This window comes from Notolepis coatsorum (assembly GCF_963971535.1).
Source record: "Notolepis coatsorum genome assembly, chromosome: 6".
Lineage (NCBI taxonomy): Eukaryota > Metazoa > Chordata > Actinopteri > Aulopiformes > Paralepididae > Notolepis > Notolepis coatsorum.
This window is the reverse complement of record NC_140170.1, coordinates 87,187,760-87,331,938: the sequence shown is the minus strand read 5'-3', so window position 1 is coordinate 87,331,938 and position 144,179 is coordinate 87,187,760. Positions and strand designations below refer to the sequence as shown.

Below are 144,179 nucleotides of genomic sequence, written 5' to 3'. Positions count from 1 at the left end.
AGGTACAGGTGTAGTGCATTCTGGGAGGCGCCCGCCCAGGAAGCTGGTGTGTGTGCAGGCAGCCTAGACAAGTCTCAACATGTCTCCTAATCATGCATTATATAGTGGCCCCCAATACGCAGGTGCAGAACGGGTACTGATTGATTGATTGATTGATTGATTGATTGATTGATTGATTGATTGATTGATTGATTGAAAACTTTATTAACAGATTGCAGAATGGGTACAATACAGTACAGCTCAATACACACAATTGTTAAGGGGATGCAGACCAGAGAAAGACTTTCGTCTTGTTTACATCAGGGTCCCCCATAACCTTTCAATTCATCAGGACATACATCGTCATCATCATTTATTTATTCGTACATGGAATTACCACAGTCCAACAGTACATATAATTCACCAAATACCATGGCCGAAAGGAACAGGAAGAAGAAAAAATCTTCTACACCTGCCCTTACACACACACAACACACCAATAGACTTATTGTGTAAAACAAACAGAATATGCATTTTGCAAAAATGGAAACATCAACACAACCAAATTAAATCAACATAAATAAACCCATTTTGTGTATCTATCAGCAAACTACATATTTCGGTTCATTCATTTACACACACACACACACACACATACATGACATACAGACAGTACTGCTACATCTATACATTTATGAAACCGTACATTAGGTGGGGTGGGGTGGGGGGGGGCTGTACATTGGAGATGGTTGGGTGGGTGGGGTGGGGGGGTTGGGTAGGTTGGGTATAGGAGGGGTGGGTGGACACTGTACAACTGTATACAAGCACATTGGAATATTGACAAAACCATGTTTGGTAATTTACTGTACATTGGAGGGGGTTGGGTTAGGACATTTACAGGGGCCAGTTTCGAATTGCAGTCTCCCGTATAGGTGTTCTTTGAGAGTGGTTTTGAAAGTGGGTAGTGATTCACATTCCTTTACAGCTTTGGGTAGGGCGTTCCACATTGATCTGGCATAATTGCGAAACATGTTTAGTCCCTGATTGAGCCGAATCTGGGTACCAGGCCCATTGCATGTTGATGTACTCTGTCGTCTCTAAGCCATCCTAGGTTGTCAAAGTGGGCAGGGGTGAGGTGGGTTCTAGGAGTAAGGTCAAGCATGTAGTCTGACCAGTTTGTTTTGAGATGTTTGTGTAGCAGGGTGGATTATCCCTATGAACGTTCACCAGGTAGGGGGAACGCAGCATGCAGATCTGAGTCCAACTGAATCCCTGACTTTAGTGCATGAGTAGAGTGGAGCTTTAGCAGAGTGGTGGATGGGGCCTATAGGATTTACTAACCTAGGGGTAGTGAGCTGGTCCTTCTTGCCCTCCAGGGCGACTCGCAGTAATTCCCCACACACCCACACTTCTCCTAATACTACCCGCACCCTCCCACACCTGGTGGCAGTAGTGATAGATGATATACTTTCTCCCCAAAGCAGTACCTTTCCTTGCTGATGAGCAGAGACCTGTCCCAATTATATAGGCTCCCCTGTTAGGGAAGTTTAGGCTGCAGAGGACTATGATGGTCCAGTTCTACACTGCCATCATCCAGTCCATCCTCACCCTCTCCATCATCACCTGGTTCCCTGCAGCCACGGTCAGGGACAAGGCTGCAGCGGGTGATACGATCAGCGGAGAGTGTGATCGGCTGCCCCCTTCCCTCCCTCAAGTCCCTACATTCCTCCAGGGCCTTGAGGAGGGCGAGGAAGATCATGGCAGACCCCGCCCACCCGGGTCACGACCTCTTCACCATGCTTTTCACCCTAGCAACCACCTAGAAACACCCTAGCAACCACATATAACACCCTAGCAACCACCTAGAAACACCCTAGCAACCACTTATAACACCCTAGCAACCACCTAGAAACACCCTAGCAACCACATATAACACCCTAGCAACCACCTAGAAACACCCTAGCAACCACTTATAACACCCTAGCAACCACCTAGAAACACCCTAGCAACCACATATAACACCCTAGCAACCACCTAGAAACAACCTAGCAACCATATATAACACCCTAGCAACCACCTAGAAACACCCTAGCAACCACTTATAACACCCTAGCAACCACCTAGAAACACCCTAGCAACCACTTATAACACCCTAGCAACCACATATAACACCCTAGCAACCACCTAGAAACACCCTAGCAACCACTTATAACACCCTAGCAACCACCTAGAAACACCCTAGCAACCACATATAACACCCTAGCAACCACCTAGAAACAACCTAGCAACCATATATAACACCCTAGCAACCACCTAGAAACACCCTAGCAACCACTTATAACACCCTAGCAACCACCTAGAAACACCCTAGCAACCACCCATAACACCCTAGCAACCACCTAGAAACACCCTAGCAACCACTTATAACACCCTAGCAACCATAGAAACACCCTAGCAACCACTTATAACACCCTAGCAACCACCTAGAAACAACCTAGCAACCATATATAACACCCTAGCAACCACCTAGAAACACCCTAGCAACCACTTATAACACCCTAGCAACCACCTAGAAACACCCTAGCAACCACTTATAACACCCTAGCAACCACCTAGAAACACCCTAGCAACCATATATAACACCCTAGCAACCACCTAGAAACACCCTAGCAACCACTTATAACACCCTAGCAACCACCTAGAAACACCCTAGCAACCACTTATAACACCCTAGCAACCACCTAGAAACACCCTAGCAACCACCCATAACACCCTAGCAACAACCTAGAAACACCCTAGCAACCACCTAGAAACACCCTAGCAACCACTTATAACACCCTAGCAACCACCTAGAAACACCCTAGCAACCACCCATAACACCCTAGCAACCACCTAGAAACACCCTAGCAACCACCTAGAAACACCCTAGCAACCACTTATAAAACCCTAGCAACCATAGAAACACCCTAGCAACCACCTAGAAACACCCTAGCAACCAGCTATAACACCCTAGCAACCACCTAGAAACACCCTAGCAACCACTTATAACACCCTAGCAACCATAGAAACACCCTAGCAACCACTTATAACACCCTAGCAACCACCTAGAAACACCCTAGCAACCACCCATAACACCCTAGCAACCACCTAGAAACACCCTAGCAACCACCTAGAAACACCCTAGCAACCACTTATAACACCCTAGCAACCACCTAGAAACACCCTAGCAACCACCCATAACACCCTAGCAACCACCTAGAAACACCCTAGCAACCACCTAGAAACACCCTAGCAACCACTTATAACACCCTAGCAACCATAGAAACACCCTAGCAACCACCTAGAAATACCCTAGCAACCAGCTATAACACCCTAGCAACCACCTAGAAACACCCTAGCAACCACTTATAACACCCTAGCAACCATAGAAACACCCTAGCAACCACTTATAACACCCTAGCAACCACCTAGAAACACCCTAGCAACCACCCATAACAGCAACCACCTAGAAACACCCTAGCAACCACTTATAACACCTTATTGTGAAATAAGAATAATATAATGTGATATGTTGATATGCTATTGTGAGATTACAACATCTGATGTGATATGACAGAGAAAGACTTTTGTCTTGTTTTTTTTAATAAAATTACAATATATTATTGTGAAATAATAAATAAATTATGTGAAATATTCATATGCTACTGTGAGATAAAAAAATGTGATGTGATATTACAGAGGATTTTGATTGCAATATTTTATTGTGAAATAATAAATAAATTATGTGAAATATTCATATGCTACTGTGAGATTACAACATCTGATGTGATATTACAGAGGATTTTGATTGCGGTATCTTATTGTGAAATAAGAATAATATAATGTGATATGTTGATATGCTATTGTGAGATTACAACATCTGATGTGATATTACAGAGAAAGACTTTCGTCTTGTTTTGTATAAAATTACAATATTCTATTGTGAAATAAGAATAATATAATGTGATATGTTGATATGCTACTGTGAGATTACAACATCTGATGTGATATTACAGAGAAATACTTTCATCTTGTTTTGTATAAAATTACAATATTTTATTGTGAAATAAGAATAATATAATGTGATAAATTGATATGCTATTGTGAGATTACAACATCTGGTGTGATATTACAGAGAAACACTTTCGTCTTGTTTTGTATAAAATTACAATATCTTATTGTGAAATAAGAATAATATAATGTGATATGTTGATATGCTACTGTGAGATTACAACATCTGATGTGATATTACAGAGGATTTTGATTGCAATATTTTATTGTGAAATAATAAATAAATTATGTGAAATATTCATATGCTACTGTGAGATTACAACATCTGATGTGATATTACAGAGGATTTTGATTGCGGTATCTTATTGTGAAATAAGAATAATATAATGTGATATGTTGATATGCTATTGTGAGATTACAACATCTGATGTGATATTACAGAGAAAGACTTTCGTCTTGTTTTGTATAAAATTACAATATTTGATTGTGAAATAAGAATAATATAATGTGATAAATTGATATGCTATTGTGAGATTACAACATCTGATGTGATATTACAGAGAAACACTTTCATCTTGTTTTGTATAAAATTACAATATTTTATTGTGAAATAAGAATAATATAATGTGATAAATTGATATGCTATTGTGAGATTACAACATCTGATGTGATATTACAGAGAAAGACTTTCATCTTGTTTTGTATAAAATTACAATATTCTATTGTGAAATAAGAATAATATAATGTGATAAATTGATATGCTATTGTGAGATTACAACATCTGATGTGATATTACAGAGGATTTTGATTGCAATATTTTATTGTGAAATAATAAATAAATTATGTGAAATATTCATATGCTACTGTGATATTACAACATCTGATGTGATATTACAGAGGATTTTGATTGCGGTATCTTATTGTGAAATAAGAATAATATAATGTGATATGTTGGTATGCTATTGTGAGATTACAACATCTGATGTGATATTACAGAGGATTTTGATTGCGGTATTTTATTGTGAAATAAGAATAATATAATGTGAAATCAAAAGATACTGTCTTTTTTACATGTATTTGTTGGGATATTACAGGAGGCCTTAATTACAATATGTTACTGTAAGATAATACTGTTAAATGTTGTGAAATGCTGGTTACTTTTTACAGTGTGGGGCAACTTGATAGTGATACAATTAATTTAGTTTATTATTAATTGAATTTATTGAGTGATAAAACACTTTAAAATACATGTACAGCACTACAATGGCTGCTCTGCTTCTGGTCTCCAGTCCAGTGGCCTTGCTGGCTATTGGGCTCTTAGACGAATGTTATTCTTAGAACAATAGACCCGTTACTGATATTGGGAGTTGTGCCTATAATTTACTATTTCGTTCTGACCTGGTGAATGACCTACAATGGCTAACATGTTTTAGGTTTGTTAATAGTAGACAGCCCTTGGGTGAACAATTATTGTTGTAATTAGAATCTCTTTTGTAATCAGTTTTTATTTTATTTATTCTATTTTATCTCTATTGTCTTGTCATTATTGCAATACGTTTCTGTCCTGTGATGTCTTATGTATTATTATTATTGTGTTGTGTCTTTCATGTGAAAAAAAGAAACTTGTACAGCAGTGGTGCCAATACAATATTTTCTATGAACCCCAATGGCTGAAGAGTTGTCTAATCTGCTATTGGTAAAATAATGTAACCTAATATACTTACCTTTATACCTTACCTGCTACACTTAGGCTACCTGTCTAGATAAACCCAACTTCCTTTATACTTACCGGTCATACTTAGCTATAAAAAAAAAAAAAAAAAATCATGTAAAAAAATAAAAATGTTACTTAAGTTTTTTTTTGTGCCCCCCCCCATACTAGCTCTTGCCCCGTGTGCCCCCTTGTTAAAAAATTCCTAGAATCGCCACTGCCTCTAAACCGTTTTAAATTTGAATAGGGGTGGCCAACCCACGGCTCACAAGCCGCATGTGGCTCTTTGCCCGCCAATGTGTGGCTCCTCCCTCCATTAAAATTTTTTTTTTCTGTAAACTTGTGCATAACGGAGTATGGCTCTATAGCAGTCATTTTATATGAAGTTTGTTGTTAGATGGCATGCTTTGTAGTAGGGATGCACCGATATGAAAATTGGCCACCGATACCGATACCGATTGTTCAACTAACACAATCGGCCGATACCGATACCGATACCGATATTTGTGGCAAAAAATAAGTATTTGTAATTTTTATATATATATATATATATATATATATATATATATATATATATATATATATATATATATATATATATATATATATATATATATTGTAATTATTTTTTTTGTAATGAAACTACTGTATATTTGTATGTGTATGTTTGTATTTGTAGGCCTCTTTACTTACTTAAAAAAAAGGAAACATCAAGAAATATGTTTATGGTATTAATTCCACCATGCCATGTAGCACTATCCCTCTCCCAGTATCGTCTGGCGGCCTGCAGATGGATAATATTCTCTCAACCAGCGCTCTCAACCAATGCAATAGAACCATTTTGATTGACAGTCGATTCGGCCAATTACGTCACACCGCTAGCACCCACCTCCTGCTGTTCTTACCACCAATCGGCAAGCGTTTATTCATTTTCTACTTCCGGGCATGCCGCCATTGATCTGCTTGCGAGAACCACAACAAGCTAATACGTTAGCTGCCCGCCGACCAGCGCTCCACAAGATGACCAAACGAGACACAATGATTTTACTGCAACAAATGTTATAATAAAACAAAGCCTTTCTATACATTTGTCTGGTTGAAAACTTTATTAACAGATTGCAGAATGGGTAATTGGGTACGGAATGAGCAACGGAATGGAACTGAGCTATGAACGGAGTAATGCCTTGCTTACTTGCTATCTTCGGGTAAATAATATGCTGATGTTATTGAACGTGCAACACTAACTATATAACGTTAATGCCACAAAACGAATGTTTGTGTCATTTTAACAGCAGATACTTTCTTAAATGCCATCTTCCCGAGAGAGGGGTGTTGACGGGGAGCTGTGATGGGTTCGCTTGGTTGTGTTATTAATAGCATTGAACAGCTAACCGAAAGCTAGCGTTAACTAACGTTAAAGGTTTAGCCATAACGTTACCTTGGCTAAAGTTGGGGCTATTCATAATCCAGCAATAATGGCTGCAGACCTGCAAGCAAAGTATAGCAAGTTGGCAAAGGAGTATTCCAACGTAAATCACATTTTCACCAGTAACGTTAGTCTTCCATCTCCCGGTAGCTCATGCTAGCTAACCTAGCTCATGTTAACATAGTCACTGAGCGACCACCTCTCGTACACAATTAATGACATGTTGCGGACAGCCATATCTGTGACAATGTTTAGCTTTTAGTGCCAAATGATAAGAGTCTGAAGCGGAGTCTCAAAAGAGAATGTTGAATATTTAGTAGTAACTTTGATGCAGTAGCTTGTGTGTGTGTGTGGGGGGGACTGGGGGCGGCGCCGTTGTGCAGGACGCGAATTTATCGGCTACTGCCATCGGCACATTCGAGCTTATCGGCCGATAGGCCGATTGCAGTCAACAAGGTACTTATCGGCCGATACCGATACCCGACCGATACATCGGTGCACTCCTACTTTGTAGCAACCTCCCTCTGCAAAAGGACACTGTCGCACGAAGCGATTTCACTGGATGTCCCGGACACAATGGAAGTATGGATATATTCGTAACGAATAATTCAAAAAAGATACAGTTAACTGGAATATGTTAGTTGTTTACACAAATGTTGGATTATGTAATTGGTTTGTCCGACCCATTGTCAAAACAATAATACATCGCAGGATTTATATGAAGTTTGTTGTTAGATGGCATGCTTTGAAGCACAGCACCTCCCTCTGCTTCTAGACACGGAGGCATTTTTTATTTATTTTTTTACCTACTTTTTCTGCAGATGGTTTTGTGAATAAATCTCCATTATGCTTCAATTACTGTGTGTTTATTCTATAGCAATAAGGTTGGGTGAATTCGGCCATTGTATAAAAGACATTACATCACTTGAAGTTGTGTGTTATACGAATTAGATCATGCCTAGGGGGGTCTAACAACCCTCCGCTGCGCGTCGGGCCTAACAACCACCCCTAGGCATGATCTAATTAGTAGAACACACTCCTGCACGTGATGTAATGCTTAAATGAACCAAAGGAGAATATCAATTCAATTATATATATATTTTTTTATCTTTGACTGTGAATAACACCATGCTAAAATTGACCAGACCTGAACAATTTAAGCAAATTAATAAAGGGAAGATGATTAAACAGAAGGTTTTGTAGATACAGTACTGAATTCTGCCATCCGGACACATTTGAAATATGATTATAGAATATCAGGCCTATAAATTACCTTATTATGGCCAAGTCGCACATCTATGGATTGGGCCAAATCTCCCCTTTCCAATGGCAGAATTCAATCTGGATTTAGTATCACCAGGCGTGATTCACAAGTATAGTGGACCACACACATTGACAGTGTTGTGAAGAAGGCACGACAACGCCTCTACTTCCTCAGGCGCCTAAGGAAGTTCCAAGTCAGTCAGAAGATCCTTAAGAACTTCTACTCATGTACAATAGAGAGCATCCTGACTGGCAATATCACCTCCTGGTTTGGGAATAGCACCGCACAAGACCGTAGCAGACTACAGAGAGTGGCACGTTCAGCCGAACGCACAATTGGAGGGGGGCTTCCCACTCTCCAGAACATTTACAACAAGCGGTACAGGGGTAAGGCTGAGAGAATTATCAAGGACTCCAGCCACCCAAACAACTGCCTCTTTGAACTGCTGCGGTCAGGCAAGCGATACCGGAGTCTCATGGCAAGCACAGAAAGACTCAGAAGAAGCTTCTATCCCCAGGCCATCAGGTTGCTCAACGAACAATAACACTATGCAACAACCATCACATGCACTCACAACACACACATCCACACGCACACACTCACTTTAAACAAACAACACACTGCAGCACCCACTCTCCACACTTTAGAACACCTAAACACACTTTATATTTATTTGTAAAGGATTTGCACTACAACCCATACCTCAGTACACCTTACTGTAAATTGTACCTAAATTGTACCTCATCCCATTTCTGCTTTGCACTATATAGTATATTGTATATTAGTATATTGCATAGTATATTGTATATTGTATGGTAACTCAGTTACTTCTATTCTGCATCGAACAAATTGTACATATGTATATACTGAACACTGTGTCTACGTACGTGACTTCTATTTTTTACTTCTATTTTTACATGCTATACTATTTTATTTCATACTTATCTTGTCTAGCACAGTCTCTGGAGCGTAACAGAAAGAAGCATTTTGTATAAAAGTATTCTGTACTTCTGTATGACAACTATTAAAGAAACTTGAAACTTGAGATACTTTTTTATAATGTAAATTTCTCCAAAATCTTTCATCAGATTGCAACGCCATTTTTTGCTAGACGTTCACAGAAAGGTAGAGAAACTAACTGTGTTCTGTATTATGGCAATAACGTTCAGGTTTGTGGGAGATAATCCTGAAAAATAAGAGAAATAAAAAAGTGTATCCAGAAGTCAGATGATTGACAGGGGCTGGCGTGAGCTGGGTAGGGTAGTTTTTTCGAAATTCAAAAGTCCATCAAAAGCCCTGGGTCTCTTCCTTCAAAAGACTACACTCACTTTTGGCTGCGCCACTTCCTCCCGTCAATATGCGCCAGTTTCCGACTCAATGCCCTGAGATTTCTATAATCATATATTTCACTAATAACAGTTACAATCATTGGTAAACAAACGTAATGCTGAAAATATACACTTTGACTGCTGTTTTGACAGGGTTAGGGTCTTTACTCTTGGCTACACTTGAAAATAAAACGCAACATTAATTCATACATTCTGTAGAGATGGATTTATGGCCTGATGTCATTTGATTGATTGATTGATTGAAAAGTTTATTAACAGATTGCAGAATGGGTACAGTACAGTACAGCTCAATCAGGGCCGCCTCAGGGGGTGTGCGAGCAGTGCGGTCGCACAGGGCCTCGCGGGAAGGGGGGCCTCGCAAAAAAAATTATTAAAAAAAATAAAAATAAAAATATTTTTTATTTATTATTTTTTTTATTTTTATTTTTATTTTTTATTTTTATTTTTATTTTTGCGAGGCCCCCCTTCCCGCGAGGCCCTTTTTCATCACAGACCTAAAATCTAGTTTTGCTTATATGCTTATATATTTCACATTAGACACGTTTGTAGAATGTGTCTGACTCGTTCCTGGGTCTGCAGTGACATACTCACTATTGGAGCTCTGGGGCTCTGCAGCAGACATACTATTGGTTTCAACGAAGGGAGTGGTTACTTACATCATGTGTAGTACGCCGGCGTGAGTCAGCTGCGTTTGACTATTTCGCGCGTGCAGCTTTTGACTATTATGCTTAGTTATGCCAGCCAAGACGAAGAGGTCGGTCATTATCAGTCGGTCGGTCACCAAGGAACGTTGACGAAAGGCCTCTCGCTGGCGGGACAAATGGCCGGAGCCTTGTCATGATGCAGTCGGGATATAGCCATGATGATGTCGGCTAGTAGCTAGCTTAGCTAAAGGCTAACTAGCGTTAGCTAACCTAGAGACAGCGCATGCAGCCAAGATGAAGAGGATGGTCGTTTGGCAGATGAACTTCGTCAACTCCACGCGGTTGTCTCCATCCTCTTGGACGTTTGGTGAGTTTTTAACCTATTCTATTAACTCTATTCTATTCCCGCCGTGGACATCTCTCTCTCTCTCTCTCTCTCTCTCTCTCTCTCTCTCTCTCTCTCTCTCTCTCTCTCTCTCTGGAGCTAAACTGGCCGACTAGCTGTTGTAGTACTACTAGTAGCTAACGGTGTGTGGCCTGGTGTCAGCACCTGTATGTAGCTGCATAGCTTGCTTCTGCATTAGCTAATGGTTAGCGATAGCCTGGTTGAGCTAACTGTTAGCCAGTTAGCTGTTTAGCTACGACGTTAGCTGCTGGCTGCGCTCGGCTGGGAACGTTCGTTTGATGCTATCAGTTAGCATTGAGTTAGCTGTTAGCTTGTGCTACGACCATTGACATTAGCCGTGAGAATAGCAGGGGGTTCTGGCACTCTGACTACGACATCATCTTTGACAGAAGATGTAGTCGGGCCTGCACCATGACAAGGCTCTGGCCATAGCTTATTTTTGTCCCGACAGCGAGAGGCCTTTCGTCAACGTGGAGACCTGTGTTGCGGCCTTTCGCCCTGCGTTCCTTGGTGCAGGTAAGATTAATGAAAATGTCATGACATTACCCCACTCTTCCTTCCTTCCCCTCCCGAATGTTTTGTTAATAACGATGTTTTTTTCCAGGCAAAACATATGTTACTTCACAACATTTGGAGATACGACATGTGCTGTGTGTGAATTCATTGTCTTGGTCGTTTGTGTAGCTTGGGTAGCGTTGGGCCGTTGGCCAAAGCTGTGTGTGGCCTGGTGTCAGTAGCCTACCTGGCTAGCCTTTAGCTGTCGGCCATTGGCTCCTTGCTGCTTTGTTTTCTCTGGTATAGACCCTCTTCTCTTTGGATTTAAGTGTTGATCTTTGTCCTTTTGGATCTATGTATATTCATGTTGCCTTTGTGAAGTTATCTTTTCCTTCTGTTTTGTTCTTTCATTAAAAGTTGAATATCCTTTAGGGGGTCATCTTTGCTTATCTCTCTCATACATGCTCTCTCTCTAACACACATGCTCTCTCTCTCTCTCTCTCTTTCTAACACACACAGTCTGCCTATGGCGGCCTTTCTCGATGGCTAGGCTGTGCTCGCTGAGTCTGTACCTAGTCAAGGATCTTCAGTCACAGTGCTCAGGTATTCTGCCACTGTGTACTCTCTGTTTAGGGCCAAATAGCATTTCAATTTCTTTCCAATGTGTCTCTCTCTCTGTACACTGTATATTGACTGTAGAACGGAAGCTCTCTCTCGCTCTCTCTCTTGCTATATGTTGACTGTATCATGCCCAGCCTCGGGCAGCGCTATTATTTACGAATATGTTGACTGTATGAAAAAAAATAAAATAAAAGATTATATATAGTTTTATTTTTTTTTACCTTTGGGGGGGGGGGGGGGGGGGGGGGGGGGGGGCTCGCGTTTAAATCTCGCACAGGGCCTCGCATTTCTCCCAGGCGGCCCTGTGCTCAATACATACAATTGTTAAGAGGATGCAGACCTGAGAAAGACTTTCGTCTTGTTTCCATCAGGGTCCCACATTTTCAATTCATCATATGACACACATGACATACAGATAGACAGTACTGCTACATCTATACATTTATGACATACCAGATTTTCAAATACAGTACTGTTTGTGATACTAAAAAAATCCAGAAGAAGAGTATATACATTTGACATAGAAACTGTGCATTGGGGGAGGTTGGGTAGGTGGGGTGGGGCTGTACATTGGAGGTGGGGGGGGGGGGGTTGGGTAGGGGGGGGGGGACACTGTACATTGGAATACTGACATACATTTGACATGGAAACTGTACATTGGAGGAGGTTGGGTAGGTGGGGTGGGGTTGGGTGGGGCTGTACATTGGAATACTGACAAAGCCATGCTTGGTCTTTATTGTACAACTGGGTTAGGACATTTGTAGGGGCCAGTTTTGAATTGCAGTCTCCCGTAGGTGTTCTTTGAGAGTGTTTTTGAAGGTGGGTAGTGATTTACATTCCTTTACAGCTTTGGGTAGGGCGTTCCACATTGTTGTGGCATAATTGCTAAACGTGTTTAGTCCCTTGTTTGAGCCGAATCTGGGTTTTACATGATTTGTGGAGCTCCCTCTGGTGTTGTGATCGTGGTATTCACTGACCTTTGGGAAGTATTTTGACATGTACATGGGTACCTTGGTCGTGTAGTGTATCTTGTAGACCAGGCCCATTGCAAGTTGCTGTACTCTGTCGTCTACTCTAAGCCATCCTAGGTTGGCAAAGTGTGCAGGGGTGAGGTGGGTTCTAGGAGTCAGGTCAAGCAGTAGTCTGACTAGTTTGTTTTGAGATGTTTGTAATTTGGTTTTTAGTGGCTTTGAGGTGCTTTGGTACCATGAGGTGCAAGCATAGTCGTAGTACCCTTGAATGAGTGCTCCTGCCAGAGTCTTCAGGGTATTCTTGTTTACCAGGGAGGAGATCCGGTACAAGAATCGAGTTCGTTGATTTGACTTTTTTTTTATTACATTACATTACATTTTATTACATTTATTACATTTTGTCACAGGAAAGATTAGCCTCTAGGATGGAACCCAGGTAGGTAATTTCATCTTTCCTTGTGACAATATTGTCACCCACTGTAACTGAGAAGCCGTCTGTTTTGCTGAGTTTGTTATTTGAACCGAAGAGAATGGACTCTGTTTTGCCCATGTGTAATGATAGTTTGTTGTCGGCGAGCCATATGCAGATTTTGCCTAGTTCCGAGCTGAGGGTTTTTTCAACCTGTAACTTGTTCTTGTCAGAGACCAGCAGGGCTGAGTCGTCCGCAAACAGGAACAAGTTGCAGTCACAAGCTGACGACATGTCACTTGCATAAATTAGGAACAGTAGTGGTCCTAGTATGCTTCCTTGTGGAACACCACAGTTCACTGTGAGGGGGGGGGATAGGGTACCGTTTACCTCCACCATCTGTTCCCTCCCCTCCAGGTAGGATTGTATCCAGCTCACTGATAAACTATCAAAACCAATTGCTTTTAGCTTGTCAATCAGAATGGTGTGATTGACAGTGTCGAAGGCCTTTTGTAGGTCTAGCATGACCATGCCGCAGTATTTGCCCGCGTCCACCTCTTGCTTGATGTGGTCGTTCAAATAGAGAAGGCATGTGTCAGTGGAGTGGGATGTTCTGAAGCCAGATTGGAATTCGTAGATTAGATTTTTATCCGTAAGGTACTTTTCGACCTGTTCGTATACTATTTTTTCCATGACTTTCGAGATGGATGTAAGGATAGAAACAGGGCGGTAGTTGCCTGGGTCTAATTTGCTGCCCTTTTTGTGCAGGGGTGTTACTCTCGCTATTTTGAAGTCCTTGGGGACGTGTCCCTGTTTTATGGAGAGGTTTATTATGTGTGTGATGACTGGGGTGATGGCGGCTGCTGAGTCTCTGAGGAATTTGGAGGGGATGTTGTCATGGCCAGTGGCCTTGTTCGGTTGGAGGGCGCTCAGTTTATTGAGTACCTCATCTGTAGTTACCATTTCCAGTTTGAAATCGTCTTTGTGGACGCCTAGGTTCTTGTAGTATGCTACTATGTGTTCTACCCCATACTGCCCTGAGTGGGAGGGTAGTTTGTTTACCAGTGTTGTGGCTATGTTTGTGAAGAAAGTGTTTAAGTAATTGGCTACATCCAGTTTGTCTGTGATGAGCGTGTTGTCCGTCTTTATGTTTATGTTTGAGAACCTGGTTTTAAGTTTTTTACTGCAGCCTAGTTGATTATTGAGTAATTTCCAAAGTTCACGTGGTTTATTTTTGTTTTCCTCAGTTTTGTCATTGATGAAATTCTTTTTTGCAGTTTTTATCATGGAGTTTACGTCATTTCTTAGTCTGTTTCTTTCTAGTTTGAGTTCAGTCACGTGGGCTTGGAGTTCACTGCTCGTGCGGTCCAGTACCGGACCGCTCAAGGTTAACCCTGTGAGGCCCAAATAAAAAAGACATTAGCAACATCAGAGGCCAGAGGGTGGGACCTATAAACACATGAAGGGTGCCGTGACTGAAAAAAAGGTTGAGAAATGCTGGTACAGTATATATGGTGTGGCTCTTTGTGGTACCACAGTAATTTTTGTGGCTCTTAGTCTCTGACTGGTTGGCCACCCCTGGCAATAGGGGCTAATGTTTACACAATGTTTATTTACATATTTACGACAAGGAAGAAATTGACACACAATGCCAAGCAGCATCTCAGGGTTAAACTTCAGGGTATTTAAAAACGTTTAGTCGGTATATAACACTTGTATACCTGTCCCCATCCCGCAATGCCCAAACATGTGTATATGGGGATCTAAATAAAAGTGAGTAAACAGTTAGTATGCAATTTCCCTCCAAATGTCCAATGTGGATTTTGAGCCTCTACATTACAAGATGTTAAAGGTACATTCATATACACTGGGGTGTGATGGATCAGCAGAACATTATTACCAAATATTACTAGAATAGAAAAGCATATTAAACTAAGTTTATATGTGATACAGTATATGAACTCCTATTACGATAAGAAGGACAGAGAACTTACGTACATGTCAAAAAACGGTGTATAGAAAAGTGCAAAGCCAGATAAGGTTTGATGTGCAGTATAAGTGTGACATTTGCCGACAGTTCCTTGACAACCGTACAGTATCTGTATGTGCCTCCAAGGAATGACCAAGTCTGTGCAAGGACACAGTTATAAGTGGTAGTATCAAGCATTTGAACAAGACACAGGGCGACAGTGGCTCGGGAGGTAGAGCAGTTGTCTGGCAATCTGGAGGTTCCCGGTTAGATTCCCGCTCCTCCCGGGCAGTGTGTCGATGTGTCATTGAGCAAGACACTTAACCCCTAATTGCTCCCGATGAGCAGGTTGGCACCTTGCATGGTTGCCTCCGCCGTCGGTGTGTGAATGTGTGAGTGGATGTGTGAGTGAATGTGTGAGTGAATGGGTAAAATGTGAGTAACAAATTGTAAAGCGCTTTGGATAAAAGCGCTATATAAAAAAGCAGCCATTTACCATTTACCATAACCGAGGTCCAGAGGCAGCTTTGAAGAACACTTTAATTCAAGCTCAACTGCTGGGTGCTTGAGCATATGACACTAAATCCTCAGCTCATTACTTGCGAGCATATTCTATAGGAAAGTCCGTGTTTTCACATAGCTGAGCTAATCAGACGTAATCCGTCTGATAAAATCATGTATTTTTTTCCTTTTCATTGTTCAGTGGAAGTGTCTGATCCTTTCTTGGTCTGGATTAAGAAATCAGTCTATATAATGAGGAGATGGAGCACTGCTGTAGTTTTGAATGGAGAAATCTGTAACACTATGGCGGCAACACCTAAACAACTTGCTACAAACCAAACATATTCAGAGAAGATGTTATGGTTTGAAACCGACCCCAACAGCACGGCACAGACAGGTAGTTCAGAGTTAGCCAAACACTAGGGCGTATTTATTATAGAATCAAAAATGAGCCCAATAACAAATCAGAATTAACAAAAAGGAGAATGCTTTCGGCAGAGTTGTCTGCGGCTCTGCAGATCCTCCCGGTTTAGAGGTGGGGAATCGGCGTAGGCGCCACTACCTCTGCGGCTCTGCAGATACTCCCTGATCCAACTCGGGGAGGAAACGGAGAGAGAGAGAGTGGTCAATAATCAATCCAACTGTACACAGAGGCAGTGCAGTTCAGTCCTCCTTAGCTGAGTCCAGTATAAATCACAAGTGACTTGATCTTCGGTGTACCAACACACAAGTTAGCTGAGTCCAGTACAAAACAAAAACGGTATTTCTTCAGTGTTATCCTAACACACAAATTAGCTGAGTCCAGTACAAAACAAAAACGGTATTTCTTCAGTGTTATCCTAACACACAAATTAGCTCAGTCCAGTACAAAACAAAAACGGTATTTCTTCAGTGTTATCCAACACACAAAAAACAGATAATCCAAAAGGTTTGTTTCCAAAAACTCACCAAAGCACAAACGCGTAAAGCGGGCAACGAGGCACAGCTCCAACGGATGATCGAGATATACACCAGCGGCGACCTCCAAAGACGTCCTGGAGAAGAAGTAGACGAGGCACAACAACGGGGGGGAACAGGCAATAGCAGTAGTAATCCAAAACGACCCGACAACGATTGATAGAAGGCCCGAGTATATGAAGCCTCTGGAGCGCTAATTACAAACTACAACAGGTGCGTGATTGAAATTGGCAATCGCTCCTGAAGCGTGTGGCGGCGAATGGACCAATCATCACAGTACCTTGAAAAGCGTGTGGCGGGGAATGGGCCAATCCTCACAGTACCCCCCCCTCCACGGGAGCCACCCGGCGACCAGTCCGACCCGGCTTGTCCGGATGGGAACGATGGAAGTCGGTGATCAGGTCGGGGTCCATGATGAGCTGGCGGGAGACCCAGCTCCGTTCCTCCGGGCCGTATCCCTCCCAGTTCACCAGGTACTGGAACCCCCGACCCCGCCGTCACTGGGGGTGTCCGTCCACCATCTCGGGAGGAGGCGGATCCGGAGCAGGGGGCATCAGGGGACTGAGAGAGACAGGCTTAACCCGGGACACATGGAAAACGGGGTGAATGCGCATGGACGCAGGAAGCTTAAGACTCACCGCCGCGGGACTGAGCACCTTCAGAACCTCAAAAGGACCGACGAACCGGGGGTTAAGCTTCTTGGCCGAGGATCAAAGCGGAAGGTCCCTTGCGGACAGCCACACCCTCTGCCCAGGCTGGTACGTCGGCGCAGGGATGTACCTTCTGGTCCGTTGCCGACCGCTGAGACAAGATAGCCCCTAGTCCAGTATCCGAGGCGTCCACCTCTACAATGAACTGTCTCTTGGGGTCTGGGTGGAGCAAGACCGGGGCGGTGGTGAACCTCTTCTTGAGGGAACGGAACGCAGCACAAGCCGCTGGGGACAGGTCGAACGGCAGGGCGGGAGAGGTTAGCCTGGTAAGTGGTTCCGCCACCTGGCTGTAGTTCCGGATGAATCTTCGGTAGAAGTTTGCGAACCCGAGGAAGCTCTGTAGCTCCTTCCGAGAGGTGGGTTCCGGCCACTCCTCCACGGCCCGGATCTTGCAATTTCTAATTACAAACTGGGTTGCTCCGCCTAGAGCGCCCTCCAGTTGGAACAGATATATATGCAACTAGGCAATCACAGGTGGAGACAATTATATATGCAGGTAAACAGTTACTAGTGTAAACAGCCATATGTACAGTTAGACAGTTACTAACAATCCTACACAGAGCCTCTGATCTCAACACTCCCAGTTAGGTGTGCATTAGCATACTGGCTGACTTCTGGGAAAAACATTTAACAAAGGAAATAATATATAAACCCAAAAACATCCATAGGGTATGACATTCAATATCTTCACATTAAACATGACCTTTACAAATCCCTTCCATTTTAATTTGAAAACAGGCTCCCTCATAGTATCTATTACTCTGTCGTCCGTTGGACAGTAAACCGGTGTCATTCTTTCTTATCTGATGGCATACCTGATGAGATGATATTATTTATAATGACATGTTTACATCTATATTGACACCTTAGGTTCCTAGTAATCACAATGGTCCCCTGGTTGTCCTTATAAACAACAGTCTCCATATATACACAATGTTTATAATTTTAAACGGTTTTGACAGAACGCCCATTCTTCAAAAACACCATATTCGGTATAGAGGATACATTTCAATTACCTACTGCATTTTGAACAATACATTCATAACCTTATCTTCGTCACTTCGAGCAGTTGCTCTAGATAAACACATTTTTGCATTGTCATAGCTAGAAACATATACTCAACTTCACAGGCTGATAGTATCCCTGTAGGCCCTAAGCCCTTAAACCTTTGTTGTCTTTTCTGAAACACCGCTGTACGTCTGCAGCACCTCTGGGATAACAAAAAACATATTGTTGACGTAGTTTAATTATTCTCTGTGGGGTCAACATACACACTCTTACTCACTACAGAACATAGGTCAGGGCGAGTACAGGTTGTCCAACAGAATGAAGCTACCCACAGTTTATCTATACATTTCTTACTTTAGTCAAAAACATCTCAGGACCTTTCCCCACATATCTCTTCTGGGATATTTTTACACAGTTGGCAGACTGTTCAAAGTCCATACCTATAAAATGGTTTAACCTGCCTAGGTCTTTCTTTTGTGGCCTGGAACGATGATCAAATCCTCCACTTCTGTATTTTTAACATTGAATCACCTCTGTACTTTAACATTGTAAACCACCCACCTTTGTACTTAAACATGGGATTAAACATAAGATCCATTTCAGTATTTTAAACCTGGTAACTCATCCACCTCTGTACTTAAACATGGGACCAAACATATGGCTCAATTCTTCAGCATTCAATACATTTTCTATGAACCTACTTTGTATTTACCGTGGTCTTCAATACCCTCCTGGATCGAATACAACCATTTCCCTCCCACTGTCTGTCTGCCCTCTTTGGGGGACAATGTGGCCACCTTAAAGGTCGGGTTTATCCCACTGGCTACCGTGTAGTAGGGGTCCTACTAATCACCCCAAAGTACCAGAAAATACCCCAAAATACCCCAAAGTATACCCCAAAATACCCCAAAGTACCAGAAAATACCCCAGAATACCCCAAAGTATACCCCAAAATACCAGAAAATACCCCAAAATACCCCAAAGTACCCCAAAATACCCCAAAATACCCCCAAAGTACCCCAAAATACCCCAAAGTATACCCCTAAGTACCAGAAAATACCAGAAAATACCCCATAATACCCCAAAGTACCCCCAAAATACCGCAAAGTATACCCCAAAGTACCAGAAAATACCAGAAAATACCCCAAAATACCCCAGAGTATACCCCAAAATACCCCAAAGTACCAGAAAATACCCCAAAATACCCCAAAGTACCCCAAAATACCCCAAAATACCCCAAAGTACCCCAAAGTATACCCCAAAGTACCAGAAAATACCAGAAAATACCCCAAAATACCCCAAAGTACCCCAAAATACCCCAAAGTACCCCAAAATACCGCAAAGTATACCCCAACGTACCAGAAAATACCAGAAAATACCCCAAAATACCCCAAAATGCCCCAAAGTATACCCCATAATACCCCAAAGTACCAGAAAATACCCCAAAATACCCCAAAGTACCCCAAAATACCCCAAAATACCCCAAAGTACCCCAAAGTATACCCCAAAGTACCAGAAAATACCATAAAATACCCCAAAATACCCCAAAGTACCCCAAAATACCCCAAAATACCCCAAAGTATACCCCAAAGTACCAGAAAATACCAGAAAATACCAGAAAATACCCCAAAGTATACCCCAAAATACCAGTAAATACCAGAAAATACCCCAAAATACCCCAAAGTACCCCAAAATACAGCAAAGTATACCCCAAAGTACCAGAAAATACCAGAAAATACCCCAAAATACCCCAAAATACCCTAAAATACCATAAAAGACCATAAAATACCCCAAAATACCCCAAAGTATACCCCAAAATACCAGAAAATACCCCAAAATACCCCAAAATACCAGAAAATACCCCAAAATACCCCATAATACCCCAAAATACCCCAAAGTATACCCCAAAATACCAGAAAATACCCCAAAATACCCCAAAATACCCCAAAGTATACCCCAAAATACCCCAAAGTATACCCCAAAATACCAGAAAATACCCCAAAATACCCCAAAGTATACCCCAAAATACCCCAAAGTACCAGAAAATACCCCAAAATACCCCAAAGTACCCCAAAATACCCCAAAATACCCCAAAGTACCCCAAAGTATACCCCAAAGTACCAGAAAATACCAGAAAATACCCCAAAATACCCCCAAAGTACCCCAAAATACCCCAAAGTACCCCAAAATACCGCAAAGTATACCCCAACGTACCAGAAAATACCAGAAAATACCCCAAAGTACCCCAAAATACAGCAAAGTATACCCCAAAGTACCAGAAAATACCAGAAAATACCCCAAAATACCCCAAAATACCCTAAAATACCATAAAAGACCATAAAATACCCCAAAGTATACCCCAAAATACCAGAAAATACCCCAAAATACCCCAAAATACCAGAAAATACCCCAAAATACCCCATAATACCCCAAAATACCCCAAAGTATACCCCAAAATACCAGAAAATACCCCAAAATACCCCAAAGTATACCCCAAAATACCCCAAAATACACCCCAAAATACCAGAAAATACCCCCAAAATACCCCAAAGTATACCCCAAAATACCCCAAAGTACCAGAAAATACCCCAAAATACCCCAAAGTACCCCAAAATACCCCAAAATACCCCAAAGTACCCCAAAGTATACCCCAAAGTACCAGAAAATACCAGAAAATACCCCAAAATACCCCAAAGTACCCCAAAATACCCCAAAGTACCCCAAAATACCGCAAAGTATACCCCAACGTACCAGAAAATACCAGAAAATACCCCAAAATGCCCCAAAGTATACCCCATAATACCCCAAAGTACCAGAAAATACCCCAAAATACCCCAAAGTACCCCAAAATACCCCAAAATACCCCAAAATACCCCAAAGTACCCCAAAGTATACCCCAAAGTACCAGAAAATACCATAAAATACCCCAAAATACCCCAAAGTACCCCAAAATACCCCAAAATACCCCAAAGTATACCCCAAAGTACCAGAAAATACCAGAAAATACCCAAAAATACCCCAAAGTATACCCCAAAATACCAGTAAATACCAGAAAATACCCCAAAATACCCCAAAGTACCCCAAAATACAGCAAAGTATACCCCAAAGTATCAGAAAATACCAGAAAATACCCCAAAATACCCCAAAATACCCTAAAATACCATAAAAGACCATAAAATACCCCAAAATACCCCAAAGTATACCCCAAAATACCAGAAAATACCCCAAAATACCAGAAAATACCCCAAAATACCCCATAATACCCCAAAATACCCCAAAGTATACCCCAAAATACCAGAAAATACCCCAAAATACCCCAAAGTATACCCCAAAATACCATAAAATACCCCAAAATACCCCAAAATACCCCAAAGTATACCCCAAAATGCCAGAAAATACCCCAAAATACCCCAAAGTATACCCCAAAATACCCCAAAGTACCAGGAAATACCCCAAAATTCCCCAAACTACCCCAAAATACCCCAAAGTATACCCCAAAATACCAGAAAATACCCCAAAGTACCCCAAAATACCCCAAAGTACCCCAAAGTATACCCCAAAATACCCCAAAATACCCCAAAGTACCCTAAAATACCCCAAAATACCCTAAAATACCCCAAAGTATACCCCAAAGTACCAGAAAATACCCCAAAATACCCTAAAATACCCCAAAGTACCCCAAAATACCACAAAGTATACCCTAAAATACCACAAAGTATCACAAAATACCCCAAAGAACCTCAAAGTTCCCCAAAGTATACCTCAATGTACCACAAAATACTGGCTCAGAGTACAGCAGGTCAACTAATGATCATATGGTCAATGGTTTGGTCAGTGGTTTGAATCCCAGCTCCTTCTGTTCACATGCCGAAGTGTCCTTCAAGACACTGAACCCCAAATGACTCCAATAAGCAGGCTAGCACCTTGCATGGAATCTGGCTGCCATTGCTCTGTGAGTGCATGTGTGAATTGGTGAAGGAGAGGCAATTATAAAGCTCTTTGTGCAGGTAGGAAAGTGCTATATATGTGGAGTCCATTTCCCATTCCCAAAGTACCACATATTTTCAAAACAAATGTTTATTTTAATATATTATAATATCCAAATGTAATTACATCTGTATTGAACACTGAACAAACAGTATAATTTTTTTTTTTATCAATTTTATTTTAAATGTTCAACAATAACAAAACAACATCAACAACAATAATAACAGAACAGTATAACATTTTTGAACAAATTCCAGTAAGGACGGAAGAAAAGAGACAACTATAGGCTATACATGACAACATAACAGGACATTCTAACTGTGTCATTACATTACATTCAGGTCCACAAGATCGCTACTTAAAAAACGAGAATACACACTGAACTAGGAAGAACAGCTTTTTCAAGCTTCACACCTTGGTCATGGAATGGGCTACAAGACCATATCCACTTAGATACCCTGGTCTCTCTCAACAAATTTAAATCTGTATTACATACAGTAACTTCCTACAAAAAGAATTTCGCTGCTTTCTGTAGTCGGGTCCCAACTGCAAAACTGCTAAATTACTGTATTACCCTGTATTTTACTGTCATACACCTTTACTATTATGTAGACTATTCTGTTTTGTGTTTTTGTGTTTACATGTATTGTATATTGTATATATGCACTTTTATTATGTTCTTGTGTGATGTACCGCACATTATTGCTGTCTGATATATTGCAAATGTTATTGCTGTCATCTTGGCCAGGTCTCCCTTGCAAAAGAGATCTTGTATCTCAATGGGACTTCCTGGTTAAATACAAAATAAATAAAAAATTCTGTGTCATCTTAAAAAAATACATATATTAAAAAAAATAGAAAAAAATAACATACTTATGTCTTCACTTTTCTTCTTTTTGAAGTTGTTTGCTCATTTTTTGCCGTTCTTTTTTGGCCAGGCTTTTTGGCTAGCTGGGGTACCACTGGAATGCTCAACTGACCATCATTTGATTCTATTGTTTTAGCCTTAGGTACCATCTTAACTTTCAAGAACTTTAAATATAGCTCATTCTGCTCATCTTTAGTTATAGTGTCCCATATGACATTGGGGACCTCATATCTTTTAAATTATGGCTTTAAAGTATAATTACCTTGGCCATGAAGGCATCTGCGCACATCTATATTTTGAAGTTGAGAAATTAGTTGGAGTTTTAATATCAGATCTGGTAACTTTTGTGGTTTCCAATTAGTAGCCAGCTTAATTACATGATTCATTGCTTCACAATTATTATTTGTCCAATTATCAGGAATCCATTTCTTTCTGTTCTTTGTCTCCATTATTTTCTTTTTCAATGTAGGTATTAACTTAGAGAAATATGTAGTGAACTAGTGGGCAATTTGATATATGTTTCAAGTTCAAGTACCTTTTCACAAAAGTCATACTCGTTTTTACAGTAGGTAAGAGAATTAGCATTATGGAACAGCTTATTCTCAAGTACTGCTCTCTTTTTTGCGTCCATTCCCACTTTATGTGTTAGATAATGTTTCACATTATCCCGAATATGTTTTGAACACAAAATATGACTCGCTTCAGGAAACAAAGACTCTATGGCCTTTAAAATTGCCCGTTCCTGATCGGATCCAATAACTATGTCCTCACTGATATTTATTTCTGTTGCTAAATATGCCACCGACAACTTTGATTTCAAATGGGCAAAGAAATCATGGTAAGTCTCAAAGCTGCCATCCCAGTGCAAATACAGTGGCCCAATGAATAATGGTGGCTCTCCAGTCTCTTTCTTAAAAAGTTTTGGGTTTTTGAACACAGTCACTGTTAAGAAGCAAGCCCCCAAATTAAATGTGCGATCAGATGTAGCATCCTGCCCACAACTAAATCTTCGAACATCTTCTAATTGTTCAGCTGGCGACAGGCAACATGGAAGAACACAAGACGGCAAGATACAACGTCAGGAGAGCAGTAATAGAGGCAAAACGGCGTTACAGGGATAAAGTTGAACTTCAGTTTGAACAGGCTGACTCTAGAGGTATGTGGCAGGGCCTCAGAACAATGACAGACTACAAAGGCACCTCCCTCAAACTGAACAGTGACATCTCCTTAGCAAATTATCTCAATTCCTTCTATGCGAGTTTTGAGGCTGTGAATAACAACACCAGCCTACAAGGTCCGCTACTGTTCCTAATTTATGCAAATGACATGTCGTCAGCTTGTGACTGCAACTTGTTCCTGTTTGCGGACAACTCAGCCCTGCTGGTCTCTGAGAAGAACAAGTTACAGGTTGAAAAAACCCTCAGCTCAGAACTAGGCAAAATCTGCATATGGCTCGCTGATAACAAACTATCATTACACATGGGCAAAACAGAGTCCATTCTCTTCGGTTCAAATAACAAACTCAGCAAGACCGACGGCTTCTCAGTTACAGTTGGTGACAATATTGTCACAAGGAAAGAAGATATTACCTACCTGGGTTCCATCCTAGAGGCAAATCTTTCCTGTGACAAAATGGCATCCAATGTAATAAAAAAAGTCAACCAACGAACTCGATTCTTGTACCGGATCTCCTCACTGGTAAACAAGAATACCCTGAAGACTCTAGCAGGAGCACTCATTCAAGGGTACTACGACTATGCTTGCACCTCATGGTACCAAAGCACCTCAAAGGCGCTAAAAACTAAATTACAAACATCTCAAAACAAACTGGTCAGACTACTGCTTGACCTTACTCCTAGAACCCACCTCACCCCTGCCCACTTTGACAACCTAGGATGGCTTAGAGTAGACGACAGAGTACAGCAACTTGCAATGGGCCTGGTCTACAAGATACACTACACGACCAAGGTACCCATGTTCATGACAAAATACTTCCCAAAGGTCAGTGAATACCACGATCACAACAGCAGAGGGAGCTCCACAAATCATGTTAAACCCAGATTCGGCTCAAACAAGGGACTAAACACGTTTCGTAATTATGCCACATCAATGTGGAACGCCCTACCCAAAGCTGTAAAGGAATGTGAATCACTACCCACTTTCAAAAACACTCTCAAAAAACACCTAAGGGAGACTGCAACTCGAAACTGGCCCCTGTAAATGTCCGAACACAACCCCCTCCAATGTACAGTAAATTACCAAGTATGGTCTTGTCAATAATCCAATGTACAGTTTTGTTTGTACAGTTGTACAGTGTCCCCCACCCACCCCTCCTACCCAACCCCCCCCCCCCCCCCCCCACTCCTACCCAACCCCCCCCCCCCCCCCCCCCCCCCCCCACCTCCAATGTACAGTCCCCCCCCACCCCACCTACCCAATCCAATGTACAGTTTCTACGTCAAATGTATATACTTTTTTTTTTTTCTGGACTCTTTTTGTATCACAAACAGTACTGTAATTGCAAATCTGGTATGTCATAAATGTATAGATGTAGCAGTACTGTCTATCTGTATGTCATGTATGTCATATATGTTACGATGAATTGAAAATGGGGGACCCTGATGTAAACAAGACGAAAGTCTTTCTCTGGTCTGCATCCCCTTAACAATTGTATGTATTGAGCTGTACTGTACTGTACCCATTCTGCAATCTGTTAATAAAGTTTTCAATCAATTCATTTCAATCAATCACAAACCACGGCAATGGGGGGGGGGGTCTGCTGATGGAGACTCAGTGTTCAGGGTAACAGAGCATGAGGTGAGGCGGACCTTTAAAAAAGTGAATATCAGGAAGGCAGCAGGACCGGACGGCATCCCCGGCCGCGTCCTGAAAGTCTGTGCCGACCAACGGGCCCGGTATTCACTGACATCTTTAACCTGTCCTTGGAACAGGCTGTCATCCCCACCTGTCTGAAGAAGTCCACCATCATCCCTGTACCCAAAAAATCTACGCCCGCTTGCCTCAACGACTACCGCCCTGTAGCCCTCACCTCCATAGCCATGAAGTGCTTTGAGAAGCTAGTGAAGGTGTTCCTCCCTCCCCATCAACCTGGACCCCCTGCAATTTGCATATCGCCCCAACAGGTCCACGGAGGACGCCATAGCCCATGTGCTGCACACAGCAGCATCACACCTGGACAAGAGGCAGGGGAACTATGTGAGAATGCTGTTCATCGACTACAGCTCAGCATTCAATACCATAGTCCCCTCCAAACTCATAGCCAAGCTCAGGGACCTGGGCTTGAACTATGACCTCTGCCAGTGGGTCTTGGACTTCCTGACGGGCAGACCCCAGGTGGTAAGAGCAGGCAACTGCACCTCCTCATCCATCACGCTCAACATAGGGGCCCCCCAGGGCTGTGTTCTGAGCCCCCTCCTCTACTCCCTGTACACACATGACTGCGTGGCACAGCGGAACAACAACACAATCATCAAATTTGCTGATGACACAGTAGTGGTGGGCCTGATCTCTGCCAACGACGAGAGGGCCTACCTGGAAGAGGTAGAGAATCTGTCACAGTGGTGTCAGGAGAACTGCCTCTCCCTGAACGTCAGCAAAACAAAAGAGATGATTGTGGACTTCAGGAGGTCGGGGGTCAAGGACTACAGCCCCCTCAGCATCGACGGGGCACCGGTTGAGAGAGTGAACAGTTTCAAGTACCTCGGAGCCCACATATCCGAGGACTTGACATGGACCACACACATTGACAGTGTTGTGAAGAAGGCACGACAACGCCTCTACTTCCTCAGGCGCCTAAGGAAGTTCCAAGTCAGTCAGAAGATCCTTAGGAACTTCTACTCGTGTACAATAGAGAGCATCTTGACTGGCAACATCACCTCCTGGTTTGGGAATAGCACTGCACAAGACCGTAGCAGACTACAAAGAGTGACACGTTCAGCCGAACGCACAATTGGAGGGGGGCTTCCCACCCTCCAGAACATTTACAACAAGCGGTGCAGGGGGAAGGCTAAGAGAATCATCAAGGACTCCAGCCACCCGAACAACTGCCTCTTTGAACTGCTGCGGTCAGGCAAGCGATACCGGAGTCTTAAGGCGAGCACAGACTCAGAAGAAGCTTCTATCCCCAGGCCATCAGGCTGCTAAACGAACAATAACACTATGCAACAACCATCAAATGCACACAGCACACACACCCACACGCACACACCAGCGTTTCCGTTAGCCGGTAATTACCGGTATTTGACCGGCAAAATCTGTTGAAGTCCGACATATTTAATCTCTCCGGTCATAATGTCAGGTGAAAATAATTCCCTCTAAACACAATTAGATTATTTGAATTGTATTAAAATAGGCTAAAATTAAATAGCCTATGCGATGGAGGTAATTATACAACCTGAATCTTAGGGAATTATAACTATGGTGCACTAGTAATATAGCGGAAGATACTGGAAGGGGTTCCCACTGGTTGTAAGCCAGCAGGGGGGGTAGAAGATCTGTCGGTAGTAGGACGTCTGGTCAACGATGACTAGGGAGACTTCAGGTACAGAAGCCGGTGCAGTAGCCTCTTGATCCACAGACGAATACAGCTTGGTTCTCTTGTAGACTGTAGCTCTACAGGGAAGAAAGCTAGGCGGCCTCAGGCTCTCTGAGCGCCGACTCGACTTGACTCCTCTCGGGGTAAATCCAACACGTGCAGGCGTCGGCGATTATCCGCTCCATAAATCACAGTACCAAAGCAAATATATTCCAGCCGCAAAGGGCTATGTAGTCGTCGGGTAGATTAATCCAGTGTACATGTCCATACGGCTCTCGCCTAGGTCTCCTCGGGTGAAAGCGCCATGCGGTCGGCCCAGCCTGGATAAGAACTCTAGCTAATACGAGAAAGCGTTGGAGATGCTGGTCACTATAGAATTCTAACCGCACGATACACTATACACAAATAGACTATTAAAGACTTAATCGAAATATGTCGCACTCGACGGTATAGCGCCAAACTCTGACAATTCAGTTATTAATTCGCACGCGGTCTCGATGCTCTATTCTGAGGCCAAACAGGCCATACTTCACCGCACGTTGTATCGTGGGTGAGGCTTCAACTTATCGGTAACATGCTAAGGAAGGTAAGGGTACGGAGGTAAGGGGGGTAAGGGGCTTCTACATTCACCTGCGCCGTATTTATACGCACAGTGAACAAAACTAGTTCCACTCTCACTTCTGTCGCGTATCCCTGGGCAAGGCCGGGCATGTCCAGACACATCTTGACGGTGACTTTGAACCTGGCTCCGGAGGCCGGTCCCTGGCGCCGGTGGACCGCTGTCCAATAGGAGAATGAACTATTATGGTCTGGGCTAAAGGGATATTCCGTGTATATGTACAAGGAATATACAGGGGATATCAAACGATATACAAATACTATGCAATATATATCAATAAATAAATATATATATTCGGTTTAATCTGATCCTTCGTAACAGCCGCCCCCTAATTAGTCCCACCTAATTAGCTAAGCAGAGACAGATTAACCGCACTGTCCACTACTCAATGTCTGCTGTGAGGGGTCTGTCAGTTCACAAAGTCATGGGGTCATGGTCGTCATCGATGGTATCGGGGAGCCTTGGCAGTTCTATTAGCCTCGCCACGGGTCGGGTGTAGGTCCGCCCTTGGACGAGCACTTCGGCTGCTCGGACCTTTCCGTCGGCACCGGTGATCACTTTGCTTACGCGGCCAGCCGGCCACATAGCTCGGGGTAGTGACTGGTCGATAATCATGACGACTGTTCCTTCTGTCAAATTGTCTCTCTCTTTCACCCATTTCTGGCGGGTCTGTAGAGACGGTAGGTAGTGGAGTAGGAAGCTGTTCCAAAACTTGTCAGCCAGTACTTGACTGTACCTCCACATTCTTCGGCCGTTCGCTTCTTCAGGCCTGTACATTGTCTGTGGTAGCGCGGGGTCCAGCCGCCCCATCAAGAGTGTGTTGGGGGTGACTGGGTCGACATCTGCTACATCACTTGAGACGTAACCGAGGGGCTTTGAGTTCAATATTCCCTCGATCTCCGTGAGGACTGTCATTAAGACTTCTTCCGCCACGGTCTGGGCCCCAAGCATGGCGTACAGGGCTGTCTTTATTGAACGTACTTCTCGTTCCCAAGTTCCACCGAAGTGAGGTGCGTTCGGGGGATTAAATTGGAAGTCAATCTGGTATGGAGCGAGGTGGGTCTTAAGTTCTGGGCCCATAGCTTGGAAGCTCTCTCTCAGCTCTCTTTCTCCGCCTTTGAAGTTTGTCCCGTGATCAGACAACAATATAGACGGTTTGCCTTTCCGCGATGTGAATCTTCGGAAGGCCATAAGGAATGAGTCTGTGCTCATGGTTGGAAGGAGTTCTATATGCATCGCTCGGGTGGTCATGCATTTGAATACAATACCCCACCGCTTCTCGGTGCCTCTTCCTTTCTTTATATACAGCGGGCCGAAACAGTCCATACCGGTGGAGTGAAAAGGCTTGTCGCCGAGTCGGAGGCGACAGGGAGGTAGGTCAGGCATCCGGGGTATACTGGGCTGTGCTCGCCACTTACGACAGTCTAGACAGGTTCGCTGGAAGCGCCGCACTGCTTCTCTCCCTTGCAGTATCCAATAACGACGTCTGATCTCCGCGAATACTCTCTCTGCCCCGGCGTGATGCACATCCTCGTCGTATTTCTTTATGATCAGCTCTGTGACCTTGTGTCGGCTGTTTAAGACTATCGGGTACTTGACGTCATCCGGTAAGTCTGGAGCTCTCCGCAGACGACCACCCACTCTGATGAGACCATGGGCGTCGCTCTCGGGGGCTAGGTGGAGCAGTCTGCTGTCTGATGGGACGGGCTTTGCTCCCTGTAGACAGTCTAGCTCATCGGGGAACGAATCTCTCTGGGCTCGTTGTAGTAGAAGAAGTTCTGCTTCTTCGTAGTCAGCTGCTGTAATGTCAGTAGTGAGCTGAACCTCTGGGTGGTGCCACAGGAATGTCTTTAGCTGCGCACTTTCTAGGGTGAGGCAATCGTCTATGTCGGGGTCTGTGGAGACGAGTGTGTTCAATCCACAGAACATAGATTTCTTGTTTTCTGCCTCCTCTTTACTCGCTTCCCGTGGGGTGGGTGTAGGCCACTCTTCTTCCGGGAGCTTGAGGAACTCTGGCCCGTCACTGTATAGGTTGTGACGGGTGAGGTCATCCAGGGACATTCCCCGGGTGATGACGTCAGCTGGGTTGTGTTTTGTGTCCACATACCTCCAGCTTGCTACTTCTGTTAAATCTTGAATCTCTGTGACTCTGACTCCCACGAAGACCTTGTATCTGCACGAATCAGACCGGATCCATGTGAGTACTGTCGTGGAGTCTGACCACAAGATTGTTCTTTGCACCGGAATGGTGAGTTCACGTTGGATTAACGTGGCGAGTTGCGCTCCTGCTAGGGCTGCGCAGAGCTCTAGACGCGGGATAGATTGTTGCTTTCGTGGGGCTATTCTTGAGCGAGCCAGGATGAAAGCAGTATGTATTTCTCCTCCGTCCCCTCGGGCACGCAAGTAGGCCACCGAACCGTAGGCTACTTCGGAGGCGTCGCTGAAAACGTGCAGGTCCATCTGGCACGTCTCCGGCCTCACTGTGGGTGGGAAGTAGCTGCGGCGTATGTTAACACCTGGGAGTGAGCTGAGTTCCGTCTCCCACTCTCTCCATGTGGATGCAATGTGTTCGGGTATGGGGTCGTCCCAGCCCTGGTCCTTGTCCCATAACGCTCTTACAATCATCTTTGCCCTGGTGGTGTAAGGTAGAATACATCCCAACGGGTCATATTGTCTGGCGAGTGTTCTGTATACACTCCGTCTGGTGGTCGGTAGTGCAGTCGACCTTCCCTGCTCCTTGGTCAGGGGTGTGTGTTTATAATGGAGCGAGTCTGTTTTGAAGCGCCAGACTAGTCCTAATGTCATTTCTTGGGCTTCTCCTGGGATGGTCGCCATCCAGGTCTCGCTGCTTGCTGCCTTGTCCTCGGGGGAGAGGCTGCGCAATACTTGCGGGTCGCTGCTGGCCCACTGCCTGAGATCAAAGCCGCCTTTGATCAGGGAGGCGCGGAGCTTGAGTAGAAGGGCCTCGGCTTCTTCTGCCGTCGAGACGCTTTGCAGACAGTTGTCCACGTAGAAACTATTTTCTACACTTTTTCGGACCTCTTCATCAGCTGCTGGGTCCTCTGCGACGTGTTTTTGCAGTGCAAACGTAGCACAGCATGGGCTGCATGTGGTTCCGAAAGGGAGGACTTCCCATTGATAGATGGCTGGTTGCTCATCCCCGATCCTCTCTCTCCATAGGAACCGCAGCAGGGGCTTGTCCTCCTCCACTAGTCTCACCTGCAGGAACATCCCTTTGATGTCGCCGCTGATGGCCACCTTGTCCTGGCGGAAACGTAGTAACACGCCTAGTAGGGAGGGGCTGAGTGTTGGGCCGGGCAAGAGCTCTTTATTCAGATTTTGTGATCCGATCTGGTAGCTGCAGTTGAACACAATACGATCCTTGCCGTTGTGGTGGACTTTGTGGTGCGGCACGTACCATGATTCGGTCGTCTGATCGGCCTCTTTAATGTCAATTTTCTTTATGTGTCCCGCTGTGATTAGCTTGTTAATCTCAGCGCGGTACACAGTCTCTTGAGAGGGGTCTCTGGCTAGGCGCCGCTCTGTGTTCAATAGATACCGCTCCGTCGCTTCTTTTGGGGCGTGGAAGGTGGGCATACCCTCTCGCCTCAGGAGTGGAGTTGCGTATCTCATCACTCCGTTGACTTTGACTCTCTTTGTCCCTTGCTCGAGGAGTGCTATGGCGTAAATGTCTTCCTTGGGACGAATGTCTTTCTTTTCGTTCTTAAAGGGCATTGTCTCTAGTGTCCATAGCCTCTCGACATGCTGTAGGAGGGTGGTGTCTTCTTCTGTCACTCTGGAGTGGAGGCAGCTAGTGGCTGCTGTTCAGTTAAGAGACTTAGCGAGGGGGCCTTGTAATGTCCATCCTAGGCGGGTCTCGACTGCTGCCGGACAGCCTCTGGGCCCTGTGTGGACCCGGTCTATCGGGACTATGAGGTCTGCATGGTCGGAGCCTATCAGCAGGGTCGGGGTGGCACCGTCTATGAGCGGGATAGGTAGTTGACGCAGGTGCACATATTTATCCATCAGCTTGGCGATGGGGTAGGTATACTGCGACAGGCCTATTTCTTGGCTGGTGAAAGCATTAGTAATCCTATACCGTCTCTCTGGCTGCCCGCTTGCTGCGATAGTGAAGGAGACATTCTCGCCCTTTATCGTCTTTAGATCTCTTCTTATTGTCCGAATCGTCATCTGGTTTTCGCTCCCCCGCAGCCCCAGCTGGGCCGCAGCGGATGCGAGGAGAAGGGTCTTCTCTGACCCGTCGTCAAGGACGGCGTAAGTGTCCATGACCTTGTCTTGGTAACTCAGGGTTACGCGGACCACCTTTAAGAGCACTCGGGCGCCCCCGCTGCTGGCGGGGTCAATGTACATAACACTTGCCTTTGTGCTGCTTGAGGGTGCGGGCTTTCTTCTGTTACTGTCGTGTAGGACATCTAGGTGGGCTCCGTCACACCGACTACACCTCTTCTTTAAGCGGCACTCGGCTGCCATGTGACTGTGCGCACATCGGTAACAGCGTCGGTTGGACTTTATCCATTGACCCACCTCGTCGGCGGTCATCTTCTTGAATGTGTCACATTGTGACAACCAGTGTTCTTTCTCGCAGTACGGGCACACCATCTTCCACTTCTCTTTGATCGAGGGGGTACTGTGGTTCTTGCTGCTCGGTACTGGTTCTGATTGGTGCATGACGGTCACCAATCTTCGGCCATCGTTTGCTCTCCTAGGTCCCTCTCTGGAGCTTGGGGTGCTCCGCATGAACGTATCCAACCGTAGGCTGTTGACTTCTCTCGCCAGGAAGTCGGCTAGGTCTAGGAGGGATGGCTCGGGACCGTTAGGATCACGGTGGTCTCTTTGCCGCCTGAAGCGCTCTTGTCGGGCGGGCGGAAGCTTCTCTAAAATCCTCTCGACATTAGAGTTTGCGTACAGTTCGTGCATACCCTTTTCTCTTTGCGCCCCCAGCATCCCTACCAGGGATTGTACCTTGATAGACAGGTCATCTAGTGAGCGATTGTCTGTGGCTGGGGGTAGGCGGTCAATATGCCTTATCTCTTGTATTACGTAATCCCATATACGTCCATATCTTTGGTCGAGTGCTGCTAGAGCCGCTGTGTATGGGGTAGTAGAGGTGGCATAGGCCAGCGCTATATTGTGCGCTCGGGGCACCTTGAGGTGCTTCAGTAGGATAGCATACTTGTACGGTTCGTCTGCTACATCGGACATCATTGTCTCTAAGCACATTCGTAGCTCGGTGTACTGTGCTCTGTTCTCGTGGGTGAAGTCCGGAAACGTCGGTGTGCCAATGTATGATGCCATGGATGGCTGGCACATCGGTGAGCGTTGGAAGAGAGGCCTCCTAGGCGAGTCTCCTCTTACGCCTCTTGGTGGGCTGGTACCTGCTGGGTACCATGGCCCGCGTATCCAGGTGCTATTCCTCTGGGCTGGTCGTGCGTCAAGCTCACCCGTGAATTGAGTCGGGGGTCTGTAGCGCAGAGCCGCGGGGGTAGAGCCTGGGCTGTACTGGACCTCCTGGTCCTGTGGAGTTCTGTGCTGCTGTCGGGCTTGACTCTCCTCCTCTCCCTCTTCTTCTTGCTCTGGCAGGTCCTCTAGATCCTGTAGTCGTCTATTTAGCCTCTCCGCGGTGTGGACCGTTTCTTCCTTGTAGCTGGTCCTCGCGTGGACCGGTCGGGGAAGGAGTTCGGAGGGGGGTATAGGCTCTCTCTGGTGGTCGGGCTCAGGGTCGCTTGATCGGGTAGGGGAGGGTGCCCTTGACCCGTGTCTTGACGAGGCCCTGGAACCCCGTGCGGAGGGAGGGGGTGTCGCCCTGGCGATCAGCTGCTCCATTATCTGCGCTTGTAATCGGTCGCGCTCGGCTTCGCGCTTGGTGAGAGCGATGTCGCGCTCTACTTCTCTTTGGGCACCGGCAGCGGCAGCGGCGGCGCGCTCTGCTTCGGCCCGGTCTCTTACCATATTCTCTTCCGTCTGAAGGCGTCTAATCTCTAGACGTATACGCTCTTCGTCGCTCCGTTGCTGCGCTTGAATGCGTTCTCTTTCCATGGAAGAATGTTCGCGCTCGCTAAGCATCTGTGCTTGGAGTCGATCGCGCTCTGTAGAGGCTGCTAGGCTGGCGAGGAATGCCTGTGCCAGCATCTTGTCCGCCCCGCTGGGGGAAGACGCTGGTTGAGGTGATCCGCTCCCGGCAGTACTCGTTGGAGATCTGCTCTCCTGTGGCGAGTCCTGGAGATCCATCTCCGGGGTCTCTTCTTCTTGTAGCGGGTAGAGTTCCATCCCTGGAGAGCCGTTTTTATCCTGGAGCTCTCCGGGGACTACTTCTTCGGTCTTGGCGGGGAGTAAAGTTGTGTCAGGTCCCTCCTGGTCCCTACCGTGAGCTTGGTCAGTTACATTAGAGCCCACTAGGGCCTCTATTGGCGGGGTAACCTGGGCGATAGGGTCGGACATAATTTTACTATCTACTTTTTCCGCGTTTACCGTCTGTAGAAGGCTAGGTAGTATACTGGCAACGTAATCCTCTAAGTACTGAGGTGTCTGCCGTCTACGCTGCGGGCGATCTACTTTAGGAGAACCGTTTTGTGGAGTGTTCATCATAGGCCATGCCAATATTAATACCACTATATTAATATTACACTAGTTACCCTCCGGCTCGAAGGACCAATTGTAACTGAGGGGTACAATTCCCTGACTGTATTGATAAGTATGGTATCATTAAACCACTACCGCTTTATGTACTTTAATTACTGGCCATACAGTACACGATATATGAATATGATGAACACTTCCCACAATGAAATCGGTTCCAGTCAAAGGTATTAATCAAGTATTTAATGGAGCAAAAGGTACATAGGATACTTTACATTATTCTTTGAATGCACTTGTAAGGCAAAGGAATATGCGTAGGCAAATCAATAACGAATGTCCATTCTCTGGTTACGCAGGAGGTAATTATACAACCTGAATCTTAGGGAATTATATCTATGGTGCACTAGTAATATAGCGGAAGATACTGGAAGGGGTTCCCACTGGTTGTAAGCCAGCAGGGGGGGTAGAAGATCTGTCGGTAGTAGGACGTCTGGTCAACGATGACTAGGGAGACTTCAGGTACAGAAGCCGGTGCAGTAGCCTCTTGATCCACAGACGAATACAGCTTGGTTCTCTTGTAGACTGTAGCTCTACAGGGAAGAAAGCTAGGCGGCCTCAGGCTCTCTGAGCGCCGACTCGACTTGACTCCTCTCGGGGTAAATCCAACACGTGCAGGCGTCGGCGATTATCCGCTCCATAAATCACAGTACCAAAGCAAATATATTCCAGCCGCAAAGGGCTATGTAGTCGTCGGGTAGATTAATCCAGTGTACATGTCCATACGGCTCTCGCCTAGGTCTCCTCGGGTGAAAGCGCCATGCGGTCGGCCCAGCCTGGATAAGAACTCTAGCTAATACGAGAAAGCGTTGGAGATGCTGGTCACTATAGAATTCTAACCGCACGATACACTATACACAAATAGACTATTAAAGACTTAATCGAAATATGTCGCACTCAACGGTATAGCGCCAAACTCTGACAATTCAGTTATTAATTCGCACGCGGTCTCGATGCTCTATTCTGAGGCCAAACAGGCCATACTTCACCGCACGTTGTATCGTGGGTGAGGCTTCAACTTATCGGTAACATGCTAAGGAAGGTAAGGGTACGGAGGTAAGGGGGGTAAGGGGCTTCTACATTCACCTGCGCCGTATTTATACGCACGGTGAACAAAACTAGTTCCACTCTCACTTCTGTCGCGTATCCCTGGGCAAGGCCGGGCATGTCCAGACACATCTTGACGGTGACTTTGAACCTGGCTCCGGAGGCCGGTCCCTGGCGCCGGTGGACCGCTGTCCAATAGGAGAATGAACTATTATGGTCTGGGCTAAAGGGATATTCCGTGTATATGTACAAGGAATATACAGGGGATATCAAACGATATACAAATACTATGCAATATATATCAATAAATAAATATATATATTCGGTTTAATCTGATCCTTCGTAACAATTACATTTGTCGTTGCTTCACCAAGCAGCCGGTCTAATAATGACATCCTGTTGTCAGCGCGAGCTGGCTGCTGATATATTTGCGAGAAGCATGGCTTGGCAGGGTGCAGTACTCCAATTCAGCCATTGGCAATTCAGCTGTTGGGTGGGGGCGCTGCTGAGCGGTTTCCAGACCGGACCTAAAAACACCACTCTGCCTGCTCCATGCTTCACGTAAATATATCAGCAGCCAGCTTGCGCTGACAACAGGATGTCATTATTAGACTGGCTGCTTGGTGAAGCAACGACAAATGTAATGATTGTTTCGTTCATCGCATAGGCTATATAATTTTAGCCTATTTTAATACAATTCAAATAATCAAATTGTGCTTAGAGGGAATTATTTTCACCAGACATTATGAGCAGCACCAAGTCGTTGGGAGGTGGAGATATACATCACGGCGCAAACCCACGATAATGTTGCCGTCTCTCTCTGCCAAATTTCTCAGTTCTTCGCTTGATATAATTAATACAAATGTCCAATATAACGGAATTCGTTAGCTCATAAAAATGTGATTATAACAGACTGCTGTTTATTAAGGTCGGGCAGACTGCCCACCGACACCTCAAGTCGGCAGCAGCACGAAGTCTCGAGGGACTTATTTTATTTGGAATATATTAATGACTATATACGCAAAAGTAGCCTAGTTTTAAGTTAAAATATTATAAATGCCTTGATGATGTCATTCTTTATATAGGCCTATCAATTGTTTTTAAGCTCAATAAACTCTGACCGGAATTTATCCCATTTGTCCGGTAGATTGAAATCTACCGGACACTCAGACCTGCAAAAAAAAATTCTAACGGAAACCCTGGCACACACTCACTACAGTTGAAAATTAGCCAACTTGGCTAAACTGGCATATTTACAGTCAAATGTTTCTTAATATGCACTGTCTCTGTATTTTAAACCAATAAATACAAATACAAATACTTAAACAAACAACACACTGCAGCACCCACTCTCCACACTTTATATCACACAAACACACTTTATATTTATTGATAAAGGATTTGCACTACAACTCGTACACCTACTGTAAATTGTACCTAAATTGCACCTCATCCCATTTCTGCCTTGCACTATATAGTATTGTATATTAGTACACTGCATAGTATATTGTATATTATATGGTAACTCAGTTATGTCTATTCTGCATCGAACATTGTACATATGTCTATACTGAACACTGTGACCTCATTGTTTACTTCTAATTTACATGCTATACTATGTTATTTTATTTCATACTTATCTTGTCTTGCACAGTCTCTGGAGCGTAACAGTAAGAAGCATTTTGTATAAAAGTATTCTGTACTTCTGTATGACAACTATTAAATAAACTTGAAACTTGAACTTCATCAAAGTAAAGGATGACACAAGGTGGTTTTCCCTTCCTAGAAATTATTTGCTGAACATAATGATTTTCCTGCAACATATTCAGAACTGTCTGAAGCTCATCATATTTTGGGGTATTTTCTGGTACTTTGGGGGTATTTTGGGGTATACTTTGGGGTATTTTGGGGTATTTTAGGGTACTTTGGGGTATTTTGGGGTATACTTTGCGGTATTTTGGGGTACTTTGGGGGTATTTTGGGGTATTTTCTGGTACTTTGGGGTATACGTTGGGGTATTTTGGGGTACTTTGGGGTATTTTGGGGTATTTTGGGGTACTTTGGGGTATTTTGGGGTATTTTCTGGTATTTTGGGGTATACTTTGGGGTATTTTGGGGTATTTTGGGGTATTTTCTGGTACTTTGGGGTGATTAGTAGGACCCTGTAGGGGGTCCTCAACGGGGGTAGGTGTACTGTCCTCCTCGTCACTCCCTTTCCTGGCATAGTCTGGCAGATATTCTGGGGGTTTGTGTTCCCTTGGGGGATACCTCCCACTGCTTGAGGCGCTCAACGTCACCCTCAGGTGCTTCTCGTCATCGCCCTCTGGGGGTTGCTGACTGTCTGTCTGCGCAACTGTACTAAGTACACTGGGGTGAAGTGTTTCTATTTCTACACACCTTGTTCTGGAGTCCAGCTCTGGCTCCTCTGTCTGTGTCTCGCTCTCACAGGTTGCCTTCATGACAAACTTGACTAGCATGTGTTTCTGCACTATCCCTTTACCGGGATGAGGAGAGCAGGACATCCCCTGTCGTGTCCTACGAAAAATTCTTTTACATCCTTGGACTTGGGTTTTCCGCTGTCCTGCAGGTACACATAACACACTGATCCAAATCGGTGCATTCTGGCTAGATTACACTTCTTTCCTGTCAGCGCTGTATACGGAGTGGTGCCCGAGTGCTTATTAAAGCACCTGTTTCTGGTGTAAGCGGCTTCTTGCACCGCATAATGTCACAGCCTGTGGTAAGTTACTATCTGCTAGCTTACACCTAGCCATTTCGAAAAGGGTGTGCCATTCCCTCTCTGCCACCCCGCTCTGGTGCATGGGGTATGGACGTGACGTCTCGTGTCTTATCTTATACCTTCCCAACAGTGATTGGAACTCTCTGTTTGTGAACTCGGTTTCGTGGTCTGACCTAAAACATCTTACTGTACCATAAGGGGCTACGTCTGCCAGGAATTCTTCTGTGGCCTGGAGTGTGTCACTCTTTTCTTTGATAAAGTAAACAAACACTGCCCCTGTACACACGTCTGTAAAAGACTGTACATATCTAAAACCTCCTATGGACTCGTTGCTTACTGGGCCTGCTAGGTCCATGTCAACTAGTGCAAGTGGTACCCTTACTCTGATAGTGGGATTTCTGTATCTCGGTTGGGTAAACTTCCCCGTTTTGCACATTGCACAATTTTTGTCAGGTCTACGCTTCTCCCCCTCAATGTGCATGCCCTCTGACACTACTTGCAGTTTTAGTAAATCCTCGTAATTACAATGACCCATAATCTCATGCCATGTCTGAATATCGTGACTGGCCGTCCCGCTACACACATCATCATTATCGTTACACTGGTCGGTGTCATTACACTCCGTTTTCAGATAAAATATTCTCTGGTACATCTTTATGTCAAACCGGGTACCGTCAGGTTCTACAAGAAAATGTTTACCTTTATCGAAGAATACCTTGGCGCCGCTTGCAGTAGCGGCTATTACAGAGAATAGTCCTTGTGGGAACGATGGTACATATAGAGCGTTCTTTAGCGTCACCGTACGCCGGCGCCCCCTGCTGTCGGTTAGGCATACCTGTGCGTCTCCCCTCTCTTGTGCCAATCCGTAGATGCGTCTACCGTCCGCCAGCTCCATGCAGTGCCTCTCCGAGTGGAAAGTGTCGTCAAAGTTCTTGAACCGACTCCTGTCGTTGATGACATGGGACGACGCGCCCGTGTCCACGATCAGTCCCCTTCTCTGGGCCCGCTGCATCTGGGCCGGTCCGGCGATGACCGCCGTCCGCGCTCCAAAAGCGCAGTCTTCTTGTCCCGTTATCCTCCGGGTGTCGTCTCGACTCGCCTCACGTTGATCGTCGCCGCCATCGATTTTCTGGGCGTCGTCTCGATTCATCTCCCGTCGATAGTTAGTCGCCGCCGTCGTGTCCGCTGTCGTCATCCTGTCCACAGCCGTTATCTTGTCCGTAGTCGCCATTTTGTCCGTGGCTTTCGTCTCGCCTGTAGTCGCCATTTTGTCCATGGCTTTCGTCTCGCCTGTAGTCGCCATTTTGTCCGTGGCCTCTGTCTCGTTCATGGCCGTCGTCTCATCCGTAGCCGCCATCTTGTCCATGCGCGTATCGCGCGCTCTGGTTGTGTTTCTTCATGCACACTCTGTCTGTGTGCCCCGTGGATTTGCAGAAGCTACACCAGACAGTCTTTGTGCATTCGCTTCTCCGATGGCCTTTATCTCCGCATCGCCAACACGCCAGGTCCGTCGTGGTCCTGGTTCTCTCTCTTGGCGTCACTTGAGCCTTTAGCACCCTCTCCCCTTCCTCCGCGGCGGCTGGGTGGGTGTCTTCTGAGGTCTCGAAGTTCCTTAATTTAGCCTTGAATTGTCCCAACATAATGTCCGTTGAACTGTGTGTTATCAGGAGTGTGAACGGTTTGTACAGCTCCGGTAGTCCTCTCATTATCATTGCCATCATTAGCCCATCGCTCTGTGCTTCTCCGGCACTCCTCAATGGCGTTGTGATTTTCTCCGCTCTGTTGACGTATTTGGTCACAGTTTCGGTGGTCCCCTTCCTCAGGCCCGTTAGTGCTGTGTAGAGGGCCACGACTCTGGGTCTTCCTCGCCCAATGAAATGCTCTCTCAGTACCGCCAGGCTTTCTCGGCCTCTGTCTTTAGTGTCGCGGAATATCAGCCCCAGGCTGGTGTCGTCAAGCATCGGCGCTAACTCACAGTACGCGCTAGCATTCCGCTGGTCGTCCAGGGCTTGCTCTTCCGCTGTCAGTTCTCCGGTGGGGGCCCCCAGGATCATCTCCTTCAGCCCCGCCCGTGCATGCAGCACAGCATGTGCTCTTCCCAGAGCTCGTAGTTCTCTGCTTTTCCATTGAATGTCGGCCACTTGTCTCTTCTCTTGTTTTCCATCCTCTTCGTTAATGGTATATGCTTAGCTTTTACTCTTGTTGGCCTAGCGACTAGCCACGCGGTGCTGCCGGTGCTATCCTAGCCTATAACATCAGCTAAGCTTGCTACAGTACCTCCACTATTTCGCCCCGGTGTTATCTGGGCCCATAACCTGTTAACAGAACTCAGCTATAGGGCGACAATAATGTGGTCAAGAGGCATGGTTTCTATCTTGAGCCTGAACTGGCGTGACTTGTCTTTATTCACATGGTAAGCAGCAGTAACACAAGTCTTCTCTCTCTGAGAGACATTGGGGGAGAGAACGAAATGGGTGTATACCTTTGCTTTTATAGTTGCCATAAGGTAGAGTACCTGGGTTGCTCCGCCTAGAGCGCCCTCCAGTGGGAACAGATATATATGCAACTAGGCAATCACAGGTGGAGACAATTATATATGCAGGTGAACAGTTACTAGTGTAAACAGCCATATGTACAGTTAGACAGTTACTAACAATCCTACACAGAGCCTCTGATCTCAACAATGGTGCATGTAGAAGCTGGCCTATTATGAATACCTAATCAACAAATGTTCCTTTTTGACTATATTAACCATTCTATTTACCAGTGACTTCAAAGATGAAAGAGAAACAATGACATGTATGACAGATTGTTAGCAATATGAATGACTCCCCATTCAAAGGGTTCAGGTCTTGTTAGTCTCGTTGGTCCCCATTATCAAGATGGCAGCAGAGTGAACAGACTTCTCTTTACACAGACTTTGATGACACAGCAGTTTCCAACTGCTCTCTAGGGTTTGCACTGTGGAATTAAATGTCTTGTTAACCCCCATGATGATTCCACACCCCACCACTACCCACCCGTTTACCTCTAAGCTAGGTTCCTACATGTATGTACTCAGCCTAGTGTTAGAAAATGGTGTATTTAGCCTTTATCAGCCCTCATCTACTGTTCCGTGAATTCTCCGCGTTGTGTCTTTAGTTGTTGTATGGGGGAAGTCGATCCTCCCCAGTAGCTACTGGCGGTAACACTGTTTCACCCCGTTAATGCACCCGGACGGAAGAATGTACTGGAAACGACTCTTATCACAGGATGTTTATTTCCATAAACATAGCATCTTGTACAACATGAAAGTCTTTGATGGTGTCAGAAACTAGATTAATATATTCTCTGTCGATCGCGTCGGTGGTCCTGCGGCCTGTCTGTTAGCCCTTAGCCCGTCTGTTAGCCTTTTCCGGCCTGTCCTTGTGGCGGCCTCTCCTCATGGTTTTCCCCTCCCCCTCCAGCCTCGAAGGATGCTGGAGCTCGATGTCAGTCTGTCTCGCTGTCAAAAACTCGTCTGCCTCAAAACCAGGAAGATGCACAGCTTAAAGTCTTAAAGTCTCTCTCTCGCGCGATGTTCCTCTAACATTGTCCCCCTGGCCTGAATGTTGACGTTATTTTCCTAGCTATGAGTGACCTTGGCTCTCTCTCTGGCTTCGTATATCTCCCACAGGCCCGGTCTACAAAGAAACAGTTTTAGAGTTTAACACACACAGAGGGTCCGTTAAACTAATATCTATATAGATATTTACATTACATACATGTTGTTATAACCATATGAAAACCAGTGATATCTTTCACTGGTTTGTGGCATAAGGGATAATTACCTTTATGATGAGTAAATGATTGAATTACAATAATATAAAACAAATGAGGGTTTATGTAACGATGCATTGTGATGGCATTTTCAATAATTTCATATGAGAACCATTGACTCAACCACCTACTGTACAATTACATTAGAAGAATAACCAACGTATTTCAGTAGCCGAGTCTACAGGGTCTCTGACTGCCGAACCATGTCGAATGAGGACTGTGTCAACCGCTAAATTGTGTGCTCATTTAAAAACATGTGCAAAGAATATTAGGGATATGTAATATAGGGGACTTGTATGTAGATGGAACTTTTGCATCTGTCCAACAGCTTCAACAGAGACATGGTTTACCCTCAAAAAGATATTCCTCCAAGTCCAAGTTATATAAAGGTACATCTTCCTCACTTTGAGAATGCAGGGCCAGATAAGTTGGATGTTTAAAGAGGTTTGCTTTTGATATCTTGTTTATATGATGCTATATGAAGACTTAAGCCACCCATCCACGGCCACCATAAAAGCAGAGGGGAAATAATTGGGCACACAGATACAAAATGACATATGAGATGAGAGTCTAGATAATATAAACATGTGTTCCATAAATGCACGTCACTGTTCAATACAGTTTAAAATATTACACAGGCTACACTATTCCAAAGAAAAACTGCATACATATTTTCCAGAAAGGTGTGAAGGGTTATGGGATATGTGTTATAGATAATGTTACATTAGATTAGATTAGATGACTAAATGACTAAATGTAAATGTAAATGTAATGTAGATTCAAATGTATTATTATTATACAGCACAAGTACAGTACAATGAAAATAAGTTTGGCATCCAACTAGAGTGCAAATGTAGCAGTAAAGTGCAACAGCAATATATAATGTATAAGTGATTAAACTGGGTACAAAATATACAAATTAGTACTACTGAGTATAGTGCTAATCAGATGTATGTATACAGAGTTGTAGTATAATAAATAAAGACAGTATGACTACTGGCCAGCAGCATAACTACGGTAGTAAGAGTAGGATATGTACAGATACATGTTGATATTATGTTTATACTTGAAAAGAAGCATGGCAATACCAATATAATTTTTTATTAGAAACGATGCTTCATAATACAAATATTTGAAAGATATTGCGTGCTCATTCCAACGTAATTGAGTACTTCAAACGAAGAGCGATATAACTCTAAATGTTCAGAGTTTTCTAACTTTATTATCTAAAGATAGAGTGTTGTGTTCACTTGGTCCATATAATGAACATGTATTTTATCATGTGCTTTAAGATCCTAAATGTATCACTTTTATGCAATTTTACATAATTCCTGTTCTTTTATTTTCAATAAAATGAATAGTTTTGTATTTTACTACATAGTACAGTGCACCCCTCTCTATCCTTCCAACGTACAAGCTGTTTTGGGATGGGTTCCACCTAGTCATTAATATTCATAAGCTGTTGGCACCGGACCCGGATACATGCCAGTGTATGTTAGCAGCTAGCATCCACCACCACAAATGTAAAGCTAGAGGCGAGTAAACAGTAGAATGTGACTGTGCTTCTACGAGGGCCTGCAGGTGCTAGCATCTACCACAGCTAGTTAAGATAAAGCTAACATTATCCCTGGCCCATGTCTTTGCTGCAATAAGGATGAGTAAATACATCAAACACACACATTTTAGATGCATAAGAAATCTAGGATGAATTTATAACCAATGCAAGCAACTAGTATTCCTCCAAATCTACGATGATACTGATTGATTCTGTGATAAGTTAACATGACATGATGCTTAATTTAGCCTCAGCCAAAGCTGCCATTTGTACTTGTGAAAAATTGGCTGCATCAAACTGCACTTGCACTAAATGGTTGATTGCGGGTGGTAGCTACAACGACAGTAGGGACTACTAGGATATGCAAATTGGCATACAGTCATTTGCTATATCTATGTCAATGTTGTATGCAATTCTGAATGACTTGTTGTTTCAATAGGGAGGGTTCTCCTAACAGCTGAACAGAAACTGCACTAAGTAGATCTACATATTTCACATATTCTCAGTGTTAGGATAACCCCTCATTGTGTAACAACAATGCAAAACACAGGAAAAGGCCCCTTTTTTTTTTTTTTTTTTTTTTTTTTTTTTACAATAGGGGGCCTTTAATTGTTTCTTGATTGAACACTATTGTCAAACATATTACGGGAGGAAACACGGCGTTGATTACATTAAGAATCTTCTCTCTAGTCCCTGGCTCTTAATACAATATGACCCAAACAATGACCTCCCTCCCAGGACAACAACATGTCCCACACGTACACCCTAGACACCCAGACTTCCTAGGATATGGGAGAGGATGATGTCATTTTCCCGGAGGTGTAAAGTTACAATATGGTTTATGGTTTAGTCCACAGTGCGGCACAAACCAGCTAGCAGGTGTTCTGATGTGTGTGCTATAGGTTTAAACTTTGTTGCTCACAGAAAGAGAGAGAAAATACAGTTGGGTACTCCCGAAGAAAGACAAAATAAGAGAAAGAGAATAAAAACCCTACTGTGATGATATGATGTAATCTACTTCTTCCTGACATAAGCAAAGGGGTCCCCAACTGATCACTTAAAACCGGGAAGAACCAGCAGTCCTAACTATCTGGTTTTAAAGCTTTTATGCATGTTGCCTTTTATGCGTGTGTGCGTGTGCGTGCGTGCTTGCACGCGTGTGTGTGTGTGTGTGTGTGTGTGTGTGTGTGTGTGTGTGTGTGTGTGTGTGTGTGTGTGTGTGTGTGTGTGTGTGTGTGTGCTGATCAGGAAATGAGAGATTCGATTTTTCAGCTCGCTTCTCTAGCGTGCATAAGTACACATATACTATCGATAATCTAGCGTTTATTTGAAAACGATTCATAAATAGGTCGAAAAATTACAACGTTTTTTGTGTATTCCAGAATATTCCAGTAAAGGCTGTTTATCACGGAATCTATATATTTTCCTGAAACTTTCAAAAAAACTAGCGATTTTCAAAATGCTATAAAACGGAAAAGAACCGATTAAAAAACAATCCGTTTCGACAATGTTGACTGCAAACAAGTCATTGATAAGCGACGGCCAGATTAGACACATAGCCATAATTTAAGACATAGATTATGCGTTCACAAATATGAGAGCGCTATCATTGAAGTGGGTGGCGGCATTCAAGGGGGTAAAAAGGAAAACACGGCCGGCACAGAAAGTGTTAAAGAGCACCTACGGGAGGCTGCAATTAGAAACTGGCCACCGTAAATGTCCAAACCCCCCCATATATATTCACTCCCCACCGTATGTATATTTCTCTCTCACCCACCCACCCCCTCCTAATGTACAGTCTCCTCCCCACCGTATATATATTCTCTCCCCACCGTATGTATATTTCTCCCCCACCCACCCACCCCCTCCTAATGTACAGTCTCCTCCCCATCATATGTATATATTCTCTGTTAGGATCTATGGGTAACAGTACTGTATATTTGCATATCGTATATGTCACAAATGTAACAGTACATACCTGTATGTGTGTGTGTGTATATATGTGTGTGTGTGTGTGTGTGTGTGTGTGTGTGTGTGTGTGTGTGTGTGTGTGTGTGTGTGTGTGTGTGTGTGTGTGTGTGTGTGTGTGTGTGTGTGTGTGTGTGTGTGTGTGTGTGTGTGTGTGTGTGTGTGTGTGTGTGTGTGTGTGTGTGTGTGTGTGTGTGTGTGTGTGTGTGTGTGTGTGATTGGAATTTATATTTCAGTTGGATCTCTTGGGGCCATTGCACTCGTGAATTAAGGCCTGTGTCCCAGAGAACATGTCGAACAGTAGGTGGAGCACAAACAAGATCCTCTGTTTGCAAAGCAATAAAAAACCTCATCGGATTCATAACACGGCCTAATAGGAGAGTAATATAAAACAACCAAACAAAGGGAGAGAATGTTTTTTTTCAAGGGGTGTCAGGAGGACGGAGGACATTTTGCCTCTCTGAAAAGCAGTTGGTACAGTGTGTGGATAACCTCCCTGTGTTCGAGCCTTTTCCTTTCCCAAGCCTTGACACAGAGCTTGTAACAGCTCCTCTGGGAGCTGGGAGAACGCCTTGACTATAGACCTGACCTCTGTAGTGATCAGAAAGCTTTCTCCCCAGTGGCTGAAGTAAACAATGCCTGCTGCTTGAATAAACCGGATCTCGTATAGCTGCAACTCCCAGCTTTGATTGTATAGTATGTCAGCTTATTAAGGCAGAGTCTAGGTGGTACTGTAACCCTTGTGAACTGATATGTAAGGAAATAATGGATGGTAAAAAGTTTGAGTTTCAATTAAACAGTCTAGAGGTTAGAGATGGTAAAAAAAAGCTGAATATGGCAATGCAGGCACAGACAATCTTGACAGCTGCTGCTGATTACATTCCGGGTCCCTTAAGTTACATATTGAATAGATGTCTGCTATGTGGGGTGTGTCCTAGACTGTGGAAAGATGGGAAAATCATTCCATTGCTTAAGGATAATAAGTTACCTTTCAGTGGGCTTAATAGTAGACCTATAAGTACTGTAACTGAGGGGTACAATTCCCTGACTGTATTGATAAGTATGGTATCATTAAACCACTACCGCTTTATGTACTTTAACTACTGGCCACACAGTACATGATATAGATATGATGAACACTTTCCCACCATGAAACCAAGTCCACACAAATGTATAAGTCGGATATTTAATATATAGCAAAGGGTATATACAACGTTCACTTAATGACATTTATGATTTGAATGCACTTGTAAGGCAAATGAGTATTCGTAGGCAAATCAACATTGAATGTCCAATCTCTGGTTACGCAGGAAGCAAGTATACAACCTGGTTCTTTAGGGAACTATAGCGATGGTACTTAATGATTATAGCTGGATATACTAAAGGGGGGTCCTGCTGGTTGTAAGTCAGTAGGGGGGGGGGGTTAGGAGAGCCGCCGGCGATATCCCATCTGGCCAACGATTTCTTGGGAGAATTCAGAGTGCTGAACACGGTGCCCACAGAACCTTGGTCCACAAATGAATACAGTTGGGCCCTCTTGTAGACGGTAGCTGCCGGTCCACAACGAAGAGACGTGAGGCGACCTCACTCGGGGTAGAGCGCCGTCTCACCTGGACTCCTCTCGGGGGGTAGTTCCAACACTCACCAGTGTTGGCTGTTATCCATGGCATAAATCAAAGCACCCAAAGCAAGTAGATAATCCAAGCCGTGTAGGGCTCGCCGTCGTCCGGGTAAGGTAATCCAATGTGCAGGTCCACTCATCCTAGCCCAGAACTCCTCAGATGAAAGCACCACACGTGGTCTGCCCAGCCTGGTTAAGACTCAAGATAATGCGAGGAAACGATGGGGGTACTACTCACTGTATAACTCTAACCGAACGATGCACCATACATAATAGACTATTATTAACTTAATAGAAATACGTCCCACTCGACGGTATAGTGCCAAACTATGACAATTCAACTATTAATCCACACGATGTCTCAATGCCATTCTGAGGCCAAGTTGACCATACTGCACCACACGTGTATCGTGGGTGAGGCTTAACGTCTTGCCACTAGGTTGGAAGGTAAAGAACTAAGGGCTAAGGGACTAAAAGAAGTTCTACTTTACTTGCGCCATATATATATGCGCTGTGAACAAATAGTACCATTCGCATTTCGCCAGACGTATTCCTACGCGGAACCGGGCTAGTAACGACATGTTCGTCGGCACGATTGAACTTGAACCAAGGGGCTTGGCTGCTGGCGCCAAGTTCTTGTCCAATGAGAGAATGAAACTATTATGGGCTGTTAGTAGACTAAAGGGATATTCAGTGTATATGTACAAGGAATATACAAGGGACATCAAACGACATACAAACACCATTAAATATATATCCATAAATAAATATATATATTCGGTTTAATCTGATCCTTCACAACAAGTACAGTATTCCTGCACTTAGCAAGGTAGGAGCAAAGTAGGAGATCCAAGACTACTTTAACAAAAGCAGCTTGATTACCAAAGATCAACATGCATACAGAAGGGGTTACTCGCCTGGCACAGCACTTGTACAGATACAGATGATGATTGGTTGAGGAAGATTGGCGAATCAAAAATAGCAGGTTATGTGACTTCAGTGCTGGATTTGACGTCATTGATCATCATATCTTAATTGAAAAGCAAAAATGTTTGCCCATCTGCTATTGCCTTGATGAAGAGTTATCTTTCCTCTAGAACACAGATGGTCTTTTACAATGGTAGTCTATCCAATTGTCAAGGAAGTTGTCTGAGACCACTCCTGTTTAAAACCTGTACTAATGACGTACACTCTGCTGTGAGAATGCAGGTGTAACAATGTATGCAGACGATTCCACTGTATTAAACTTGAATTAAATCAAGTTTTGTCTAGCGAGTTGTATAGTATGATTGGATTAAAACAAATCAATTATCCTTAAATATATCCAAAACTAAAGGTATTTTTGACTTTGGGTCATGACACTAATTGGTTTCTAAGCCTATACTAGAGCTATCCATATCAATCCATACAACAGGTGGACAAAGCTAAATTGCTGGGCCTAGTCCTTGACAGTCACTGATCATGGGCCGAGCACATTAATACAGTTGTTCGAAAAATGGGCCGAGACATTGCAGGCACAAGAAAGGGTTCTCCTGCATGGGGGTGATATCAGGTTGCAATTACAATCACACATGCTGGGTCAAGTTTCTAAATCATTAATTCTGTGCCACCTGGACTATTTATTGTTCAACAGATTTCCTCAAGCATGGCCACATTTTTCATCTGCACCATTAACTCAAAGATGCCAACATTTTTATTCTACCAATAAAATAACGTGCATAACCACAACAACAGATTTACCGATAACGGTCATACTGTGGTACCCAGCCCAAGGAGTAACTGGTTGAAAAAAACATTTACAGAGCTATAACAAACTGGAATAATTTATCCTGCCTAATAAAAAAAAACAAATAATCCTTTAAAAAGAATATGCAGATGCATCTCTTGGCAAGCAGATGTCAGGCTGAATATAGGAGGTATAACTGCTAGGTGTAGTTTTAAATATTCATGTTCCGCTTCATATGAGTTGTATAATTCTCGTTATTTTTTAAATATAATTTATATGATTGATTTTTAATTAGTATCCCATTAAAATGTCTGATACTCAACTGTGACAAATCTGAACTAATCATCATTGGCCCGCCCCACCCAGGATTTTTCAGTCAACATTGACGGCTCCATTGTCACCCCCTCCACCCACGTCCGCAACCTAGGTATCATTCTCGACCCCACCCTTTCCTTCCTCCTGCATGTCAACCAGATCACTAAAACCGCCTTCTTCCACTGCCCCTCACTATCCTTCTCTGCTGCCGAAACACTGACCCACGCACTTATCACTTCCCGACTGGACTACTGCAACAGCATTCTGTATGGCACATCCACCAAAATCTGCTCGCATGCTCACCTCCACCCAGCGCTCCAATCACATCACCCCCATTCTCCACAATCTCCACTGGCTCCCCATCATGTACAGGATTCAGTTCAGAATTCTACTCATCACCTTCAAAGCCCTCAATAACCTGGCCCCCTCCTACCTCTCTGACCTCCTTCTCCACCACACGCCTACCCGCTGCCTCAGGTCCGCAGATGCTAACCTCCTCCAACCCATCAGAACTAAGCTCTGGACCTGGGGTGACAGGGCCTTCGCTGCAGCTGCCCCCACCCTCTGGAACGCCCTTCCCAACCATATCCGTCATGCAGACACCCTCTCATCATTTAAAAAAGCCCTCAAAACCCACCTTTTTACCCTTGCTTTCAACCCATGAACTCCTTCCTCTCTCATTATAAAAAAATAAATGTATCCACTTTTTCTCCTTTTTCTGTTTTGCTCCCATCCCGTTTTTTTTAGTCGTGCCAATTCCCCCCTCCCCTGTCTTGATTGTTGCTCGCATGTGCCCCCCACTGGTCAGTCGTAGGGAGGGTTGAAGAATCTATCGCATGTCCCCTCCGATACATGCAGAGTCAGCCAGCCACATCTTTTCACCTGCCAGCGCGGACTCTCATTGGCGAGGTGTAACGTGTGGGAGGCTCACACTACCCTCGCCATCTCCTGTCCTTGCTGTGCAGGCGCCCTGACCGACCTGTAGGAGTCGCTGTTTACAACGACCAGATTACCACCCATCGACTTCCCTCCCGCTGACTGCCAATTGAGTCAGTATGACGGCCGGCCCAAGCCGGAGGCAACGCTGACAGCCAGATTCGATACCGGTGTCTCTCGCGTTGGTGACGAGCACTTAGACCGCTGCGCCACCCAGCCGCCTTATGTATTATTATTATTATTATAAATGAATTAATGTTCAGTGTTGACTAGATTTACATTTTATATTAACACATCCTGCGCCATAAACGTCGTACAACGTGTTTCAAGGTCATGCTAATTCTGCCATTCCACGGCGTACGACGTTATTGAGATCATATTTCATTTTTTCGCCATGGTATTCATTATTCCCTCACGGAGCCTGGTCTGATACAGTGGGAGCCTGCACAACTCTGCAACACTTCAATACTGCCGCCTGGTGGATGATCGGCGAGTTGCAACCGGAAATGGATCTCTGGAGATCTCCGTTCATCTGGCAAATGCGTCCGCCACTCACATATTGTTGCAGGACTCTAGACAGCGATCGCTGCCATAACGCAATAATCGATATGATTTGGCCATTTATTATGATTATACAAACCGGAAAAGGATCTAGGAGATCACCGTCAAATAAGTGGGATCTTTTTCCTCCAGTCTCATCGGCGAACGGTAAGAGGACGCTGACATCATTTTCAGCGTGAGTGTTTATTATTATACTACATAAAGCATTTACTGACGATCACGGAATTATAAATGCCCCCCCCCCCCCCCCCCCCCCCCCGTTCATCCGCGCATGATCAGTCATAACATTTAGGATCATGTACAGTTGACATTTTTTATATAACGTGTAGCGGCAACAAACGGTAGTTGATAATCTATTATGCGTTTATGCCTATACCTCACGTTCTAGGAATTACTGCAGAAAACGATAAAAACATATTTAAAAACATATTTATATTCTAGATGGTATTTTCGTATGAATCTATGAATGAAAAAGTATAATGTTCGTACATCCTGAACAATAGATAATCGATGTTGAATGGGCCATAGTAATGTCAATTTAGCAATACAATTTAAAAAGTTATAGCCCTGCAAAGAAGGTGAACATCTCCATAGGCTTAGACTGGTGGCAGTGATCATACATTGATGGATAGAAGCGTGGCAGGGAATGTGTTAATGTAATTCTTTATTTTATATCAGTGTAATCTTTGTATCATTATATTAATGTATGTTGATGTAATTGAATGTATAGTTAACTAAATGTAATGTGTGGACCCAAGGGAGATGAGCTGATTGCCATGGTATCAGCTAATGATGATGCTTTATATAAACAAATTAACAAAATAAGGAATTCCATGACCCCGATAAACATGTTATGTCTTAGACTTTGAGGTCTCTGGTACAGTATAGGGCCAGGCAGTGACATGCTGCAACTCTGTGTGTTTGTGTGTGTGTGTGTGTGTGTGTGTGTGTGTGTGTGTGTGTGTGTGTGTGTGTGTGTGTGTGTGTGTGTGTGTGTGTGTGTGTGTGTGTGTGTGTGTGTGTGTGTGTGTGTGTGTGTGTGTGTGTGTGTGTGTGTGTGTGTGTGTGTGTGTGTGTGTGTGTGTGTGTGTGTGTGTGTGTGTGTGTGTGTGTGTGTGTGTGTGTGTGTGTGTGTGTGTGTGTGTGTGTGTGTGTGTGTGTGTGTGTGTGTGTGTGTGTGTGTGTGTGTGTGTGTAAGCCCAGCACATGACAGGGGGCGGGGAGTACATTCTAGGGGCATGGCACTAAGCCACATGCAGCCAATAAGAACATGACTGCCTTCACTGTCCAGCACCATTGGCCTACATGGCCCCAACTGTTGGAACTGTACACTGAATGAAATCAACTTTTTAACTTTACTTTAGGTGACCGAAAACTGGTCTTAGTCTGAAGCGTCTTACTATTTGAGCCAGTTAAGGACTGTCACACGGTGGATCTAGACCCACTCCTGCTCTGGAGTTTCTGGGAAACACATACAGAGGTCATTAACGTCTTCCATATTCAGGATCTCACAATGACCTCCACCTTCTGCTAACGTGCCTTCAGTGAGAGCCATCCATCTCAGCCAGCAGAGCCTCGTTTGCCTCTGTCTGAGAGCTCTTGCCCAGGTAAGATGCTTCACACATGAAGATACTAGGTATGCATAAGATAAAGTATATTGGTATGCATAGTTGTGCGCTTATTCCCATTGTGTAAGAATATCAAGATATCAGTTTAACGTGAGAAAAATGTCACGTAGGATTTATGGGCAAAAGATCTGTTGGTTTGTCAAAACAATATTTATTCATGTGTGAATATTTGATATTTATATATAAATATTTGATATTGTACATTCATGTATGATTAATTAAGCCAATTTATTAGATTATATTAGCAGTACAGATTGTTTACTCTGGGAGTCTGGGGTCATCATAATATGCCAAAGCATGGCTGCAGGGAGAATGAATGGGGACACCACTGTTAGGAGCCAGAGAACACAGCCTGGCCTTTCAGATCTTACATCCATTCCCCTTCAAGCCTCCAATATAGGTCCAACCACTTGTGCTATAAGGCTTTCCAGAGAATGCTGAAATAACCTAATATTAATAACTCCACCGCTAATCCTAACCATAACCCAATCCTAACCATAGCCGAACCTTTACCAAAACATTAATTTAACTGTAAAAGACACAGTTAAACAACTTCAGAGAAAATAGCCTTTTGTGGCTGTTTTTTATGTTGTTGCGCAACTTTTCATAGCATATGCTACGAATCCTTCAACCCACCTAATGATGGCCAACTTAACATCCATGGTACTATGGTACCATGTGGCTACTCAACTGCAGGTGACCCTGCGCTCTGACCTCTCTGATGAGATGCATGTATGTGTATCTAGGAGGGATAGGCAAAAAGTCATTGAAGTAATCATCATCTGTCATCATTAAACAGTTACAATAATAATAATAATAATAATAATAATAATAATAATAATATAAAATGTTACTGAAAATAACACACTGGTATAAGTTAAATAGTTTTTATATTAAAAAAAGTGGATCTAACTGTAGAATAATAAGCCATCTATCTATCTATCATCTATCTATCTATCTATCTATCTATCTATCTATCTATCTATCTATCTATCTATCTATCTATCTATCTATCTATCTATCTATCTATCTATCTATCTATCTATCTATCTATCTATCTATCTATCTATCTATCTATCTATCTATCTATCTATCTATCTATCTATCTATCTATCTATCTATCTATCTATCTATATTTCCTCCATTAAGCTACTCATGTAATATTAGTATTAAATCCTCTCATTTCATTTATAGGCCTAAAGCGTATCTGTGCTTGCAATATCCATCCATACAACATGTGTACATTTTCATTCATATTTAGTCAATGGTTTGTTGAAAAAATTGTGACCACTGCCATTATATGTGTTGGAAGGATCTGGTCATATAAATACATTTACTGTAAGCAATCCCCATTAAATATTATGCAACACATATTGCATATAATGGGATCAGCTAGCTTTTTCCCCAGCTTGCTTACATCAAAAATACCAGTCACAAAGCCAATAATTGGAGAGGAAATCTATTTCTAAGTAATAGAACATTTCAAACGAATCACACATTTCTAGTAAAATAGATAGCAAGCTATCTCAAAATGAGTTTCCAGCTATGTATCACCCCCTCTTTAGTTACACACTGCCGTGCACTGTACATGCAACCAGTTGGCAGATAAGAGTCATGCTTGATTGAAAACTTTATTACAGTAAAAGATTGCAGAATGGGTACAATACAGTCCAGCTTATGGTCCAATCCTGCCAAAAGCATGCAGGATGTTATGTAACAACATTGGAACCAAATGAGATTAAATTGTGGCAGCTTGCTGGAATAAAGTGTTTATTTACATTTCATTTTGAGATTTCATAAAGCTGAGGAGAAGCAACATTGGATTGTTGGCCACCTGGAGAGGCACTATAAAGACACAGGGCCCTTTGAGCACTCCACATGCAGAAACAGTTCTGCATTCCCTCCCCTCCCTCTTGAGTCAGTCATAAATCCATACAAAGCCCACAGACTTCACATCAGCGGGCTTGTTTGCAACTGTAAGATGGCAAGATGGCTGCGACCAGAGATTCAAACTTGTATCCTCTATGTAAGGAGTAGTGACCCTGCTGTGACATGTGTCCTTTGCCAAGCGTGTGTGTGTCCAACATTCTTTGCAGTCGGTGCTGTCTCAAGTGGAACAGTCAGGCCACTCCCTTTGGATGCTTATTTTAAACTGGACCATTGTTACCCTGCTTATATCTATTTTATTTTCCACCTGCCTTATTGAATCTCGAAATAATTTAGCAAATCTTAATATTACATCTTAATAATCCTGAATTTCCCCAAGGGGATCAATAAAGGAATATCTTATCTTATCTTATTAACTGAAAATAATTTCCACCTTATATCTATCTACATCCATGTATTATGTGCTGCAGTCATGTCTATCATGACTCACCACTTTATGCCGAATATCAAACTAAATGTTACTAATTTTGTATAAACCAAACAACAGTCCCAGTCTCTGTACAAAATATTCCCCTGCCTGCATTGTTCCCTTCTGCACATTGTGCTGCATGAGAGGCTGCTTGTTGAACGTGCGTGGTGACTATTTTCAGACAGAATATCTTTGAACTGACCTTCATAGCAATTGTGTAGACCACCAGCTGTAAGAGGACACCATTACGTTGACGTGTACACACCATTTAAAGGGGACATATTGTAGGGATCGTAAATTTCTACACTCATAGGAATTTAATCGAGGTTGTTTAACAAAGACATGCCAAATTTTGTATTTGTTTGAACAGTTAAATGAGTGAGGTAGTGACATTGCCGGCCATAGAGGTGATTCGCATCTAAAGATTTACAACGGCCATTTACAACTTAACTTCTCACCTCAAGATATCTGAACGAACGGCTACGTGGCGTAGTGGGCAAGTTCGCCACGAATGACGGAGACGCTGGGCTTGCCTGTTCGAGCCCAGCGCTCCACATTGCTTTCAGTTTAGCTGGTCGTTCATACTAATACACATTGGCCGTATTAGGGGGTGGGAAACTGATGGGTGGGGATCGGGCGTTGTGGACAGCGACTCCTACAGGTCGGTTGGTGCGCCTGCACAGTAGAATCAGGAAGTGTCGGGGGCAGCGTGAGCCTCCCACGCGTTACTCCTCGCCACTGAGAGATCGAGCTGCGCAGGTGAAAAGATGCGACTGCTGTTACCTCAAGTACCGGAGGGGACTTGTGCTATGTATGACTTAGTCCACATTGCAGCCGGCTTGTGGGAGGCAAGAAACAGCGTTCGTGACAGGGGAGGGTTGAATTGGATGATACGAAATTGGGATGGGAGAAAAATATAGAAAAATGGGAGAAAAAGTGGATCCAAAAAAAAAAGGATATCTGAACGAAAGTGGGCTCAGTGGGCTCAGTGGCATTACTCATCATCATATTTATGTCGTTTTTTCAGTATAAAGTTTAGGGTCAAAAGCATGCAGTTTTAAACAAAGATCTGATGTGGTGCTTGTGTTGCCTAATACCATTATTAGCAAATCACACTATTAGCACACTCCTATGCAGAAAGTAAGATGTCAGAAACATCTCTGCCCAAATAGGAAGTAAACCAACCAGTGCTACCTTTACTCATATTGTTTTCCCCATATTAAATACTAAGTCGTCTCTAAATAATAGTAGTTAATAATAAAAATAGTTTCCCCACTTTACTAATAAGAACCGAAAATTTGTTGAAAAAAGTTAGATTCTATTACTTCATGCCGCCTGTGCAGCCACGTTTATTCACTGTGTCCATAGAAACTATGCAAAGAACGCGGCCAAATAAGTATGGTTTCCTTATGCAGAAATTATATATGTTTACTTTTCTGATAACTATATCATTGTACTGAACTCGTAAATGTTCAGACAAGCTTAATATTCGGTTATTTGTGATATATGATGTATACACACAATTCAAAATTATTCCTGCATTTTCTTTCAAACTAATTTGGTCACGGAGGTCAGTTTTTGTTACAGTAATAAGACACTTGGGGCAGAGCTGTTTTGCAGGCTGTGACATAGAGAGAGTGTGCACTATTAGTTCACAGAAAACTCTGTGTTTTATTGCTATTGGCTAACCTTTTTAAAGTTTAAGCTGGAAGAGAACACAGCTATATATTTCCCTTCTCACATATATCGAACAGTAAATGAACAGGCCAACATTTGTCAATGTTTATTATTATATTTTATAGGGCTTGGGAAGCGGGTGGTAAGAGTTAGACGGTTGTTATGCATCGCTACAGCATTGCATAGTGCCGGTCGCCGTCGTTGGTGGATCAAATAAAATTTGCTAAATTGCTAAATGTACAAAGACAGAGGAAGGGGTGGAGAGAAAGGCGGGTAGAGGTTTCTCTCATGATGGTCATGAGATTTCCTGTGGCAACGCCTCCCAATCATCTTTTAACCCAAAAGTCACCTGTCGACACACACAGCTGATGGGAGTGGTCCTCTACATGGCAGTTTGCCCCAGAAATGTGGCATCAGCTTTCCAACCCCTACCATAGAAGTGTTATGTCATGCAACAAATTGATGTACTACAGTATATAATTATGTCACAGAAACATATTGATAGGCACAGAAACATCCTTGACCATGCACAGTGGCTGGACACACTGTGGATTTGACGATGGCCGTGGTGCACTGTGTGATGAAGGCTCCCATGAATAACTAAATGACAAAGAGGATTTTACTTCTCCCCCACATGTGCTACTGCATCTGGTCAGTGATAAAAAAAGAAAAGTGGGGTATTTACTACTGCAAAGCAGCAGCTCAAATCCCAGCTCAATAACAAAAAGGTATTAAACACATTAAAGATTCACTGCTCACTGGACACACGGATAAGCCCAGAGATACTGAGCTTCTAAATTCAACCTGTATTCGCTGTGTGCTCGAGCAGGGTGCACATACAAACACACACACACACACACACACACACACACACACACACACACACACACACACACACACACACACACACACACACACACACACACACACACACACACACACACACACACACACACACACACACACACACACACACACAGGGGCGTAGCTGGGGGGTGGGAGCTTAGGATGATTCCAAGGGCCCAGCACTGGGGGGGGGCCCAAAAAAAATACTTTACTAGACATCACTCAGGTGTATTATTGATGCTCTCATTGATACTATGTTTGTTTCTGAAGTGTGTGTGTGTGTGTGTGTGTGTGTGTGTGTGTGTGTGTGTGTGTGTGTGTGTGTGTGTGTGTGTGTGTGTGTGTGTGTGTGTGTGTGTGTGTGTGTGTGTGTGTGTGTGTGTGTGTGTGTGTGTGTGTGTGTGTGTGTGTGTGTGTGTGTGTGTGTGTGTGTGTGTGATATATAGAGAGAGGGGGGGGGCTTTGGTAGACTATTGCATTGGTCCATTCATTGAAGATGAACGCAATGCGACATCCTTTACTAGGCTCACCCACCAACAGTGCAGGTGCTGAACTGCTGATCCGAATGTATAGGTAAAAACCATATTATGCGTTTTCATCAATAAATAAATGGCCAAAAAATATTTATATCGCGCGCTTACGCACGCTCGGATTCACTGGGGGCCTACAAATACATTCTTTCATGGGGCCCAGAATCTACAGCTACGCCCACACACACACATACACACACACACACACACACACACACACACACACATGCACACATACGCAACACGTGTAAAATGACTGTAATGTGATGTAATTATTGCATGATTATATTAATTCAATCTTTATTTATACTCGATAATACACTGAGTAATTATACTAATTTACAGTGCCGTCGAGATGTTACATACACAAGTGTCACAGTGTGTTCATAAATATAAAGACATCAGACAATAAGAATAATTAAGAGCACATTTTAAAATACATTAAAAAAATAATAATAATAAAAAATCTTTTTAAAAGAATAAAATAGCTCAAAATTAAAACAGAGGTAATAATTTAAAAACAATTACATATTGTGGTGACCTGATTGGTCATTAAAGTTCTAAACCAACCCATAGACACTAGAGTGTCTAGTTTCAGTGTTTCCTGCACGGTATTCCATGATGTAGGGGCAAAAAAGCCAAAAGCAGATCTACCAAGTTCAGTACAAACTCTAGGCACTCTAAGTGTAAGCCAAAAACTGGATCGTGTACGACAGGGTCCAGTGGTCCATTCCAATAAAGAACTAATATAATTTGGACAATCTCTAATTATGGCTTTATAGATAAAAAGATTGCAATGCAACTTACGTCTCTCTGCCAGAGAGGCCCACCCGACCTTATTATATAGGATACAATGGTGAGTACCATAACTATCACCGGTGATAAATCGAATGGCTGAATGATAAACAGAGTCTAAGGGCTTAAGAGTGGAAGCCGCTGCATGTCTATAAATCACATCTCCGTAATCCAAAACAGATAGGAACACTGCTTCAACAACTCTCTTTCTACTAATCATAGGGAAGTTGGCTCTATTTCTATACAAAAAGCCAATCTTTTTCCGTAATTTACTGGCGAGAACGCCCACATGATATTTAAATGTAAGTCCTTCATCAATCCAAATACCAAGGTATTTGTATTCTGAAACTCTCTCGATATCAGAACTGTTCAGAGTCGATATATGCAAGTCACTATAAACAATATTTTTGGCTTTGGAAAACAACATGAATTTAGTTTTACTGGCATTAAGCACCAATTTTAGACTAATAAGTGCATCTTGCAGGGCGTCAAAGGAGAGTTGTAAATATTTAGTGGCCAGTTGAATCAGCAGTACAATAGAGAACTGTGTCATCCGCGTAAAGGTGGCTTTGACAGCTGCTCAGAGATGAGACAATATTATTAATATAAATGGTAAATAAGACCGGGCCGAGGATTGATCCCTGTGGAACACCTTTTGTGATGGGTAGAAGCTCTGATTGGGCATTTCCCATTTTCACACACTGAAATCTTTCTGTTAAATAGTTTTGAAACCAACTGCAAGCACCTGCATCAAAGCCAACACTCTGCAATCTTTGTAAGAGGAGAAGGTGGTCAACAGTATCAAACGTCGACAAATCTACAAACAGGGCAGCACAATGCTTTCCTTTGTCAAGGGAATATATAAAGAATGTCATTATGTACTAGTCTATGTGCTCCTTCTAACTAATGTACTTTTGGTAATGATGATAATGTAATGACCAAGTAGAGAAGCCTAACCAGGGACAGGGGTCGGAAATTTGCCTATAGAAATCCTACATGCAATACATCGGTATCGTGTTATTGTAACTCCAGTCAGTGCCAATTACTTTTTCAATTTTTGGCTCCAATCATTTATTTTATATTAAACTGCCATTAATTACTATTGAAATTCAATAATGTGGTCGCTGATTGGAGGGAGGCTATCTCTAATTAAACCAGCATTGGTTTTGGAACTCTAACTACATTTTAACACTATTGAATTTCGATGGTAATTTATGGGGTTTAATATAAAGAATAATAACAATAATAATAATTGGAGTCAGAATTTGAGAAAGTAATTGCCACTGATTGGAGGGGGGAAATATACAAGGATCCAAATACAATTTATTTTAGACCTCTTGATCATTACATTGCAATGCATTTGATGTTTTTATACCCTGATCAAATATTACATTTCCTTTTTAAAAGGTTGCTGATTGTTGTCCACCTACCCTGACTATGATAATAAAGATTTGAACTTCCCCACATGCAAAGAGACAGAGGTTTTGAAGATAGAAATTGAATACATGTATGTGAAAATCCAATATCAAACCAACTTTACCCCAGTGTTCCCCGTGGATAGTCAATACAGTAAGGCATCTGCACACAGACTCTTATTCATCACCACCAAAGTGTGTGTGTGTGTGTGTGTGTGTGTGTGTGTGTGTGTGTGTGTGTGTGTGTGTGTGTGTGTGTGTGTGTGTGTGTGTGTGTGTGTGTGTGTGTGTGTGTGTGTGTGTGTGTGTGTGTGTGTGTGTGTGTGTGTGTGTGTGTGTGTGTGGGCTGGGGGGGGGGGGGGGACTTGGGAGGATACCCTTTTGGAAAATCGGACTTCTTCAGGAATCCATGTGAGGATTCAGCATTTTATGCAGTAAACAGTGTGAACATAAATATAAAACCCCAGACTATGCAATTTCCAGGGGCTAGACATAGCATTAACCATGAATAATAATTTTTATAGGGAATGTAATGTAATGAAATAAAGTGGCCTTTATATAGCCTTAAATCACTTTGAAACGCAGTTAGCCTATAGGCCAGGGGCCTGTTGTTATCTAACATGACAGCTCGGTAGCAGCTGCTTGAATAGGAGCCAACTGATGAACTGATTAACTTGAATATTATATGACAATTATACATTAATAATAGATAGCTATGACTATGAGTTACTGAGTTTTCTTATTTTTCCTCTGAAGTTTTTGTTGTTGTTGTTATGTTCAATGTTAGAACCATTATACTGGCTCTTGAAAACTCCCTCTGAAATAAAATGTTGCATCATCGAATTACATTGACTAATTATTTTTCTGCTCATCTGACAGGCCCATATAGCTGTGTAGTGTGCAGAGAGGAGATTCCGGTGAGCGAACATGGCGCCTGCTGTCGGAGGACCTCAGGGCTATACACCACCAGAGGGTGGCTGGGGATGGATGGTGGTGGTTGGGGCCTTCATCTCCATAGGCTTCTCCTATGCCTTCCCCAAGTCCATCACTGTCTTCTTCAAGGAGATCGAAGTCATCTTCAATTGTACTAGTAGCCAGGTGTCCTGGATCTCCTCCATCATGCTGGCTGTCATGTATGGTGGAGGTGAGCTATGTGCCAAATTCAATCAACCAACAATGGGTTTTGATAGCATTTCACATTTTGTACAGATTAACAGGGGAACTGCACCCAATTTCAGAATTCATACATAATGTTATTCCTTTGGTCTAAGACAGTACAAGGATATTAGTGAAAATGAGCAACTCTCTACTGTGCAAAACTACAGTGCTAAAACTCAAACTTGTGATGTCATAAGTATAAAATCTGAAGCTGCTCCATAGACATTGAATGGGGAAATATTGTATTGATGACACTGAAAGCACCCAGGGGAATGTTCTTAGTTCATACATACATTTTATATTCCATAACTGAGACCACCACTACTCATTTGGGTTTAAAAGGGAAAACAACCATTCTGTGGGTCCACAAAATCAGTCTCGCATTCACTGTCAATGGAGCAGCTCCAGACTTTATACTTGATGACATCACAAGTGTGATTCTTATTTCTCTGGTTTCTGTCTTTGGGAGAGAGTAGCTCATGTTCACAATTATTTTAGTGGTGCTCCCCTTTAAATATTGAATGACAGCATTTATTAATCTAATTTACAATGGCGAAAACAACTCAGATTAGGTGCTTTTTGTGGTGCCATTAAGTGCCACGTCTTATTGTGGAGGATTTTTCTCCTAGAATTTGTTTGTCAATCAACTTTACACAACCGAGTAAGTAAAGTAATTGCCCAGATTGTTAGTCATGGTACAGGTAATACTACCCCTCCATATGATGGAATAGATGCCATCCTTTGATTAGCCGTCTGTCTGTTCCTGTTTGTTCACCTGCAGTTTATAACAAACTGAACCCACTCAATGTGAATGCTGAGGTTAAAGCAAGAGTGTAGATGTGAGTGAAGGAAGTGCAACTGCACCAGGCCCATGGTGTTGGGGCCCAATGAGAGGCCCCTCCCAAGAGTACAGGTACCTACCTACACATGACATAAAAGTTGCATTCACATTATCAATATTCAGCTATAAGAGGGGGTAGGGACAATCAAAATGGTTCACCTGGGCCAATTGTGACCTCTCTTATGAAAAGGTATTATGGTACTGCTATTCCAGAAAACTACTGTGGTAAATTATTTATACAATGGCCGGCGGTATCACAGTCAAACTGAAATGACAGTGAAACTAGTATATATTTTTTGTAAGGGCTAACTCTGCCAGTAGGTTTAAGTGTTCAAGATTGAGATTAAGAGTATTGTCTTTATTGTGAAACTTGAATCAAACTTTCCTCATTTAAATAAAAATAATGGAGCTTCTAAAAGCCTCTATTGAAGCGTGGTCCCTGACAGTGTAACGTTATCTGTCTCCAGATCCCATGAATGGGTTTTGGCCCTGTGTGCACATTATACCAGATGAATGTTGTCCCTTGTGATGGACGAGGACTAGGTAAGGTGCTTTGCATGAAAGTGGAAGACCAATAAGGGGCTGTCTGCACTGGAAGAGTGAACTGGATGCGAGATGTCACACAGATCCAGCCGGTCAGGCTTTGATAGCACTCTTCATCCGCATGACATTCAATACGCAACAAGTAAACAAGACGAAAGCCTTTCTCTGGTCTGCATCCCCTTAACAATTGTGTGTATTGAGCTGTACTGTACTGTACCCATTCTGCAATCTGATCATTAAAATGTCCAATCAATCAATCAAAACGCAAAGCGCAGCGTTCAAAAGGACTCCCATTCTCCCACCAGACTGTCTTTGGCCTGAAAACAAAGTGCTGTCATACAGTGAAAGATACCAATTGTTATAATGTGACATGAACTGATGGCATCTTTTTAGATCTCAGGAAAGTTTATGAGATCTAAAATAATCTTTTATACGGCCAACTGATATTATCCTTTCAAAACTATTATTTTAGAGAAAAAGGATTTCCACTTTAAAATTTAAGATTTGCATGTTTTTTTTCTTTTCATTTTTGGAAGCACAACATCTGCAAGCTATAATAAAAACAACCTTTTTACAGGACAACCTTGAGTAGATAAGTGCAGTATATTTCATGCATACTTTGGTAGCATGCATAGTGTTGTAGGCTTCAGTCTTGAGCATAGCAGCACATATTGTGTTAAGTAAGAGTCCATAGCTGCAACACCTTTAAAAATGGAGTCTCAGTTAATTATGCATATATGTCAGAGGGGCACATAAAATATGTGTGTAGTCCAGAAAGTGGGTTAATCCCTCAGTAAACCTATATGTAGCTGCCATGGACCCTGTCATGGAATCAATGCTGCTTATTGTTTAGCCACACATACCTTCCAAAAGTAGCACTTAACGCCAGTGTAACATGCGATTAGGAGTAGCGTAAGTGAAAGGTCACTGGGTCACACTGAGATTCTCAGAGGGTTCTCAGCGTTTCCCCTCAGTTGAGTTGTTTGTCGTTAGCTTGGCTCTATGGCAGCACATGATGACCACATGATTGTGTGGGCTGAGTGACCTCTGACCTTTTGCGCGGCCAGAACACATAGAGCCTGTGAGATTTGCACATAATAGAAATACATGCCTGAAGAGCGTCAAAGTGGGTTATGGACTACAATGCACTGCACTAATGTTCCTGTTCCCATGGGATGGTGATTACAAATGCACCCTTTTAAATTCGTAGATGCCTTTGCTGATTGGCGTCTTCCTTACAGTATAAAGCAATGTCATTGATATGAATGAATGGCATTTGAATCACGTCAGTATAAGTACTTGAGTTTGAGCACATCTTCAAGTTAATTTATGTACTTTTCTAGTCTTTCCATTTTTGATTGATTACGTTCGTAATATTCTACATTGGTTCTGTCTCCTACCTATTTATCCTAAGTAACCCCTTCCCCCTCTCCTGCTAGATGGAAGGAAGGAACTCATTGTTAATGTGGAGGCTGCCTGCTTTAGCATCTAAAAAGACTTTGATTGATTGATTGAAAAGTTTATTAACAGATTGCAGAATGGGTACAGTACAGTACAGCTCAATACATACAATTGTTAAGGGGATGCAGACCAGAGAAAGACTTTCGACTTGTTTACATCAGGGTCCCCCATTTTCAATTCATCATAACATATATGACATACATGACATACAGATAGACAGTACTGCTACATCTATACATTTATGACATATCAGATTTGCAAATACAGTACTGTTTGTGATACAAAAGTGTCCAGAAAAGGAGTGTATATACATTTGGCATAGAAACTGTACATTGGAGGAGGTTGGTTGGGTGGGGTGGGGTTGGGTGGGTTGGGTGAGGGCTGTACATTGGAGGTGGGGGGGGGGGGGGGGGGGGGGGTTGGGAAGGGGACACACACACATTTTACACTGTACATTTGAATATTGACAAAGCCTTACTTGGTCATTTACTGTACAACTAGGTTAGGACATTTGTAGGGGCCAGTTTCGAATTGCAGTCTCACGTAGGTGTTTTTTTAGAGTGTTTTTGAAGGTGGGTAGTGATTCACATTCCTTTACAGCTTTAGGCAGGGCGTTCCACATTGATGTGGCATAATTGCGAAACGTGTTTAGTCCCTTGTTTGATCCGAATCTGGGTTTTACATGATTTGTGGAGCTCCCTCTGGTGTTGTGATCGTGGTATTCACTGACCTTTGGGAAGTATTTTGACATGTACATGGGTACCTTGGTCGCGTAGTGTATCTTGTAGACCAGGCCCATTGCAAGTTGCTGTACTCTGTCATCTACTCTAAGCCATCCTAGGTTGTCAAAGTGGGCAGGGGTGAGGTGGGTTCTAGGAGTCAGGTCAAGTAGTAGTCTGACTAGCTTGTTTTGAGATGTTTGTAATTTGTTTTTTAGTGCCTTTGAGGTGCTTTGGTACCATGAGGTGCAAGCATAGTCGTAGTACCCTTGAATGAGTGCTCCTGCTAGAGTCTTCAGGGTATTCTTGTTTACCAGAGAGGAGATCCGGTACAAGAATCGCGTTCGTTGGTTGACTTTTTTTATTACATTGGATGCCATTTTGTCACAGGAAAGATTAGCCTCTAGGATGGAACCCAGGTAGGTAATTTCATCTTTCCTTGTGATAATATTGTCACCCACTGTAACCGAGAAGCCGTCGGTCTTGCTGAGTTTGTTATTTGAACCGAAGAGAATGGACTCTGTTTTGCCCATGTGTAATGATAGTTTGTTGTCGGCGAGCCATATGCAGATTTTGCCTAGTTCCGAGCTGAGGGCTTTTTCAACCTGTAACTTGTTCTTGTCAGAGACCAGCAGGGCTGAGTCGTCCGCAAACAGGAACAAGTTGCAGTCACAAGCTGACGACATGTCATTTGCATAAATTAGGAATAGTAGCGGTCCTAGTATGCTTTCTTGTGGAACACCACAGCTCACTGTGAGGGGGGGGGATAGTGTACCGTTTACTTCCACCATCTGTTCCCTCCCCTCCAGGTAGGATTGTATCCAGCTCACTGATAAACTAATTGCTTTTAGCTTGTCAATCAGAATGGTGTGATTGACAGTGTCGAAGGCCTTTTGTAGGTCCAGCATGACCATGCCGCAGTATTTGCCCGCGTCCACCTCTTGTTTGATGTGGTCGTTCAAGTAGAGAAGGCATGTGTCAGTGGAGTGGGATGTTCTGAAGCCAGATTGGAATTCGTAGATTAGATTTTTTTCCGCGAGGTACTTTTCGATCTGTTCGTATACTATTTTTTCCATGACTTTCGAGATGGATGTAAGGATAGAAACAGGGCGGTAGTTACCCGGGTCTAATTTGCTGCCCTTTTTGTGCAGGGGTGTTACTCTCGCAATTTTGAAGTCCTTGGGGACGTGTCCCTGTTTTATGGAGAGGTTTATTATGTGTGTGATGACTGGGGTGATGGCTGCTGCTGAGTCTCTGAGGAATTTGGAGGGGATGTTGTCATGGCCAGTGGCCTTGTTTGGTTGGAGGGCGCTCAGTTTTTTGAGTACCTCATCTGTAGTTACTATTTCCAGTTTGAAGTCGTCTTTGTGGACGCCTAGGTTCTTGTAGTATGCTACTATGTGTTCTACCCCATACTGCCCTGAGTGGGAGGGTAGTTTGTTTACCAGTGTTGTGGCTATGTTTGTGAAGAAAGTGTTTAAGTAATTGGCTACATCCAGCTTGTCTGTGATGAGCGTGTTGTCCGTCTTTATGTTTATGTTTGAGAACCTGGTTTTGAGTTTTTTACTACAGCCTAGTTGATTGTTGAGTAATTTCCAAAGTTCACGTGGTTTATTTTTGTTTTCCTCGGTTTTGTCATTGATGAAATTTTTTTTAGCAGTTTTGATCATGGAGTTTACGTCATTTCTTAGTCTGTTTCTTTCTAGTTTGAGTTCAGTCACGTGGTCTTGGAGTTCACTGCTCGTGCTTTTGGTAAGCTTTGACTGACTTTTACGAAACTCAGAGCATTTTTTGTCTCTGGCTTTCATAGCGGTCAGTATTTCAGTGTGCATCCATGGCTCAGCGCGATTTTTTACCCTGGTGGTTCTTAGGGGGGCCATGTTGTTTAGTATTGATGAAAATTTGGTTTTGAAGCCAAGCCAAGTTTCTTCAACCAGTGTACCATTGAGTTCATCTGACCTCAATGGTACAATGTCTCGCTCTCTGCTGGCAAATGAGTCTGGACAACCTCTAAACAAAATCTGTCAGATTCTATTTAGGTTCATTGGTCATTGGGGAGGTGGGGGGGATTGGCAGAGAGGGGCTGAAGCGTCTTCCTCATGAATCCTTGTTCTCATTTTGGCCTGTTGTTATAGGCCACATAGGGAGATGGCATTCTGTCAGCTGGACCTTCCGTGCCATTTAGATGTGTGTTTACAGACCATTGTTGAGTTGAGTTAGAGTTGAATCTGTGGCACATGCATATTGACAAGTTTGTCTCCTGTCTCTACATCTGGTCATTCATTCCCAACAACATTGTACACGGTTGACCAACAATAAAATGTATGTAGGAAAAATGTCCAAAAAAGGTACCTGAGGCAGATACGGTCAAGATCCCCCCCACTCTCTCTCTCTCTCTCTCTCTCTCTCTCTCTCTCTCTCTCTCTCTCTCTCTCTCTCTCTCTCTCTCTCTCTCTCTCTCTCTCTCTCTCTCTCTCTCTCTCTCTCTCTCTCTCTCTCTCTCTCTCTCTCTCTCTCTCTCTCTCTCTCCCATTAATGGGAATCCACTAACCATGACCGTTGGCCATGTAAACCTTATGAATGCATGAACCATGACATATCGATAGATTCATTGCAGTTGTCATGTTTTGTGAGAGTTCACATTATGAATGGTTTGAGAACACAGATACTGCAGTGCAGCATTAAAATAAAGAAATCATTGCAGAAGTTGAGTATGAATTCACTGCTGCAAAGCTGTGACATTGGGGCTCTCTGCTGGTCAAATGTAGAATTCAACATTACTAGTTTAACACAATGCTGTAGCTGTCGTCTCTTTTGTTATCTCTGGTGCGTGTGTGTGTAATGTAGGATATAATTTTTTCACTAATTCTTTTGCAGTTTTCAGTTGCAATTGTGTTATCTCTCTTTCACCCTCTGGCGTCTGTGTGTGTGTGTGTGTGTGTGTGTGTGTGTGTGTGTGTGTGTGTGTGTGTGTGTGTGTGTGTGTGTGTGTGTGTGTGTGTGTGTGTGTGTGTGTGTGTGTGTGTGTGTGTGTGTGTGTGTGTGTGCGTGTGCGTGTGTGTGTGTGTGTGTGTGTGTGTGTGTGTGTGTGTGTGTGTGTGTGTGTGTGTGTGTGTGTGTGTGTGTGTGTGTGTGTGTGTGTGTGTGATCACATTACAGGTCCCATTAGCAGTATCCTGGTTAACAAATATGGGAGTCGCCCCGTTATGATGCTGGGAGGATGCCTTTCTGGATCAGGCCTCATTGCTGCCTCTTTCTGCAACTCTCTCGTAGGCCTGTACTTCTGTATTGGCGTGGTAGGAGGTGTGCAATCGTGTCCATCCATACAAGTCTGACTACCAATGTTTAATTGAACTCTGTCGCCATCTAGTGCCCTTTTACAAAATGGTAAACCCCTTTCCTTAACCCCTTGTCTCAGTATTGTATATCCTCATGAGAAATCCACCATTCATAACAAAAATCTGAGAATATTTTCAAATATAACCTAAGGTTAACTAGTATATTGTTTGTATTCATTGTTTTCATAGGTTTGGGATTGGCTTTCAATCTTAACCCAGCCCTCACCATGATTGGAAAGTATTTCTTCCACAAGCGTCCCATTGCTAATGGAATTGCCATGGCTGGCAGCCCAGTGTTCCTCTCCACCCTGGCTCCTTTGAACACCTGGTTCTTTGACCACTTTGGCTGGAGGGGGAGTTTCCTGATCTTGGGGGGCCTGCTATTCAACTGCTGTGTTGCTGGTTCTCTCATGCGACCCATAGGACCAAAACCTCAGCCTGTAGAAAAAACGACAGAGAGGAAGACTGTGCTGCAGACCATCAACGGCTTCATTGACCTCACCCTGTTCAAGCACCGTGGCTTCTTGCTTTACCTCTTGGGCAACGTCATCATGTTCTTCGGCCTCTTCGCTCCACTGGTGTTCCTCAGTAATTTTGCCAAGAGTAAAGACATCCCAAAAGAGAAGGCAGCTTTCCTGCTGTCTGTGCTGGCCTTTGTGGACATGGTTGCTCGACCCTCCATGGGCATAGTGGCCAGCACTAAGTATGTCCGGCCCAGAGTGCAATATTTCTTTGCTGCTGCTGTGTTGTACAACGGTGTGTGTCACGTTCTAGCACCCATATCAGTAGACTACATGGGCTTTGTGATATACGCCATCTTCTTTGGCTTTGCCTTTGGCTGGCTGAGTTCTGTGCTGTTTGAGACCTTGATGGACCTGGTGGGAACACAGCGTTTCTCCAGTGCTGTTGGACTGGTCACCATTGTGGAATGTTGTCCTGTACTGTTGGGGCCCCCTTTGCTCGGTGAGTATAATGAATAGTGTATGACCATTTTCAATGTATCACTCCCATTATTATTTGTCTGTTTGTTGTTATGAACAAGTAATTGACCTATCTAAAGCCGCACCCTCTTTTCTTGATCCTCCAATCACAACTGTTTGCCTCCCTCTGACAAACCTCCCAATCACAACTGGTGTTTGTCCGAAGGAAACAACAGTTATGATTGGAGGGGTGAAGTAAAGAGGGCAGGGATTGAGATAGGTCCATTATGATGACACGTGATATATATTATATATATATATTATATGGTAAAAAATGCAACTCTCATGATCTATACAGGAAGGTTCAAAGACATCTATGATGACTACAAGTACACCTACCAGGGCTGTGGGATCATTCTCATCATTGCCAGTATTTTCCTGTTTGTGGGAATGGGAACCAACTATCGTCTGCTGGACAAAGAGAAGAAGGAGGAGGAGAGGAGGGCCAAGGTGGAGGGCAGAGAGGAAGAGTCCAACAAGGACAACACTGCCAAAGAGGTGGCAGAGGCCAAGACCGCAGAAGAAGCCGTCTAATTTCTCTGCTTCAGAAGTTACATTTGTTATAGCCTACTGTACATGTTGCTAAGAATAGGCGAATGATACATTGATGAAAAGAAAAATTATGCTGGTGTTAAGCAGTAGTCATTCTTCTGTCCCATTTACAGTAAGCTACTTCTCCATTGGTTGACAATGAATTGTTATAGTATGACCACAGCAAGGTGCACTTATACTCAAATGCACTTAAGTGTGTGAAAGAGGAAATGATGGATTGTTTGCAATCTTACCACTTACAACATTTGCAGTGTAGGCCTTCATTTTTTAAAGAGCCTGTAAATGTTTTCTGTGAAAGCACTTGACTACAGTATTCCCCTTAACATTCTATTGTTGTTTTGGATCACATTTGTATAGATTTCTTAATGTAAGGAACCAGTGGCACTATGTAGGCCTATAGTTGTTGAAGATATACTGTACATGTATAAATACTGAAGGCCAACTGTCACTTTATATATATTCCATAAATATGCCTATATGTCTTGACCATATAGTATATAAGTCTTGACTTCTCCAAAAAAATTAAGCATATCATTCTGCAAGTCCATTGACAAAATAAAAAGATGTGTGAGCACTTACGTTTCATTGTAGTGTATGTCTCTATATTAAAGATTCTAGCCTATATAAACTATAATCTATTTCCAGTGTGTCTCCCTTAAATTTGTAATTGGCAAGGAACAGAGGTGGAAAGTAGGTGAGCCTATACCTACAAACATTGGGCTACCTAAATTATTGATTCTCAACCTTTTTCACATCAAGGACCTCAAATTGATACACAGAAGGAATTCTGGACTTTATCATATCCAACAACAAAAATCTGCTCAGATGGGGGTCACAGAAAAATAATCTTATCAAACGTGGTCGGACCCACTGCCTTAGTCGGTCCACGTTTGATAATATAATTTTTCTGGGACCCCCATCTGAGCAGATTTTTGTTGTTGGATATGATAAAGTCCAGAATTCCTTCTGTGTCTGTACTGTAGTTGAGGAGATACCTCCACTAGCCAGAGTTTAGCCTTGCTGGCCTGTCTGGCACAGAGTGAGCGTATTGTCTTTAGAACCTGGCTGGACCCTGGCTGAGACAGCCACCTTTCACAACCTGTCCAAAGCTGGCTGTGACTGTTGGTTTAGCTTGTGTACCACAGTTGGTGCCGGTGGTGTGAATTTTGAAAGGTTGCCTATCCAGATAGTTTACAAGAAACACAATGGAGACACAAACCTAACCATAGGCTACCATACCATACCATGCTAGATCATGGCTAGCCCCAGCCAGGCTGAACAGCTAATGGAGACAAGGCACTAAATTAAATAGTGCATTAAACTATGCCAACGTTTTCTGGGAACCCCTTGAACACTTCCAATGACCCCTGGGGGACCCTGGACCCCACATTGGGAATAAATTGCCTAAATACATACAGTAACTTTCTATGGTGTGTCCTATTATATTACTGTATCTATGGCCTTTGGCTGCCTATTTTTGCGGGGTGGGGACTGGGGAGCTTGCTAGTTTCAACATGCAAAAAATAATTCTTATTTTATAATAATTTTAATAAAATAAAAATATTATTAAAATGTTGGTGGTTGTTTTAATAATAAGACACTCACGTTTGGTCTTACATTTGACAATTATGGTTTTCACTGGCTTAATGATTTTCGATTGAAAGAAGTAACTATGATGACTATGTATGCATCTTTCACGTATTTTCTAGACACTAAACATAGATGTTACTTGAGTAAAATATTCCAGTAGCCCACAACAACAACAATTCCTTGACACCACTGTGTCTGTCACTAGTATATTGTATGTATTTATTCGAGACCTCTAGTCACGGCGTGGCTGCTGTGTGTTGAGCACGCGAGCTTCTTGCCCGGCGTGCACCGGGCCTGCCCTCGAGCTGGATCCGACCGGATTACCGTCGACGTCAAACCGTTGAGGTTTGTCACTTCTCACCGTGTGAACGATAGCACTGAAGGCGACGTTATATTCTTTTATTATGTTAGCTAACTTAGCTACTGTATGTCGTTGTTAACTTAACACTAACGTTCGTTGTTCATTGACATTCGTTCATTGTATTTTCCTTGCTAACGTCAACTTGCTGTAAGTTACAGCCTGTCACGTTAGCTAAGTTAAACTATCAACCGTGACGTTAACTAACGTTAGCTTGGCTAGGTAACGTCCCATCAACTAGCTAGCTAGCTAACGTTAATGTCCCATCAACTCTTTCAGGTGAGTTAACATTGGCTAGAGAGCGGTTACATCGCATATCATGGACTGTTTTCTGACATTAATCAACATTACTTAATTGTTTAATTCTACATACTTTAGCCTCACAGCTACCATTAAACTATTGGATAACTTTTATATGGTAGTATTGCGAATTTAACATTCAGCTGTACCGTTAATTCCATTTTTGTCAGAATGGAGAGAGACAGAGGATTCAACTTCAAGCTGTTGGTGCCTCCCTGGGTCAATTCAGGACCGATATCTGCTGTCAGACCCCAGGAGACTGTTAGACACTCTGGAGGTTTCATGCACACTTTGCACCAGGTAATGCTGGCCAGCCAACGGTTTTTGTACATTTATTTCAGCCCAAGTCTAACCCGGCTGGGTAGTCAAACGGAGACATGAGCCAAACCAGCAATACATTTGACTACATCAATAGAGATAACCTTACATGTTATCATTCTATGTTGTCAGCATAAAGTATAAAATAATACATAGATGATGTTGCCTTAGGTGAATAGAATCATTCATTACCTCTAATGAGCAAGCTTGCATGTTATTTCCCCCCCTAGGGCTACAGTACACTACCTTTTTCCAATGCAAGCATGATTGAGCCAACTAAACCTACCAGACCAGGTATTTAGCATTATGCAGCACTATACCATTCTGCTTAATTACACATCATTTTATGCACAAAATTAGAGGCCTTGCTCAAAGTCACTGAAGGTAGACGAGCAAGCACTTCTGACAACTGACAGCATTTTCTGTATTCTCTAAAGATGTGCCCAAGACGAGAATTGTGGCCCCTTTGGAAAAAGAGGGGGTAAGTTATGCACTGTATAGAGATGGAGTGACTTTAGGCTAGGCCTGGCCTACTGGGATTCGGAGATAGTCTAAATACAAAAAGAGTAGGTTACTTATTCACTGTATAGAGATGGGGTGACTATTATATGATAGGCCTGGCCTACTGGGAGATAGTCTAAATACAAAAAGAGTAGGTTATTTATGCATTGTATAGAGATGGAGTTACTTTAGGCTAGGCCTGGCCTACTGGGGGATAGTCTAAATTATACACAAAAGAGTAGGTTACTTATGCACTGTATAGAGATGGGGTGACTTTAGGCTAAGCCTGGCCTACTGGGAGATAGTCTAAATACAAAAAGAGTAGGTTACTTATGCACTGTATAGAGATGGAGTGACTTTAGGCTAGGCCTGGCCTACTGGGAGATAGTCTAAATACAAAAAGAGTAGGTTACGTATGCACTGTATAGAGATGGAGTGACTTTAGGCTAGGCCTGGCCTACCGGGGGATGGTCTAAATACACAAATGAGTAGGTTACTTATGCACTGTATAGAGATGGGGTGACTTTAGGCTAGGCCTGGCCTACTGGGAGATAGTCTAAATACAAAAAGAGTAGGTTACTTATGCACTGTATAGAGATGGAGTGACTTTAGGCTAGGCCTGGCCTACTGGTCTAAATACAAAAAGATGTTACCTATGCTAGAGATGTGTTTGAGTAGACTAGTATTCTAAATTGTGTTCATACATTATTTACATAGTTAATTATTTTCTTCAGATTAATTGCAGACCTGGACAACTGTATTCAAAGTTGTTTGATGAAGTTGAGAAAATAAACTCTTGGAAAGTCAAAGTGGACTGTGAGACTGTTCAAAGGGAACAGAGACTTCAAGACAACAAAAGAACAATTGAAACTCAGCGCAAAGCCATTCAGGACTTACAGGTGTGTGCACCGGGGTTGAATAAGGGGTGAATTAACAAACCATGATATGTTTGGATGTGTATTCCATGTTCTTTTTATGTATTTTACAGTTTGGGAATGAAAGTCTCAGCATAAAACTAGAGGAAGAGATCAGTGAAAATGCAGATTTGAGGAATAAGTATGTATTTTATTTTGTTAGGATTTTCTTCTCTTTTAGTTTGTATTAGCCTATATGAATTAATTTCGGGAGGAAGCCAGCACCATGACGCACGCACAACTCTTTATACCGGCCCCTAGGCACTTGCTCCTACCTGTGAATTGTGGGCACACACCTTGCCAAACCCCTCCCGCTATGCGGCAGTCCTGTACCTTTCAACTTGTTAGATCCCTCATGATCCCCAATGTGGCATCATATTTGCGCCTTTTCTTCCTGGCCTCTGGAATCCTTTCCCCTTCCTTCCGAAAAGTATTTTAGAATGTACATAAGGTGCGTTCATTTCAACATCACTAAGAATCCAGATCTTGTACGGTCATTCTTGTCTTGTGTTGTCATTGGTGCAGGCTGAACTAGTGAAATTAAGCTCAAGGTAGACTCAGCAATGTCACTTCCTCTTTCAGACATAAATGTTTGGTTTACAATGTCTTTTTTTTTTTTTTGCAGGAACAGTGCAACACGGAACTTGTGTAATATACTGAAAGATACTTTTGAACGCTCTGCAGAGAAAATGCATCTATGTAAGCACCTTAAAGCGCTAAGTGAATATGCAACCTGATCATTATTAAGTAAATCAATACATCACAAGGCTCAGTTTTCCCTTTCTGTTTTTGTAGTTGAAATGGAGCGAGAGGAAACTCATGACCTCTTCATGCAAAATAATCAGAGTATTCAGGTGAACATTTCTTTCCTCTGTACCATACAGAAACCAGCTTCATATAGTAGGAAACATTTTAACAAAACAAATCATAAACAGATTATATCCACAATGACGTATTGCAAGCAACTGCCTACACTGCATCATATCACAGTATTTAGCTAACGTTGCCTAGTTTTCAATACATACCTTGAGCCGGCTTAGGTGCCCTTGGCTCAGGGAAACTAAAAGACATTCATTCATTCATTGTATGTTCATTGTATGTTTAACATGTTAACGTTTTCTGCAGAGTATGATGGTTGCATTTGAGAGCCTTCAAATTCAAGCAGAATCTGATAGACATGAAATGCAGAAAGGTATGTATTTTTGTATGATTATCTGGGTTCTCAAACATCCCGGAAAAAAATCTAAAGACGGATATGAAGATTTTATGAGCATTTCTAAGGGGAGTGTCTAGATCCCAGAGACCTTGGCTGTGACTTGGATTTCTGTGTCCAAGCTACCAAGCCTTTTATGTAAAACTTTTTATGAACCTATCCTATTCCTTACATTTACCCCAACTTTAACCTCCTCCAGGAGTAGCGTTTCATCAGACCCTCCTCTTAAATTGATCAGTGGTCACAAACAAATTTAAGAAAATTGTATTTAAAAAGAAAAATGTACACGGTTTAAGCAACATAACTGGATAATGTGGAACCGTATTACCATACTTACTGTAAGTCTTTTCCCCATACCCTCTTTTTTTTCTTCAGTGAAAGAGGCCCTGCTGCAATTTGAAGATCTAAAAGAGACATTTGAGCAAGAACATAACATGAAACAGGAAGAGGTTAGTAAAAACCTGTTGCAGAAAATAAAAGCTGTTGCTCCACGGAGACGAGTTGCAAAGTAACTCTTAAAGTTGCAGTAGGCAAAAAGCTCTACATCACTTTTCAAGCCCATGCATGCGCAACAAAGGTTTTCTACAGACTCCCCAAAGGCATCCCAAAGATGGAAATTAGAGCATCAAGAAGTGAATTGACAATTAGTCCGTTGACAATGAATTAGTGACCGACTTTGTGGGCTCACAGAATTTATTTTTGAGCCATTACATCCAAATTCGTTTTTGATGTTTGAGGATGTGGCCAAGCGGTAGAAAACTATATTCTGAGACAGGTTGTCATCAACCGGTGGTGGGTTTTTATTTTCTTGTTTTCCCCGTGGAAAAAACAGGCAAAAACATACTTAACATAATTAAATAAGAACAAGAATACAAAACAAACTTCTCCAACAAACTAAATATTGCCCAACAACGAGGCTTTAGCACAACTGTGTGTCTCCTCCTTTCACTTCCTCCTGAGAGGAGCTTTTACCCAGGCTTTATCCTGGAAGCTCCTCCTACAAAGACCAACCAAAATTACAATCAATTAAACAATACAGACTGTAAAGGCAAATGTTCTCCTTCCAATGTCCCTTTTTTTTTTTATTGCACGTTACCTCACAGGTAGGGTATGGGAGTGATCCTATGCAGTAGACGCAGCAACACACACAGATTGATGTCCAGTCGTGATTCCAGTTTTAGGTGTATTTATTGCGTTGAAGTTGCAGTTGTACATTCCATTTTTTTATAATGCGATTTCAAGGGGCCTCTGAGTCGATCGCTGAACAAGCTGGAAAACTTGGATAAAGACATCTATAATTTCGTCAGTCACTCAATCACACTCGGATTTGCTGGTTTAAACTAGAATCTCAGCAAATACTTGTGCTCTGTGGATCTTTGGCCCGCCTTCTTTTTTCACTGGCTTTCACTGGGTCCCCTGTTTCGCATTTTCCAGGTGTGTAGCCTCTTGCAAGCACAAATGGCCAGACTGAAACCACAATTAAGGATGGGTAGGCTATAGGCAGTGATGCCACAGATTACTTGTAAAAGTAATCCGATTACTGATTACTGATTACTCCTTTAAAAAGTAATCCAAGTTACTTTACTGATTACTTGATTATCAGAGTAACTTAGTTACTTTGAAAGTAACTAGGTTACGAAGTCGTCGTCGTTCCCCCAACAGTTTTTTTTTAAACGCTTTATTGAAAGTGCATAAATTGTTTTTAACTTGTTTCTCTGCACATAACGTAAATTGTTAAACTAGTGCTTCAGCTTCTGTACCATCAAGTATGGTAAAGCAACAGTCTATGATGCCCACAGCATTAGAGCAGCCAGCCAGTGGTTTTACAAAACCAGTGTATCCATTCACATCTAACAAATGCAGGCTGAACTATTCAATTATATCAACTGTAACTATTAAATTGTTTTTATAAATGTCTCTCTATAAACATACAATCAGTCTCTCTTTAACATGTAAATTAACTGTAAATCTGGCAAATAAGAGCTTTTGCTCTGCCACCATCAAATATACATTAATCAAAAGGGAAAGAAACAATCTCTCTTTTGCTGTTTGGCTGGCCTCCGAGTCCTCCTGTACCTAGTCGAAGCGTCGGCTAGTGTTGTGATTCCAGATGCTTTCAATGCAATTGGATGTGCTGTTTTTAGCGGTAGACAGTATTTTGTTTCCTCCGCATATGCATAGACAAGTGTTTTGGGGTGGAAGTCTGAACAGAAACCGCAAAAGTCTTCTTGCGGTTTCACTTTTAATTTTGCGTTTAGACAAGCGTTTTGGGGTGGAATTCTCAGACGAATGCAGCCACGGAGCCCTGCTGTCACGCGATTGGCGCATATGTCACATGACGTGCTGTGAAGACCCGCCCTACTCTGCCTCTGATTCGCAGACTGTGGATGGGGAATGTGATTGTACCAAAGCAGTCACTCACAGACAGTGTCCAGTCACGCCGCGGGACACATTCTTGTGTAACCCTTTCACTGCCACACTACGTCACTCCCAAATAAGAAAAACAGCTCAAAATGTATTTTTGACTGTCGAAAACGAAATAAAATACTGCATTCCGCCTGCATTATGAATTTATGATGAGATAGTAACGAAATAGTAACGCACAGCCACTTGGACAAGTAACTGCAATCAGATTACTGGCTTTTAAAGATTAACGCGTTAGATTACTATTTTCGGGGGAAAGTAATCAGATTACAATAACGTGTTACTTAGTAACGCGTTACCGGCATCACTGGCTATAGGACAGGACACCAAGAGACAGCGACCTGCCACGTACACAGAATGGGAAGGGGATTTTCCTTCCTTAATTTTGTTGAATAATAATAATATATTGTACATGAAGGAGGTGATGGACGTTCTATTCTGGCTCAAATAGGAGAGGAGGCTGTCCGTGCACTCTTGGAGGAGAGGAAATGTTGTCTATATACCATAATAAGCTAAATGTTGTTTCCTTTATGAGTCAACACTGAGCACCACTTGTTCTGTATTAGGCCTACTTGAGTGAGAATAACAGATTGAGGCTGCGTACAGATGAGGCATCTTGATAACATTGAAAAAATCAATACAAGCGCAGCCACTCGCCCATCTCTCAGCCAAATCCTTTCATCTCTCCCTGTCTCTGAAGCACCATTGCTGCCTTATGCAGGAATCACAGCAAGGAGTATCTATGTAATTCCCCCCCAGCACATAAATAACATTTCAGACTTCCAAATCCATACAAAGACTAGACAAAACCCATTTTCCATAATATGTCCCATTTAACTGTCACAGATCATTGTAATAGCAGAACGTAAAATATGTTTTAGGGTGGATTTTCCCTTAAGACCTATATAGCTAAAGAATGGAAAATGTTTTTTTGCAGGTTGTATTACTTCAAACAAACTTGAGGGACAAGGAGAATGAAGTTGAAGAAATCCTACTCAACCTTCATGAAACCCAAGATAATTGCAAACAGTTGCAAGAAGCAGCAAGTGAGATTTTCTTTTTCTGAAGTTGCTGCTGTATCATTAACAAGCATGTTGCAACATTGTTTGTGATAAATCTATGATGACCACTAGAGGCCGCTATACTGCTAACATTGAGCGTTATAGTCATTGTAAGTTGACTACATACCAATGGATCATATTTTCTCATATGTTAACAAAGTGATGGTAATGTTTGTAATTAGGAGGGAAGACAAAATAATGTGATAAACATTAGCATTAAATGTTATTTACTAACTGCCTTACAGAGCAAAATTATCAACTCCTACAAAACTCTAGAAATGAACAGGAATCCCTTCTTCAAAAACTGCAAATTGCAGAGCAGCTCAGTAAAGAAACTGAGGTGAGTGGTGTTATATTTACTACAGTATAGGCCAGGGGTGTCCAACCTTTTTTGAACCAAGATCTACTTTTTTATTTACCACCTAGCCCGAGAGCTACCAGCCAAAATTGTATATTGTAAGCCGTCTTTTAAGGCTTTATAAAAGCAGCATAATGAACACAAATCTGTCAGTGCCGAGTCTGACCTCATCTTAAATAACAAACAGCATTGCTTGTTGTAGTTAACAAGGAGAGGAAGAGTTGATTTAGCAAAAAAAAAATCTTTTTTTTTTTTTTTTTTTTTTTTATAATCGAATTTTATTAATCAAGATCTACTTGAAATCAGCCCGCGATCTACCTGTCGATCGCGATCGACTGGTTGGGCCCCACTGGTATAGGCTGACGGTTCCAATGTGCCATGGACAAACAAGTACAGCTAGATGTCCCTTCTATTATCAGAAGGTTACAGGCAGTGGTGCAGTCGTAATATGGGAACTGGTAACACGCCACGTGCATGCGCGCGCGGGTACGTGCATGCGCACAGAACAGTTTTTTTTTTTTTTTTTTTTTTTTAAATAGAGAAGCTGAAAAAGGTAGCAGGATTTAGCCTTTTAATATATAAAGAAATTATATTGTCAACAGATATGGTTGAAAAACAAACAATGTTTTAAATGTAATAGTAGTTACAATTTCTTTAATTGAATCAACTTAAACTAGAAAAGTAAATACAAACTAAATTAACAATGTAAGTTACATTGTTAATTTATTTTGTATTTACTTTTAGTTTAAGTTAATTCAATTAAAGAAATTGTTTTACACACAAACACAAAAGCAAACTTAAAATAATCAGACAACTTGTGTTTACTTGAAGTTTGTGTGTGCACGACTCCTAGTGCACAGCAAGGGAGGTTTGGTGATGAACCTTGTGGTGCACTCACACCCACTCGCGCGCGCGCAGTTATACACACACGCACACACACACACACAAGCACATATACGCAAGTGCAATCTTTCTATCATACACTCTCTATTTGTGTGAATGTGCGCGCGCGAGAGCAATTGGAAAGCTGGCGCGCAGCACGGCAGACGCTTGATTCAATCATAAGCAGGTAGACCCCCATCACGAATTCCGAGCCACATTAGTATTCACCTCCACTGCCGTCACACAGAATGAAGGGGGAGATGCATTCAGATAGCCAACACCCAGACACCTAGTCTACCTGCGCTTTTTGTTATGTAAAACGGTGGTCGCCGGCCGTGTACTTATTCACAACGAATGGATACAGCGCATTTTTGTGTGCGCGTACACGCGAGTACACATCCGTGCGCGATCGCGCGTACTTAGTTCTGCCTCAGTGATCTAATAACACGGCGTGTAACCGCGTGTGTGCACGACTGCACCCCTGGTTACAGGCTGTATTAAACTTATATAACTTAAGCATACAACATTTTATGCCACCACATCACTTCTTGTCTGTTTATGTCTGGAAGGATCCCATTGCATGCAAATTGCAATGGTGAGAGCGGCTTTTGAGTTTGAATCTACCCCTGTGCAATTTGATCATACCAATGTGAAAGTATCCTGGAAAACGATTTCCAAAAAATAATGGGAATCCTGAACTGAGATATAATCTTTGCCCCAAAGGAAAATAGAGACGCTATTGCCACAGCCCTGGAACAGAGTAAGGAGGAGTGTGCACAGATCATCCTCAAAAAAGACTCAAGCTTGGATGAGCTCAACAAAGTTAAAGAACAACAAGCAGGCAAGCTGGCGGAGATTCAGGCCCTAGTCCAGGAGTTACAAAATGCACTGGCACTTGAGATAAAGAGGTATGGTGTAGCTATACTATGATCAATATTGTACATACTAATTATTGATTGACAGAAGAGCCTGCTCTTGTTTCACAAACTTAAAGTTTCATTGTGACTCATTATTTTCAAGGGCTGAGGAGCTTGAGCTTAACCTCACATTGATCGACAAGGAACTGGAGAGGAAATCCACAGTTCTGGGTACGTTTCATTCAATCAAATAAGTTGATATTGCATTGATATTGCATTGACATTGTGCAACAGTGTGAAAGAAAATATTTGATCCAATAGGAGAAATCGCTGAGGAGAATGCTGAGAAAGATGAGCAGATCAAAATGCTTGAGAACAAACTGGTAAAGACATATATTTATAAATGAAAGTGTACATTAGCTTGTCTTTTGCCACGGTAGTGCACATTGTCAGTTGACTTGTTGTTGCTCACAGGACATCAAATCAAAAGCTGTGGAGTCCCTGAAAAGGAAGATTGAAGATGCAGTGACCAAAGTACAGGAACTCACAGCTGATTTTGCAAGGAAAAATGAAGAAGCCCAGCTTTTCAAGGTTTAATGATTAATACACACTATCTCGGACTGAAACGCACATATCTCAAGCTGTTTTGATACTTGAATTAAGGCTAAATACTATTACACAAAGTATTATACAGTATATGCTTTGTTTTCAGATATGTTTGGTATAATATGTTTTTGCCACACAGAACAAACATGAGATAGTGTCTGCTGAAAATAACCTACTGGAGAGGGCCTGTGAGGAAGCTGTAAAGGCACACAAGGATTTAAAGGAAAAGGGAAATATGACTGAGGTTTGAATTGACATCAATTTGATTTTCTCTACCTGTTGTACAATTCAAAGTCATTGTAAAATAATTGTCAGTATAAAAATTTATATTTTGTTATTTTACTTTGTCTGTTTCCCACTCCCAGATCAAAGTACAAGAGATGAATGACCAGTTATCTATTCAGATGAAGAAAAATGAAGCAGGCACCCTAGAGATGCAGCAACTGAAGACCCATATCATGCAGCATGAGTAAGTTCTGACATAAGTACAGTATCATATACATTTTGAACATGCACTAGTAAATCAGATCATTCTCTTTTAGTTGTAATGCCTATTTTAGACAAATCTGTAATGTTTCTTATTGTCCAGAGTAAAGTATGAAGAGCTATTGTCAAGTCTTAACAAACTGCAATTTGAGAAGAAGGCGATTCAAGAGCAGGTTGAGAGTGGGTCCTCTGAAGCAAAGACTCTGGAGGCACAGCTGAAGGTCTGTACAAAAATGTAATTCACTAAGGCCCTGATTCAGAGTTGAGGACTTGAGTATGGTGCAAGTCCTCAAACAGAGATCTGTGGGAGAAGAAACAGTTTGAGCGCCATGGGTCGCTATGGGCGTTGGGCCGTTGCATGCCAGTGCTCTGTTCAATGGGAATAAGTTCCAGTGTTTGCAGTGCTAAACCTATATTAAATATTATAGCTATGGATCTAATAACGACGTCGATTGTCAGTGAGTTTCTTCCGGTCAACATGCAAAAAACTGAGTATTTTTTCATCCATACATTTCCGTTTTATACCGTGGTGAATATGAATATAGTTGTAGAGGGATCCTGTGTAATCCCAGGGAACTCCTTCAAACAGCGCTTTAGTGAAATTCACTAAACACGTTGCCATTTCTCGCCTGATTATTGAATCATTCTGAAATCAACGCTAGATTATCGGTATTATGTTTCATCGTGCATGCACGAAAGGGGGGGGGGAGGACAAGCCGCCCCTCCGTGCTTTGATCGCAGCAAACGGCACACACACACACTGTGATCGCGGCGAAAAAAATCATCAGATCAACACAAGATTGGTAACATATAGTCCTTACCTCGTCTATGATGTACTGCAAAAAGAATAATCCAATTATCTGATCGCCATTCCAAATATTGATCGCGGTCGTGTGTCCAACGTTTATCCACCAAACGCATGAATCCACGGTGCTCCAGTGGCCCCAATCCGTGTGTTATAATGTTCTTCATGCCCGAGAAGGAAAACCCGGACCGGACTTCTTAGATCGATGCACAGCCCAAGCCAGAGGGTGATGTGCAATACCGGCCGCAAGGCGTTAGGCGGCGGTATTGGCCGTTTGTGATCTCAGAGCCATTCCCAATGATAACATCAGGCTGGATGGATGAATTATGAATGGATATAGCGAATAAAAGAAATAACGATTAAAAGCCGACTTTTCTCGGGTTTGGCGCCCAACACGAAATATGTCGTCCTTGGCGCTGAGTGTTAATATTCAGACCTTTGAATCACTGAACATGGGTGGTGCACCAGAAATATATAGGTTGTCTTAAATCACCCACAAATTGGTTGATTACAGGGGGGGGGTCTTCATAATAGAAGGGAATAGACTTATACAGTGCCCTAAACACTGTTTAGTGTTTCATAATGGTAGGTCAGGCAAGTATCTTTCTTGGAAAGGTTTTGGGAAAAATAATTGTCAATGGATGTCTCCCTCATCCCCTTTTTAAAAGAAAACCTTGCTATTTACATATGTCTGTTGTGCTGCCCATGTTCAGAGATTAGCACCTGCATAGCAAAGGTCTGAATACAAGCATCTTCTCCTACCTATCTTGTGTAGTATGTCTAAGGACTTGCACACTGTATGATGAGATATTCACTTTGGTCTACTCTGATTCTATGTAATTGTATTTGAATTTGAGTGATTTTTAAATAACTTGCTTAACACTTTGAGTGCCAGCAGCCGGTGCACGATTTAGCGCTTGAGTGCCAATGCTCTATTCAATGAGAGGGCAAGCACATTTGCGAACGCATAAACTATATCTTAATGTGTCTAATACGCCTGTCACTTATCAATGACTTGCTTGCAGTCAACATTGTCGAAACGGATTGTTTTTTCATCTGTACATTTTCGTTTTATACCATTTTGAAAAACGCTCGTTTTTGGAAATGTCCTGAAAAGTGATTCTGCAGGAATCGCCCTTTACTGGAATACACAAAAAAAATTCATTTTTCGGCCTATTTATGAATCGTTTTCAAATAAACGCTAGATTATCGATAGTATATGTGTACTGCTAGAGAAGCGGGCTGAAAATCGATTATCTTATTTCCTGATCAGCACACATACACACATATGGGACAGTGACACGTTGATATACTGTATCTGTGAAAAAAGCTCTGATTATCCCAAGACTGGTCAAATAGATTCCTTACCTCAGATAAGATGTTCTCCAAAAAGATTATTCCAATTCCTGATCGCCATTCCAAATATTGCATTTATTGATCCACCGCTGGGTGCTTGAAACACATATTCCACGCTGTTCTGAGGGACCACAAATACTGCAATCGGCTCGGATTACATGCCTGACAAGTAAAATGTGGATTCCGGATTTTCTTTTCCCCATGCGTTGACATTCAGTTCAATCCAAAGGGTTCATTACCATCCGGGAGACGATAGGGGGCGGTATTTTCCCTGTTCGAGCTCAGAAGTCCCAGTGGTAACGTGAGGCTAGATTGATGAAAAATGAATGGAAATCACTATTAAAAAAGATTTCTCGTTGTTGGCACTGAACGGTTGGCATGAAATAACGAGAATTCTCGTCGTTGGCACTCAAAGTGTTAATACAAAGCATAACAAATACCTTACATACAACTTTGTTTTAAATTGTTACATCTCTAAATGATCAATATCCCTATCCAGTCACATTTCTTTGGCCGGCAGCCCTCATCTTTTTTTGTTACATTTCAGCATTTGATGTATGATGTGCATTTTGTTACACCATGCACATTTCGTTACATCATACAATAGCAAGTATAATTAAGCCTTGTGTTCTATACAAATAGTTTTCTATCCTATCATACATGTAAATGTTGTTATTGAATGTTTTGACTGATCAGGCAAGTGAGGCAAAGGAGATAAACATCACAAAGGAAAGGAAAAGACTTGGAGATGAAAACCAACAATTACGGTTAGTTTGCATCCTTTTGATCTATAAATTTGAGAAATTCAAGATTCAAGATGTACAAATTAATGCTTACACCCCACTCACTCTCACAGCATGACCGAATTCTAAAAGCAGTAGTGATAGCAATAATACAAAAAACATCTTAATTATGTATACAAAGATTTAAATGGCTTGATATTGAGAGTACTGTGGAAGATTTGATGCCGGAGCGCTGTGATTGCTGGCTGCTTTGTCACATGCCTGGTGCACCCAGCAATCACAGCACTCCTGTGTCAAAATGCGGAAGAAGCCATTTTAGCCAAGGTTAGCTCAGTGATTTTTTTTACTCGTTTATAAAAATTATTTAAAATGTTTATTAGCAACGCCGAGCTTTCAAACCACCCCGGTTTTGTGTGTGAAACCCTCGTGCAACGTTGAGTACCTTTGAAATGTCTATCTAATCAATTTAGAATGATCCGTTCGTTTTTAACCAGTGCTTGGTGGTGCACATTAACATGGCTACTACCGTGGAATCAGTGACTGCATATTCAAGCAAGGCTTGCATCACAGTCACGAAAGGGGCTATGTGGAAGATAGCTAACATAACCAAATGAGAGTTTCATTGTAATTCTGTAGCTAGGGAACAGGTTTAATTATTTTGTTTGTTTGCACCAAGTTAATTTGACAAATGTAGCCTATATTTTTCAGTCAGTTCGGTCTTCGGTCAAACATTATTTAAGGCAAACCGCTGTAAACCTTTTTTTCCCAAATAAATGAGAAGCATGTTTAAATTGAGTGTTAAATTTATCTTTTTTATAAAAACAACGTATACCGAACCGAAAACCGTGACCCCAGAACCGTGATACGAACCGAACCGTGGATTTTGTGAACCGTTCCACCCCTAATATATATACCGGTATATACTGTGTATCATTTAAAAAAAAAATTAAAAATAATGAAAATAATAAGAAAGAAAACGATGTCACTGTTTTATTTTATTTTTTTATCCACTTTTTATCCCATTTTAAATTTTTCTCCCATCCCAATTTCGTATCGTCCAATTCAACCCTCCCCTATCTCGAACGCTGTTTCATGCCTCCCACAAGCCGGCTGCAATGTGGACGTGTAAGCCATACATAGCACGAGTCCCCTCCGATACTCGAGGTAGCAGCCGTCTCATCTTTTCACCTGCGCAACGCGATCTTTCAGCGTCAGGGGTCTGCGCTTTGGAGGGACGCCGCCCCCATCGCTTCTTGATTCTACTGCGCAGGCGCACCAACCGACCTGTAGGAGTCGCTGTCCACAACGTCCGATCCCCACCCATCAGTTTTCCCTCCCCCTAATACTGCCAATTGTATTAGTACGGACGACCAGCCAAACTGAAAACAATGTGGAGAGCTGGGCTCTAACCCAGCGTCTCCAGCATTGGTGGTGAGTGCCTTGCCCACTGCACCACCTAGCCACCCGCAAACGATGTCACTGTTGAAGCAAATCATGGTTCGGTTTCGTCCCTCAAATTCATAGGCATAGAAAAAGACAAGCCAAGTTTTATACCGTGGTGAATATGGTGATTTCTGAGTAATCCCAGGAAAAGACGCGAAAACAGCCCTTTAGTTAAATCCACTTATCACATTTCGCCTGATTATCGAATCATCCTGAAATCAACACTAGATTATAGTTATTATGTTTCCTCATGCATGCATGCATGAAAGGGGGTTTGGAACGGGTGACCAACGGGACACAGCACACACATATTCCACACAGACAGCTTCGATCGCGGGAGAAAAAAATATATAATATATGATCGCCATTCCAAATACTGGTCGCTGTAGTCTGTCCCACGTAGGCCTGCCGCGATAAGCAATAAATCGATTAATCTGCGCGATAATTAAAATGAATGCAATGATTTTGACGGGCGCGATTAATTGCTATTTGCGCATTTGTTTTAATGAGGCGGAACCAGTACCCCTCGTCAGTCACTCTGTGTGGGGGGCCGCTGGCCTTACTACAGAGCACAGCACGGGAGCTTGCCTATAGCAACGCCACATATAGCTTAACTCCATTTCTCAATAGTGTTGCTCCTTTTAACCAAGTAGCGTTATTTGTAGTGTAACGTTAGCTATTTTTAGACCCAAGTAGTTACTCGCTACTGCCCGGAGAAACTGGACTGCTAAATAAAGATTAAAGATCTAGCGTTCGTTGATGCTCATTCAATGCTAACAACATTAGCTAAATAGCTAACAAACGAAATACAACGTATAGCATAGCTACAACACAGAATAACGTTAATACAATTACATGCATCATTGTTTACAATGAACGGGTGGGGCTAGTCAAAGGACTGGACACGGGGACAAGTTAAACATGAATTAATTTATTATAACCGGTAATCGAGTTGCGCTCTCGTGCCTACGCACCACGGCTATTCTATTATATACGGCTTTGACGCTTCCTCCTCATTGTTGATTGCCTGTAGTAGCTGCATCTAACGTTAGTAGCTAACGTTAAAACTAACCTAAAGTTAGTTGTTCACCAACAATCTCAACATTTGTTTTATCATTAGCTCAAAAACACAGAACCGGACGAGACAAGTTGGCTGCTAGGATAATAACAACAATACTTCTGCTCCGGTCGGTGGGCTTCAAAATAAAAGTCTAAAACACCGGAAAATACGTTTATTTTGTACAGCGTTTTCCTCCACGAGTACTCGAGTACATCATGTGATCAATCGATCTGGATTATTTTTGCCCATCCCTAATTTATCCTGTGCTGAAGTCTCAATTCCAATAGAGATAGTATATATTTTGGTGTTTATTTGATTATTGTTTCACTGCCTTTTTATTTATTACGTTTCCAGTTTTTTTCTCACACTTTATTAACATTTTGTACATGGTACCACGGCGCAAGGTACATTAATAATACATGTACATGTTAAAAGGATGACACAAAAAGCCAGACAGAGGGCTTGTTTCCAGTTTCAGTTTGTTTTATAATAAACAATCAAACTGAGCATTTTTTTATTTGGGATATTTAAAATGTCTTCCAATGTTAAATAAAAGTGTATTGCACTTTGAAACGGTGTCCTTGCATTATTATGCTATTATCATTATATTAGTGAATTCTTTAAAGAAAATTGAGAACTTTTGGGAAATACATTTCTCACAAAAAAAATGCTCTAACCGGTCGCAATAATATCGCTTATCGCGATATTTTCGGGGGCAATTAATCGCCCAGCAAAATGTGTTATCGTGGCAGGCCTAGTCCCACGTTATCCAGCATTGCACATGACCGGGCGGGCGGATGAACTCTGATTTAGACCCCGCCCGCACGCTGCAGCTCGGCCGAGAAAACAAACTACATCGTTTCAAATGGAGTGCAATAGTGGCCGCAAGGCGTTAGGGGGCGGTATTGACCGTCTGCGATCTCAGACACATTCAGAACAGCATGCACAAGGTGCCTCGATGGATTATGAATGGCAATAGCGAATAAAATAAATAACGATCATAACGAGTTAACTTGTTGTTGGCGCTCAACGATTGGCGGGCTAACACGAGTTAACTCGTTGGCGCAGAAAGGGTTAATGCAGCAGCTTCTGGAGTAAATTACCAACGAGTCTCCTGCTTCCTCTAATGATCCCTAGTTTCTTGTTTTGTTTTGGTATTGTGGAAATCAATATATAGAACGTGTAAATATTGACATGGAGTATACTTTGTTGATGGGACACAAGAAGCAATTTCACCATGTAATTGTTATAGACCCTACCCCTTTAGGAATACTTAGGCCACCCACACTGTCTATTCATCATCCTATCATAGGGGAAATACTGTTTATGTAATTGATGTCTCTACAAACATTAATTGTGCCATTACTTGTTCTTGATTTATTTTCTTTTTGTTCCATTCTTTTTCAAAATGGCTGTGAGGATGTGGCCAAGCGGTGGAAAAATATAGTCTGAGACAGATTGTCATCACCTGGTGGTTGGTTTTTATTTTCTCTTATTTCGTTCCCCAGTGGAAAAAACGGGCTTCAGTACAACAAATTACCATAATTAAATTAAAAAAAAAAAAAAAACTATTAAACTTCTCTTACAAACTACCGTAAATATCGCCCAACAACTAGCTTTAGCACAACTGTGTCTAGCACAACAATCCAATCTTGCTCCTTCCCCTTCCACTTTTTCTCCTTGAGATGAGCTTCTATCCCAGGCTTTATCCTGGAAGCTCCTCCTACCGAGACAAACCAAAATTACAAACAATCAATTAAACATTACAGACATTATTTTACGGATTAAATAATTCTGTACAACATGAAGACAGCACTCCATACTGACCTACCATTATAAAACACAAATTGCTCTGTTTGCACTTACCAAACATGGTTTGAGTGGGCAGAGGCACAGGTGTGATTTTATGCCAAAATCCAGCTGATTTTTATCGACGCCACCCCACCTATCTCGGCGTAGGTGGGTTCAAGTTGAGCCACAAGATTACCAAACAGGCACAAGCGGAAAGCATTTGCCTTGTGCCCGACCAAATTGCCAATAGACCTGTGCCAATGTGACACGGAAATAGAGCCTTTAGTGTTCAGTAGGCTCACTACATGTGAGCTCCTTGAACCTGCTTGGTTTGGATGTTGTGGTACAGTTCATGCCCAGAGTGACTGGGATCTCGAATGATGAGCAGGCTTGCTCCGACACCTGGTCTGTCAATATCTTATTGTTTAAAATCTGTTATATTTTCATTCAACAGAGAGGAGGTCACCTCATTGAATAACAGAATTCAGGAGCAATGTCAAGAAACTGAGAACTTCCAAAAAAGCATTGAAGCAACTGTAAGCATGTTAATTAACTTGAAACTAACACAATGTTGTTTTTAAGATGTTAAGCAACTCTATCACCAGCAATGTCTTGTTCACTCACTCACTCACTCACTCACTCACTCACTCACTCACTCACTCACTCACTCACTCACAGTTAGACACGCATTGCACTTTGTGTAAGATGAGTTAGCTTTGCCTCTACAACACTGTGTTCTTGTTATCATTAGAAACACAAGGGGTCAACATGTGCGTGTAGTTCTGCCAGTACTGTTCAGTTTATTGTATTTCTCATTTTGCAAGAATGAGGATCTGCAGGAGGAGGTCAAAAATAAGGAGAAGAAGATCAAAGCAGTGGAAACAAAGGTGATTTAAATTATTGTAATTATAATTTAATAAGACTAATACATAGTTATTACACACACACATGCATATATATACATATATTAATAAATTCATTACTATAATTGTTATTGCTTTTTAGCTGTGCAATCTCAAAGCAAAGTTTGAGGCTGAATCTAAGACCCGGGACCAATGCCAGAAAGAGGTATGTAGCTATAAACCTGAAGTTAGTAATTTTATAGTATTTATTATTATTATTATTACAATTTTTTAATGGATGCTGTTTTCTTTATTTTCAGAATAAAATGCTTAAGAAGCAAATGTCAAAAGAGAACGATACAACCAGTCAACTTGAACATGAGGTACGATCTGATTTTACTCTGAAACAACATATCTCCAGCCCCTCACAGTGATAGTACAGTACATGCTCACAATTGCCCCCTAATGTAATATAATGGTGTGCACGTGTGATCTTTTAATCAATTCTAGATCAATAATCTCAAAGAGGACTTTGACAATCTTAAGAGAACGAATGAGGAAGAACATCAAAAATTGCTGGAAGATCTTGGGTCCAAAACAACCTTTGCATCAGAGCTTCATAAAGAGGTAATTCATTGTAATTAAGTTGTCTGATTCTTTGAAATCTTTAAACATAAAAATAAATAAATCATACATATCCTTTTGTAGGTACAAAATCTCAAACGTGTCACTGCTGAAGCCACCAAGAATAAAGAGGATGCAGAGTTCAAGTCTCAAAACAAGATAGCAGACATGGTTGCACTGATGGAAAAGTACAAGGTTAGATTATATTTCGATTTATCAGTAAAATTGCTGTCTGGTTTGCAAGTTTTCTTTTAATAGAATCCACCAAGCATCTATGGCATATACAATGACCCCTCTTCTTTCATTAACAGAACCAATATGTTGGAATGATAGAGGAGAAGGATACAGAGCTTGGCGAGAAGAATGGGAAATTAATGGAGGCCGATGCCAGTAGGATTTCACTGGTATGATCTTGAAAAAAAGTAAACGTGGAAATTGAATTGTAAACTGATTTTGTATTTCAACACTGAATTATTTCCCTCAGGAGTTGGAGCTTTCACATAGTAAGATTGAAAATGATCACCTGAAAATGCAGCGGAAGGAGGAGATGACAGAAAGGGTATGTGTTTGATTTGATTGGTTTCAACCTTTTACGGAAGCAGTCTGTTTTTACATTTTTTTTTTTTTTATATTTTTTTTTTATTATTGCAAAACAAAAATTATTAAAAGTCAGTACTCAACACACAATGCATAATGAAACTTTCAGTCAAGGTGGTTAAAATACATGCAAGTACAGAAACAAGATAAAACAAAAATAGTCTATAATAACATTTTAACCGTATACAGTGTATATCCCGCGAAATTACTATTATATAACTGTTAGTATAGAATATACCCCTAATACCTATTTTCTAAAACCCTACACACATATGCTCCAGCTCGAACCCCCCCCTCCCGGACCCCCTCTTGGATAGTACCTCCATTATCCCTCACTCCTAACCAGACACTACCACTATAAGCTAGCTTTTATTCTCTCCACCACTTCTACCCACATTGACATTTTGGATTAATTGAGACCCAGAATTCTTGCTGTAGATATTTCTTGATATATCACATCGAGATATGTAAGGAACCAAACTCTCCGGCACATTTTTTCCGGTTGAAACCAGCGTGATGCGATCAGTTTTTTAGCTACTGTGATACCCGATAAAACCAATCTCTTTAGCTGTGGATTCACTGCAAACTCAAAAACATCATTCAATAGTAATACCGAGGGGTGTACAGGTATATTCCAAGATACGAGTATTGATAATTGTTGGGACACATCTTTCCAGAATGCCTTAACTGGTGGGCAGTCCCAATACATGTGCATAAATGTTCCTTCGTCCCCATTTGTACATTGGGAGCATTTGGAGTCTTGTTTAAGCCCCATTTTGCACAGCCTTATAGGAGTCAAGTATGTCCTGTGAATATAGTTCAGATTGATTTGTTGATGATCCGGGTTCCTTGATGTAAGTCGGACATTTGCCCAGGCTCCTTGCCAATCAAAGTCATTTTCCAGGTCTGGTATATCCCTCCTCCAGACAGTGTCTAGTTGAAGGGTTTCATACGAGGACGTTAGTAATTGATAATAAAAACCTGATGCAAAACCTCCCAATGTTTCTCTTTCATAGAAAAATGTGTGGTATCTGTGGTGTTCGATTGGTATGAGTAATGGAACACCGTGAGACCTCAGACATAGCTTTAACTGTATGTAAAAAAGCCATGTGGACTCAGTGAGGTTAAACTTTGTGCATATTTCGACATAACTGCAGAAGCCCTGGTTATTAAAAATATCCCCTAATGAGTGTATGCCTTGCTCTTCCCATATAGGGAATCTTATAGGGCGTTTTCCCATTAAGAGTGCATTGTTATTGAATACTGTTTTACATTTTTAAAGACAAGTCATTTGAGATATATTTTGCACTGGGTTTTAGGAAAACCTTCTGAGTGAGTTAGATGAACTGAAGAGAGAAATTCCATCTATGAAAGTCAGTCAGCAATCAGAGGCGACAAGCAAAGAGGTACAATAAATGGACACAAATAAAGAGGGGAAAGAATCATTTAATTTGAAAGGTCTTATCGGAAAGATATTTGATTGTTTAGACTGAGAACCATGTAAACTCAAACCAAGTTCAAATTTGTGGAATAAGCACATTTAACACTGAGTGCCACGCCCCTTCTGTGAAGTGACCACTTCTGTGCCGTCCATTAACCCCATGTAAACGTAGTTGTACTTTGTAGACCTAAACCTATATTTTATAGTATAGCTATGGGTCTAAACGCCGTCGAGTCTCATTGAGCTGCTTCTGGTCAACATGCAAAAAACAGATTCTTTTTTCATCCGTACATTTCCGTTTTATACCGTTTTGAATATGAACATAGTCCGGCCGCTTCTGAGCAATTCCAGGGAAAAGACACGAAAACAGCGTTTTTGTACAATTCAATAAACATGTTGTCATTTTTCGCCTGATTATCGGATCTTCCTGAAATCAACGTTAGATCATCACTATTATCCTTTGTTGTGCACGCATGCAATGTGATTTAGACCGGCGCCTGCAACCCAACGGAAAACAGCCAAACAGCTATAACACAGCTTCAATCGCAGTAGAAATAAATATCAGATCAACGCAAGCTTTCATATATGGTGTCCTTACCTGGTCTCTGAAGTAATGAAAAAAAAGAATCCAATAATCTCATCGCCATTCCAGTTATCCACAGCGATCGTGCCTCCGACGTTGTTGGACATTGCTCTTCAACGGGCTGGCGGGGTCAGTAGTCCAAAGCATCCCTACAAGCGTGTGTTTTGCCGGAGTGTTTAGGACCCGCCCCCATGCCGCAGCTCGGTAGAGAAAAGAAACCAACCCGTTTCTAACAGGGTGCATTACTGGCCGAAGGCGTTAAGAGGGCAGTATAATACCGTCTGCCAGCTCAGACACACTCGGAACAGTATGCACAAGGTCCCTCACTGAATTATGAATGGCAATAGATAATAAAATAAATACCGTGACAGAAACGTAGATCTACGTTTCCGGCACTCAACCGTCGGGCGACAGAAACGTAGATCTACGAGAACGGCAGTCAATGTGTTAATGGTCGAGTCTAAACGTCCGTCACATTATGGTCTGTAATAGTGAGGACTATGTTTTGACTTGACTGTTAAATTATGTGCTTATTCCATGAATTTGAACTTGGTTCGGGTATGTGGTTCTCATTCCAAGCAATCAAATATCTTACTGATTCAACCTTTAAACCTTTAGTTTCCAGAGTCAGACTCCAACAGAATGAGACATCTCAGAGCCCCAGTAAAGAGGCAGAGAAGTGAAACTCCAAAGATAAATGTGAGTGAACTCTATTCTGGTAAACGTTTTCAGATTTATCAATTGGTGAGCATTATACATTACAATAATATAATTTCTTCCATTTGTTAGTTTTCTTGAAATACAATACAAAATTGACATTTTGTTCACAGTTTGGTTCAACATTGATAATAAGCCTGCTGTCTTCTCACATTTAATTATGAATAACTGGATTTGTGTGTTTTATGTGGAAGGTGACTGAAGCTGAATTAATGAAAACCCCAGCTTCAAGCACCACCAACAGGGTTAGAGCAACACCAAAGGTCAAGGTAAAAACAGTTATATGTACCGGTATATATTGTTTTTAAATCCACAGAAATACAATACAATCTGTACATTTACATTTTGTTCAGTTTAGTTCAAGATTGATACTATGCTCACTGTCTTCTCACATTCAATTATGACTAACTGGATTTCTGTGTTTATGTGGAAGGTGACTGAAGCTGAATTAATGAAAACCCCGTCTTCAAGCACCATCAACAGGGTTAGAGCAACACCAAAGGTCAAGGTAAAAACAGTTATGATTGACATTTTGTTCAGTTTAGTTCAAGATTGATAATATTCTCACTGTCTTCTCACATTAAATTATGACTAACTGGATGTGTGTTTATGTGGAAGGTGACTGAAGCTGAATTAATGAAAACCCCGGCTTCAAGCACCACCAACAGGGTTAGAGCAACACCAAAGGTCAAGGTAAAAACAGTTATGATTGACATTTTATTCAGTTTAGTTCAAGATTGATAATATTCTCACTGTCTTCTCACATTAACTTATGACTAACTGGATGTGTGTTTATGTGGAAGGTGACTGAAGCTGAATTAATGAAAACCCCAGCTTCAAACACCATCTTCAACAGGGTTAGAGCAACACCAAATGTCAAGGTAAAAACTGTTATATGTATATATTGTTTTTAAATCCACAGCAATACAATTGTACATTTACATTTTGTTCACAGTTTGGTTCAAGATTGATAATATGCTCACTGTCTTCTAACATTAAATTATGACTAACTGGATGTGTGTGTTTTATGTGGAAGGTGACTGAAGCTGAATTAATGAAAACCCCAGCTTCAAGCACCACCAACAGGGTTAGAGCAACACCAAAGGTCAAGGTAAAAACAGTTATATGTATATATTGTTTTTAAATCTACAGTTTTAAAATAATTATTTCAAAATGTATTGCTGTATTATGGCATTGCATGTAGAAAAATCCTTTGGTATCTAAGGAAACAGGCTGAAGCCATCAACCCCATTTTGGAGGACCAATGGAGCAATGTTACAAATAACAATGTTATAATACTTGAATTGATAGAATCTCAGTGATTGCTTGAATATGCCAATTGCCCTATTTCACCATTACATTGTGCCGTGTGGAGGGGTAATAATAATATAACGTTATCTAATACAACAGCTATTTGGTCAATTTAAACGAGGCTTTATCATTTGATTTTACAATCATTATAATTGAAATTAAACATTGTCATAATTTGGAAATTTACAAAGGTAATTTCAATGCAGCTCTTGTGGTTTTCAGTGAGAGCGAGTGGTATTTACTCCCCTCTTGTGTGACTGCAAAATCTGTTTACATAGTAACTTAACAATTTAGTAGGACAATTACAGTTAAGAGATCAAATCCCAAACTTCACTATATTGTAATAAAAATGTACAACGTATGCTTTTTGGGTCCAAGGAAATGGAGAGTGAAGCTATCAAAACGTGGAGCAGCACCGACAGGGCTGCAGCAACACGAAAGATCAAGGTAAAACCATATTTTTTTTTTTTTTTTTTTATTATTGCAAAACAAAATTATTAAAAGTCAGTACTCAACACACAATACATAATGAAACTAACAATTAAGATGGCTAAAATGACATGCAAGCACCGAAACAGAAAGCAAAAAAAATATATAATAATACTTTACCGTATACAGTGTATATCCAACGAAATTACCAATGTCTTATACAGGATATACCCCCAATACCTGTTATCTAAAACCCTACACACATAGCTATATTTATTTAGGTTTATAGTTTTTTAAATGATGATTTTTACTCTTTGACTTCCTCTACAGTGCTATAGAATAAGAACACCTCCTTCTACTGAGAAATCAACACCTTGGAGGAGGAGCACCCTGGTCCTTGACCCCAATTCTGACAGTTCTGAGCAAAATGATCTACCGGTAAATATTGTTTCTATGGTAGAGTTTCTTTTTCCAGATGTTTATCATTCTCATGTGACATGATTTTCTGAACTGTCCTATATCAAATGCGCAGAATTGGCAGAACTGATATATATATATATATTCTTTTACCACAATAGATCTTTGCGGATGCACCTAAACCAAGTTCTCCTGCTCCACAGCGCAAAATAAATATGTCCAAGAAGGTAGTATCTCCACCCTAAAAAGATGACGATACCAGCAGTTGATTGCAAAAATGTTAGCCACTGGCTTGTTTTTTTCTTGTTTTTTTAAGCTATTTCCTGTTTTTGTACTTAAGTCACCAGGGAACTCCTTAAAACTGGCTGCAATGAAAAGGATGAGAGATGCCGGTTGGACCTCTGTCACTGGCTCTGACAAAAGGAAGAAGAATACCACTGATGATATATTTGCATAGGTAGTCCTGTTATGTCACAGATAGACAGTGAGTGTGTTTGTGAATATTACAGTTTTGCTCTTCCCACACAAGGTCGTATGACAAGAAATTCAGAAGTTTTGCCTTTTCACACTAGTTCGTAAATGTGATTGTCTGTGGATGCTTGGGGGGGGGGGGGGGGGGGGGGGGGGTTTAACCTTCCATGCCTTGTTATGGTATTTCAAATTAACTCACTTTCTAATGATGTTGTAGAGCTCTTGTTTAGCAGCCAGTTAGTTATCTCATTGGAATCTGTGGATGTTGGAAAAGTTCATTTTCCATGCAATGTTAGGCTTTTCAAGAACTGAATCTCTAATGATTTTGTAGGGCTGCTGTTTAACTACCAATTTAAGCCTAAACAAAGCATGGGAAGGTAACTTTTTCCTGCATAGCACAGAACAAATTAATTTGACATGAATTCACCACTGGCAGGAATTTATGCTGAATTAATTGGTTATGTGAGAGTGCTATGCAGGAAAAAGTGCCCATGCTTTGTTTAGGATTTTCAAAGGAGTCAAGTTTCTGTTTCTAGTGGCTACGGTCACGGTGGTGACTTCCAGCCCCTGTTCCGTCTCTCTCCCTGTGTTCCTCCCTCTCATATCCAGCAGATGGCCCCAGTGTACCTTTTCATGTCTTCTTGTCTTCCAGTCCAGCTATTGTCAATCTTGAATCACCCCTCTTGTGTATTTATGTCTATTGCCCGTCAGTTGTCAGATTGTCTGTTTGCCTGGTCTGTCCTGCCCGCCTGTTCCTGTTTGCTTTTTCTGCTAGGCTGTCACCTACTTAGTTCTTCTTTAATTCATTAAAGCCTGTTTTACTAGTTCATCCATACATGAATTGATTGTACATGGGTGCTTTTGTGTTCTTACTACACTTACTGGATTATTTATTTAATCATTCTCATCACATTGGTTGGAAAAGAAAGAAAGCTGTAATGCATGCTGTTTATTCATCCATTTATTTGTCTAATGTTTGTTATTGCTATGAATTAAAAAATTAAATATTGTACAATTACTCATCATTGCGTTTGGATTTGAACATTCCACCCATTAAGAGCTTACCTCTAAGCCATTGGCTTCTCCCTTACATTGCAAGGTACACAGTTTGCAAAAATAAATCTATTGAACTATTCTTGAAAAGTTGATGATGAAAATACCGTAGTTGGTTCAGTTCAACGCTAAGAAAGTCAAATGTGATTCCTTAAAATCTAGGCATCCTCCTTCATTAACTAGTCAGAATTTGGATTGTACTGTTGTGGTAATTGGCTGATTTTCATATACTTCATGGCCATCATAAAGTCCACCAGAAATTACGAGTGTGTCATCATCTGCTACAAATTGATCTGTTGAAAAATACACAGCACTTTTATTAATGGTAATAAAGTTAAAGGGCACATATTATGGAAAATTAGTTTTGCCTAGACTTTGTATGGCATAAATATTAATTGTAGTTTGGCCAGGGTTAGGGGTCTTAAGATGTCCAGAATTATTGCCATTTGTGATGTCATAACAAGCAGACACAAGCAATCAATGAGCTGTGCTTTTTGGAGCTAGAAACAATGCCTACCTAATCCACTGCCCAGTTTGTATACATTTGTTTACTCTTGGGTGTGGGGTAGTTAGGCAGAGAAGGTAATATTTAATAAAATGATGTGTGCTACACTCATCAATTACGTGTTCAATACAAGGGAAGTGCTGGTAAATAAATGGTTAAAATTTGATTTTTGACTAGTTTCTTTGCAACACAGATTCAAGGAAGTCATGCAAAACTAAATACAGAATACGTCCCATTTATGCTAATGAGTGCTGAATGGGGAAAAACAACTCCTTACCTGCTGTGTCGTTAGTGTTGTAAAGGGGTTCATGTGAGTATTGGATTTTGTGTTTGTATCTAATGAACATGTACATCACTAACCCCAATACAAACACTCCAAGTACAACACTGAAGAGAATAGTCATATTCCTTTCTGAATTGTTAAGTCCCGACCCTAGGAATAATAAAAAATAAGGGCAGGGTAGATAATTGTAGTACTGTAAATCCAGTGAAACATTTGATACTGTATAATCAACAATTTTGTACAAATACCAGGTAAAAGGTGGAACCTGGACCCTACCTTGCGTGGCATTGTGTGTCGATTCTGAGGTGGTGTTAATAGTTGGAGGAAGATGCTCTGTTGATGTATTCTTTGGTGTAGCACTAGTAACATCCACGGTTGTCTTGCCTGATACCACAGTGGTCAAGGACGAACCATCTGTTGCAGGAGTCCAGGTGACTGTCGATTGGGAGGTTTGGGGAATTGTCATTGTGGCATCTGTGAGAGTTGTAATGTCCTGGGCAGTGGTAGTGGGTGAGGATGTTGTGCCCTCAGTCAGGTTTGAGATAACCATCGTAGAGGCCATCGTATCATCAATAGTGGTATACGATGAAGTTTCCATCACAGCTGCGTGTGTCTGGTTGGCACTTGGAGCTGTTGTTGTAATTTCACCAATCAAACTGGTAACCGTTGAAGTATTGAAATGATCCCTTTGCACTGGGGATGCTGTTGTAATGAAGGAAAGGGCAAGAAGGCAAAATACCAATGCTGGAAGGTTGATCTCCTTGGCCATATTGAGTTCTGTAGTGGAAAAACAATAAAGAGATTCCCAGGAAATACCAGTTGGTTCTGGTAGAAATAGTCTACTGGTGTCAGCTGGAATGAAGTGACTGCTAATGGCTTCAACTGGCCTAAACAGGTTCACTACCTGTAGGAAGTAAAATGCTGCAAATTAATTTTAATGGGAAAAATCCCTTACCTTAGTAATGTTAGTAAATCGAGTCTGCCTGCACAATCAGAAACTACCATAAACATGCTCTTTGAAGGTAGACCTACTGCACTGTTAGGTTACCCTTAATAATCTAGATTTCTAACAGTATTTGGCTTGACCACTGGGCTCATCTGCCTTTTGAAAAACAAAGTCATGTTTTTGGGATCAAAAGAATGATGGTAACACATTTATTGGGGAGTAGTTTCACTACTGATATAGTAGTTTAACTACATTTTGCAGTAGCAGCTTGCTGGTAGTTCAACAAAATTCTAATTTGCATAGTCATTGTTACTTAACAATATACTTTGTTAATAACTTTTATTTGTTTTACTATTTTGAGGAGTGCTGTAGTTAACTACTGGAACAATTTTATGTCTATAAAAGGAAGGAACAAGAACTTTGAGATCAGATATTCTGCTCTGACAACTGAGCTGTTTGGTGTTGTTTCACGTGTGACTGGTAGGCAGCTATGTGAGACACGTGCATTTAGCAATGAACTCAGTTGAGTGATGCAGTCATGTGACTGTATTATACCTTGTTATAATTTGGTGTTACATTTCATTATGTGGATTAGATAACAAAAATAAGTAGTTCAAGTAATTGGTAGCTTGTGAAACTATGCTTTCAGAATAGCTTCTCCAACACTGCCACTACAGTATGTTAAAATAGGTTTGGCAAGGGTTGAAAAGACAATATTCATATATTGTCAACTGTATTTATACTGGGTCGTTAGTCATTTTGAGAAAATGTATATGTTTTTAGCTCACCTTTGTTTGTCCCAAACATTGAAAGCAGGAACGTGGTCCTCTGCTTGGTGGCTGTTCACCCTACCATTGATATGACTGCTTACCCTCCACTCCCTACAGACCAGAAACAGCTAAATGATTGTCTTCCTGGCATAGTGGCAGGTAAGAGGGGGCGGAGCACTTCTTTGTAAACTTCCTCTATTGTATGTTGCCAAGGGGACAAGGTTATTAGCCTTTCTCTCTTAAACACACACACACCCTCTCACTCACTGACACACTGTGTGTTAACAGTCAACATTGCTGAACCTTTTGCAAAGCACTTTATTACAAAGTAAATGTTCTGGCAATATTTGTCCGCACATGAATACAGAATTAACCATTTTCATACGCTACTAACTAACAACCAAATTGTCAAGAAAAGAAAGTTCAACAAAAATATCACACTGTGCTGTAAACAACACAGTAATATTGCATAACAGAAATGTATATCAAATACATTTACATTTGTCAGTATAAAGGGGAAATCTTGGAAGTGAAATAAATGATGATTTGCTGTGCAAATTAAATGTTCTTCAACATGCTCATAACTTTGACCATGGCTTGTTCATATATATAAAATATAAAGTAGTGTGTTCATCAAAGAAGGGCTGTGCTCTACTAATTAAATTGTTGGATAACTACTAGTCATGATTTTATTGACTAATCAATTAGTTGATTTGATCAGATCTTTAAAACTGTTTCCTACATGAATTGCCCTTCAGATTGAAGAACCTCTTTAAATCTAAGAAAATTATTTGAGTATTATTGTGGTGCTACAGGCATACCTATACTTTCTTTTTCCAGTAATGACTAACGACTAAGAACTCATTCAGCATTAAAAAAAAAAAGGGTAAATCAAATAAAATAAATGAGAGCCTGATTAGTCAGTTAGTTAATTGACAGTGAGATGGCAGCCCTACATTAAAGATGTCTCTGATAATACTGTTTGTATTATATAATCTATTTCCTTGTTTGCCCCTCAGTGCCATTGTTATAACTCTCTCTCTCTCTCTCTCTCTCTCTCTCTCACTCTGTGTCTGTTTGATTGATTGAAAACTTTAATGAACAGATTGCAGAATGGGTACAATACAGTACAGCTCAATACACACAATTGTCAAGGGGATGCAGACCAGAGAAAGACCTTACTTTAAAATTGTATGATGTTCGCATATTGTTTGTGTGAATGGGCGAGAAAGGAGGTTGTTTTATAGGGAGGTGTAGTCTGACGTCACTGGTTGTTCCACTACACCTCCATATAAAGATGTCTGGAGGTTTTGTTTTTAGTTGAGATGTTTGATTAGAGAACATCTAAAGTAAAGCCTCTCTCTCTCTCTCTGACCACTCTGGCTAACACAGTGTAAAGACTTTAAAAGCATTAAAATGTAGTGACTTTCTCCACATCTGTGTCCGTTAGGTCAAGCGTTGAGTCTTTGAACTGTGGGTTGTCTACCCCCTTCTTCAGACCCAACCCAGCTTTTTCAGTCAAATCCTCTGTGGATGCCTGTAAAAACACAAAACAGTCGCTAACATATTGATATCTCCAAGCAAAGAAGAGTGTGAAGAACAGTGAAACAGTGAACAACATCACATGGACATGTATCTGTCCAGAGGAGGGCTCTCTTCACCTGGGATTTGTCGCTGCAGCAGTTGAAGCAGAAAAGGTCCCTCTTCCTCACAAACAAATCAGAGTTCAGCTTCTCCTGCTTGCAGCCACCTGAAAGGATGCAAGCAGATAAATAACTAATTAACTGTCATGTCTTGTTTTATAACAATTCTATTCAAACTTTAATACGGACTCGTGGTCCAGATTAAAAAAAAAAAAAAAAAAAACACACACAACCTATATAAAATGACACAACAGGCAAAAATAACACCACTTAAAATACACATCAATATCCCACAAATAGACAGCTGTGCCAAAGTCTCCACATAGATGAGGTAACGTGTGGCACTGAACCTAATGTCGGTTAAAACCAGAATAATCTCGTTTCCAGAGTCATTTAGCCGACATACGTTTATACATGAGATTTCTTAAAACAGCTTGGAAGGTATTGACACATGCAGCCACGAACATTTCACTTGCACTACACCATCTAGGTCTTTTAAGGTCTTTTTATAATACCTATAGTTGAACATTGATACTACTGAGTATATTTATCTATAAGGCCATTAGTCCCGAATTTCCCCAAGGGGACTAATAAAGGAATATCTTATCTCATCTTATCTTATCGAAAGCTACCACCTTATATAACACTGTTAGATAAAAAATGTTGGACCCTATCTATCCAATCCAATCCAATCCACTTTATTTATAAAGCACATTTAAAAACAACAAAGTTGACCAAAGTGCTGTACAAGTCCCACAACATAAGATAAAAACATAAACAATTTAAGAAAAGCACACAATAAAAACATGTACAATATGTCACATAAAAAAGGTAGCTCTCTCAAAAAAATAAATAAATGTGTTTTGAGGCGTGATTTAAACACCTGCAGAGTGGGGGCCTGCCTAACATGCAGTGGCAGCTCATTCCAGAGCTTTGGGGCTGCCACAGCGAAAGCACAGTCCCTCCTAAGCTTCAGCCTGGACTTGGGAACAGCCAAGAGGAGCTGGTCAGAGGACCTGAGGCATAAGCTGCAAATAAATTCTCTGCTGAGAATCTGTTTAGGACCATGATCTTAAACCTCCCTGGTACGCCGATGTTACTCTTTTAACAGATTTGTATCTCTGTGCTTTGCTTGTATTTTATTTTTATTTTTTTATTATGTTTTATTGATGCCTAGTGTTATCGGTGTGTAATTTTTACTTTTACAATCTTTTTCTTACCTTTATATTCATCTGTTTTAATTGTTTATGTTGTAATTATTTGTAATCTCAACACGTTTGTAAATGAGGGTATAACCTCAAAAGACCTCTGGTGCCTTTTTCTTTCGAAATGAATGATCTTTTCCTTTCCTAACCAGTAATTTTGTCCTTGAAACTACACGTGGAGTTGCTTTTCACCAAAGGATTTTATGTTCTGTTAACGTTCCAATTTTTTAAACGAACTAACCATGAATGAGCGGATGTTGCAGAGGATGCACTGATACTGGTGAACCGGGTGACCTGATCTGCGATGCTAAGCTAGTTATAGTGTATAGTTTTCCTGCTGTTTAAAATTCAAAATCCCCTGCCTTGTCAGAGAGAGAAATATATATTAGAAGGCTTTGTTCACTGGACCACAGCTGCATGAACCACAGACGAAGCTAAGAGTGGCATATTAATAGTCCATTAATTGTCCTATAGCTGCAGCAAAGACCGAAGACTCAGGAGCAGCCAGAAAATGAAATAATAGATTCCAGTGATGTCACAGCTCCCATTTGAGCTTGTTTTGTGGTGGTCAGTCACTTTGTGTCCTTACTGATGCCGTTCTATTTCATTCAGCTGTTCTATTTCATTCAGCTGTTCTATTTCATTCAGCTGTTCTATTTCATTCAGCCGTTCTATTTCATTCAGCCGTTCTATTTCATTCATCATCATCATCATCATCTTCGTTTTATGTCCTTTTCCCCCCACTATACAGTGAGGTTGGACGGGGCGATGACTCCACGCCACTGGGCACGGTTTTGTGCGATGTCTTCATGTATCTCCAGATCCCTCATATAATTTTCCACACATCCCCTCCACGTCTGCTTTGCTCTCCCTCTCGGCCTCCGCCCATCCACAATCATCTCCTCCACCCCTCTCAACACCCCCCCCCCCCCCTCCGAATTTCTCACATGTCCAACCACTTGAGACTCCATATCTCACCTTGAAATCAATTTCCCTGACACCACAGATCTCATCCACCTCATCATTCAGCTGTCCTATTTCATTCAGCTGTCCTATTTCATTCAGCTGTTCTATTTCATTCAGCTGTCCTATTTCATTCAGCTGTTCTATTTCATTCAGCTGTCCTATTTCATTCAGCTGTTCTATTTCATTCAGCTGTCCTATTTCATTCAGCTATGCGTCCAATATTTCACGGAAGAGGAGGGTAGAGGAGGAAGGCTCACCTGTCATGATGCTCACCAACAGACCAACGATCACTGTGGCCAGGGTGCCCAGGAGACAGAAGTAAATGTAAGACAGGGAATACAAGGAGTCTGCCAGGGCAGGCCTTTCACTACAAAAAACAGGAGGAGAAAAAAAAACAGATCAATTCAACAACGGAGATGATGGCTGCTGTTGGTCCATACTTGTCTTATAGTCTTAAAGGAACACGCCAACATTTTGTGAAATTAGCTTACTGACTTCTCCAGAGAGAGACAAGAAGATGGATACCAGTTTTCTCACTGTGCGTTCAGTGGAAAGCTATCTGGCTGCACGTTAGCCTAGCTTAGCACAATGAATAGAAGCGGACATGGCTGGTTAGTCTAGGCCAGCGGTTCCCAAACTGTGGTGCGCGCACCCCTTGTGGTGCGCGAGAGCCCTCTTGGGGGTGCGTGACATGAAAAGGCTAATGGCGGTGCTATGGTGTTATTTTACTAATAAATATAACTAAGATACATTATTTCAAATGGGGATTTTCACTGTGTAAATCATGAAATTCACGAAACTTTTCATTTAAAAACTTACGTTTTAATAATAATTTAAAAAAAATGTATTGGCCAATCTGTTTCTGAGCCTATGCATGTAATTCTCATTTTGTTCTTTCGTGTGGTGAAGTATTTTATTTGTTGCAATTTGAGTAAAAAGACTGGTGTTACCTACATGTTAGTTAATAACTGCTGCTGATTGATAGCTGGTTAATTGTTGTGCGCTCGCTAAGGCGAGGATAATGTTTACGTGGTTTCATATTATTATTCTCTCAATTTTTTTGTTGGGGTGCCTCAGCTACGTCGGGAGGTGACGGGGGTGCACGGCCAAAAAAGTTTGGGAACCGCTGGTCTAGGCATTGTCCAACTAACACCTCTCCCCAAGGCTAACCACCCATGTCCGCTTCCATTCATTGTGCTAAGCTAGGCTAACATGCAGCCAGATAGCTTTCTACTGAACGCACAGAGAGGAAACTGGTATCTATCTTCTTGTCTCTCTCTGGAGAAGACGGTAAGCTAATGAAGTAACATTTAATTCATATGGCCAATCAATTTAAGATTAAGTTAAAACTAGCTAAATAATATTGATTATGTGTATTTGAGATGTCTGAGGGGCTGAAGGCTAGGGGCCCTTGGTTTTGGTGTAACCTGATTAACCTCACACACACACACAAACACCCACTCCCACACATATAGACACACTCACATATTATTCTCTCATGTGACACTCCCCCGCTAACTCACTCACCAGGACATTTTGGGACCACAAATTCATCTAAAACAGGACAAACTGGTTTCAGGTTAATTTGATCAACACACCCCACAACTCCTCAGAGAACCAGCTGAGTCATCACACACACACCCACCCACACACAGAGAGAGAGAGACACACAGACATATCAGGTGACACACACACACACACACACACACACACAGAAACTCTGTAAGTAAGGCTCTGACACACCCCTGATCACAAGACCACTGTTTGATTGAAGCCTGTTGATCAAAGGCTGTGTGACAAGACCAGCTATTCTTGAAAATCTGGGCCAACAGTTTAGATATAAAAACGATGTCTGACCATTGCTAGAGACTCAGTCTAGTCGACTCGAGGCTGAGTCAAGGATGGACCTGTTGATGCTGTGGTGTGGAACCTATGCTTTGTATGCTGAATAAATCACCTTTTCACCAACTGGGCCATTGCCTCTGAAAACAATCTCCAGTCTGAATTATTTCAGGAAACCAGCGCTCTCACTCACAAAATCTACTTCACTAATTTCCCAAAATGTTGATGTGTGCCTTTAAGTCTCCTTTTGTGCTGGTGTTACTGAATGGTACTGAACACCAGAACAGTACAGTAATGTGACTCACTCAGGTTTAGGGGTCAGTGTCACTGCACTGGTCCACGGCGCTATCGTGGTAAAGTTCTGTCCCAGTGTGTTGTTGCAGCTTTCAGTGCTGACCGGTAAAGGCCCAGTCATCTCATCTGTGGGCGGGTAAATCTGGGCTCCAATGCCCACCCACAGGGTCAGAACAAGGCCTACGATCAGCCCCGCAAGCCCTCCCTATAAAACAAACTGTCCTTTAGGGAATGAATTTGATTCTCAGATTTTATTATTATTATTTTGGATGTTGTTTAGTGGGCTTTCTTTTTGTAACAACATGCTGCATGTTAAAAAGAAGCCTTTAGGTGTGGTTGTAACAGTATAGTAGGGAATGCTTACTGTTGAGTTTGATGTGCGAAAGAACATGCCTAACAGGTAAAGACCCAGGAGTGGCCCGCTGATCATCCCGAACACGGACAGCGCTGCCTGGAAAGAGAACACTGTCAGAGAGAGTAGTTTGTAATTCAGAGGTGGAGAGAGTACTGATGTAGAAGTTACCTTAGTTTAAAAAATGTAATTAAAAAATCATTAAGTTGTATGATGTGATTGACTCTAGAAAATGAGTCCAAATAAAAGAATAACACATTCCAAGGGGAATCGGGATGTTAGCTTTTAAACTATCAACAAGACTAGTATAGTTTACAAGGTGAAGTCCAGAATGACTGAAAATGTAGTGTGGTAGTGAAAGGGTTATAACCATCTATATTGTGGTAGTGAAAGGGTTAATGACCAAAAATGGGACTAAAGTACAGGCATTTTAGTTTGTTTACAACTCGTATTTTAAGTTGTGTTACTTGAAAAAAATCGAACGTTACTCATTTACTAGAGTCAAGAGTAATCATATTAGTTACTATCCACCACTGGTGATGTCTAATATTGAGCAGCAGGTGGTGCTGTAGAGCAACACATGTTTGTAGTTTGATTGATTGATTGAAAAGTTTATTAACAGATTGCAGAATGGGTACAGTACAGTACAGCTCAATACATACAATTGTTAAGGGGATGCAGACCAGAGAAAGACTTTCGTCTTGTTTACATCAGGGTCCCCCATTTTCAATTCATCATAACATATATGACATACATGACATACAGATAGACAGTACTGCTACATCTATACATTTATGACATATCAGATTTGCAAATACAGTACTGTTTGTGATACAAAAGTGTCCAGAAAAGGAGTGTATATACATTTGGCGTAGAAACTGTACATTGGAGGAGGTTGGTTGGGTGGGGTGGGGTTGGGTGGGTTGGTCCGTGAGGGCTGTACATTGGAGGTGGGGGGGGGGGGGTTGGGTAGGGGACACACACACATTTTACACTGTACATTGGAATATTGACAAAGCCTTACTTGGTAATTTACTGTACAACTAGGTTAGGACATTTGTAGGGGCCAGTTTCGAATTGCAGTCTCACGTAGGTGTTTTTTGAGAGTGTTTTTGAAAGTGGGTAGTGATTCACATTCCTTTACAGCTTTAGGCAGGGCGTTCCACATTGATGTGGCATAATTGCGAAACGTGTTTAGTCCCTTGTTTGAGCCGAATCTGGGTTTTACATGATTTGTGGAGCTCCCTCTGGTGTTGTGATCGTGGTATTCACTGACCTTTGGGAAGTATTTTGACATGTACATGGGTACCTTGGTCGCGTAGTGTATCTTGTAGACCAGGCCCATTGCAAGTTGCTGTACTCTGTCGTCTACTCTAAGCCATCCTAGGTTGTCAAAGTGGGCAGGGGTGAGGTGGGTTCTAGTCATATTCAAGATTCAAGAGTTTATTCATCACATAGGCCTACATACCAGGGCATACAGTGAAATGCGGTTGGCCATGCCTGCTACGTTTGTGCAATAAAACAATAGTAATAGTAGTAATAATAATAAGATAACTAGAATAGACCTGGTAATAGACATGTTAATAAATCGCTTAAAGGCACTGGATCCTATGTACACTCCTATACAATGTTCAGTTTTCTTCTATGTCCCTATATGCTATACTTGCTGTTACTAACTATACTATGCAACAATCACAACAAGTTCATATCAGACCTGCACACTTGCTATGATCAGACTGCAGGCGAAAGTGGCCCATGTCACCAGTTTTAGCACAAATCACATGGAATCTGATCTGTTCAATTCTGATTTGGGCGACTTTCATATAGGTCTGATTTATTGCAATGTGGCCGTAGTCTGAACAGTCAATTGACTTTTACGTCAATCTAGATTGACATTCATCACAATTCTGCACTGCATGGCGGGATAGTCACTCTGTGTGAATACAAACATGGAAGACAGCTGTGATGGAGGGACAGTGATGTGTTTACCTTGAGGGGACGTATCATAACCAGTCTGTGTTGAAAGCATATTGAAAGAAGAAATCTCTTTCACCGCCTCCTCGCCCCCATTTTCATCTGCTCACAGATTAGCTGGCCTCCACTGCACATCAACTTGTAAATTAAATCATAAACTGTGACTTCAGTGTCCTCCATATTTGTTTACTTCCATATGTGTTGTTCATTTGAGCATGTGGGTCAGTTCAGGAGTGTGACCAGTTCACACTGGAATCTGATATTGGCCACATTTAAAAAGAAAATAATAATAACAAAAAATGTAATCTGAGTAATTAATCAGAATTGAGCGCTATGGCTTGCAGTGTGAACGTAGCCAGAGAAATGCAGTACCTGCAGAATGCTCCCCATCATAGACGCCACTCCAGCCATCCCAATACACAGGAATCCAAAGAATACACCTTGGATTTGGGATAAAATTACATAATTTGACTCTCCCAAAGATGTCAGGAAATATGAAGAAGGTCATGTATCTGATTGTCTCAAGGTTTCCCCAACTCACTCAGCCCCATGTTGATCCATGACACCTGTTTCTCTGTCAGGTCTTTCCACACAGGTTTGATGAAGTCCTCCACGGTGACAGCGACCAAGGCGTTAATACTGGAAGACACCGTGCTGAAACAGATGCAATGACAGCCAGTGGGCCCCTGCGCAGAAAGGGTGAGGATGCAGTTGTCCTTCATCTGCCAGGACACTTGGCTGGACACCTCTTACTTCTACTACCATCTATTTTTATGTATTCTTACTTCTACTGCTAACTAACTACTACTGAGTGCATACTTGATGTGGAAGAATTCATTGTTGTGTGTTTGTGTGTCTCAGGCCTCACCTAAGGGTCCCACTATACGCGGCAGCCACGAATAAACCAGGGATTCCAGGATAATCTGCCAGAATATCCATCACCAAGTAAGGGAGCAGCTGGTTTACAGAAGAATATCCAAATTCAGCTGTCACTTAATGTTTGGTTGTATAGCACCAAGAATTGAAGCTCAAAGTGCTTCACAGCAGTACAAGAAAGAAAGAAAAAAAGACAGGCATAAAATGAGCACAAAATTGGCAGATCAAGAGCAATGCATAAAGTGCAGACATAAAATAAGCATTCAATTAGAATAAAATAGATAGCAGCAAAATAGACAACGTCAAGGTAAGGCATAGAACATTAAATCACATAGTTCTTCATATTAGGATTTCATGATAGTGCTCTATAAAGTGCATCTGATCATAGAGAGAAGTGTTCATTATATCCTCAAACGACAGAGGGGATATTATGGATTTACCCCGACCCCCGTCTCTGCCGCTGCCACATACTTCTCAGGTGAGCGCAATAACACGAATAGCTTTCATTTGAATCCTTTCAAATTTGTGGTGTGGATGTTGGTGATCCCATGACCTTTCCTCTAGTGCCACCATCAGGCAGAACTTTACATTTTAGAATTAGGTTATCTCGTTATCCATTAGCCATACAGACAGTTGTTAGGTTATCTCGTTACCATTAGTCATACAGTCGTGGTCCGTGGAACTCGAGATGCGTCTACTCATGTACAACAACTTTGCCATATGGACCCATGATGTCCGCCATCTTGAATAACTTTTTTTCTCCCTACTCCCTGTTCACCTGATTTCACTTGCTGGTGTGGAATCTGGGGACTAACATCTTCAAATGTGTCATTTAGATAATGGATCCAATCAGATTTAGGAAAAAACACATGTTAAACAGGAAAGGATTCGTTACTTGTGAATTCACTGTCCGATTTCCACCAAACTTGACTTGTGTTTGCCTCAGAGCCCTGTGAAGTTCTGAGTCATCTTGCCTCATGGTGGCACTGTTGTCATAAAACGCAAAACATACATTTTGCAGTGGCCAGGCTTCTGACTGGTTCCAGAAAGAGGGACCATTATCTCCCCTGTTTTGGCCTCTCTTCACTGGCTTCCAGTTAGTTTTAGACCGTGCTTTCGCAGTTACAGCCCCTACCTAGACTATGGAATAGCCTTCCTTCTTCCATCAGACTCACCCCATCTGTCAATTCTTAAAACGTACTTCTATTCACTAGCGTTTGATTCTTCTTAATGAGTTTTGTGCTGCTTGTATACAGTGTGTATATGTCTCATCTATTTACTGAACTTTGAATGCCTGCTTTACATACATACTTAATTACTTAGATTAGGGGCGTGGTCAAAAGGCGGATTGAGAATTTGGGCCGTTCAGGGATAACCCCGCTGTTGGTCACCGACAGCACATGCCTAGTTCAACTCACCTGGTCATAGCCTCCTACATCTCCATTAGTGAGTGGGTCACAGGTCTTGTAAATAGAGTACATGGTGAGACCAGAGAACATAGCCAGACTCACAGTCAGCCATAGGCCAACCAGGTTCACATACAATGACCTGAGAGAGAAAAGACACAGTCTCATATCCTGCCTTGATCACAACTTTAACGGATGATTCTGTACTGCAGGCAGAAACACTCACATCTTAGCGTGGACTATGGTTTTGCAGGAGATGTAGCGCTGCACCTGGGACTGGTTGATGGAGTAGATGGAGATCCACATCACACTGCCACCAACCACAATGGTCCAGAATGTGTGACGCTTCAGGGGGTTTGGATCAAAGCTGGGGGGGGGGGGGGTGAGCTGCTCTTAAAAAGGTATTGCATGTAATATGTGATGACACATTGACTACATTGGCCATTCATTTAGGATGCTCCAGTGCTCGAGTGTTTTGTCTGCCATCTTACTTGAAATCTTAAGACACTGTTAAAGATGCTGTAAGTGGTATTTTTTTTTTAATAAGTGTTGAATAGCTCTACATACTGACAGCCAGCTTTTATATAGAGTGTTTGGTCAGTAACATGGGTCTTCCAGTATCTCCGCTCTGCAGTAAACACAAAATACATTTGCTGGCATCCCTTCCCATCCAATCAGGAGAGAGAACCCTAGATATTTCAAGAAATCTTGCCAAGACAAATTAGCTTACTGCACTGGCAGATTATTTTACTTGTTCCAAGCACTATTTGCTTATAACTAAGTTGTATTTCTTATTTTTGTCAGACCATTTTTGCAGTGTGGAAATCCCTGATTGGATAAAGTGGGAACGGGATACCAGAAAATGTATTTTCTGTTTACTGCAGAGTGGAGACCCATGTTACAGACCAAACACTCTATATCAGTGATGGCTGTCGGAATGTAGAGCTATTATTTGAACAGGTAGACCACTTGTTTATTTATTTATTTATTAACAAGAGAATGGCACAGTTAAGTCTACTAACACTCATCCTACTCGATCATCATTGGAACGCTTACTCAAAGGCGTGGAGTCTGCCTCCGGCGAGGGCGTCCTCCCAGATCTTCCCCAGGCCTCCCTGTATGACGGCTCCCCTAGCGATGACGGCCACGAAGCCCGCCAGCATGATCACCATCTGCAGCACGTCTGTCCAGATCACTGCTTTCAGGCCACCCTGAGACACAATCAGGGGTAATTAAATGATGAATGAATGATATTAGGGTGGGGGTAATGGAAAGAAAAAGAAACACAAAACATTAATAGTCTTTGTCTGTATCTGTTTCCTCCCTTCATATGCTTAAAGGTGCTTTAAGTGGTATTTTCTTGTTAAAATAATAGCTCTACATTCTGACAACCATGTGTTTTGGTCAGTAACATGGGTGCCCCAGTCCCTCCGCTCTGGAATCCCGCTCCCACTTTTTTCCAATCAGGAGAGAGAACTCCACAGAACTGGGCCAACATAATAAATCCCACATAGTTGTGAGAAAATATAATAATAATTACTTTATTTGTATAGCACCTTTCATACAGGGGATTGCAGTTCAAAGTGTTTTACATCAGTAAGAAATAAGACATAAAATCTGTGTAAAACAAGCAGCAAGAGCAAAGCATGAAGTGGGATCAAATAATGCAGATATATTAATCAAATCATATCAGAACCTCACGTTCCAATAGGCTTCTGTAATCTGTTACAAAACATGATAAAGTTATAAAAGTAAAAATATGTAAAATAATAGCAAGGGTAAAATGAGCAGACATATTAAATCACAGTTTTTCACATTAGGATCTAATGTCCCAACAGAGGGCCGTTTCTAGCTTTTTTGGGGCCCTATGCGAAATGTTGTTTGGGGCCCCTATTTTGTGAAACTATGGTGGGGGATTGCAAACCCTTTAAGGTGGGCATGCATTTAACATTTAAATGCATCAATCTGGTGCACTTTAAGAGGAAAAGAGGCTACATCCATGAAAGAAATATGTTTTTCTCACAAATTCAAATCAAACATCTCAGGTTGACCCCAGCTATGACAGATAATTATAATAAATAGGAAACACTGGGGCATCATCTCCTACATCAAGAAACTCCTGAAAACGTACAGGATTTACCGAATCTGCATTATAACATCTCCCAAATGCACATACATGAGACAGATACTGCATTTAAAATGTCTGACTTATTTAAATGGAACTATTTAAGATAAAGTTAAAGTTAAATAAAGTTTGAAAATGCAACTACATTTTTGTCAGTAAGCTACTTATGTATTTCTTTTTTATATAAAAAAACGGCAACTTGCGGAAAAAGAAATATTATATATATATACAGTGTATTGAGTGAATACAATAGTTTTGATTATTATTAGAAAAATTATTATTATTATTACTTTTTCTTTTTTTTTTAGGCCCCCTGGTGGCCTCGGGGGCCCTATGCAACCGCATAGTCTGCATATGGCAAGAAACGGGCCTGCCAAGTTGTGCCAACAGGCCACCTTGTTTATGGTTTTATTCAGTTTTAGTAGAATATGAAATGAGCACGTAAAGTGCAGACATACTATAAAATCAAATTTTTTTTACAGAGCAATAAAATAGTTCGGGATTACTGTTTAACAGTTCAAAGTCGTCTTTACCTTCTGTTTGGTATCCACAGTTTAAAACCTGACAATCTTCCCTTTTGTTTGATACCCACTTTGACCCTTCGAACCTCCCACTCAACAAATATGTTGTATAAAATAATCTGCCAGTGCAGTAAGCGAATCTGGATTGGCAAGATTTCTTGAAATAAGTACAAATATCTAGGGTTCTTTCTCCTGACTGGATAAAGTGGGAAGGGAAACTGTATTTTGTGTTTACTGCAGAGCGGAGGGACCCATGTTACTGACCAAACACTCTATATCAGTGATGGCTGTCAGAATATAGAGCTATTTAACTCTTAGTTTAACAAGAAAATACCACTTACAGCATCTTTAAATAAATGTGCTCTCTGTGTGCTGAACCAAGTTTTTCTTCGACACATACAGTAGTAACGTCATAGTGTTAAATATGACAATAAAAAAAAATATGTATTGATATAATTACACTTGGACATACTGGTAGGTAGTATAAATTTATTCACTAACCAAGGTACAGTAGAAGATGCAGACCACTCCTGTGGCGACCAGTACTCCCCAAAGGTTAAGTCCTGTGACTAAGTAACAAATACAAACCTCCATTATACCAGTATCATCTACATTTCCTCAAAATGCATTTTTATATGGGCCACATGACTTACTTTGGTTGAGTGCAAGAGCTGGAGCGTATATGACCATGCCGGTGTACAGGGCCTGCGAGAGACAGAGCCATTAGTTGATTGGATGTAAACAAACATCTGATGTCCATTAACGAGTTTTGGGGGATTGGTTTCAGGATTCAAATTTGCATACCAAAATCAACAAGGAAAAAAGCAGGTGCTGTATTTTCCATTTATTTTATGAACATGTTACCATGCCAGTGTTTAATCAAGCTTGGATGCTGGATGTTGCAAGCTCGGATGAAAGAAAAATCTACTAACCTTTGTACTGTCTTTTACTAGTATGCACTCTGTTACTAAGGAACTTACCTTGCCTATTTTATTTCCTACTATGCTAATATGCACTCAAGACTGTAGCACTCAAGTTCGACACTGTTTGACGAACAATGTTAGTTACATTTAGCTGCCAGTTGTACCTTTCCTGCTGACTTGTTGTACAGAACTTGTAAGTCGCTTTGGATAAAAGCGTCAGCTAAATGAATAAATGTAAATTGATGAAAATTCTTTGAGTTTTCTTTTTAAGATGCAAAGCACTTCTATAACTGGCAATGCCACTAACTCACTTGCTACTTGCTAGCGCATTCAGTCATTCATTCACTCACTCACTCACTCACTCACTCACTCACTCACTCACTCACTCACTCACACACACTTAGCCCCTAGTGGTGGCTCACAGGCATGGCACTTTGTGTAAGACTTGATTGATTGATTGAATTGATTGATTGATTGATTGATTGATTGATTGATTGATTGATTGATTGATTGATTGATTGATTGAAAACTTTATTAACAGATTGCAGAATGGGTACAATACAGTACAGCTCAATACACACAATTGTTAAGGGGATGCAGACCAGAGAAAGACTTTCGTCTTGTTTACATCAGGGTCCCCCATTTTCAATTCATCAGGAATTGAATAAAGACCAGTTCAATCTATGCCAGAATGATTAACATCTATGACACACGTGTGTCCTTGTATTCTGAATACAGACACCATTGCCATGTTCTGTTTTTCATTATAATGACATTTGAGTTACCGTTTGTATGATGTACATGCATGTCCCAATCACCCGGATAGCCTTATTGAAGCGCATCTCCAGATACTAGAAAGGAAACAAGGACAACCTTAACGTTTGGTCACATATAGACACTTTTGATTTAATAATTGCCTACTTTTTGCTTCCAAATGTCCATTTGAAAATCTCCAGTAAATCTGCTACATTTGCCTGCATCTCAAACACATTCATCCGATACCGTGACCCCAGGCTATTGCAAGACATGAGTGAGTGTTTTAGACTTTAGAGGTAGGGCTAGCTTACTTTTCTTTTTACAAAATGTCAATACTGCAGAGCTCTTTATAGCCTTGAATGTCTGATGTATTTAGGCAGGAAAATATTAACCCACCAGTCACATTTCACATTTACATTTAAATGTTCTTGTGTCTCTGTAACCTGCCGGTAAACCCTGCCTGTTCTCATGACATTTCTGAGTTGATTCCTTTGTATCATCCACCTTCTCCAGCTAATGTAGCCTTTCCAGTAGCCTTTCTCTTAGGCCCCTCCACCCAGGATCTGTCCGTCTAGTTTCCAACCCTTATAGGAACAGTTCACCTTCTGAACAACTTCTTAACCCTTTCACTACCAAATGGTTAACCCTTTCACTTCAGCAAAAAGTACTCACTATGCCAGTGTAATTATCTCAGGCGCAGGAAGCACTCAAACCCTGTTTTCCATTGTTAAGTCAATCGTTCAATCGTACAATCGTGAGGTATGAGTTGAACCAGTGAAGACCTCCTGACACTCTCACTCCACAAATGCACTCTGTTTCTCAATGCAATTTGTTTATGGACTTTGTCAATGCTAAAATCGCAAAAATACATCAGCAACTGTCTTCCTCAACTAATGTCACCTACAGTTCACCATGTTCCTTCCCTGATGTTCCCATTATCTATTCTCTCTCTAGCTTTCTACTCCCATCTGTTAGTGACATATCAGACCTCATCCGAAAAGCTAAATCTTCTACATGTCAGTTAGACCCCCTTCCCACCCACCTAGTTAAAGCCTGCCTACCATCCTTGTCTTCTCAAATAACTGCCATCCTACACTCCTCCCTTACCTCTGGTCTTGTTCCATCTGCCCTCAAAACAGCCGCTATTACTCCCATATTAAAGAAACCTGGTGCAGACCCCAATATTCTAAATAATTTCCGGCCTATTTCTAATCTCCCATTTCTTGCCAAAATACTGGAAAAAACTGTGGCAGCCCAGGTTCACACTCACCTCTCCAGCAACAATCTGTTTGAGCAATTTCAATCTGGTTTTCGATCTCTCCATAGCACTGAAACAGCCCTAGTTAAAATCACAAACGACTTACTAGTGGCTGCCGATTCTGGTCTCCTCACTATACTCATACTTCTGGATCTTTCTGCAGCATTTGACACCATTTCACATTCCATTCTTCTAGACAGACTAACCTCCATTGGCATCACTGGCACCCCTCTTCACTGGTTCAACTCATACCTCACAGGCCGCACTCAATATGTACAACTGAAAGATGTCAAATCACACTCCACTTCAGTTACAACCGGTGTCCCCCAGGGTTCTGTTCTGGGCCCTCTCCTTTTCCTAATCTATCTCCTACCCCTTGGCAACATCTTCAGGAAATTTGGTCTGCAGTTTCACTGCTACGCGGATGACACCCAACTCTATTTTTCCACTAAACCTGACTCTGCACTCCCGACACAACGACATGCAATGGGCGGCACACACACACAGGAATACACACACATGCAATTGTCTTTCTCAGGGTCGCCGATGCGATTGAGCTCTGCTCTTAACCCATCCGGTCGTCCTTCCCCCCCAAGGGCAGCCGGGTGCAGACAGGGCGTCGGCGAGGTACCGCGCCCGTTGACCAATCCAAGTGCTCCTGCCTGTCTTTGTCAGGGACGCGACAGCGTCAGCAATCTGTTGTGCATGTTTTTCCATTGGATTTCTCTTACGGGGGGGGGGGGGGGGGACCCTTGCGAGCACGGGGAGAACATGCAAACTCCACACAGAAAGGCCTGGGAGATCCTGGCATCGCGGAAACCTGGTCCCCAAGCGGGAATCTAACCCTGGACCTTCTTGCTGTGAGGCAACAGTGTTAACCACTACACCACCGTGCCGCTTATGTTTATGTTTAAAGGAAAATAAATGTATGGTCAACAGTCAATTACCTAAAACTAAACAGTGATAAAACCGAGGTACTCCTCATTGATTCCAAATCCACCATAGCTAAATCCGACAATTTTCCCCTCACCATTGAGAACTCTACAGTCGTCCCTTCCCCTCAGGTTAAGAGTTTGGGTGTCATCCTCGATAGCACACTGTCATTCAAATCCCACATAAATAACATCACACAGTCTGCTTACTTACACCTACGCAACATAAATCGTTGCAACATAAACCGCTACGCTTGTTCATGCCCTGGTCACAACCCGCCTGGATTATTGTAACTCCCTCCTCATTGGTCTCCCACACAAGTACCTCTATAAACTCCAACTGGTCCAAAACTCAGCCGCCCGAATTATCACTAAAACTCCCTCCACCAACCACATCACTCCTGTTCTCCGCACCAACTTCACTGGCTACCTGTTAAGTCACACACTGACTACAAAGTATTACTACTCACTTTCAAGGCCCTCCATAACCTAGCCCCTCCTTATCTCACGGAACTTCTCCAGTCCTACACTCCCTCTCGGTCACTCCGATCCTCCTCTTCCTTCCAATTTGTCACTCCCCCTTCCTGTCTGACTACCATGGGATCCAGAGCCTTCTCCCGCTGTGCCCCCCGCCTCTGGAATTCCCTACCACAAGACATCCGTGCAATAGATAACCTCCCCACCTTTGTTTCCCGTCTCAAAACACATCTGTTCATTCTGGCATATTCACTTTAATTTTAAGTTTATTATAACTGCTCCCCTATGTAACTATGTAACTCTGTAATACTGTGTTTTTACTATGTGTAATTGTATTTGTTTTTAACCCTGTACGGCACCCTTGGGTGCTCAGAAAAGCGCCTTTAAATAAAATGCATTATTATTATTATTAACCGGCCTTAGTAACAGGCCACTAATAATGTGGTGATGATGATGTGGAATAATTTGTACCAGATTATTCACAGAGGCCGACAACCGAGTCTTTGATAAGGATAGAGTTTACTGACAGAATGACATGTTGCAATGGAGAGGCCTAGGTTAAAGCAACAGGCTATAGCCTATAGATCTCGTTTAGCAGCTAACCTTGCTAGCTTTGCATACAGAATACTATTTTATGTTAGGCTAGTGCAAAATTATTTTTGGTTCATTATGAAAATGTGATGGGATAGACTGGACACCATATTCTCAGTAGCCTACCCTATTTAATGGAAAACCGCAAAAATCAGCAACTGTTGTTTACACACAAACATTGACTTTATTGACCTCAGAGATTACTTCTGTACTTATACTGTATATTATTCAACTAAACATGAGCAGAGATTTCATTAGCGCCTAATATGAAGGCTCTGTGATGATTTTGAAAGAAATCCCTTTTGGAAAATAGGTCAAATCATTATATACCATATTCATTGACCAAAATAAGCTCTGAAACCATGTAGTGTGCATCATTGTAGGTCAAACCATTAAAAGGTAAGTTCCACGGCAGCCATTTTGGATTTTGGTCTCTCACAAAATGTCCCCGCCTTTTTTTTTTTAAATACACCCCAGCTAAATTAGTTTATTAACTTTCCTAGATGACAAATCCATTGAGAAACGGACCTTCGCTCTCCACGGTCGGTCACGGAAGTGCCACAAATGACCCAACTAATTTGTTCAATGATAGGGAAGAGGTATACAAAGTTTTGTGTCACTTGGCCACAAGGTGGCGTTATTCTGAAAAATCACATGAGAAAGAAAACAAATTTGATGGTGTGCCAATTCCTCTCAACAAACATCACACCTATTGGCCAGATAGTGGCACTAATCAAAGGTAAGAAATTTGTACAAGAACTTGTATACTGTAAGTCTGATTGACACAATACTTTGTACACATTTCCAGCTATCCTACAACTTTGCCACTAGATAACTACATAAAGTACGTAACAAGGCAGCAAGTAGTGGTAAGAAAGGGGGCTTTCCTGGTCAGATTGGTTGCAGCTCAAATTATGTGCTTATCTTTTTTTTTTCAGAGACATGTTAACGATCCCCACTGACTTCCACTATTGTAAACAAATTTCCAAGTCTTAATATCTCAAAAAACGCAGACAGCAGTCACCAGGACAGCGCTTTTTGGATAGGTTCATGAATGACTCCCAGTTTGTGACAACTCAGATAGATTCTTAAGCTTATTCAACCCTTAAAATACATAACTTGTATTATGTCTCCTTACCTCATAGGTGCTGGTGATCCCCAGTCGGTAGAAAATAGGGACAAAGATCTCAGCCGTGACGGTCGACATGATGGCATAGGCGATGCCAAAGAGCCAGAAGGCAGCGCCAAACCGGTAGGCCTCAGCCGGTGTGCCAATTACGGTGATGCCAGACATAAAGCTGGCTGTGAGCGACATGGCAACTGGCACAGCTGTCATTTGACGTCCGCCTAATAAGAACTCCTCACTGCTGATCTCCTTGCGGCCCCGGATAGCCATAAACAGGCCGAGGCCCGCAGTGCCGACCACCGTTCCGGCAAACACCACATAGTCCCATACGGAGAAAGAGGCCACAGGGCCCCCGGTGCCAGCCATGGTTAATCAGTCCACCTGAATGGTCCTCCAGATGCGCACGCTTACCTCACCTTCTAACTGGAGTGAAGGCTACCTCGAGTCAGCACGTTTGTAGATAGGCAATCTTGCTAATGTTTAATTCCACCTGTAGCAAATTCGCCTGACAATTTATTCACAATTCAGTTTGAAGACAGTGAAATCACAGTTTCGCAGAGTAGAGTTGTCTCTTCATTCAACTATAATTGTAATTACCCCCCCCCCCCCCCAAGAAATGTACCTTGAAGAAAAGGGAAAAAAAGATGACTCCCCGGTACACGAAAGATTTGAGGATGTTATCATCCGGTCTTAAAGTAAATGCAAGATTCCATCCAAGTCCAATTAGAAGTATGACATTGCTGTTTGCTGTTTGTCTTCCATTATTATTTACAGCTCTATTCATCCGTCAAGAGACTTCAGAGTCTTTTACTGAAACAATCAGATAATCTCAGCAACCCCTGCACACCTCTCTGTATAATATAGTCGGTGGTGTCATCGTAGTTAATGATCTGTCAAGGACAGTCCTGAAGCCAGTCACAGCTTCCTTTACCTGGATTGTAAAATGTGACGATCCCTCCAAGAGTTCATGAAGAGAAGGCTGTAGCCTGTACCTGATGTTACATGTTGTTGGATAGTAGGATACCTTGCCATGGTCACTCCGACCTGTGCACTAGTAAGGGAGTGGTTTCATGGAATGCTATTTATGAAGTCCAGCACATGATAACTCAGCATTTGTATGTGATGAAAAGTCAGGGTCAGGGCAAGTCAAGTCGAACACACCAACTTTTGGGGAAATTAGCTTATTTGCCATCTACCCTGGAGTTAGACAAGCAGATACCCTTTTCTTCTCTGTGCATGCATTAGGCCGATCACAACACCAGAGGGAGCTCCACAAATCATGTTAAACCCAGATTCGGCTCAAATAAGGGACTAAACACGTTTCGCAATTATGCCACATCAATGTGGAACGCCCTACCCAAAGATGTAAAGGAATGTGGATCACTATACCCACTTTCAAAACCTCTCTCAAGGGACACCTACGGGAGACTGCAATTCAACACTGGCCCCTGTAAATATCCTAACCCAACCCCCTCCAATGTACAGTCATTTACCTAGTATGGTTTTGTCAATAGTCCAATGTACAATTTTGTTTGTTTGTACAGTGTCTCCCCCCCCCCTCAATGTACAGTTTTGCCAATGTACAGTCATTTACCTAGTATGGTTTTGTCAATAGTCCAATGTACAATTTTGTTTGTTTGTACAGTGTCTCCCCCCCCCCCCCCCCAATGTACAGTTTTGCTTGTTTATACAGTGTGCCCCCCCCCCCCACAACTACCTCCAATGTAGATTACCCAGTATGGTTGTCAATATCCCAGTGTACCCAACCCCCCCCACCCAACCTCCTCCAATGTACAGTTTCTACGTCAAATGTATATACTCCCTTTTCCTGACTCCTTCTGTATCACAAACAGTACTGTATTTGCAAATCTGGTATGTCATAAATGTATAGATGTAGCAGTACTGACTATCTGTATGTCATGTATGTCATATATGTCCTGATGAATTGAAAATGGGGGACCCTGATGTAAACAAGACGAAAGTCTTTCTCTGGTCTGCATCCCCTTAACAATTGTGTGTATTGAGCTGTACTGTATTGTACCCATTCTGCAATCTGTTAATAAAGTTTTCAATCAATCAATCAATCAATCAATCAAGGCTTAGGGAACAGACTCGCGGTTAGCCTAGCTTAGCGTAATTCACTGGAAGTAGGTGTGCCAGTGTAGCCTAGTTCCCAACAGTCACGAAATACACTCCAAATACAACTCCAAAACTTTCCTGTAAACATGTTGTGACCTGTGTATTTACCACGTGGAGTAATTAAAAAGAAATTTGGGTTGTATGAAAATTTGCTAATTTGAGTTGCATAGGATAATAGAGTGTGAAGGGGGTAGGAATACATACGTTTACACTTCATCCTATACGTTTACACTTCATCCTACTCCTTTTCTAACATTACTGTTTTTCTTGTTTGTTTTTTTAATCTGTTTATTACTTTATTGTTTTATTTAAAAAATATATATTTATTTCATTTGTTTTTAATTTATGTTCGAAATAAACTCATTCATTCATTCAATGTGCCTCCCTCTCAAAGAGTGTTGTCAATGGTCCTCATTCTTTAACGGACATACATAAAAGTTACCAAGGAATTCCTTCATAACTCGATTTACGTAGTTATTCGGCATTCTTGAACGGCTTCGTATTGTAAATTCTTTGTAGGATTTATGTAGGATTTACGAACTCGAAAAGGCATTCGTAAGTTGGACAGACCGGTGTGCGCCCATGGTTTCAACATCTTTCTCATGGGACAAGTCATTGGGGATTGCCGATACTACAGACATCCGTGGAATAAAATAATTATAATGATAATTAATACGACAATATTTGTATCATTAATAATAACGTTTTGCATTTATAGTCCTGAGTCAATGAGGCATTGTGAGCATTACACACACACACTGCAAACTAAATAAATAAGAACTAAACCGATCGCCGCGGATATCTACTGTATAGTGGAATATACTGTATTAACCTCTTAAGCCTGGAGCCCTATTTTCTGAAAATTTAACATGATTTGTGGAACTCCCTCTGGTGTTGTGGTCATGGTATTCACTGACCTTTGGGAAGTATTTTGACATGTATGAATGAATGAATGAAAACTTTATTTAACAGATTGCAGAATGGGTACAATACAGTACGGCCAGGGCCGCCTGGGAGAAATGCGAGGCCCTGTGCGAGATTTAAACGCGAGCCCCCCCCCCCAAAAGGTTAAAAAAAGAAAAAAAAAATTATATATATATATATATATATATTTTTTCATACAGTCAACATATTCTTAAATAATAGCGCTGCCCGAGGCTGGGCATGATACAGTCAACATATAGCAAGAGAGAGAGCGAGAGAGAGTTCTACAGTCAATATACAGTGTACAGAGAGAGAGAGAGAGAGAGAGAGAGAGAGACACATTGGAAAGAAATTGAAATGCTATTTGGCCCTAAACAGAGAGTACACAGTGTAAAATGTGTGTGTGTCCCCTACCCAACCCCCCCCCCCCCCCCCCCCCCCACCTCCAATGTACAGCCCTCACCCAACCCCACCCCACCAACCTCCTCCAATGTACAGTTTCTACGCCAAATGTATATACACTCCTTTTCTGGACACTTTTGTATCACAAACAGTACTGTATTTGCAAATCTGATATGTCATAAATGTATAGATGTAGCAGTACTGTCTATCTGTATGTCATGTATGTCATATATGTTATGATGAATTGAAAATGGGGGACCCTGATGTAAACAAGACGGAAGTCTTTCTCTGGTCTGCATCCCCTTAACAATTGTATGTATTGAGATGTACTGTACTGTACCCATTCTGCAATCTGTTAATAAACTTTTCAATCAATCAATCAATCAGAATACCTGAGCACTGTGACTGAAGATCCTTGACTAGGTACAGACTCAGCGAGCACAGCCTAGCCATCGAGAAAGGCCGCCATAGGCAGACTGTGTGTGTTAGAAAGAGAGAGAGAGAGAGAGAGAGCATGTGTGTTTGTCGTGTGTGTGTGTGTTAGAGAGAGAGCATGTATGAGAGATCCAAAAGGACAAAGATCAACACTTAAATCCAAAGAGAAGAGGGTCTATACCAGAGAAAACAAAGCAGCAAGGAGCCAATGGCCGACATCAGCTAAATAGGCTAGCCAGGTACTGACACCAGGCCACACACAGCTTTGGCCAACGGCCCAACGCTACCCAAGCTACACAAACGACCAAGACAATTCACACACAGCACATGTCGTATCTCCAAATGTTGTGAAGTAACATATGTTTTGCCTGGAAAAAAACATCGTTATTAACAAAACATTCGGGAGGGGAAGGAAGGAAGAGTGGGGTAATGTCATTACATTTTCATTCATCTTACCTGCACCAAGGAACGCAGGGCGAAAGGCCGCAACACAGGTCTCCACGTTGACGAAAGGCCTCTCGCTGGCGGGACAAAAAGAAGCTATGGCCGGAGCCTTGTCATGGTGCAGGCCCGACTACATCTTCTGTCAAAGATGATGTCGTAGTCAGAGTGCCAGAACCCCCTGCTATTCTCACGGCTAATGTCAATGGTCGTAGCACAAGCTAACAGCTAACTCTAGGCTAACTGATAGCATCAAACTAACGTGCGCAGCCGGCAGCTAACGTCGTAGCTAAACAGCTAACTGGCTAACAGTTAGCTCAACTCGGCTATCGCTAACCATTAGCTAACGCAGAAGCAAGCTATGCGGCTACCACTGAAAAACTGTACAACATGAGAAAAGCAATACAGGTGCTGACACCAGGCCACACACCGTTAGCTACTAGTACTACAACAGCTAGTCGGCCAGTTTGGCTCCAGAGAGAGAGAGAGAGAGAGATCCACGGCGGGAATAGAATAGGTTGCATGAACTCACCATAACGCAGTATCAATGGTAAATTTGGAAGGAGACTTTCCGTGGAGATGAAAAGTACCAGTCCCTTGGGAGTCCTAGTTTATCTGCCACACGTTAGCACTCGATAACTTAGCAATTAACTAAAGGCAGGGACGCGTAACTAGCGTTAGCTAACGCTAGCTAGTGTTAGCTAATGCTAGCTAGCATTAGCTAATGCTAGTTACATGTCCCTGCCCTTAGCAAATTGCTACTAGTACTAGCCGACATAGCTTAGCCTGACTGAAGGTTCTTCTAACATGCAGCAACTTTCATCTTCAGTCCATTTGCCGAACATCCTCTTCGTCTTGGCAAAGTTGGCATAACCATCATACTTGGTATTGATAACAAGCTTATGGCCCACAGTGTAATTTCTTCTGATCCATGCTGCTTTTGAAAAGACATCCACTCGCTCCTCTGAATAGCGCTGAATAGATCCCTGTACCTCGTGGGTCCGGGAAGAGCCCGGAAACACTATTCTAAAATCTGTAGAGCAGCAGAGCCGCAGAAACCGGAACACTGCAGTCTGCAGAGCCGCAGAGGCAGGAACAAGTCAGACACATTCTACAAACGTGTCTAATGTGAAATATATAAGCATATAAGCAAAACTAGATTTTAGGTCTGTGATGAAAAAGGGCCTCGCGGGAAGGGGGGCCTCGCAAAAAAAGAAAAAGAAAAGAAAAAGAAAAAAGAAAAAGAAAATAAATAAAAAATATTTTTTTTTTATTTTTTTTTATTTTTTATTTTGCGAGGCCCCCCTTCCCGCGAGGCCCTGTGCGACCGCACTGCTCGCACACCCCCTGAGGCGGCCCTGAGTACGGCTCAATACACACAATTGTTAAGGGGATGCAGACCTGAGAAAGACGTTTGTCTTGTTTCCATCAGGGTCCCCCATTTTCAATTCATATAGACATTTATGACATACACAACATACATGACATTTATGGCATATAGGGACATATAGGTATTTAGTACTGATACATTTGTGACATAAACGGTATTCAAATATACAGTACTGTTACCCCTAGATCCTGACAGAGTATATACATATGATGGGGAGGGGACTGTACATTAGGAGGGGGTGGGTGGGTGGGATAGAAATATACATACGGCGGGGAGGGAATATATACACGCGGTGGGGAGGAGACTGTCTATTAGGAGGTGGTGGGGGTTTTGGGCATTTACGTTGGCCAGTTTCGAATTGCAGTCTCCCGTAGGTGCTCTTTAAGAGCGGTTTTGAATGTGGGTAGGGATTCACATTCCTTTACAGCTTTGGGTAGGGCGTTCCACATTGATGTGGCATAATTGCAAAACGTGTTTAGTCCCTTGTTTGAGCCGAATCTGGGTTTAACATGATTTGTTGAGCTTCCTCTGGTGTAGTGGTTGTGGTATTCACTGACCTTTGGGAAGTATTTTGACATGTACATGGGTACCTTAGTCGTATAGTGTATCTTGTAGACCAGGCCCATTGCAAGTTGCTGTACTCTGTCGTCTACTCTAAGCCATCCTAGGTTGTCAAAGTGGGCAGGGGTGAGATGGGTTCTGGTGGTAAGGTCAAGTAGTAGTCTGACCAGTTTGTTTTGTGATGTTTGTAATTTTGTTTTAAGCGCCTTTGAGGTGCTTTGGTACCATGAGGTGCACGCATAGTCGTAGTACCCTTGAATGAGTGCTCCTGCCAGAGTCTTCAGGGTATTCTTGTTTACCAGAGAGGAGTACATGGGTACTGTACCCTCGTGGTGTAGTGTATCTTGTAGACCAGGCCCATTGCAAGTTGCTGTACACTGTCATCTACTCTAAGCCATCCTAGGTTGTCAAAATGGGCAGGGGTGAGGTGGGTTTTAGGAGTAAGGTCCAGCAGTAGTCTGACCAGTTTGCTTTGTGATGTTTGTAATCTTGTTTTTAGTGCCTTTGAGGTGCTTTGGTACCATATGGTGCAAGCATAGTCATAGTACCATTGAATGAGTGCTCCTGCTAGAGTCTTCAGGGTATTCTTGTTTACCAGAGAGGAGATCCAGTACAAGAATCTTGTTCGTTGGTTGACTTTTTTGATTACATTGGATGCCATTTTGTCACAGGAAAGATTTGCCTCTAGGATGGACCGCAGGTATGTAATTTCATCTTTCTTTGTGACACTATTGTCACCCACTGTAACAGAGAAGCCGTTGGTCTTGCTGAGATTGTTATTTGATCCGAAGAGAATGTACTCTGTTTTACCCAGGTGTAATGATAGTTTATTATCAGCGAGCCAGGTGCAGATTCTGCCGAGTTCTGAGCTGTTGGTTTGCTGTATTTCTATTGCTAAACGAAATAACGGCTTAGTGAGGCAGCCTTAGCGCACGACACACACACACACACACACACACACACACACACACACACACACACACACACACACACACACACACACACACACTCTCTCTCTCTCTCTCTCTCTCTCTCTCTCTCTCTCTCTCTCTCTCTCTCTCTCTCTCTCTCTCTAACGGAAAATTCACCAATAGCCAGGAATTACCATAGTGGGTTGGAGGGGTTGTCTCTGATGGCATGGAGCTTAGCAAGGCTCCTCCTCTCCTCCACCACCCACTAAGTAATGAAACATTTCCTGTTTTCCCTAAATTTGATTTGATCTGGTGGTCTTATGGTTTGAAATAGTTAGTCCCCAGATTCCACACAGCAAGTTTTTTGGCCTGATGGTGGTTAAGGCCATGGTGTCACCAAAATGAAATAGGCTTCTTCCTCTAGGGGTCATCAATTTGTACAGTAATGGTTGATGGTGGCGCCTGAAGGTTCATCCTCTGGGAGTCATAAATGTGCACTACAAATTTGAAAAGATTGGATTGAAAGCTCTTCAAGGTATCGCGTTCACAATAAAAATGCAACATTTGAACTGATGGTGGTGCTAGAGTAAAGGTCATGGGGTCACCTAAATCAATAGGGTTCATCATCTATGTGTCATAAATGTCCACCGCAAATTTCTAATTACTTGAATGGAAGCTATTGGAGTTATTGTGTTGCCGCACGGCGGTGGCGATCCCCCGACTTTGTCTTTTCGGCACATTATTACCCAAAATGTAATAATGGAGGCTGGGGGAGAGGATACCACGAGGAGAGAGAGAGCTAGCGAGCTAGATAGGCCGCACAACCAAGGAGAGATAGAATGTACTTAGGTTCTTAACCTTTTAAAGACTTTCAATGTGTTTCATTCTGTATAGACTAGAGATCCTATGTTTATGGAAATAAACATCATGCTGATAGGACGACGACTCCAATTACATTCTTTTTTGGATGCATAAAGGGGGAGAGAAGAGGAGATGGAGGCTAATTACCCTGAAATCTAACATGATGTTTATAATACTAAATATACAGAGAGATAAGTATGATTTGTTGTCTAATGGTGGAGTGCAGTCCCTGTGCAGTGCTGTCATTACTGCAGTATGAAACTTGTACCTGCAGTCTGTACACCATTGTCAATAAGTCACATTTCTTTACAGTATTTGTATTAATTATACATTATTTGTATTTGGTAAATAAATTTTTCTGAGTCTGATTTTCCGATTAAGTCTGTTTAATCAGAGGCGCATTCTCTGATTACTCAATTCAAATAAAGTCTTCCATCTTTTGTTATTTATTTTTATTTGGTTTGAAAAGTGGTTCACTACTACCTAAGCGAGATGCATGGCTGGACCAATGTGTATTTCTTTATTTGTTCCATGTGCTAGCTATAATAAACAATGATGAATCAAAAATGTATTACTATCACGTGTTACAATTGCACATGACAATGAGATAACGGGATAATAATCATCAACAATTATTAACTTAAATGTAGATAATGAAATTATTTTAGGGTCCTATGTGTTGAGCTGGACATTTGTTATCTCATTCAAGCTGTAAATAAAGCTCTAATACTTGGATTATAGAAGTTGAATAACATCCATATAATGGCAATATTTAGAATGGTATGTTTATGTTTTCCATTGCCAACAATTACAAATTATTAGCAGAAAAGCTAAACATTTTTGTCAATTCTGTATGGAAAGTATAACTATATTGTCAATTTAGTATACTGATTATACTCAAACATTAGTATATGTTTCCATATTGAAAGTATTTCTAGTATATAAAAGTGTGCAAAAGGTATATTTCTACCTATATGTATTTGCAATGTATCTTTTGTATTTATGTGCTTTCACGTACTAATTTAAAGCAAATGTCATTCATATGATGTAAGTAAGTGTAACTTAAGTTCACTTTACTAAACGTATTAAAAGTGTGCTATTTTGGTAAGAAGAAATACATCAAAGGTATAATTTCAATAGATTTAAGCCGATCTTTTAACGCCCTATGTGCAACTTGAGTGGATTTAATTGACCACAACTTTAGTATGTGTTAAATACTAGGAGGTGGAGTGGTCGTCTTGGTTCGGTTCCGGCTCCTCCCGGCAGTCAGGTGATGAACAGGTTGGTACCTTGCACGGTTGCCGCCACCATCAGTGTGGGAATGTGTGAGTGAATGAGTGAATGTGAGGCATAAGTTGATAAAAGCGCTATATAAATGCAGTCCATTTACCATTTAGTACACTTTCTGAATACATAAAAGGATACTAAATTATACAAAGTATACTTTCAGAATATATGCTTAAGTATACTTTTTTACAAAAGGTCACAGTTTGAACTGACCTTTTGCTTGTTGATTGGTACACAGCTCTTTGTTATGGTCTTTCTGTGTGTTGACACAAGGCTTGTGCAATGCACGTGCACATAGTACTGAAGTTACTCATTTATGTCCAAGTACTTGCCATGTTAATGAAAGCTATGGTTGTTTTACAGCCACCCAATTAAATGATAACAATAAGCTTTTCCTAAAGTCATGCTGTAGCAAACTGACTCTTTTCAATTGCTGTGACATCTAGCGACTAATGCCTGCATTACACCCCATTCCAGACTCATACGCACAGTGGTCGAATCCGTCTGACTCACAATCCACTAAGTCATTGTTTTTAAATGACGGAGGAGATCATTAATGCATCTCATCCTCATAATGGACTGAAGACTCAATAAATACTTCCCTTCCGTCAAGTGATGAGAGATAAGGAGCAGCTGGGATCAACGTGGATTAGAACGCCTGTATAAATACTGATCCTCTGGGATCTTCAGACACACGGTATCGCCAGGCCTGCAGGTGCCCACATCTCCCCGGTGAGTGATGTGTGCACATGGCGCCAGCAGCAACAGATTCTAATAGTACCGCCATACTGGAGTTATTATTTAATAATATAATTCATTTTATTAATATTTAATATTCCAAGATGTCAAATCAAATGTGTGCTGTACATAACTTCTGATTTCTATCCCTCTGTGTTTTCTTTTCTTTTTCATAACGCACCCAGGTCGACAAAAGAGGAACTTCGCTAAACATGGATTCTTCTCTGTTTGTCTGTGGCCTCCTCTGTCTGCTGTTCAGCCCGGCTGTCCCCATGTGTGTCCCCACTGATTACACGCTGTATGTCGAGAAGCAAGAGTGCGACTTCTGCATAGCCATCAACACGACCATCTGCACAGGGTTCTGCTACTCCAGGGTATGTGTATCAACACGGCTAGTGGTGACAGACATTGGCCTTGCTCGCCTTTGATGATACTTTAATGTCACATGAGCGATACTTTTTACAGCGTACAAGAGTGGAATTATTTTGTCTTGGTTTTTCGACCATGCAGCAGCAACATCAATCAAGTAAGATCAAATAGGAGAATAGGAGCAATAAATACAAGCAATAAAAGTGATATAAAGTAGCAGCAGGAGACAACGTTGCAGTAGGCGTAGTTCTGAATATAACTCTAAGTAAATATAGTACAAAAATGGGGGTAGGGTAGAAATACAGCAATTAAAATAGTGTACAGTAGCAGCAATTTTGAGGTACTGTAGCTCTGAATACAGCTCTAAATATAGTACAGTGCAATGTAGTCACAATGTGGCTATGGTGTGTATAGTGTGTGCAAGATGTAGTGTATGAGTGTTTGTGTGTTGTCTACATCTGTTTACATCCATGTGGGTGTGTGTGAGTGATGGATGGGCAGGCAGCAGGCCATTAGCGTTATTTGTTTATGAGCCTTATTGCTTGGGGAAAAGACTGTTTGGGCCGCGTGTGTGGCTACAGAATCCTTTGTGGTTGGAATGGCTGGGGTCTTTTATGACCACCATCTGTTGTATATCCTGGATAGAGGGAAGCTCACATCCACTAATGTTCTAAAAGGCATCATATGATGATCACTCATGTTTTGATGCCTGTGCTTGTGTGTGTGTGTGTGTGTGTGTGTTGTGTGGCGACCAGGACAGCAACATTAGGCATATAGTGGGACCACGGTTCCTGATCCAGAGGGGCTGCACCTATGACAAGGTGGAGTACCGTACCGCCATATTACCCGGCTGCCCCATCAACGTGAACCCTCTCTTCACCTACCCTGTGGCTCTCAGCTGCCACTGTGGTGCCTGCAAGACTGACAGTGACGAGTGTGCCCACAGGGCCAGTGGATATGGAGCAGGATGCACCAAGACACTCAAACACATTTATCCTTATCCTGGTCACGGCTACATGCAGCCCTTCTAATTATTTGCTGTTGTAGTTGTTGTCATCGTCCACCCCAATGACTAAATAGAAATGTACATGTACATGTATGTTAAAGTTAATTTCTTTCTTTCTTTCTTTCTTTTTAATGGTAAAGGCTGTCCTTTGGCTTGTGGTAGATAAAGGGATATTCGTAATGTCTGTGTGCGGCCTTACTCTCTGAACCTTTGTACTAGGGCTGGGAGTTGTACCGATATGAAGGTATACTGTTGTCAAGCCAAAGTATGGATTTTCCATACCTGTCATCCACAATATATATATATTGTTAAAAGAAAAAGTATATATATATACATACATACATACATACATACATACATACATACATACATACATACATACATACATACATACATACATACATACATACATACATACATACATACATACATACATACATACATACATACATACATACATACATACATACATACATACATACATACATACATACATACATACATACATACATACATATACAGTATGCTTTTAAGTTAATCAAAAAGGATTCCTTGCAGCAGCATTAAAAAAAGGAAAACAAAACAGACCATTTTGAATTAAATAGCACCATGATCATTGTATTACCAGATAATGACATGAGAAATGTCCTATCATGTTGTAATTTGTACAGGGAAAAACGAAATACTGTCAAATAATGTTATGCCATCAAATCTAAGAAGAATATTGATAGTATATATTGATATTATACTGTGAGCTATTGTGTATATGATATTTTGGCCATATCGTCCAGCCCTACATTGTATTGCACCACTGTTGCCTTTGTTTACATCTCTTTTATAATGGCGGCTGATCCCGGGGGGTCTCATTATTGATTTAGGCCTCTGTCTACCATCGTGTACCATGTGATCAGGATTAAACCAATTCCGGCAATGCAGCTTGTTCACAGTGGATGTCTGTAACAGGATAACTCTCTCACTAATCTGCATTCATCACATCCTGTGAGTGCTGTCACACAACACACAGTGCTGTTTACTATATATGAGATAATAAAGCCCTGACATTGACTCACTTACTTTACCTCGCTGCTATATCTGTCTCTGAGTCCTTCCTACTGGAAGTCACATGTTTGACACCTTCTGCTGAAAGGACTTGAGTATTAAGATGCAAACCAAACCCAAGGGGATCAATAAAGGAATATCTTATCTTAAACCAAGAGAGGAATGACGAGCTAAAATGCACATAAGGTCTAGCTTTTGTCCCGTGCCAAGTGACGTGTGGTCAGAAATTCACAAAGGGAATTTTGGGAAGACAGGCAGCTGACATTTATTTATAGGCCAGCAACTCACTGTGCAATGCGTGAGAATGATGTGATAAGCACGTCACGTGGAGCACTCTCTCATCTCACAACAATGCTTAATTTGATGTCACAGAGTTACCATAGCTTCTTCAATGATTCATTTGACGTCACAGAGTTTCCATAAATGTTTCATTTGACATCACAGAGTTTCCATAGCTTCTTGTTTTTCGTTCTTTTACATGGTCAGTCCATGTGACCATCATGAATTTCATTATCACAACTCCCCCCCCCCCCCCCCCCCACCCAGCCCTTACCTAGATGATCATATACCAGCTTATGGCATTCATTCATCAGTGGTGTGCTTTATATTGTGTTTAAAAGAGAAGACAGTTGACCTGATTTGACTCTAAAACACAATAGGTTGAATTGCCCAGCTGCCGTCATCCATGTTGTAGTGTTTTGAAAACCAAAGCCCTGATACCGTAATGGATAAAGCATTGGATGATGTGGAATTTGCCTCTCTCAGCACTCTCACAGAACCAACTATGTGGAGCACATACCCGCCACAGTTCCATTCAGACAAACCACAGTCGTTTTGTTTTTGTTGTGTTGTTCACTCAGAAAGAAATGTGAGATGACGAATATTTCACTAAGAATTGTCTGGGCCTCAGGGTACTCACACTGTTTACACAAGTTTGCCATTAGATTCCTACTTGTTCGTCCCTCAAACTTCCTTTATTTACTTTCAGCCTCAGGGTGTACATTTTCGCACAGTAAGTTTACTTAGTGCCTTATTTACTTGGGCAGAGAAGATCAGTAGCCTGTTTGGACCAAACAATTAGGGGGGAGGGGGGGGGCTTCTTACCCCCAACCCCGTAATTTTCCCCATGACCCCTAAATTTACTCACATTTAATCTTGGATAGTAATGATTTAGCTAATCTTTGAATAGCATCCAACTAATTTTAGTAGTGGGTGGTATACCAAAGAAGTAATGTAGATGTAATATGTTGACATTAAGAAATAAGAATCTGTGCTATTTTTTTTAAAGGATGTAACAGTTTTTTATAGTTAATGTGAGAATCAAAGGGAGAGTGATCCATTAGTTTGAACAAAAAAATAACAAATACCTTTTGTAATGCATGAAATCCATTGTAAGTTACATCACAGATGACAACGAGGACAAGCACAGGGTTTGTAGGGTGGAGCGGCAGCAACCACCTCCAATTCAACATCAGCAAGAGACCAAGGAGCTGGTGGTGGACTACCGGAGACTACACCCCCCCCCCCCCCCCCCCCCCCCCCCCGACTCCCATCACCATCCGAGGGGATGAGGTGGAGATGGTGGAGACATACAAGTTCCTTGGAGTACACCTGAGCAACAAATTAGACTGGTCGGACAACACAGAGGCCCTCTACAGGAAAGGACAGAGCAGGACAACACAGAGGCCCTCTACAGGAAGGGACAGAGCAGGACAACACAGAGGCCCTCTACAGGAAAGGACAGAGCAGGACAACACAGAGGCCCTATACAGGAAGGGACAGAGCAGGACAACACAGAGGCCCTCTACAGGAAGGGACAGAGCAGGACAACACAGAGGCCCTCTACAGGAAGGGACAGAGCAGGACAACACAGAGGCCCTCTACAGGAAGGGACAGAGCAGGACAACACAGAGGCCCTCTACAGGAAGGGACAGAGAGCAGGCTGTTCTTTCTGAGGAGATTCTGGTCCTTTAATGTGTGCAATATACTGCTGCAGTAATTTTACCAGTATGTAGTAGCCAGCGTGCTCTTTTTTGCCATTGCATACTGGGGGTGGGGGCTACATCAACTCAAGGGACACCAACAAACTGAACAAGCTGATGAGGAAGGCTAACTCTGTGATGGGAGTTGAGCTGGTCAAACTAGAGGTGGTGGCAGAGAGGAGGATGAGAAGGAAGCTGACCACTATCCTGGAGAACCCCTCCCACCCCCTCTATGAGGAGCTAGCCAAGAAGAGAAGCACGGTCAACCGCCTCAGCCAGTCCTTTGTGCCAGCCATCAGGCCCCACAACCATGGGCATGGACTGCTGCCAGCAGCTGGAGAACAAACAGCTGCAGAACTCAAGAACTATTAGGAATGTCTGACCACTAAGTGTGTCTGACTCTTAACCATCAAAACCTGCTCGGACTATAACATATGACGTATCGTATAGCATGCCAGTTAGGGTACAGACCCTCACTTGCACCATATACTGTTTATTTTTATCATCTTTTTATATTCAGAGTTAATTAAATAATTATATTGGGGGGGGGGGGGGGGGGGGCATCTTCCCCAGGTAGTGAGGGAGGATGCCCCCTTTACAACATTTTACATTTCGTTTCATAATAACAAAGCTGTATTTTGTTATGTTTCTCACTTTAAATGTATCACGTGATTTGTGTGGCTAATGAAAAAATAAAATTGTTTTTCAAGTCCATTATAATTGCTATTTCAGTAATAGGCCTGCAAGAAAAATATTGTTATGTGAAGCCTATAAGACTGGATACAAATATATTGTAACATTTGGGCTTAAAGTTTCCTGGTGACCCAATTTCCAGTCATACTTTACTATAAAGTCATACTTAATTACATGCTGTTTTGACTGATGAAGACACAGCATGCATCGAAGAGTTAGTCTAGAATAAAGTTGAATGCCTTATAGTAGATGTGCTCCAGTGTTCTACTTTGGTCTACATCAGGGGTTCCCAAACTTTTCAGGCCCCCCCCCCCACTATTATAGGAGGTAAAAAAATATATATAATTTTATTTATTTTTTTTATAAATGGAAATGTATGGTTGAAACATGCACACGTTCAAACACACACACACACACACTAATAAGCATTGGAGGCTTTTTTTTTTTTTTTTTGGTCTTTTTCCCCCTCCATTTTCCTCCGATTTTCTCCCATCCCAATGTTAGTCGTATGCCAATTCCCAATCCCCTTCCTGGTCGCTGCGCACTTACCCCCCACAGTCAGATCATCTGGGAGAGTGGAGGCTATCACGTGTTTCCTCCGACACACGTCCAGCCAATCAACCGCTTCTTTTCACCTGGCAGCACGGATCCTCCCTGAGAGGGCGTAGCGTGTGGAAGGATCACACTATCCCACTCAGGTCCTATCCGCGCTTAGCAGGCGCCCCGACCGAACTGTAGGAGTCGCTGTTTTACAACGACTCGGACCCACCCCGCCAGCTTCTCCCACCCTCTAATACAGCCAATTGTATTAGTGTGAACGGCCAGCCAAGCTGGTGATAACCACGGAGCTCACAGCTCCGGGGTTGGTGACGAACGCAATCTCCGCTACGCCACCTAACCGCCTAGCATTGGAGGCTTTTAACCAGGGCCGGACTGGGGAAATCATTCAGGCCAGGAAATATAATGCAAAATATAGCCCCAGTCAGGCCACTTTTTAAGCAGGGGGTCTGGGGGTCCCCCACCAGGACATTTCTTGTTACAAAGACTTCATTTCCTGCATTCTGGTGCAGGCATTTTTTTTTATTTGTACCCTTTAAAAGCCAGTGTTTGTGATGGCATCACAAATTATTGTTAAAAAACAGGCTAGCATATGTATGATTAGCAACAACACTGATTTTGATGGATTTTCAGTTTTTTTGTAATGTCAGATTGAAAATAATACAATCTTTTATTGAACTTCAGCCCTGATCATAACACCACATATTAATTTTACAATTCTAACCCTTTAAATGCCAGTGTGTGTGATGGCATATATTTGCAATATATCAAATGCAAAGTAGATTTTTCTGGGGGGGATTATTACAGGCTAGCATGTGTCAGTGATTAGCAACAACAGTTTTTTGTAAGGGTCCCGCCTCCACCAATCACATGCGGCTCCTTTTGTGTGTGTGTGTGAGAGCAAGAGAGAGAGAGAGAGAGAGAGAGAGAGAGATAGTTCTCCAACTTGTGTGAGTTGCAGTGATCTCCTGGTTGTTCCCCACCTAGGTTATCTAACTATTGCGCTGCTGCAACTAGAAACACTGTCCTGGCCTGCTTCTAAGTTCAGTGGCCTGACTGCATAAAATAAAAATAAAAATCTTTAATTTTTTTGGATAAAACAAATAAAAAGGGCTCGCGACCCTCCTGTGGGTCGCGACCCCGACTTTGGGAACCCCTGGTCTACATCATGGAAGTCTCACTCTCTCCCTGACTTAGTTACAATACACGTCTTCAGATGACCTACCTTTCAGAAGAATGTGTATTCAACAAGGCACAGACTGGTTGAATGCCAAATGTAATTATACATGTTTTCATCCCTGCCTTAAACTAAAGTATCTTGGCAACCATTTGGAGATATCCCATGCAGTACACCCATCATTGTGCCAAACTTTTTAGGTAAGTCTACCAACCAGTTATGCGAAGTTGCCGTTCATTTAAATACAAAGGAGATTGGTCCAATTATAGCAATTATTTTTTTAAACAGGGCTTTTGAGATGATGAAATAATAATAATAATAATAATAATAATAATAATAATAATAATAATAATAATAATAATAATAATAATAATAATAATAATAATAATAATAATAATAATAATAATAATAATAATAATAATAATAATAATAATAATAATAATAATAATAATAATAATAATACATTCGATTTATAATGCACTCTATATCTGGAAACCAAGTCTCAGAGTGCTACAGAGTAAACAGACTTTAAAAACATTAGGCAATTAAAGAAACAAGACATAAAGCATAAAAAAGGGATAAAACACACAAGGCATGTATAAAAAGGTTAAAACTAAAGGAAGGCTTTCGTGAAGAGGTATGTTTTAAGTTCTTTTTTAAAGGAAGCAGTGGTCTGTGGTGCTTTGAGGTAGTCAGGGAGGGCATTCCATAGGCGAGGAGCAGCCGAGCAGAAGGCCTGGTCGCCCATGGTGCGAAGCTTGGTCCTGGGGGGAAGGAGGCGGTTTGTGTTGGCGGAGCGAAGGTTACAGGTGGAGAGTTCTGGGATGAGGAGATCTTTGAGGTAGGGGGGAGCATTTCCGTGGATGCATTGATGGGTCAGAAGGGATATTTTGTATTCAGTCCGGGTGGTGATGGGGAGCCAGTGAAGTGAGTGGAGGATGGGTGTGATGTGGTCGTACTTATGCACTCTCATCAGGATCCTAGCAGCGCTGTTCTGGATGTATTGGAGCCTCTGGAGACTCTTGCTAGGAATCCTGATGAGAAGTGCGTTACAGTAATCCAGCCTGGAGGAGACAAAGGCGTGGACCAGTTTTTCAGCATCTGGGAGGGTGAGTGTGGAACGGATTTTTTAAATGTTCCTGAGGTGGAAAAAGGAGGTTTTGCAAATGTGTTTGATGTGGGTCTCGAAATTTAGGTGGGGGTCAATTCTACACCAAGGTTGGTGACGGTGGATGAGAGGGGAAGGTCATGGCCTGAGAAGGAGATACTGGTGATGGGGGAAGATTGGATCTGGTGGGGGGTACCAAAGAGATTCCATGCTGGCTGATGACACGGCCGAGGGGGAGCAGGTAGAGGGTAAAGAGGACGGGGCCGAGGACGGAACCTTGGGGGACACCACAGGTGACAGGGAGGGTCCGGGATTTTCTTCCTCCCAGGGAGACGTACTCGGTTCTGTCGAAGAGGTAGGATTGGAACCAGTTGAGGGTGGAGTCAGAGAGTCCAATGGAGAGTAGACGGTTGAGGAGGATTTGATGGTCAATGGTGTCGAAGGCTGCAGTTAGATCAAGCAGGATGAGGAGTGAAGGGGAGCCAGCATCAGCCGCCATCAACAGGTCGTTGGTGACGAGTGCTGTTTCAGTGCTGTGAGCGGTGCGGAAGCCAGACTGGAACTTCTCTGCGATATTATTGCGTTGGAGATGGTCATGGAGCTGTGCAGCTGCTGCTTTTTCCAGGACCTTGGAAAGGAAGGGGAGGTTTGAGATGGGTCTGTAGTTTGCAAGGACTGCCGGGTCCGAGGTGGGTTTTTTGAGGAGGGGTGTGATGATGGCAGTTTTTAGTGCGGAGGGAACATGGCCAGACTGGAGGGAAAGGTTTATGATTTTGGTGATCAGGGGACTTATGGCACAAATGTTTGATTTAATCAGGGCAGTGGGAAAGTGGTCCAGGGCACAGGTGAAGGATTTCATCTTGGTGATGGTATCTTCAACCTCTCGCTGTGTGACGATGGAGAAAGAGCAGAGAGGCTGGGCGATCGCTGGCTGTGGGAAGGCAGTGGGGGCGGGTGGAGTGGAGGGGCTGGTGAGAAGGGACCGGATGGTGTCGATTTTGGTTCTGAAGAAGGTAATGAAGTTATTGCACTGTTCATTCACTGAAATCACTTGATTGATTGATTGATTGAAAATTGTATTAACAGATTGCAGAATGGGTACAATACAGTACAGCTCAATACACACAATTGTTAAGGGGATGCAGACCAGAGAAAGACTTTCGTCTTGTTTACATCAGGGTCCCCCATTTTCAATTCATCATAACATATATGACATACATGACATACAGGTAGACAGTACTGTTACATCTAGACATTTATGACATACCAGAGTACAAAAATAGTCTAAAAAGACAGTATATACATTTGAGGGGGAAGAAACTGTACATTGGAGGAGGTGGGGCGGGGGGGGGACTGTACATTGGAGGTGTGTGTGTGTGGGGGGGGGTTGGGTAGGCGAGGGGGACTATACATTGGAGGAGGTTGGGTTTGGACATTTACAGGGGCCAGTTATATAGCGTACTGGCCTCGCGTCTCGCTCTTCGCCATAACGAGATATACCCCTATCTCCAGTACCTACTGTACTTCATTAACGAAAACAATGCACCCATGCACTTGACCAGGCCCCGCCCCAGTGTCCCTCTATACTCATACTCATCATCATACTCGCCCTTCCTCTTTTTTTCATTTCCATCATGGACGTTGCAGTGCACTCCATGTAACTAGTTGTTATGAAATGCAGAGAGAAATTGAACAATGTTGGGTTATCGCCGGAGATTTGCCAGCCCCTGGAATCTTCTCGGCGCGTTCTGACAGCGCATCGGGCCTGTCCTGGGGTTTCCTTGTCTTCTGACAGAGGATCGAGGGACGTCGCGCGGCGGCTAGCTGTCGTGGCTAGGTCACGCCCAGGTAGGGCCTCCGCCAACAGGCATAACAATGCTGGCGTTAGTGATACTGCTCGTTGTCCCGTGAGACAACCGAGTTGTGTATTGGCGGAAGGGGCAGGATATCTGGGTAAACGTTGTCGTTTTCCCGGCTATCCTGGAGCGCGCGGCTAATGCTATGCTACGATGCTGGGTTACTGTTCTTTTGATTCCCCGCTGAGGGCTGTCTTTTTAAAAAGGTCTTCCCTCCTCTTACCCATTCATGCTGACGGTCAATCGGTGTCTACTGTTGGGAGTTTTGACGGGGGCTTGTTTACCTTTTTCATGGGTGAATGGGCTGAGGCCTAGGGCTGGTGTGCTTTTTGTGAATCTATGAATGGTGTGTGGGACTGGTGTTTCTCTGGTCTGCATCCCCTTAACATTGTGTGTATGGGCTAGCCCATTCTGAAGTGTGTTGGTGGAGTTTTAGTTCATTTATTCATTTACCCCTTCATGGGTGCACACCACAGTGGAGGTTGCAACCACCACTGGTGCTCCGTGCTTGTGAAGCAGGTGGCATCAGTCCTTTGCCTCTGGCATGTTGGAACAGTGCCCCGCCCGGCCGACGCCATGAGGTGAGTCGGCCCGGCGGGTGGCTGGTGGGCTGTTAAGCCTATACCGCCATGGTATAGAATTAGCAGCGATTAGTAACATTGTTCGAATTGCTGTTTTTTCTGTCAAAAATGGTGTCGGGTGGCAGGGCCTTGAAGGCCAGCCGACGTCGAAACATCGCGCAAGGTTTTGACGTTATTAGCTTTGACCTAGCCGCAAGCTATAACCGCAGGGAGGGCTAGGATGCTGTCAACGCTTGTTTACAGACATCTTGGTTGGATCAGTCTCCCTTTGAGGGGGTGAGACGTTTTTTCCCTCCTCAGGGCTCCCCTCTCCGCAGAGGGACTTTGGTCTTTCTGCAGGAGCGCGGGTGGTATTTGACCTAGGCCCCACACCGCCTCACACCGCGCAGCCAGAGGTGAGAGCACGGCCTCGCCAGCGGCTGTGGCGAGGCCCTCAACCAGCGGCCATGTTTCCCCCGCCTGAGGTACCCTGGGCACAACGTCAACAGGTGACCGCAAGGCCGACAGCCTTGGCGGCCGAGGGATCGGCTACATTAGATGAGCACGCCCTAAAAAACCGTCGCCGTCTAGCTATGTGCAGCTCGCTCTCCGGTCACTCCCCCCCCCAACACCAGCGGGATAAGGGCTCTGATTTGTTTCCTTTGGTTGCGGGTCGCGTGTCTTCAATGAAGCGCAAGCGGCCCCACGTTTCGCTTCTCATGGGGACAGGGGCTGACACCCAGTTGATGGCTGAAACTGGGTCTGTCCGTGAGAATGTTGTGCTGTCAAGCGGCTCCCACGCCACACGTTCTGCGTCTGTGTTTGGTTGAGCCTGGTGTTTTGTCTGTCAACTACAAAGGTTGTCAGCAGGGGGGCTCGAGACCTCTTGAGGCAAACAGTGCGGGTTCCCCCGACCTTGCCTTCGCCAGGCCGGGTATCACGTTAGTGCCTCCCACTCCCGGAAGACCGGCAGTGGTCTGGCAGGCGTGCGTGATTTGGGTGGTAGTAATATCACTGCAGGGCTACGGTGTGTAGAAACCCACCCTATCTGGCAGTGTGGGGGCCTCACACCTTGCATGTCCAGCTGTAGAATAATTCCTCAGCTGTCCATGCTGGAGGGGTGTTCAGTGGGGGAGCTTTTGTCATCTAGTATGATGTCAGCTTCTCCCGTATCAAACCGGCCCTTTCTGTCGGGGTCCCCCCTTGGGTGCGATTGCCTCGTGGGTAGTATCAGGGTCCGATGTCCCGACTCCACGGAACGCTCTGCTCGCGCGGTTAGCGGGTCCAGGGTTGGCTACGCACAGCGGGCGGGACCGGGCCGATTATCTACGGTTTCTGGCGGACCAGCGCCAAGTGGCGGCGGGTGTGCTTGGGATTATCATCACATATGGCTACAGCAGTGCCATATGTCGAGGTGGATGGAGAGAACGCTGAGGCAGGGACTTGTGTTTACACAACCCCACCCTTTTTCAGGTTTGGTACAGACCCTATTGTCAGGGTCACCAGCAGTGACAGCTCTGGCCAACGAGATCCAATCTCTGTGGGCGAAGCAAGCCATCGTCGTGGTCCCAAAGGAGGATGCGATGTGTGGCGTTTCCTCCCGGAAATCTGGAGGGGGGGTGTCAGACCCATGCTGGACCTGTCCCATGGAAGGTTCAGCATTTTGGACCGTCTCCCACCTGTTGAACGCTGTCAGGTGGGGGCCTGGTTCTCCTCCATAGACCTGTAGGATGCGTATTCGCATCCCCGATCTTCCATCCTAGGCCTTACCTACGCTTCCTTTGCAGGGTTTAGCGTATGAGTACCAGAGGCTGCCGTTCGGCTATTCTCTGGCTCCCCGCATCTTCACCAAGTGCGTGGAGACCGCACTGGGGCCTCTGCGTCGTCGGGGGTTATGAAGTGTATTCTGCCCTGGACGACGTTCTGGTCGCGTGTAGCTTTATGCCAAGCAAGCAGTGCAAAAATTTACCGTAGTGGCATGCAGTAATGCGCCTTTCATTTTCGCGGAAATAGGCTGTCTATTGCCATTCTCTTTGACAAACTCTAACCTTAACCAGCTCCTTAACAGCGCCTAAACTTAACCGTTCTAACCTTAACCAACTCCGAAACAATGCCTAACCTTAACCTTAACCATAGAAATTATATTGCCATTCTCTTTGACAAACTCTAACCTTAACCAGCTCCTTAACAGCGCCTAAACTTAACCGTTCTAACCTTAACCAACTCCGAAACAATGCCTAACCTTAATCGGCGAAAGAATACACGTTAAAAAAAAATCACGTTAAAAAATATTTTCGATGGGATTCGAACTCGCCAGCAAACAAGCCATAGGATCCACAGCCATGTGTCCTAGCCAATTGAGCTATTTGTTGGATACTGAATAAGGGGCGGTGACTTATATATATTGAGCTCCGCTCGTGTCGCATGCGCGGGCACCTCGCGCGAGCACGCCGGCGCACGCACGCACCTGAGCGAGCACGCCGCCGCCGGTGCACGCACGGTAGCATTTGTCTGAAAAGAAGGGCGCTTTACCGCACTAGCGTGCGGTGACGAATGCGGAAGCATTTTTGCACTGCTTGCTTGGCATTAACGTACAGGCGTTCTGGTCCTTGGCGGTCAGGGTAGATCGCCAGGTCTCATACCAGGCAGGTGGTGTCTCACCAGCCTGGGTTTTGCTGTAGACTGGAAGTAGAGTACTCCTCTTCCCAGTCAACGGTGGAGTACTTGGGCTTATTCTAAGCTCAAGGTCTATATGGGCATCCCTCTCGGAGCGGCGGCGGGTGGTTGGGTTCTCGGCACGCTCGGGAGGTTCCGTCCTAGGACGGTTACGGCACTGTCCGTGATGCGCCTGCTCGGTGTGCTCATTCCGTGGTCCCTCTTGGCCTCCTCTTCACCTCATGAGGAGGATACAGAGGTGGTTTTCCAGTATGGAAATAGACCCGGTGAGAGGCAAGTGGAAGCGGCTAAGGTTCCCATGTCAGTACTGGGGGACCTCACCCTCTGGTCGGGGTCCCCATGGGCAGCAAGCTGTCACACGTCACGGTCTTCACCGACGCCTCCCTCACTGGGGGGGGGGACACGTCGGGCCAACGCAGTAGGGGGCAGCTGGCAAGACCATGCTGCCCGGTCTGCACTACATTCAATGTGTTGGAATTGAAGGCAGTCCTTCTGGTCCTCAAACGGTGTTTTGATCAGAACGGACAACACGACGTCAGCGTCATATATCGACAGACAGTCGATATATGACAGTCTGCACCGGGCGGCGGTCGACTGGCTATGGGCGTTTCTCCATCTGTGCAGCCTGAGGGCTCTCCACATCCCCGGCAGGGTGAATGTGGGTGCAGGTGTGATGTCGCGGGGCGGTCCTCACCCTGACGAGTGGGGATTACGTCCGGACATAGTCGGGCAGGTCTGGGACCGATTCCGTGGCAGTGTGTTGTTTATTTAAAGTGAGTGTGTGTGCGTGTGGATGTGTGTGTTGTGGGTGTAATTGATGGTCTGTTATTGTTGTTCATTGTTCATTGAGCATCCTGATGGCCTGGGGATAGAAGCTCCTTCTGAGTCTCTCTGTGCTTGCCATGAGACTCCGGTATCGCTTGCCTGACCGCAGCAGTTCAAAGAGGCAGTTGTTTGGGTGGCTGGGGTCTTTGATTATTCTCTTAGCCTTACCCATACAGCGCTTGTTGTAAGTGTCTTGGAGAGTGGGAACCCCCCCTCCAATTGTGCGTTCGGCTGAGCGGGCCACTCTCTGTAGTCTTCTACGGTCTTGTGCAGTGCTATTCCCAAACCAGGAGGTGATATTGCCAGTCAGGATGCTCTCTATTGTGCATGAGTAGAAGTTCTTGAGGATCTTCTGACTCACTTTGAACTTCCTTAGGCGCCTAAGGAAGTAGAGGCGTTGTCGTGCCTTCTTGATAACACTGTCAACGTGTGTGGTCCATGTCAAGTCCTCGGATATGTGGACTCTGAGGTACTTAAAACTGTTCACTCTCTCAACCGGTGCTCCGTCGATGCTGAGGGGGCTGTAGTCCCTGACCCCCGACCTCCTAAAGTCCACAATCATCTCATTTGTTTTGCTGACGTTCAGGGAGAGGCTGTTCTCTTGACACCATCCCGCTAGAACTTTTACCTCTTCCAGGTA

At 42.5% G+C, this 144,179-nt stretch overlaps 4 protein-coding genes across 4 annotated transcripts; 3 read left to right on the top strand and 1 right to left on the bottom strand.

The window, feature by feature from the left end:
* Positions 1–61,594: 61,594 nt before the first annotated feature.
* On the top strand, positions 61,595–70,241 carry LOC311229598 (monocarboxylate transporter 1-like; the record flags this gene model as incomplete). Its single annotated transcript, XM_084315673.1, has 4 exons — positions 61,595–61,811; positions 68,549–68,692; positions 68,917–69,690; positions 70,006–70,241. The coding sequence occupies 4 exons, from the start codon at positions 61,595–61,597 to the stop codon at positions 70,239–70,241; spliced, it is 1,371 nt and encodes a 456-aa protein (XP_084171799.1).
* A 2,437-nt stretch (positions 70,242–72,678) lies between these two features.
* On the top strand, positions 72,679–97,859 carry LOC311229597 (uncharacterized protein; the record flags this gene model as incomplete). The annotated part of the gene is made up of 21 exons (XM_084315672.1): positions 72,679–72,807; positions 74,061–74,225; positions 74,315–74,382; positions 74,866–74,939; positions 75,036–75,094; positions 80,902–81,086; positions 81,199–81,266; positions 81,357–81,418; positions 81,510–81,569; positions 82,007–82,110; positions 82,231–82,348; positions 90,678–90,794; positions 90,876–90,986; positions 91,103–91,195; positions 91,276–91,350; positions 94,031–94,111; positions 94,933–95,010; positions 95,166–95,240; positions 95,819–95,887; positions 96,200–96,361; positions 96,543–97,859. 21 exons carry the CDS (start codon positions 72,679–72,681, stop codon positions 96,741–96,743), a joined length of 2,154 nt encoding a protein of 717 aa, XP_084171798.1. The 3' UTR covers positions 96,744–97,859.
* Positions 97,860–101,725: 3,866 nt separating this feature from the next.
* Positions 101,726–119,947, bottom strand: slc5a8l (solute carrier family 5 member 8, like; the record flags this gene model as incomplete). The annotated part of the gene is made up of 15 exons (XM_084315671.1): positions 101,726–101,851; positions 101,976–102,064; positions 104,386–104,495; positions 106,276–106,469; positions 106,629–106,715; positions 108,963–109,030; positions 109,132–109,244; positions 109,459–109,547; positions 110,885–111,014; positions 111,099–111,239; positions 111,929–112,083; positions 114,020–114,087; positions 114,172–114,223; positions 115,227–115,292; positions 119,594–119,947. The coding sequence occupies 15 exons, from the start codon at positions 119,945–119,947 to the stop codon at positions 101,726–101,728; spliced, it is 1,842 nt and encodes a 613-aa protein (XP_084171797.1).
* A 9,604-nt stretch (positions 119,948–129,551) lies between these two features.
* Positions 129,552–131,070, top strand: tshba (thyroid stimulating hormone subunit beta a; the record flags this gene model as incomplete). The annotated part of the gene is made up of 3 exons (XM_084317651.1): positions 129,552–129,664; positions 129,856–130,044; positions 130,795–131,070. The coding sequence occupies exons 2-3, from the start codon at positions 129,883–129,885 to the stop codon at positions 131,068–131,070; spliced, it is 438 nt and encodes a 145-aa protein (XP_084173777.1). The 5' UTR covers positions 129,552–129,664; positions 129,856–129,882.
* Between the last annotated feature and the right edge of the window lie 13,109 nt (positions 131,071–144,179).